At 46.3% G+C, this 140980-nt stretch overlaps 6 protein-coding genes and 2 long non-coding RNA genes across 13 annotated transcripts in view; 5 read left to right on the forward strand and 3 right to left on the reverse strand.

Moving 5' to 3' along the window:
* Positions 1 to 1659, forward strand: part of WTIP (WT1 interacting protein) — a 22509-nt gene extending 20850 nt beyond the window's left edge. The window contains exon 8 of the mRNA XM_060185692.1: positions 661 to 1659. Coding sequence (XP_060041675.1) covers positions 661 to 801 — 141 coding nt within the window. The 3' untranslated portion in view covers positions 802 to 1659. The remainder of the gene's footprint in view (positions 1 to 660) is intronic.
* Positions 1660 to 12071: 10412 nt separating this feature from the next.
* LOC103128624 (major allergen I polypeptide chain 1-like) lies at positions 12072 to 14290 on the reverse strand. Its single transcript, XM_007539508.1, has 3 exons — positions 14218 to 14290; positions 13919 to 14106; positions 12072 to 12101 (listed from the first exon to the last, which is right to left on the reverse strand). Exons 1-3 carry the CDS (start codon positions 14288 to 14290, stop codon positions 12072 to 12074), a joined length of 291 nt encoding a protein of 96 aa, XP_007539570.1.
* A 3174-nt stretch (positions 14291 to 17464) lies between these two features.
* On the forward strand, positions 17465 to 38696 carry LOC132536796 (uncharacterized). Its single transcript, XR_009548331.1, has 4 exons — positions 17465 to 18786; positions 20381 to 20509; positions 22234 to 23059; positions 38379 to 38696. It is a non-coding gene; the product is annotated as an uncharacterized LOC132536796 (long non-coding RNA).
* Positions 28207 to 32397, forward strand: LOC103128625 (major allergen I polypeptide chain 2-like). 2 transcript variants are annotated; one of them, XM_007539509.3, is made up of 3 exons: positions 28207 to 28312; positions 29263 to 29444; positions 32160 to 32397. In XM_007539509.3, exons 1-3 carry the CDS (start codon positions 28252 to 28254, stop codon positions 32301 to 32303), a joined length of 387 nt encoding a protein of 128 aa, XP_007539571.1. In that variant the 5' UTR covers positions 28207 to 28251; the 3' UTR covers positions 32304 to 32397. The 2 variants fall into 2 exon arrangements, with proteins under 2 accessions (XP_007539571.1, XP_060041678.1); XM_060185695.1 differs by lacking the exon at positions 28207 to 28312 and adding an exon at positions 28942 to 29160.
* On the reverse strand, positions 33782 to 45373 carry LOC132536794 (zinc finger protein 211-like). Of its 2 annotated transcripts, none has more exons than XM_060185693.1 (7): positions 45247 to 45373; positions 43348 to 43385; positions 41394 to 41520; positions 40444 to 40514; positions 39660 to 39786; positions 37808 to 37903; positions 33782 to 34728 (listed from the first exon to the last, which is right to left on the reverse strand). In XM_060185693.1, the coding sequence occupies exons 1-6, from the start codon at positions 45272 to 45274 to the stop codon at positions 37821 to 37823; spliced, it is 474 nt and encodes a 157-aa protein (XP_060041676.1). In that variant the 5' UTR covers positions 45275 to 45373; the 3' UTR covers positions 33782 to 34728; positions 37808 to 37820. The 2 variants fall into 2 exon arrangements, with proteins under 2 accessions (XP_060041676.1, XP_060041677.1); XM_060185694.1 differs by lacking the exon at positions 45247 to 45373 and adding an exon at positions 44453 to 44664.
* A 1147-nt stretch (positions 45374 to 46520) lies between these two features.
* LOC132536795 (uncharacterized) lies at positions 46521 to 87742 on the forward strand. Of its 2 annotated transcripts, XR_009548329.1 has the most exons (5): positions 46522 to 47138; positions 50783 to 51416; positions 53319 to 53367; positions 86282 to 86947; positions 87253 to 87742. It is a non-coding gene; the product is annotated as an uncharacterized LOC132536795 (long non-coding RNA). The 2 variants fall into 2 exon arrangements; XR_009548330.1 differs by lacking the exon at positions 53319 to 53367 and having other exon boundaries at positions 46521 to 47138.
* A 31430-nt stretch (positions 87743 to 119172) lies between these two features.
* KRTDAP (keratinocyte differentiation associated protein) lies at positions 119173 to 122541 on the forward strand. Of its 3 annotated transcripts, none has more exons than XM_060185697.1 (6): positions 119173 to 119312; positions 120559 to 120597; positions 120720 to 120761; positions 120924 to 120968; positions 122089 to 122136; positions 122348 to 122541. In XM_060185697.1, the coding sequence occupies exons 1-6, from the start codon at positions 119226 to 119228 to the stop codon at positions 122348 to 122350; spliced, it is 264 nt and encodes an 87-aa protein (XP_060041680.1). In that variant the 5' UTR covers positions 119173 to 119225; the 3' UTR covers positions 122351 to 122541. The 3 variants fall into 3 exon arrangements, with proteins under 3 accessions (XP_060041680.1, XP_060041681.1, XP_060041679.1); XM_060185696.1 differs by having other exon boundaries at positions 119184 to 119312; positions 122398 to 122541; XM_060185698.1 differs by lacking the exon at positions 120720 to 120761 and having other exon boundaries at positions 119176 to 119312; positions 122398 to 122541.
* A 16264-nt stretch (positions 122542 to 138805) lies between these two features.
* Positions 138806 to 140980, reverse strand: part of FFAR2 (free fatty acid receptor 2) — a 4599-nt gene continuing 2424 nt past the window's right edge. The window contains exon 2 of the mRNA XM_007539497.3: positions 138806 to 140980. This exon is cut by the window's right edge and continues 1334 nt beyond it. The gene's annotated coding sequence lies outside the window, so the exon portion shown is untranslated.

Consider the following 140980-nt stretch of genomic DNA (forward strand, 5'->3'; position numbering starts at 1 on the left):
AACCGATATCATTAAAAAAAAAAAAGTGGGTAGGTGGTAGTGCACCTGGTTTAACACACACATAACTGTGTACAAGGACCTAGGTTCAAGCTCCTGGTCCCTGCCTGCAAGGGGGAAACGTTTCTCTAGCAGTAAAATAGTACTGCAGATGTCTCTTTCTCCCTCTGTCTCCTCATCCTCTCTCAGTTTCTCTCTGTCTTTGTCAAATACATAAAAGGAACAAACAAACAAAACTGATTCAATATATTTCTGAGAGAGAGAAAAAGCCAGAACATCATTTTGGTTCATGCAGTGCCAAGGATTGAATACAGGACTCTATGCTGTGAGTCCAGTGCTTTGTCTACTGTATTAACTCCCAGGCCATGCACCGTTTTTTATGCGTGTGCTCCCATTTGCTGCCCCATACCCCCTTCACCCCCCCTTCTCCCCCCCAGCCCACCAGAGAGGCAGTCCTCTGTCTTGCTTCCTCTCTTTTTGTATATCTAAGTGACACCTCCAGTTCTGTGTCCCATGCTGTGCTCCTGATCTCACCCCCCCCCCCCAGTGACGTTAGAAGTCCTCGGCAAGTAGAACAGAGCCCTGCTGGTTCCCCCACCCCTGAACACCCTGGCGCCCTCACATGTACCCCTCTGCTCACCCTGTGGTTGTGTTCCTCCCTAGGACTGCGGCCTGCAGCTGAGCGGGGAGGAGGGCCGGCGCTGCTACCCCCTGGAGGGCCACCTGCTGTGCCGCCGCTGCCACCTGCGGCGCCTCCGGCCTGCCCCCCTGGCCTCCCCGGCCGTGCAAGTCACCGAGCTCTGAGCCGGGGGTCGCCGACCTGGGGGCGTGTGCGTGTGTGCCTGTGTGTGTGTGTGCGTGCGTGCATGTGCGCGATGGGTGACCCGCCCCACTCCCACTGCCACCGAGCTGCTGTCTGCAGGGGCCGGCCCCGCGGAGAAGCTATTTCTATTTATTCACCGTCTGTGCCTCCTCAAGCCTCTGCCTTCCTTCTGGGCCCTGCCTGCCTCCCCTCACCTGTCACCGGCTTCTTGTTCTGGGATCCCCCTGCACTTGGCCACCTACAAGGAAGGACAGGTTCCCAAACCCTCAGGGGTACAGGGTGCCCTGGTTCTGCTCCCCATCCCACCCCCAGTAGGGGATCAATGCCAGAGACTCCAAAAGCGCCCCCGTGTGGGCAGGTGTGGCCTAGCAGGCTGGGGTGGATGGAGGCTGCACGCAATTCTGAGTCTTACCTTGCCCACCGGTGGGTGCGAAGGGTGTGGGTGGTTTCATGGAAGAGGATGAGGAATGACATCCACTGGGGGGGGGCTGTCCTGTCCTTGTGTCACTGGGTTATGGACACCAGGATTCTGATAGGTGTTTTCACCCACAATCCCACCCTCCTCTCCTGGTCCTGATTTCCGGTTTCCCACACCCCATGTGCCCTTCAGCCTCCCAAGAGAGAGACCACAAGGGGGCGCCCTGCCGCCTGGCGGGGACCACACCTGCTGCAGGGAAGCACTGTGTCACCCCGCTCCACAACCAAAGGATATGGTTTGACTTAAATTAAGTTTTTCCTTTTGAGAATATTTTCAATTTCTCTCTAAAAATATATATAGTTTTCTTCTAAAAATTTGGCCCGAGGTGGTTTTTTTCATAGTGAAATTGCAAGAAACTCAAGACACTGTAGCTGAACTATTTTTTACTTATTTATTTGTTTATAAATTCACCTACAATCTCAAACGTGTGTCTGCTTTTCAGACTTTAAAGTAGTGTCAGTGTCTTAAAGAGCAGCCATCTAACGACATGTGATTTGAGAAGATACAGAGTCTTTTTCTCAAAGTGACACTTCAGTGTAGGAAGCTTGGCTGACTCATGCCATTTGAACATGTAGGTGGCACGTACAGCAAGAAGCCCGATAATAAGGACAGACTATCACAGTGGTCTTCATGGGGTAGTTTGACTTAAGCCTGTTTTTTCTTGTGCTCTTGCCCCTTTATTTCTCCCAATAGTAGGTGGGGTCTCTATGCTCTTCTCCCAGGGGCCAGGCAGGAGAGCCAGAACTCTCAAGAGTGCCTGATGGGGTGCAGAGGAGGAAGTGGCAGCAGGTGGGGAGGTGAGGGGGCTGAGCCCTTTAACTGGAATGCCCCCTAGTGGGTTGAGGGAGCAAGAACATTGTGCATTTGGTTATTGTTCAGGTTATTTTACTTATTTTTATTGCTACCAGGGTTATCACTAGGACTCTGTGCTGGCACTCTGAATCTACCACCCCTGGTTACTGACAAAACAGAGAAGTTGAAAGGGGAGAGGAGAAGAGATAGGGAGAGAGAAAGACAAACAACTACAGACCAGCTTCACCACTTGTGAACTGCCCCCCTGCAGGTGGGGGGTGGTGGAGGCTTGAACCTCAGTCCTTGTGCTTGGTAATATGTGTGCTTAACTGCATTACACCATGGCCTGGCCCCCAGGTTATTTTATTTAGCCATTTTTCCTTCCTTTTTACAAAAGTACTTATTTTTTCTTTTTTGAGAGAATAGTTTACATTTGACAGTAAAATACAGTATTTGATACATGTGTAACATTTCTCAGTTTTCCATGTAACACTAACCCCTCACCCCCACACACACCTAGGTAAATATTTTAATGAGAAGGATAGGAGAATAGAGAGACAATCATACATCACTCTAGTATGTGTGCTGCCAGGGATTGAACTCAATACCTCATCCTTGAGAGTCCAGCACTTTATCCACTGTACCACCTCTCAGATCACCAGATTATTTTAATTCTTTTTTTTTTCTTTCCCTTCAGGGTTATTGCTAGGGCTCAATGCCAGCACTGCAAATTCACTGCTCCTGGCAGCCTTTTTTTTTTTTTTTTTTTTTGATAGGACAGAGAAATTGAGAGGGGAGGGGAAGATAGAGATGGCGAGGGGAGGGTAGAGACAGAGAGGGAAAGAGAGACACCTAACACCTGCAGATCTGCTTCACTGCTTGTGAGGCAACCCCCCTGCAGGTGGGGAGCTTGAGGCTCAAACTGGGATCCTTGCGTGGGTCCTTGCACTTTGTATGCACTATGTGTGCTTAACCCTGTGGGTCACCACCCAGCCCCCTATTTAAAATTTTTTTATAAGATTCTTTTTTAAAAATTTATATTTATTTTCCATTTTGTTGCCCTTGTTGTTTAACATTGTTGTGGTTATTGATGTCGTTTGGATAGGACAGAGAGAAATGGAGAGAGGAGGGGAAGACAGAGAGGGGGAGAGAAAGACAGACACCTGCAGATCTGCTTCACCGCTTGTGAAGCGACTCCCCTGCAGGTGGGGAGCCGGGGGCTCTAACTGGGATCCTTATTCCGGTCCTTGTGCTTTGCACCACGTGTGCTTAACTCGCTGGGCCACCACCCAACTCCCCAAGATTCTTTTTTTAAAATTTATTTTAAAAAGGAGACATTAACAAAAATGTAGGATAGGAGGTGTACAACTCCACACAATTCCCACCACCAGATCTCTGTATCCCATCCCATCCCCTGATAGCTTTCCTATTCTTTATCCCTCTGGGAGTATGGATCCAAGGTCATTGTGGGATGCAGAAGGTGGAAGGTCTGGCTCCTGTAATTGCTTCCCCGCTGAACATGGGCATTGACTGGTAGATCCATACTCCCAGCCTGCTTCTCTCTTTCCCTAGTAGAGTGGGTCTCTGGGGAAGTAGAGCTTCAGGACACACTGGTGGGGTCGTCTGTCCAGAGAAGTCTGGTCGGCATCCTGCTGGCATCTGGAACCTGGTGGCTGAAAAGAGAGTTAACATACAAAGCCAAACAAATTGTTGAACGATTATGGACCTAAAGGCTGGGATAGTGCAGATGAAGTGTTGGGGGGTACTCACTGCAGACTATTGTGTACTTTTGCTTTCAGGTATATATTTTGCCCTAGTTAATGGATACATCTATTTCAGGGGACCTGGTCTATATCTAGGTTTTGGGACTTTGTTAGGAAGTAAACCACCTGGAATGGAGTTAGAGAATACTATGAAAGGAAAGGTCTCACCCGAGTAATGAAGCTGAAGGGTTGTTATTCCACGCCTGAAGTCTCTGGACACAGTCTGAAGTGAAGCATGCTGAGGTGGCACTCATTGAGTTGATTAGGTTGTGATCGGCGGATGCAATATTAATTGATATGAATTGAGAGAAGCATGCAGGAGAGTGCGTCCCACCCTAAGATTCCAGGACTAGAGGAAATATAGGCTCTATAGTGGAAATGTGAGGTTCCTGCTGTTTTAGGGTTCAAGAAGACAATGGTTAGTTATTGTTATCATCACAGTATTTGGCAATTGGGTTAACTTTGAAAAGTCCCTTTGTTAGGATTTGCTGTACAATACCCAACATCTTGTATATAGCTGTGCCACCGGTTGCTTCTGTTCTCCCTGGTCTAGGCTTTTGAGAGAGTCAACATAGTGAAGACTCAGCCTATGTATTAAAAAGTCTCAGTCTGTGTTTTAAAAAGTTCGAGACATACAGTCAATTTTCCCCCCTCATATTAATTAAATAGTGATTTATATGACTACAATTTAATAGGAGTGTACATAGACACCATTCCCACCACCAAAAGACTGTGTCCCCTCCCATCCACCCACCCCCATCCCCACGCCACCCCGGGAAGCCGAATGTCCACCCTTCCCCTCACCACAGGGTTTTTACTTTGGTGCCCTACTCTAGATTTAGTCAGATCCTGCTTTGAGTTTCCCTTTCTGTTCTTTCTCAACTTCTGTTGATGAGTGGGATCATCCCATACTAATCTTTATCTTTCTGGCTTAGTTCACTTAACATAATTCCTTCTAGCTCCATCCAAGATGGGTTAGAGAAGGTGGGTTCATTGTTCTTAATAGCTGCATAGTATTCAATTGTGTATATACACCACAGCTTTCTCAGCCACTCATCTGTTGTTGGGCACCTGGGTTGCTTCCAGGTTTTAGCTATTATAAATTGTGCTGCCATGAACATAGGTGTGCACATATCTTTTTGGTTGGGTGTTATGGAGTCCTTGGGGGTATATCCCCAGGAGAGGAATTACTGGGTCATATGGAAGGTCCATGTCTAGCCTTGTGAGAGTTCCCCAGACAGCTCTCCAGAGAGGCTGGACCAATTTACATTCCCACCAGCAGTGCAGAAGGGTTCCTCTGTCCCCATGGCCTCTCCAGCATTTCTTGCTGCTGTTCTTTTTGATGTATGCCATTCTCACAGGAGTGAGGTGGTATCTCAATGTTGTCTTTATTTGCATTTCTCTGACAATCAGCGACCTGGAGCAGTTTTTCATATGTTTGTTAGCCTTTTGGATCTCCTTTGAAGTGAATGTTTTGTTCATATCCTCTGCCCATTTTTGGATGGGGTCATTTGCTTTTTTGGTGCCAAGTTTGCTGAGCTCCTTGTATATTTTAGTGATCATTCTCTTGTCTGATGTATGGCATGTGAAGATCTCCCATTCTGTGAGGGGTCTCTTTGTTTGTGTGATAGTTTCTTTGGCTGTGCAGAAGCTTTTCAATTTGATGTAGTCCCATTGATTTGTTTTTGTTTTAGTCTTCCTTGCAATTGGGTTTGTTTCATCAAAGATGTCCTTGAGGTTTAGGTGGGAAAGTGTTCCACCAATGTTTTTCCTCTAAGTATTCGATATTTCCTGGAAGATTCTTTTAATATTTATATGTTTACTTATTCCCTTTTGTTGCCCTTGTTTTATTGTTGTAGTTGTTGTTGGATAGGACAGAGAAATGGAAAGAGGAGGGGAAGACAGAGAGGGGGAGAGGAAGATAGACACCTGCAGACCTGTTTCACTGTCTGTGAAGCGACTCCCCCGTAGGTGGGGAGCCGGGGGCTTGAACCGGGATCCTTAAGTTGGTCCTTGGGCTTTGCACCACGTGCGCTTAACCCGCTGCGCTACCGCCCGATTCCCTTAATTTGTTTTTTAAAATAATAATTTTTTTTTTTCCAGAGCAGTGCTCAGCTCTGGCTGATGGTGGTTCTGGGATTGAACCTTGGACCTTGTAGCCTCATACATAACCATTATATTATCTATTAATCCCTGTTCAGTTTTAAATACTTGTAGGTGCTGAGCTGGGGTTAGTGCATGTCTGGAGAATGGGGCTTCAGCAGGAGTGGCTTCTTGGAGGGAGTGAGCCCAGTGGAGCAATCTCCATGTCTGAGAGCCTGTTCCTGGCCTGCTCTAACTTTGGGCTGCTTTGCCTGCTTGCCAGTTGTTGCAAAGGTTGCTTCTGATTGCCTTCTGTTCTGCTGGCTGTGTCAGAGCTGCCTTGCCTTTAGTTTCTTCTTGTTGCAAGCTCAAAGCCTTTCTCTTTTCTCTTCCTCTGTGTTTGCTGTGGAGTTCACCTGAATCTTCCAGTCATAGGATCACCATTGCCCTTTGCCAGGCTCCATCCTGGTCATCATGCTGCCTCTCTCTAGCTGGGCAGAGTTGTTCCAGTGTGGAGTTCCTTAGCAGCTAGAGCCAAGGGTGTGCATGCCTCTGTGGGCTGTGACTTCATCTCAGGTGCCACACTTCACTCGTTTTAAATATATATATTTTAAAAGTCGTAGTTATTATTGTGGTTGTTACTGATGTCATCGTTGTTGGACAGGACAGAGAGAAATGGAGAGAGGAGGGGAATACAGGGGGAGAGAAAGATAGACACCTGCAGACCTGCTTCACTGCCTGTGAAGCGACTCCCCTGCAGGTTGGGGGGGGGGGCTCGAATGGGGGTCCTTCCGCTGGTCCTTGCGCTTTGCTCCACAAGTGCTTAACCTGCTGCACTACCGCCCGACTTCTGCTCTTTTTAAATATTAAATCAACTAATCTCATCTTTTTTTGCTGCCAGAATTTTGCTAGAATTTCACGCCTGCATAATTTCACAACTCCCAGTGGACTCTTCTTTTTCCCCAGATAGAAGAGAGAAAAAGACAGAGGAGAGTTGGGCATTAGCGCAGCAGGTTCAGCACACCCACACTGCTCCATTTCTTTCTTTCTTTCTTTCTTTCTTTCTTTCTTTCTTTCTTTCTTTCTTTCTTCCTTCCTTCCTTCCTTCCCTCCCTCCCTCCCTCCCTCCCTCCCTCCCTCCTTCTCTCTTTCTTTCTTTCTTTCTTTCTTTCTTTCTTTCTTTCTTTCTTTCTTTCATTCATTCTTTCCGCCTCCAGGGTTATTGCTGGTTCTCAGTGCCTGCACCATGAATCCACTGCTCCTGGAGGCCATTTTTCCCCCCTTTTGTTGCCCCTGTTGTAGTCTTGTTGTGGTTATTATTGTTATTGTTGATGTCGTTCATTGTTGGATAGGACAGAGAGAAATGGAGAGAGGAGGGGAAGACAGAGAGGGGGAGAGAAAGACAGACACCTGCAGACCTGCTTCACTGCCTGAGAAGCGACTCCCCTGCAGGTGGGGAGCTGGGGACGGTAGCGCAGCACGTTAAGCGCACATGGCACAAAGCGCAAGACCTGGTGTAAGGATCCCAGCTCAAGCCCCGGGCTCCCCACCTGTGTGCAGGCGGTGGGGTGTCACTTCACAAGCCACAAGCGGCGAAGCGGGTCTTTCCCTCCCCCTTTCTGCCTTCCCCTCCTCTCTCAATTTTTGTCCCATCCAACAATGACAGCAATAATAATAATAATAACAACAACAACAATGATAAGCAAGGTCAACAAAAAGGAAAAAAAGGCCTCCAGGAGCAGTGAGTGGATTTGTAAACTTGTAGTGCTGGCACTGAGCCCAGCAATAACCCTTGAGACACACAAAGAGAAGGCTGTGGAGACAGCAAGCATAATGGGGGGCTGGGCGGAACCACGCCAGGTTAAGTGCACATGGTACAAAATGTAAGGACTTGTACAAGGGTCCTGGTTCGAGCTCATAGCTCCCCACTTCCAGGGGGCTTACTTCACAAGCAGTGAAGCAGGTCTGCATGTGTCTCTTTCTGTCTTCTCACCTTTCTCAATTTTCTCTGTTCTAATCCTATAACAAAACGGAAAAAAAATGGCCACCAGGAGCAGTGGAGAGTGTGAGACAGAGACAGCATAATGGTTATACAAAAGGCTTTCATGTCTGATGCTTCGTGATCCCAAGAGCTCTGTTCTCTGTGTCTTTTTCTTTGTATCTCTTTCATTAAGATAAAAATAAATAAAAAATAAAAGATGCCTAGAGTTCTGGAGTCATGAAGGCACCAAGCCCCATCAGTAACTCTGGTGGCAAAAAGAAGTGTTTATATGTCTAGCACAGTCCTCTGATAATTGCCGGATTGGGGTGTGCCACCCAGGCTAAGTACGTGAGCACTAGCGGCACTTTGGGCATCCCAAGAGTTTTTTAAAAAAAATATTTATTTATTTTCCTTTTTATTGCCCTTGTTTTTTATTATTGTAGTTATTGTTGTTGTTATTGATGATGTCGTTGTTGGATAGGACAGAGAGAAATGGAGAGAGGAGGGGAAGACAGAGATGGGGGAGAGAAAGACAGACACCTGCAGACCTGCTTCACCGCTTGTGAAGTGACTCCCCTGCAGGTGGGGAGCTGGGGGCTCGAACCTGGATCCTTAGCTGGTCCTTGAGCTTAGCACCACCTGCACTTAACCCACTGTGCTACCGCCCAACTCCCAAAGATTTTTTCTTTTTAAAAAGGATTGTATTTATTAATATTAGTGAATGAGAAATAGGGGAAGAGAGAGAGAAAGAGAATCTGACAGCACTCTGGTACATGCACTACCAAGGATTGAACTTGAGACCTTATGCTTGAGAATCTAATACTTTATCCATTGTGCTACCTCTCAAGCTGCTTATTTATTTATTTATTTATTTATTGCCACCAGGGTTATTGTTGGGGCTCAGTGCCTGTCAGTCGCTACTTTATTTCCTTTCCTTCTATTTAATAAATCTGAGAGAAATTGAGATGGGAGGGGTGGATAGAGAAGAGAAAGAAGGGGCTGGGCTATAGCGTATCAGGTTAAGTGCACATAATATGAAACACAAGGATCCCGGTTTGAGCCCCCAGCTCCCCACCTGCAAGGGGGTCGATTCACAAGTGGTGAAGCACGTCTGCAGGTTTCTTATCTTTTTCCCTCTTTGTTTTCCCCACCTTTACCCTATCCCCTCAAAAAAAGAAAAATCAGAAAAATGGCCACAGGAGCAGTAGTGCAGGCACCAAGTCCCAGCGATAACTCTGGAGGCAAAAAGATAAGTAGAAGAGAGAGAAAAACACCCGTAGACTTGCTTCACTGCTCGTGACACTTCCCTCCTGCAGGTGGGGACTGGGGGCTTGAACCTGGGTCCTTGTGCATGGTAATGTGTGCACTCCAGCAGATGTGCCACTGCCGTTCTCCCTGAACTTATTTAAGTAGAAATAGGCAGGCTGTGATGGAGACATAAAAGAGGAAGAGCCCAGGAGGCGGGGGGGGGGGGGGGGGAAGGAAGGGGCTGAGGAAGGTCTAGTGTGTGTGGTCATGTGATAGAGTCACAGGACGAGTTATGAAACCTCAGGACCTTGGGTCCATCCTCTGAGCGTCAAATCCACTCAGAACACATGGAAGTGGAGGCAGCTGAATCTACAGCAGGGTGGTTGACATTAGGATAAACTGAGGCATAGAAGATGGCTTTCTGGTCTTGACCGAGTATAGCATTTGAACGTGACCCTTTGTTCGTTTTCTGCTGTCAGGCTCAAGGCTCTTTCCCACTCATCCATTAACTTTAGGTTTCACCACAGTCAAGAGATGGGAGAGATCATCCCTAGCTTTTATTTGTATTTATTTTTTTCAATTATTATTTTATTTTTTTGCCTAAAGGGTTATTCCTGGGGCTCAGTGCCCGCACTACGAATCCACTGCTCTGGAAGGCTATTATTTTCCCTTTTGTTGCCCTTGTTGTTTATCGTTGAGAGAGGAAGGAAGACAGAGAAGGGGAAAGAAAGATAGACACCATGGTCCGGGAGGTGGTGCAGTGATAAAGCTTTGGACTCTCAAGATAAGGTCCTGAGTTTGATCCCCGGCAGCACATGTGCCAGAGTGATGTCTGGTTATTTCTTTCTCCTCCTATCTTTCTCATTAATAAATAAAATCTTTTTTTTTTTTTTTTTAAAAAAAAAGAAAGATAGACACCTGCAGACCTGCTTCACTACCTGTGAAGCGACCCCCCTGCAGGTGGGGACCCGGGGGCTCAAATTGGGACCCTTATGCCAGTTCTTGCACTTCATGCCATGTGTGCTTAACCTGATGCGCCACTGCCCAGCCCCCTTAATTTTTTTTTTTTTTTTTTTACCAGAGCATTGATCAGCTCTGGTTTACATTGGTGCAGGGGATTGAACCTGGGACTTTGAAGCCTCAGGCATGAGGCTGTTTGCATAACCATTATGCTATCTATCCCTGCCTTCCCCCTTAATTTTTAATTTTATTTAATATTGGATACAGACAGATAAATCAAGAGGGAAGGGGGAGATAGAAAAGGAGAGAGGGGGGAGTCGGGTGGTAGTGCAGCAGGTTAAGTGCACGTGGCGTAAAGCGCAAGGACCACACAAGGATCCGGTTCGAGCCCCTGGCTCCCCATCTGCAGGGGAGTCGCTTCACAGGCAGTGAAGCAGGTCTGCAGGTGTCTGTCTTTCTCTCCCCCTCTCTGTCTTCCCCTCCTCTCTCCATATTTCTCTCTGTCCTATCTAAAAACAAAAAAGGAAAAGGAGAGAGAGATCGCTGCAGACCTGCTTTACCAATTATGAAGTTTACCTTTGCAGGTGGCAACCAGGGCTTGAACCTGGATCCTTGCGCAGTGTAATGTGTGCTCAACCACGTACCTCATCCTGGCTTTAGATGTGAATCAGAGGACCAGGAAGAGAGCTCAATGTGTCAGAGCTTTAGATTTGCATATGTGAGGCTCTGAGGTCCTGGGATTAGTCCGGGTACCAGCATAAGCTAGGGATGAGAAGTGCTTTTGCTTGCCATTGTCTCTCTTGAATAAAGAAATATAGATGCAAATCAGAGGTGAGGGAAGGGCTGTGATAATGATGGAGGCAGGATCAGGTTCTGCTGAGGAACCTGGAACATTCTGCAGACACTTGACCTGCCTGAGTTTTAGTTTCTTCATCTCTAGGTCTAGGATGATTACTCTTATCTTTCTAGGTTATGGGTATAGTGATTAAAAAAAATAAAATCTTTGCATGTGGGCTTTGTGCTGGGGTTTAACAAATGGGAGGTTTATTTATTTATTTATTTTTAATTTTGATTATTTTTATTGGATAGAGACAGCCAGAAACTGAGAGGAAGGGGGAGATATTGAGGGAGAGAGACAGAGATATGCCTGCAGTACTGCTTCACCATTTGTGAAGCTTCCCCTCTGCAGGTGGGATTGGGGGCTTGAACCTGGGTCCTTGTGCATTGTAATATATGCACTTAACCAGGTGAGCCACCACTCGGCCCCAGGAGGTTTATTATATCACAGTTACTTAGGTACAGCAAAATAGGCAGAGGGGCAAGATCTGCTGGTTATGATGGTGGGAGCCATGAGTCTTTAAGATGAATTACCGGAGCTGGACTACCTGTGTTCAGGTTCAAGGGGGAAGTGGCATGGTGGGTCCCCGGGAGAAAGAGAGCAGGCAAAGGCAGCAGGGACAGAGCACGCACGAATAGAGAGTGACTTCTGGCAGAGACTCGCTTAAATAACTTTCTATAAACTTAAATCTCTTGTGGGTTTGCGTAAGTTCTTAGTTTGCTTGTCAGGCTGACATCAGCTATATGCTGATTATGCTCATGTCCTGACACCCACAGAAATAGTTGGACTCTCAGTCTGTTGTGATACACACACACACACACACACACACACACACACACACACACACACACACACACACACACACACCCCATAGAATTCAGTGGAAGGATGACATCTGGCAGCTTTAAAATCTAGCTGTGTGCTGAAGTCATACCTTGACCCTGTGTTCTCTCCCCTTACCCCCCTCCAATAAATCAGCACTCTGCCATGAATTGCAAGACTTTTATTGCTGGAATCCTCTAGCTAACACCCGGACATGGCATGATACCGAGTTGACTTCCTCATCAGATAGTGTGCCTTCCTTGGGACTTCTGGTGAGGAGGCATCCACTAACAAAGGAGACTGTTCTCCATTTTATCCTGCAAAGAAAAGGGGCCGGGAGATTCAGTGAGGCTTCCAGGGATATGAAAGCCACCAGTCTCCCTGAGTGTTCACTGGTCACTTTCTGGACCAGTGTAAGACACAAAGGAGGGGCATGGGAGGCCATCTGAGGTGACTTATGGGGTGGGGGTGGGGTGTCCCAGCAGGTGAAGGAAAAGCCCTCCCAAACTTGTGCACTGGAAGAGAGCCAACCCCAGGCTGTGCTTGGAAGCTTTGCCTCACAGAACAGGAAGAGAAGGGTGACACTGGGGCCTGGGCAGGGGTTGGGGGGATAGTCATGAAGAGAACGGGAAGAGGCTGCCTGGCAGGGCTCCAGATATACTGTGGGCACCCCATGCCCCCCTTACCCCCAGAGGCTCTATGAACAAGGTGCCCATCTGCCTCCTTGTTGCCCCCCGCCCCCCACAACACACATGTAGCTGAGACAATGGCTTATCCTCAGCATCAGCAGAGAGGAGATTCATTGTGATTCTCCACTTGGGGGAACCCAAGGCTGGGGACAGCCAGAGGGAGGAACTTTGAAAGCTCCTTCCTTGCCTGCAACATGCACATTGACTGGCCTCCCGGGGCCCAGAAGACATGGAGCAATGTGGGCTCTAGAAGGTTTTTGCAGAGCATGAAGGCTTGTGTGCTGGTTGTGTGCCCAAGAGACTGGAGCCAGGGAGGCCAGAGCTGGGCACACCCAGGCCAGGTGGTGTCCCCAAGATAGGAAAGCCAAGGGAAGAGGGTTGCAGGCCGGGGCCCCACCAGAGCTAAACAAACAGGCCAGGAGCTCCAGTGGTGCAGTCGGTTAGCGTGTGGTACTTATACAACAAACAGGCCTAGCCCAAGAGCTCTGAGTTAGGGGCTGGGTCGTGGCACACCCAGTAGAGTGTGCATGCTCCAGTGCACAAGGACCCTGGTTCAAGCCCCTGGTCCCTGTGGGGTGGTGGAGAGGGGAAATCACAAATGGTGAAGCAGGGCTGCAGGTGTCTATCTCTCTCCCTTTCTAACTCCTTCTCTTCTCAATTTCTCTCTGGCTCTATCATAAGTAAATAAAACATTGATTTTTTTCAACTTTATTTTTTAATACTGTATTCCTTTATTGAATAGAGACAGAGAGAAACTAAGATGGAAAGAGGAGATAGAGTGGGAAGAAGAGAGACACTGCAGCACTACGTCACCACTCGTGAAGCTTCCTTCTTACAGGTGGGAACCCGGGTCCTTGTAATGTGTTTGCTCAACCAGGTGCACCACCACCAGGCCCCCCAATTAAATAAAAAAGACTTAACTTTTATTGCAACTAGAGTTATCATTGGGGCTTGGTGCCTGCACTACAAATCTACCACTCCCTGAAACCATTTTCCCTTTTTTTTTAAAAAAACTTTTTTTTACTAGATAAGGATAGAAATTGAGAGAGGAGCGGGAGACAGAGAAGAAGAGAGAAAGAGACACCTGCAGACCTGCTTCACCATTTGTGAAGTGTCCCTCCTGCAGGTGATTAGCAGGGGCTCAAACCTGTGTTCTTGTTCATGGCACCACGTACTCAACTGGGTGTGCCACTGTCCTACCCCTTAAAGAAATAAAATATTTAAGAAAGAGATAGAGCCGAGTCAGGCTGAGCTTTCTCACTTGACCCTTCTCAGGGTTACCTCTGCCTCCTCCTCTCTGCCTCCCTCACTCAGGAGGTGCTCTGTCCCTGCCATGAGTCCCAGGGAAGGGCCACTCAGGCGGGGAGAGAGTGACCCCCCCTCCGTCTGTCCCGCCCCAGCAACCCCCAGGGGCGCGCCAGGCGCACAGACACAGCCCCACCCACCAGCACATTGAGGACCATCCTCTTCTCTTCCGCTGTCAGCTTGGTGTCAACACATTGCTTCAGATTCTCTGCATTTTCCTTGACCAGAGTTTTGTTCTGGTAGCTTGCCACCAGGTTGACATATTCTTTCTGGCTTCCCATGAGGAACATGTCGATATCCTCCATCACAGCTGGGCAAATCTTGCTATCTGAAACACAGAGATGGGCCCACCAACCCCTGAATGATGCTCAGAGCCTCCTGGGGTCCTGGGGGGGGGTTAGGGGTGAAGGGTGCAGGGGATACAGTCTGGGGCACATACTTCCGCCTGAGGGCAGGAGCAGGAGCAGGAGCAGAGTGGACCAGAGCAGCCCGAGGACAGCAGCCCACTTCATGGTGCCAATGGTGATGCTGCTGGCGGGAGCCCTTTTATACCTGCTGTGTTTGGAGGGCCCAGCCCCGCCTCACCTTCCCACCTGGTGTCTTGGAGGAAGTGTGTGTGTGTTGGCAAGGAGCTTTAATCCCTGAGTCAACGGGTTGATGGCTATGTCCCCCAGCCCCATCCTGAGGGGCCAGCTGACACAGGAGGCTTTACTGAGGTGTTCCGGGATGGCTGGGAAAAGGGACAAAGGAAAAAGAAAGGTTTATAAATTAGGCCTCCAGATCCTGAGTGAGGGCCAATGTCAGCCTGTCCGTGCTGCAGGTGACCTTGAAGGCAGTCCAGTAGATTCAGCACTCAGCTGAGGTTCCCATAGCCAGTCGGTGACAAGAGGCCAGCACATAGACCCCTGAACTCCTGCTCGTGTCTCCCTGTGCACAGGCCCCTGGACTGTGTTCCTAAGTGCTCTGTCTGCTTTCGTCATGAACTCTGCCTTTGACCTCCTCTAGGGCTTCCTTTGAGCCAGTCTCTTGAGTCTGTTTAGGGAGTCCTGGTTTTCTGCCCACATACATTTATTAGGGAAATAATTAATTTATTATTATTATTTAAAAAAAAATTTATTTATTTATTGCCTCCAAGGTTATTGCTGGGGCTTGGTTCCTGCACTACGAATTTATTGCTCCTGGAGGCTATTTCCCCCTTTTTTGTTGCCCTTGTGTTGTTTATCATTGTTGGATAGGACAGAGAGAAATTGAAAGAGGAGGGGAAGACGGGCAGAGAAAGATAGACACCTGCAAACCTGCTTCACTGCTTGTGAAACGACACACCCCCTTGCAGGTGGGGAGCTGGGGGCTCGTGCGGGGATCTTTATGCCAGTCCTTGGGCTTTGCGCCATGTGCACTTAACCTGCTGTGCTACCACCTGGCCCCTTTATTTTTACTTTTAAATTTAATTTTATTTCATTACTTCCAGGGCTCTGTGCCTGTACAAATCCACTGCTCCTGGAGGCCATTTTCCCATTATTTTATAGGATAGGACAGAGAGAAGTTGAGATGGGAAGGGAAGACAGGAGGAGAGAAAGACACTTGCAGACCTGCTTCACCACTTATGAAGTGATCCCCCTGCAGGTAGGGAGACAGAGGCTCGAACTGGGATCCTTGTGCTTGATACTATGTCTGCTTAACTGGGTGCGGTACAACTCAGTCACTGGGAAGTAATGACAGATGTCACATAGGTTCTGTGCAGCTCTCTCACCACAAACTAACATATTCCTCACTTTTGTCCACTGGGTCCCCAACACCCACTTGATGCCTCCTCCTCCCTTCCCCACTTCAGAGTCCCTGGTTTTGCTGCAATGGGTGACAGCTAATCTGTTTCATCTTGTGTTTTCTGCTTTTCTTTCTTTGACTACCAGTTACTACGGGGGCTCCATACCTGCACAATGAATCCACCACTCCTAGTAGTAGCTATTTTATTTTATTTTACTTTATTTTATTTTAAGTATATGTATTTTTTGCCTCAAGAGTTATTTGCTCCTGGAGGCTATTTTTTCCCTTTTGTTGTCCTTGTTGTTTATCATTGTTATCATTATTTTGTTATTGTTGTCGTTGTTGGATAGGACAGAGAGAAATCAAGGAAGGAGGGTTGATAGGGTGAGAGAAAGACACCTGCAGACCTGCTTCACTGCTTGTGAAGTGATCTCCTTGCAGGTGGGGTGCTGGGGGCTCGAACCGGGATCCTTGCACTTTGTGCCATGTGCGCTTAACCCGCCGCACTACTGCATGACCCCTTATTTAATTTAATTTATTTTGTTGCTAGAGGCAAAGAAAAATTGAGGGGGGGGGCAGGGAGCTAAAGAGGGAGAGAGACTGAGACACCTGCAGCACTGCTTCACCACTCATGAAACTCCCTCTCCCTTCACGTAGAGACCAGGGGCTTGAACTCGGGTCCTTGTGTATGGTAATGTACGTGCTCAATCAGGTACACTGCCACCTAGCCTCTTCCATTTCTTTCTTTTTTTAAAAAAAATTATCTTTTATTTATTGAATAGAGACAGCCAGAAATCAGGAGGGAAGGGGGAAACAGACACTTGTAGCACTGCTTTACCACTTGTGAAGATTTCCCCTCTACGTGGATACGGGGCTGGGGGCCTAGAACCCAGATCCTTTTGTGCTGTAATGTGTGTGCTCAACCATTTCTTTCTTTGCTTCCTTTCACTTTCATTCTTTCTCCCTTTTATTGTTTTAAAAGATTTTATTTATCTATTAATGAGAAAGATAGGAGGAGAGAGAGAAAGAGCCAGACATCACTTGGCTACATGTGCTTCCGGGGATTGAACTCAGGACCTCATGCTTGAGAGTCTAGTTCCTTAGCAACTGCACCACCTCGCGGACCACTCTTTCTTTTTTCTTTGCTTCCAGGGTTATTTTGGGGGGTTTGGTGCCTGCACTATGAATCCACTGCTCCTGGCAGCCATTTTTTCCATTTTTGTTGTTGCTGTTCTTGGATAGGACAGAGAGAAATTGAGAGGCAGGGGAGAGAAAGACAGATACCTTCAGACCTACTCAGCTTGTGAAGTGACCCCCTTGCAGTTGGGGACCCGGGGGCTTGAACTGTGATCCTTGTGCAGGTCCCGGCACTTTGTACTATGTACACTTAACCTGTTGTGCCACTGCCTGCTCCCCTCCTTTCTTTACTTATTTATTGGATAAAGACAGAAAAATAGAAAGGGAATGGAGAGATAGAGATACTCACAACACTCTCATGAAGCTTCTCATGAAGCCTCTCATGAAGCTTCCCCCCTGCAGGTGGGGACTGGGGACTTGAACCTGGGTCCTTGTGCACTGTAATGTGTGTATTCAACCAGATGCACCACCCCCTGGCCTTCTTTTCTTTGTTTCTTAAGTTCCATGTATGAGTCAGATCATCTGTTATTTGTCCTTCTCCTTCTCCTATCTCACTCAGCATAGTTCTTACAAATTTTATCCAGAATGTAGTTTGCTTCCTTCCTCCCTTCCTCCCACCATTCCTTCCTTCCTACCCTCCTTCTTTCCATAAAAAATATTTACATGGGGGAGTCAGACGGTAGCGCAGCGGGTGCACGTGGTGCAAAGCACAAGGACCGGTGTAATGATCCCAGTTCGAGCCCCTGGCTCCCCACCTGCAGGGGAGTCCCTTCATAGGCGGTGAAGCAGGTCTGCAGGTGTCTTTCTCTCCACCCTCTGTCTTCCCCTCCTCTCTCCATTTCTCTGTCCTATCCAACAACGATGACATCAATAACAACAACAATAATAACTACAACAATAAAATAAGAGCAACAAAAGGGAATAAATAAATATTAAAAAAAAGATTTACAGGGAGTCGGGCGATAGTGCAGCGGGTTAAGCACAGGTGGCGCAAAGCACAAGGACCAGCTTAAGGATATCGATTCGAGCCCCAGGCTCCCCACCTGCAGGGGAGTCGCTTCTCAGGCGGTGAAGCAGGTCTGCAGGTGTCTATCTTTCCTCACCCCCTCTCTGTCTTCCCCTCCTCTCTCCATTTCTCTCTGTCCTATCCAACAAATGACGACATCAATAACAACAGTAATAACTACAACAATTAAAATAAACAAATAAATAAATAAATATAAAAAAAGATTTACATGGCCTGGGGAGATAACATAATGGTTATACAAGAAGCCTTCCATACCTGAGGCACCCAAAGGCACAGGTTCAATCCCCAGTACTACCATAAACCAGAGCTATGCAATGCTCTAGTAAAAATAAAAAGAGAGAGACTGAATTTAAAAAGATTTACTTATTTTATTAATGCAAGAGAGAAGGAGGAGGAGAAGAAGAAAGAAGCAGTAAAGGAAGAGAAGGAAAGAAAAAAGAATGAATGGAAGAAAGGAGAGACCACTACTCCAGCATATACTAGACTCAAACACTCTCCTGTTCAACCTCCCAGGCTGCTTTCTTTCTTCCCTTCTTCTTCTCCATTCTCCTCCTCTACCTCTTCCTCCTTTATTTTTGCCACGAGAGTTACTAATGAGAGAGAAATACAGAAAGACAGAGAAAGATCAGAGCACTGCTCAACTCTGCTTTGTGGTGGTGCTGGGGATTGAACCTGGGACCTCAGAGGCTCATGTATGGAAGCCTTCTGCAGAACCATTACGCTATCTCCCCAGTCCAGTTGGAATGTTTTACACATTTCATAGGACAGGAATTAAAATAGTCAATTATACTGCTAGTTGTACATATAAACCACTGCCTATGTTTACATTTATTGATATTACCTCCAGGATTCTCTCTGGGGATTGTGCCTGTGTAGAATCCAGTGCTCTTAGGGCCTCAGGTAAATACAATGTTATAGCTTTGTCCTTTCTGAGTGATAGTTTTCATTATTTTTAGAGAAAGAAAAAGACATAGAAAAGAGAGATACCATAACACCATTCCACCGTCTACGGAGCTGTTTTCCTGTTGTCTGTGGTGCTGCCATGTGATGCCGAGGCTTTAACCCCAGACTTTGTGCTTGGTAATGTGTGTACTCTATTGGGTGAACTGTCACTGTGACTTCATTTTTTCTTGCCTCCAGGGTTATCTCTGGGGTTCAGTGCCTGCACGACGAATTCACTGCTCCTGTAGCCTTTTTTTTTTTTTTTGATAGGACAGAGAGAAATTGAGAGAGGAGGAGAAGATAGAGGGGGAGAGAAAGATAGACACCTGAAGACCTGCTTCACTGCTCATGAAGTGACCCCCTACAGATGGGGAGCCAGGGGCTCGAACCAGGACCTTTGCACAAGTCCTTGTGCTTCATACTATGTGCGCTTAACCCAGTGCACCACAACTGGGTTCCTTGTGATTTCTTTTTTCTTTCTTTCTTTTTTTTTTTTTTTTTTAAAGATTATTTATTTATTTATTAATGAGAAACATAGAAGGAGAGAGAAAGAGCCAGACATCACTCTGGTACATGTGCTGCCGGGGATTGGACTCAGGAACGTCATGTCTGAGAGTCCAATGCTTTATCCACTGCGCCACCTCCCGGACCACTCCTTGTGATTTCTTAAATGCCATCAACTAAGAGATTTTTTCGCACTGCATGGGCACCAGATCTTTGAAACTTGTCTGGACATTCCACGTTGTATTTATTCCTGGCTGTGTCTACCTCTTCCACGTGCTGGCCAATGTGATAAGTCCGGCACCTCTGGTGTGCTTGGCCTTTGGACCTCTCAGCCCACAGTACCTGAACAATTCTGAGTGCTCAAAATGGCTCTGCAGACTCTTGTCATTTTATTTTTTTCCCCCTCTAGGGTTATGGCGGGGCGCAGTGCCTGCACTACGAATCTACTGCTCCTGGAGGCCATTTTTTCTTATTTTGTTGCCCTTGTTATAGCCTTTGTTGTTGTTATTGGATAGAACAGAGAGAAATAGAGAGAGGAGGGGAAGACAGAGATGGGGAGAGAAAGATAGACACCTGTGAAGCAACCCCCTGTAGGTGGGGAGCCGGGGGCCCTGGGGTCTCTGCGCTTCGAGCCATGTGTGTTCACCCCACTGAACCACTACCCTACTACCTTTCTTTTTTTTGAGTGGTTTTTATTTATTTATTTTTAATATTTATTCCCTTTTGTTGCCCTTGTTGTTTTATTGTTATAGTTATTATTGTTGTCATCGTTGTTGGATAGGACAGGGAGAAATGGAGAGAGGAGGGGAAGACAGAGAGGGGGAGAGAAAGACAGACACCTGCAGACCTGCTTCACTGCTTGTGAAGTGACCCCCCTACAGGTAGGGAGCTGGAGGCTTGAACCAGGATTCTTAAGTCGGTCCTTGCGCTTTGCACCACCTGCACTTAACCCGCTATGCTACCGTCTGACTCCCTACTCTACCCTCTGTTTAAAAAATGTTCTTATTGATTTAATAATGGTCAGCACGGTTGTGGGATAAGAGGGGTACAATTCCATATAATCCCCACCACCAGAGTCCTGTATCTCATCCCCTCCATTGGAAGTTTCCCTATTCTTTATCTTTCTGGGAGTATGGACCAAAGGTCTCTATGGGGTGCAGAAGGTGGGAGGTCTGCTTGTTTCAATTCTGCTTGAATTGTCTCTTCACTTTTACCCCCTTTTTGACAGAGATAGAGAAACACAGAGGAAGAGCGGGAGAGAGGAGAGACACCTGCAGCTCTACTCCATCACTTGTAAAACTTCTCCCCCACCAGTGCAGGTGGGCACTGAGGGCTTGAACCCAGGTCCTTGAGCATGGTAATGTGTGACTGTGGGCTGTGCCACCCGTCAGCCCCATCCTGCCTTTTTTTTTTTTTTACCTCCAGGTTTTTTTTTTTTTAAGGTTATGTTAATTTGTAAGACTGCACGTTTGGGGATACAACTTTATACTTTCTCAAAATATGTTACCATGCCATGCCTACCACCAAAATGCCAAACTCATCCCAGTACAGTTCATTGGAACCCCTCCACCCTCTTGGTGCAGTCCTTCTGCCCCGTCTGGCAGGCTGGGCTCTAGGGTCAGAGTCCCAAGGGTTTGTTTCTGTTTGTCTGTTCCCTCCCTCTCTCTCTCCCTCAATCCCTCTCTCCCTCCTCTTTCTTCCTTCCTTCCTTCCTTCCTTCCTTCCTTCCTTCCTTCCTTCCTTTCTTTTTCTTTCTTTTTTTCTTTCTTTCTTTCCTTTCTTCTTAATCTTTTTCTTTGTTACTACTTGGGCTTCACTGCTCTGGGTCAACTTTTCCAGGTAGAGAGACACAGAGATAGAGAGATACAGGGAGAAAGGAAGAGACACCAGAGCATCAGAGCTTCCCCTAGTGCAGTAGGGGCTGGACTCCAATATAGTTCAACAAAGTTAGTGCACTATTCAGGTGAACTATCTTGCTATCCTTCAAAACCCCCCCCCCCTTTGAACTGCCTCCCATCTCCCCCTTTTGGATCCTTGACTCTGGTGAGAGAGACCAAAGGTCATGAATGTTTCACCCCTTGGCTTGCTTAACCCGCTGCACTACCACCCGACTCTCACATTTGGTTTCTTTTTTCTTTTTTCTTTTTTCTTTTTTCTTTTTTTGCCTCCAAAGCCATCGCTGGGGCTTTGTGCTTGCACCACAGTCCACTGCTCCTGAAGCCCATTTTCCCCCATTTTGTTGCCCTGTTGTTGCTGTCATTGCTTGCCATTGATGTTGTTGTTGGATAGGACAGAGAGAAATCAAGAGAGGAGGGGATACAGAGAGGGGGAGAGAAAGACACCTGCAGATCTGCTTCACCGCTTGTGAAGTGACCTGTGCAGGTGGGGAGCCGGGGGCTCGAACCTGAATCCTTAAGCCGGTCCTTGCACTTTGCGCATTGTGCACTTAACTGCGCCACTGCCCGACCCTCTCCATGTCACTGGGGAAATGGAGCCATCATTCCCACCTGGAGCTGACCTCTTGGCTTGGAGGGGACACGTGGGGCCAGTCTGAGAGGCCACCTATGGGCTTGGCCCAGAGTGCTTTGCTGGGGATGGCTGCCACCTTAATTAATTTTAATTTTTTCTCTTTTGTTGCCCTTGTTGCTTATCATTGTTATTGTTGTTGTTGTTATTGCTGTCGTCATTGTTGTATAGGACAGAGAGAAATCGAGAGAAGAGGGGAAGACAGAGAGGGAGAGAGAAAGGTGGACACTGGCAGACCTGCTCCACCACCTGTGAAGCGACTCCCCTGCAGGTGGGGAGCCAGGGGCTCGAACTAGCATCCTGATGCCAATCCGTGCACTGTCTGCCATATGCGTTTAACCCGGTGAGCCACTGCCTGGCTCTCCACCTCTTTTAATTAAAAAAAATTTATTTACTTATTACTGGATAGAGACAGAGAGAAATTGAGAGGGGAGGAGGAGAAGAAGAAGAGGAGGGGGTCAGAGACACCTGCCTCACCACTTGTGAGGCATTCCCTCGCAGGTAGGGACCAGGGGCTTGAACCCGGGTCCTTGCACACTGTAATGTGTGTCTCAGCCAGGTAAACCACCACCTCCTTCCCCTCCACCCCCCAGATGTATAAGGAGCTCCAGGAGAGTGAGGGCTTTGCTGTGGGGGCTGCTGCATCCCAACTCTGGCCAGGAGGAGGCACATGGTAAGTGTTTCCCCCGCATCCGCTGGGTAAAGTCAAGGAATGAATACTCCATGTTTCTGAGGTCATCATTTGTGTTCTTTTGATTTACCCTTGGCTGGGATGTGCTTTTGAACATTGCTGGAATGAAATGAGAACAAAGCTGTAGTTATTCAGATAAATCCGGATTAAGTTATATATTTTTTGTTTTGTTTTTGTTTTGTTTTGTTTTCTTGCTGAAGGCACTTGCCCTTTCTCTGAGTCACCTGATCACAGAACAAGGGTTTGTTGAAGTCCAGAAAGTAAGCTAAGCCCCACGTTTGATTTATGACAGTCAAACAAGATGTACAGCCAGTAACTGCTCTTACTACGCCCCAAGTCCTGACTCCCAGCTGCCAGTTGGACACTGTGGGGTTGCCCTTTGCCAGGCCCCACTGCCCAGGGTTGCCTCCTGTTCTGAAAGGCACCCCATGAGGTGCTCAGATCACTGACACTGCCCCTCAGAGGCTCCTGGCAACCTGAGAAAGTGACCACCAGGCAGGCTTGTTCTTTCTCTGACTCAGGCAGAACTCACGCGGGCCAGGGCTACTTGTCCTCTGTCTGTCACCAGACTCTTCCTTCCACTTCACCCCCTACTCCCTGGGAATGATGGAGCTGTGGTTCAGAGTGCAAGGATCTGATCCCAGTGCTCTTCCCAGACCATCACCAGCCACTGTGAGACATCTCCCAGAGGTGAGGCCACGTGGTGAGGATAGGGGGAATTGCTGGACAAGGTCAAGGTTAAACTGTAGCATTTGCAGTCCACTTCTGATGCACCATGCTGCTGCTGGTGGTGCTGATGGTGCTGATGGTTTTGGAAATCTAGCACCTGGTAGGGCTGCTAACTGCCACACTCTGACAGAAAACAGTATAGAGAGCCCTTCATCAAATGAAATACCTTAACATCTTTCAATACCACTCTTAGGCATTTATTTAAAGGACATGAAAACACTAATTGGAAATGTGGCACACCTGGTAGAGTGCTCACATTGCAATGCACGAGGACCCCAGTTCAAGCCCTGGTCCCCACCTGCAGAGGGGAAACTTCATCAGTGGGGAAGCAGTGCTGCAGGTGTCTCTCTCTCCTCCCCCTTCCCTCTCAGTTTTTCTTTGTCCTCTTAAATAAAAAGAAAGGAAAAAAGGGGGGGGAGGGGATGGCCATTGGGAGTGGTGGATTTACTGTGCAGACACTGAGCCTCAGGGAAAACTCTGGTAGCAAAAAATAAAAAAATGATGTTATGACCTTTGAGACAAAACAGTTGAAACTAGGGCAAGGTAGATAGCATAATGGTTATGCAAACAGACTCTCATGCCTGAGGCTTCAAAGTCCCAGGTTCAATCCCCTGCACCACCATAAGGCAGAGTGCAAACAAAGTGTTATGCATGTACAAACTATTGTACTTACTGTCGAATGTAAAACATTAATTCCCCAATAAAGAAATTAAAATGAACAAACAAACAGACAGATGGCCCCCACACCTATGAACATCTAATCTTTGACAAAGGTGCTCAGACTATTAAATGGGGAAAGCAGAGTCTCTTTAACAAATGGTGTTGGAAAAAATGGGTTGAAACATGCAGAAGAATGAAACTGAACTGCTATATTTCACCAAATACAAAAGTAAATTCCAGGTGAATCAAGGACCTGGATGTCAGACCAGAAACTATCAGATACTTAGAGGAAAATATTGGAAGAACTCTTTTCCGCATAAATTTTATTTTTATTTATTTTTATTTTTTTCCTCCAGGGTTATTGCTGGGCTCAGTGCCTGCACCATGAATCCACCACTCCTGGAGGCCATTTTCCCCCCTTTTGTTGCCCTTGTTGCCATAGCCTCGTTGTGGTTATTATTATTACCATTGTTGATGTTGTTTGTTGTTGGATAGGACAGAGAGAAATGGAGAGAGGAGGGGGAGAGAGATAGACACCTGCAGAACTGCTTCACTGCCTGTGAAGTGACTCCCCTGCAGGTGGGGAGCCACGGGGCTCAAACTGGGATCCTTACGCTGGTCCTTGCGCTTTGCGCCATGTGCGCTTAACCCACTGCGCCACCGCCCGACCCCCTCCGCATAAATTTTAAAGACATCTTCAGTTAAATGAATCCAATTACAAAGAAGACTAAGGCAAATATAAACCTATGGGACTACATCAAATAAAAAAGCTTCTGCACAGCAAAAGAAACCACTACCCAAACCAAGAGACCCCTCACAGAATGGGAGAAGATCTTTACATGCCATACATCAGACAAGAGGCTAATTACCAAAATAAATAGTTTGCCAGACTCAACCACAAGAAAACAAATAACCCCATCAAAATACGGAGAGGACATGGACAGAATATTCACCACAGAAGGGATCCAAAAAGCCGAGAAACACATGAATTGCTTCAATTCTTTGATTGTCAGAGAAATGTAAATAAAGACAACAATGAGATACCACTTCACTCTTGTGAGAATGTCATACATCAGAAAAGGTAACAGCAGCAAATGCTGGAGAGGATGTGGGGTCAAAGGAACCCTCCTACACTGCTGGTGGGAATGTCAATTGGTCCAACCTCTGTGGAGAACAGTCTGGAGAACTCTCAGAAGGCCAGAAATGGACCTACCCTATGATCCTGAAATTCCTCTCCTGGGGATATATCCTAAGGAACCCAACATATCCATCCAAAAAGATCTGTGTACACATATGTTCTTACCAGCACAAAATGTAATAGCCAAAACCTGGAAGCAATCCAGGTGTCCAACAACAGATGAGTGGCTGAGCAAGCTGTGGTATATATACACAATGGAATACTACTCAGTTGTAAAAAAAATGGTGACTTCACCGTTTTCAGCCGATCTTGGATGGACCTTGAAAAATTCATGTTAAGTGAAATAAGTCAGAAACAGAAGGATGAATATGGGATGATCTCACTCTCAGGCAGAAGTTGAAAAACAAGATCAGTAGAGAAAACACAAGTAGAACCTGAACTGGAATTGGCATGTTGCACCAAAGTAAAAGACTGGGGTGGGTGATGGGGGGGAATACAGGTCCAAAAAGTATACTAGAGGACCTAGTGGGGGTGGTATTGTTATATGAAAAACTGGGAAATGTTATGCATGTACAAACTATTGTATTTACTGTCGAATGCAAAACATTAATTCCCCAATAAAGAAACAAAAAACCCAGATGGAACTGGAAGTGATTATGCTTAGTGAAGTAAGTCTTCCCCTCCTCTCTCTATTTCTCTTTGTCCTATCTAACAACAATGGCATCAATAACAACAATAATAACTGCAACAACAACAACAACAACAAAAAAGGGCAACAAAAGGGAAACTAAAAAAAAAAAAAGTCCCGTAATAGTGGCTGGGAGGTGGCTCACTCATTAGAGTGTATGCATTACCATAAGCAAGGACTCAGGTTCAAGCCCCCAGCCTCCAGCTGGGGTGGGTATTTCATGAGGGGAGAAACAGTGCTGCATGTGTTTCTCTTTCTGTCTCTCCTTCCTAGTCTGTCTTTCAAGTTAAAAAAAAAAAAAAGCCACTGGAAATGGCAGAGTCATGCCGGCAGTCAGCCCCAAAGTTTGGTGGTAAACGAACAAACAATAATGCAGCATAGAGAATGAAGACACAACTGCATTCATTCATGGCACCACTGAATGGCCTCTCCAGCCAATTTTTTTCATCCATTTTCACAGAGAGGGAGGAGAGAGGAGACAGAAGAAGGGAGAGGGAAGAAACACCCCAGCACTTCTTTACATTATGGAGCTTCCCTAGTACCTCTGTGGTGCTTCTATGTGGTACTGGGGCTTGAACCATAGCCTCCTGTACTTCTTCCAGGTGATCTATCTCCTTCCTGATCCCTAATGCACGATTAACATTTTTATTTTTCAAATATTAAAAAAAAATCTTTTTGAGGGAGTCGGATGGTAGTGCAGCAGGTTAAGTGCTCGTGGTGTGAAGCACAAGGACTGGTGTAAGGATCCCAGTTCCAGCCCCTGGCTCCCCACCTGCGGTGGGGGGGTGTGTCGCTTCACAGGCAGTGAAGCAGGTCTGCAGGTGTCTATCTTTCTCTCTTCTCCTCTCTCTTCCCTTTCCATTTCTCTCTGTCCTATCCAACAATGATGACATCAATAACAACAATAATAACTACAACAACAATAAAAAAAATCTTTTTGAGAGGGCCAGGCAGTAGCGCAGTGGGTTAAGCCACATGGTGGGAAGCGCACAGACGAGCATAAGGATCCGGGTTGGAGCTCTTGACTCCCCATCTGCAGGGAAGTCGCTTCACGTGTGGTAAAGCAGGTCTGCAGGTGTCTATCTTTCTCTCCCCCTCTCTATCTTTCCCTCCTCTCTCGATTTCTCTCTGTCCTATCAACAACAACGACAATAACAACAGCAACAAGGGCAACAAAGTGGGAAAATGGCCCCTAGGAGCAGTGGATACTTAGTGCAGGCAGAGTCCCAACAATAACCCTGGAGGCAAAAGAAAAAAAATCTCTTTGAACTATCTTCATCTATTTATCGGATAGGGACAGCCAGAGGGATCATGCCATTTTTTCCCCCATTTTATTGGACAGGACAGAGAGAAACTGTGAAGGGAGGGGGAGATAGAGAGAAGAGAGAAATATAGACACCTGCAGACCTGCTTTACTGCTCATGAAGCATCCTCCCTGCAGGTGGGGAGAGGAGGCTCAAACATGGGTCCTTGTGCATGGCAGCATGTGCATTCTACTAGGTGCCCTCTTCTCTTTTTAATATTTTATTTTAATCATCTGTCTATCTATCTATCTATCTATCTATCTATCTATCTATCTACTGAGAGAGAAGGATATAGAGAAAGAGACTGACCAGCTCAGTGAAAGAGCACTGCTCAGCTTGGCTTATTATGGTTTTGGGGATTGAACTTGGGACCTCAAGCCTCATACATGAGAGTCTTTTGCATAACCATTATGCTGTCTCCCCAGTCCTCTACGTCTCCCTCTCTCTGAATGAAAAAGTAGCCTGGAGCCATGGAATCATGCGTGCATGAAAACCAAGTTCTGTGGTCCAGGAGATGGCGCAGTGGGTAAAGCATTGGACTCTCAAGCCTGAGGTCCTTACTTCAACTCCTGGCAGCACATGTGTGATATCTTGTTCTTTCTCTCTCCTCCCATCTTTCTCATTAATAAATAAATAGAATCTTAAAAAAAAAGAAAACCAAGTTCTACAAAAGATTTAAAATATAGAGAAGGTAAACTAAGAGTAATAATAATAGTAATAAAGAAAGTATCCAGGAATGTGCTTCTTGTGAGGGTGAGAGGGGAGTTGGTGCTATGATCCAAAAACGGATGTTTGTGGTCTCAAGGCCACAAATCCTCTAATCTCTCCAGTGGGGAGTCAGAACCCTATGATGTGCCCAGCCTTTCCTGGGCTCAAGGACCACCTAGGTCAGGGCCTACTCCCCAACCTTCTCTTCAGGACTTTAGCTTCGGTAAAAGAAGTTTTCTGGATGTTCCTTTGCCAGCCTGTAGTGGCCCAGATCCGTCCTTGACTCCTCCCGTGACTTTGACCACACAGAGGAGGGGAGAATCCTGCAGGTGGAGCCAGGAGGAGAAACAGTAGTGACAGATGAGGTTGGGTCAACAGAGCACTTGGCTCAGAATGGAGTCACTTTAGCAGTAGCACCTCCGGTTGATCTTTGGCAAAGGTCAGACCTCATCATAGCCAGGAGCTTTGCTCCCCAGGCAGGAGGGGGTTCCCAACACAGATCACCCCAAGGGCTGAGGGGAGTCACCTGAGCCAGGCCCTCTGCCAACAAGTCTGAAACTCCTGGGGGTGGGGTGGGTGGGCTGGGCTTGGGAGCCGGCAGTGTATAAAGTAGCACAAATGCTGTCCTGAGCAGAGCCTTCCAGCAACTGACACCATGAAGGGGACACTGCTTGTGCTGGCCTTGCTGGTGACCCATGAGCTGGGCTTTGAGAGGGGTGAGCCTTGAAAGGGGACAGATGGCCTTCCTGACCCTTGTCGCACTTCAGCCTCCCTGCCAGAGTCCTCTCCAAGTCGATTTTAGAGTCAGATTTAGGGGGCACCTGGGAGTTCAGAGCCCCCCCCCCCATCAAGGTTTTCAGTCTATTTAATTAACTAATTCGTTTTTACTGCCACCAAGGTTATGGCTCGAGCTCAGTGCATGCATGATGAATCCGCTGCTTACGGTGGCCATTTTTTCCTGTCTTTTTTTTTTTTTTTTTCTTCTTTACTTCATAGAACAGAGAAAAAATTGAGAGGCGAGGGGATGATACAGAAGGAGAGAGACCGAGAGTTTACCTGCAGTGAAGTTTCTCCTTTGCAGGTGGGGACCAGGGGCTTGAATCCAGGTCCTTGTCCATTGTAATGTGTGTGCTCAACCTGGTCCACCTCTATCCCTTATTTATTTATTTATTGCCATCAAGATTATTGCTGGGTTTCAATACCTGCATGACAACTCCACTGCTCCTGGTGTCTTTTTTTTTTTTCCCCTGGTAGAGACAAAAAAAGAGAGAGAGAGGTCTGGAAACGTCTTCAGCACAACATCCCCCCAGGGCCTGAACCCAAGACAGGATAACATGTGTGCTTGACATTAGTTGAGCAGTGGGGAGGGAGAGTTATCTGGGGCAACACAGCTTATTGGGAGGGCAGAGGCAGGCAGGCTTGCACACATGGGGGCAGTGGGTGGGTAGAGGGTTCTCTAGTCTGACCCCCCCCCCCCCATCCCTACTGCTCCCTTCTGTAGGAGCACCTTGGAGAGAAGGCTTTCTCTGAATGGGATGCAAGAGAGGGTGTGTCTCTTTGAAGGGTGAGTGAGGAGACCTGAGATGTGTCTGTTTTCTTCAAGCAGTGAAGAAATGGAACCTCTTGCTTGGACAATTCCCTTAATATTTTATGTCTCTGTCTTTAGCGGATGCTTGCCCTATTTTTTATATGATCTTTGGCAAAGTGCTCGAAGGGTTCAGGCTACCGATGTATTTGAGCCTCAGTCTGGTCCATGCCACTGAAGAGGAAAAAGAAGCCTTTGCAAAAATCCAGGATTGCTACAATGAGGCAGGAATAAAGGCCAAGTTATTGGATTTGCTTGTCATGGTAAATTCTCCTTCCTTCCCACCCACCCCACCCTGACCCCACCCTGATGATACACACATTGCAGTTGGCCACAGACAGACCATACTGTTGTAGGAACAGATGAGAGCTAGAAATAGAAATAGCACCTCTTCTCCTCCACCCTTCAGCGTGTGTGACACACAGCCTCAAGCCCCCCCTGCACAGCTGGCCTCCTTTGCCACACACGTTCCTAGTAATAAATCCATTCACATACACTTGGGAAATTGAGAACTGATATCAGGGCAACCCAGAGAGTGTGCTGGCTTGTGTAATATCCCCTTTTCCCCACAACATGCACTCCTTCCCCACACACACACACACACACACACACACACACACACACACACACACTCCCTCAGTGTTTGGGACAGTTATCTCTGCAGAGAAAACATTCTTAATTTATTTCCAGCACAGGTAGGAGGAGCCCTGTCACCCTGTCAGCTTTATTTATTTATTTATTTAGTGGAATGTTTTTGAGATTACATATATATATATATATATATATATATATATATATATATATATATATATATATATATATATATGGGGTTGGGTGGTGGTGCACTTGGTTGAGCACACATGCTACAGTACACAAGGACCTGGGTTCACGCCTCTGGTCTTCCACCTGCAGGAGGTAAGATTCACAAGTGGTGAAGTAGTGCTGCAGATGCCCCTTTCTTTCTTCCTCTGCCTGTCTCCCCTTCCCTCTCTGTTTCTCTGTCTCTACCCGATACATAAATAATTAAACAATATATTTATTATTTTAATATCTGGTTTATTATGATAGAAGCGGGATAGAGAGAGAGAGGGAGAGACCAGAGTACTGTTCAACTCTGACTTACGATGGTGCTGGGAATTAAACTTAGGACCTAGAGCCATAGGCATGAAAATCTTTTGTAGAACCATGATGTTTCCCCAGCCATAATGAGCACTTAATTTTTATTTTATTTATATTTTTAAATTATTATTATCTTTTCTTTTTTTGCCTTCAGGGTTATTGATGGGGCTTGGTGCCTGCACTACGAACCCACTGCTCCTGGAGGCTATTTTTTCCCCTTTTGGTGCCCTTGTTGTTTATCGTTGTTGTTATTGTTGTTGGATAGGACAGAGAAAAATTGAGAGTGGAGGGGAAGACAGAAAGATAGACACCTGCAGACCTGCTTCACTGCCTGTGAGGTGATCTCTCTGGAGGTGGGGAGCGGGAGCTCAAACCGGGATCCTTACACACGGTTGATGGCTTTGCACCATGTGCACTTAACCTGCTGCGCTACTGCTGAGGCCCCCTTATTTTAAAAAAAATTTTGATAGCACTGAGAGAAATTGAGATGGGAGGGGGGAGGTGGAGAGGGAGAGAGAGAAAAAGAGACAGACATCTGCAGTCTTGCTTCACCACTTGTGAAGCTTCTACCCTAAAATGGGGACCAGCAGGCTTGAACTCAGATCCTTGCACGTGGTAATGTGTACACAAAACCTGGTGTGCCACCACCTGACCCCCTCAAGGATCACTTACCTGTAACCTATTCCTGGGAAGAAACTCCCTGGCCTTGTATGCCTTCTGACCATTTTCACTGACTTAGTGACAAGGAGCAAGAATTTCTAGTCTGTTCTTTTGACCCTGAGACAGAGTCTCAGAACAGCAGCACATCAGGACTGGGTGATGTATTGCCTGTTTTATTTTGTGTTACTGTTCATGTCAACTACTTATACTTTTTTTTTTTTTTTACCAGAACATTACTCAGCTCTGTTTAATATTTTAAAAATTATTTATTTATTAATGAGAAACATAGGAGGAGAGAGAAAGAGCCAGACATCACTCTGGTACATGTGCTGCCGGGGATTGAACTGAGGACCTCATGCTTGAGAGTCTGATGCTTTATTCACTGTGCTACCTCCTGGACCACTGCTCAGCTCTGTCTTATGGTGGTTCTGGGTCAAACCTCTGATGCCTCAGGCATGAAAGTCTGTTGTGTAAACCCTTGCTTCTTTCTCTGCCTTACATAGGCTTAGAATTATTTCTTACCTGTCTTTCCCCCAAAGTGCTGATTCTGCCAAATGAGTGTTTTGATTTTTTTTTAATTATTACTCATGAAAAAGTTTCCCAGGAGGCAAAGAGGAAGGGGAGAGAGATAAAATAGAGCACCACTCTGGTACATGCAGTGCCAGAGATTAAATCAGAAAACTTGGACATGAAAGTCCAATGCTCTCTACCACTTGAACTATTTTCCTAGCCACATGAGAGGTGTATTTTGTTTTGTTTTGCCACCAGAGTTATCTCTGGGACTTGGTGTCACTGCTCCCAGTGGCCTGCCTTTCTCTTTTCCCCCTCATCCTTTTTTCCCCTTCCTTCCTTCCTTCCTTCCTTTCTTAATATTATGATAGAGAGAAATAGGGCAAGAGAGAGTGAGAAAAAGAGACATCTTTGAGAGCTGGGCAGGGATGCACCAGTTAGTTAAACATACATAGTATTAAGTGCAAGGACCAGCACAAGGATCTGGGTTTGAGCCCCTCCCACCATCAGGGGGGTAGATTCACAAGTTGTGAAGCAGGTCTGCAGATGTTTATCTTTTATCTCTATCTCTGTCTCCCTTCCTCTCTGTTTCTATCTGTCCTATCCAACAAAGCGGAAAAATGGCCACTAAGAGCTGTAGATTTATAGGTAACCCTAACCCTGTTCCTCCTTACCTTCCTCTCTCCTAGACAACCATCACTACCAGCAAAACATGTGTCAATTCCACAGTGGATGAGGTGCTCAGCATTCTGAAGGATCTCCGGGAGAAATTACTTCCTAAAGTGGAAGCTCTGCAGCCAGTACAGGGCACCGGTTCCTTACTTGGGCTCTAGTGTCCTGCTGTTTCCCCTCTCACACAGCGGGAGTGCCAACATCAGCCTTGTTCCAGTTCCAACAGGTTGAGTCTAATAAAATCACTGAAGCTTAGTACTGCGTGTCTGTTGTCTGTGTGCAGGCCTGAGATCGTGTGAGGCCAGGCAGGAGGTCTTTGGGAGACAGTGAGAAGTGACTTGTATGGCTGGTGATAGTATAGCAACTCATTCCAACTAGCGATTTGATAATTTTTAGACTTGATGCATACTTAATATCTAACCCAGCATCCAGAGGTCTCCGTATTCAGTAAAGTTATCTGTAAGCTCATCATAGACGGGGGTCAGTAGCAAAAGCACCCAGGATGCAATAGCCCCTGGGGAAAGTGACTCCAGATACGGATGTGGAGAACCAGTTACTGAGTTAGAGACAGAACCAATGACTACTTCCAGAGTCCTAAAGCTGTTTATCCACGTACCTTGCTGTTTGTCATGCTTCCTGCTGAATCAACTCCTTTGTAACCTGGAATTCTTGGTATAATGTAAAATCTGCTATAAAAAGGGTTCTGGCCCTTACGAGGGCACTCCATTGTTTGCCCCCCTCCTTCAGGGGTACACATTAGATGGAGACAACCTCAGGCCGCTCTTAGAAAACATAATTTATGGCTTCCAGGTTGTTATTTATTTAAGATGATATGTTTACTATTTGTTTCTGAATCATAGGAGCCACTCTGCTGTTGTCTTCAGGGGTGCTGGGCCAGGCACAAGTGAATGACCATGAGTTGGCTCTGTTGTATGTCCTAGAACTCAAGAGTAACCACGTCTTTTTTTCTCATCAAAATCTTTTCAACAAATAGTGTGTAAATAATTGACAATGAGAAAGACAGACTTCACTTAGACCACATTATCTTATATAGATAAAATCACTCAAAAGTTTATTATTGATTAAAAATGTAAAACCATACAGAATTTCTAAAGGAAATACAGAAAATGGTGAGGACTCAATGAAGAATTTTTAAGCCCGGTAACTAACACAAAGGGAAAAGCTGACAAATGAGACTTTATCAACTTTCACCACTTTGATTCTCTGAAAGCACTTTGAACTGAATGGAAATGAAGACAACATACTTTGGCATTTGTGGAAGGCAGCTAAAACTATTTAAAGGGAAATGTAAAACATTAAGAATACATAAGAACAAAAAGCACAGCTCTCACTTTATACACTAAGAATTCTAAAGATGGATATGCCCATAAAATGTGGAGAAATAGATGTCATCAGGGAAAAGATTCTCTTAAAATGTAACTAGAAGTCTTCTACGATTTACATCAGTTTATCACTGGGGATTATCTGATCAATACATCTTCTGCACTACTCAGGTTCTAGTTCATCCCTGACCACACTGAAGGTGCTGTGGTCTCTTTCACTATCTCTCTGCCAACACACACACACACACACACACACACACACACACACACACACACACACACACACACACATATATATAATTAGTCAATACAACCACCTATGGTTTAGAAGCTGAGTGCCCAAAAGCTAATGGTGTTGATGGAACAGGAAGAAGGGGCTGAATCTCCAGCTACTGTTCAGGAAAAGTAAAGACTGTGTAGCTACAGTGGTGGGAGTTGCAGACCAAACAGGACTTTGGGGGCACTCACTCCTCCAGAACCCATCAGCTTCTGCCATAAGGTAGGTAAGACCAGTAAGAACTGGGTGCTGTGACTAGATTCTGAACCCCAGAATTGTAGCAGACATAGTGTGGCAGGTGGAGCCCTCTCACCTTACATCTACACAGTGAAGCCACCTCAGCTACCAGGCCACAAAACCTGCACCATAGCTTGTGGGACAGAGGGGACTGTGGTGTGTAGGCTGCTGCAATCTAAGAAGGCAAAGTACTCATTTGAGTAGGTTAGCTTCCAGAGTGTAGCAAGCTCCTTCACAGATAAAGAGGATCCAAGTACTGGCTTATGGCAGGGAGCTGTAATGAGACAAAAATCCCAGTGACTTTAGAAATAGTGTACAAGTGAAGTTCCCTTCACCAGTGCTGTCAGTGCTCTGAAGCTGCCAAAAGCTTAGGCTACAAAAACCTGCCCATTAGCTCTGACTTGACAGAGGGAGAAGCGGCATGGTATGGAAGACACTCCCCATATCACTGGAAATTCAGGTAGGACTATCTCCAAGGCAAACTAAACCATCAACAGCAACAGACTTCTGTGACTGGGCTAGAAGAAGAATTTGGAACTGCAGTCATAGAGTTCAGACAGAGAATGAGTCTGGTCACAAGAAAACACAGGAACAGCTAAGAATTTCATACTCAAGGTGGCCTTCCACATCCAGGAAATTTCCGCATCCAGTAGATGGACCCCTTTTCTTCCACACACCTGAGGTTGTGAACATCAAAACAGATCTTCAAATCAAGAGCCACAAAACCTCCTATTGGAAAAATAAATGCCAAAAATCGTTAAATCTGGTGACAGAATGAATGAGAAACAAAATGCTCAGAAATTGATCTGAGTGACACAGAAATGGGGAGGCTAATGCTTTTTAAAAAACCACTGCAAAGATAAATATCAATAAAGTTGTATGAAAACCAAAACAGACAGCAAATTCTCAGCGTGTCATTTCCCAATTATTTTACATCTAATCTAACTGGAAAGTAAATTAAGTGATATATACTACATGGAATATTACTCTGAAATCAACAAGGATGCTGGTGTGTCCCCTGGGACAAAATGGATAGAACTGGAGGTGATTATGCTTAGTGAAATAAAAAACAACTATTGGATGGTTTCATTCATATGTGGAATCTAGAGGACTGATACTAATGAACTTTCAAAAACAAAAAAGGAAAAAAATAGAAGCAAACAATTGTTTCTAAGGCTTTGTAAGAACTATGGTAGTTGTCTTTGGGATGTAGGAGGGTGGAAGATACAGAACTTTGCTGGTGGGTGCGGTGTGGAATTTACATTACCCCACAATAATCTTGTGATCCTCTGTTAGTCACAAATAAAAAGTGGAAAAAAGTCATTTTTATATCGGGTCTACAGAAGTTTATGCTTGTTAGCAATCTCTGTGGTGGCAACCATACATATTGGTGCTTTAAAAATATTTTGTTCTAGGAATTGGGTGGTAGCACAGCGAGTTAAGCGCACGTGGCACAAAGTGCAAGGATCAGCATAAGGGTCCTGGTTCAAGTCCCAGCTCCCCACCTGCAGGGGAGTCCCTTCACTGGCGGTGAAGCAGGTCTGCAGGTGTCTGTCTTTCTCTCCCCCTCTCTGTCTTCCCCTCCGCTCTCCATTTCTGTCTGTCCTATCCAACAATGACAACAACAAAAATAACTACAACAATAAACAACTAGAGCAACAAATTGGAATAGATAAATATTAAAAAATATTTTGTTCATTTTATATTGAGAGATAAATGTGAAGCAGTGCTACAAGTGTCTCTTTTTCTTTTTCCTCTTCTCTTGATTTGTCTCCATTCAATAAATGTCTTTATTCAAAAAATTCAATAAGTAAATAAAAGTATTTAAAAACTACACTTAAAGAAGTGGGACAAAAAAACTGTGGGGGCTGAGTGGTAGCGCAGCGGGCTAAGTGCACATGGCGCAAAGCTCAAGGACCGGCGTAAGGATCCTGGTTCGAGCCCCCGACACCCTACCTGCAGGGGGATCACTTCACAAGCGGTGAAGCAGGTCTGCAGGTGTCTGTCTTTCTCTCTCCCTCTCTGTCTTCCCCCATCTCTCTCCATTTCTTTCTGTCGTATCCAACGATGACAAAAACAATAATACCTACAACATAAAACAACAGGGGCAACAAAAGGGAATAAGTAAATAAATAACTATTTTTTTTAAAAGGAAATATGCAGTTAGAGGGCCAGTGGTAGCGCACTGGGTAAGTGCATGTAGTACAAAGTGTAGGGATTCTGGCTTGAACCCCTGGCTCCTCACCTGAGAGGCAGGGGTTGCTTCACAAGTGGTGGAGCAGGTCTGCAGGTGTCTGTCTCTTCTGTGTTCCCTCCTCTCTCAATTTCTGTCTTATCCAATAACAACAACAATGGCAACAACAAAAATGGGGGGAAAAAAGGCCACCAGCAGTAGTGGATTCGTATTACTGGCACTGAGCCTCAGTGATAACCTTGGAAGCAGAAAAAAAAAGAAGGAAGAAAGAAAAAGAAAGATGCAGTTGGCTTCATAGCAAGAGGAACTTGAAGAGATCATCACCTTTTGTGGGGTCAATCCATACAGTGATGGCTTCAGGTACCCTTCAAACTTTCAAGAGACACTTAAATATTAAGTTTTACAGGGAAGGTCCGGAAGATGTGGGGAAAGGACTGCTTTTGAGTATCTATGACAGACAGAACAATGTATGCCGATATGGACAGATGTATAAAGAAAAAGAAATGGTGGGATGCAGAATAAATACAAATGGTGACATTGATAGAGAAAGAAAGGCTTTTCTCATCTGAATTTAGAATGTATATTACTATTTATTATTTGTTACTACATCAGTACACATGGTGTGGCTAATGTTTTCTGAGTTCCTGTGTCAGGCATGATCCTATACAGTTTCAGATATTATCTAATTATATCCTCAATTCAATAAATGAAAACTATTATTACTACTACTACCACCACCAAGTTTTTTATTTTGCTTTATTTAATTACTATTGGACAGAGAGAGAGAAATTGAGAGGGGGAGGGGAGTTAGAAAGAGGGACACCTACAGCCCTGCTCCACCACTCATGAAGCTTTTCCCCTGAAGGTGGGGACCAGGGGCTTGAACCCAGATCCTTGCACACTGTAATGTGAGCACTTAACCAGGTGTGCCACCACCCCCCCCATTTCTAAATGTAGTCGACTTAGTAGATGCCTAGCAAATCCATCTGTTCATCTTTGTAATCACACAGCTAAACTATTTCCTAGCCCTGAGAGTCCAGGTGTGGTCAAAAATCCCACATTAATGAAACGTGAACAGAGTGACATTAGCCATGTGTATCTTTAAATGGGTATGATTTCTTTTATTTACCTCTCATTTCCCTGCTATTGGACAGATTGTATCAGGAAAGTCTTAAATTAAGCCCCATGTTAATAGAAGGTACTTTGCTCCCTGAACAATTGTGTGGTATAGAGCTTCTCACTGACCTATGGGATCTTTGCATGACTGAAGAGACACCAACAAACAAACCCTAAACTAAATTCTCCCTGTACTAAGCTTCTGAGATTATAGTTTCTTGGTTACAGCTACTAGTATTCACTTAGTCTATTTTTAGTTACTGATGGAGATAATGCAACATTCCCAAGGCTGGAGTGAGTCAACGCTAGGTGTTAAGCTGAAAGATACAGAGCTTGTACCTTGGCATTTACTAATAGAATATAGTCTATTCTTCCACTAGTGGGAAGACTGTAACTGAGTGAGGGGACAGGCAAGAGGGGTTCCATGGTCACTAAGTCCTCCAGAGGTCACAAGAAGCTTCTCAGCAGCCCTCTACCTGTCAGTTCTCAGCTATGTACCTGGAGAGAAGTATTAGGAGAGGCCTCTCTTCTCCAGACAAAGACTGTACTTGCTCTCCAGCAGGCAGATCAGTTCTGACTTGGTAACAGGATGCCCTGATCGTGGAGAAATACAACAGCAGTGTTGAGTCAAGAAACAAATGAGATCTGGGAAATAGCTAACCTGGTAGAGCACTTACTGTATCATGTGGGAGGACCTAGGTTTGAGCCTCTGGAAAAATGTGGGAGCAACCAGCACCGATGGGAAGCCTCAAGGAGCCTCAGACATGAAAGTCTTTTGCATAACTACTGTGCTAACTCCCTGTCTCAGAACTGACCAATACCGCAAGTGAAGAATATTAAAATATTAACTTTTGCACAAAGCTCTCACAGTTGTCATTGTGGGCAGCAACTTACTAGAGCGGAGAGTGTCTGCTTCATTTAGTGCCCCCTTCCTCCCCCAGAGCATTGCTCAGCTTTGGCTTATGGTGGTGGTGCTGGGGATTGAACCTGAGACCTTTTCTTCCTTCCTTCCTTCCTTCCTTTTTTTTTTTTCTCTCTCTCTCTCTCTTTTTTTTTTTGTTTCCTCCAGGTTTATTGCAGGGCTCGGTGCCTGCACCATGAATCCACCGCTCCTGGAGGCCATTTTTCCCCTTTTGTTGCCCTAGTTGTTGCAGCCTCATTGCGGTTATTATTGCCATTGTTGACGTTGCTTTGTTGTTGGATAGGACAGAGAGAAATGGAGAGAGGAGGGGAAGACAGAGAGAGAGGGGAGAGAAAGACAGACACCTGCAGACCTGCTTCACCGCCCGTGAAGCGACTCCCCTGCAGGTGGGGAGCTGGGGGCTTGAACCGGGATCCTTATGCCGGTCCCTGCGCTTTGCGCCACGTGCGCTTAACCCACTGTGCCACCGCCCGACCCCCCCTTACTTCTTTTTAAAACTTTATTTACTTTATAGGACAGAGGAATTTAGAATGAAGGGGGATAGAGAGGAAGAGAGGCAGAGAGACACCTGCAGCACTGCTTCACTGCTCATGAAGCTTTCCCCTTGCAGGTGGGGAGCAGGGGCTTGAACATGGCTCCTTATGCATTGTAAGGTGTATGTTTAACCAGGTGCACCACCTGAGACCTTTTCTACATTTCTAAAGAAACTTCCGGGAGTCGAGCTGTAGCGCAGCGGGTTAAGCGCAGGTGGCGCAAAGCACAAGGACCGGCATAAGGATCCCGGTTCGAACCCCGGCTCCCCACCTGCAGGGGAGTCGCTTCACAGGTGGTGAAGCAGGTCTGCAGGTGTCTATCTTTCTCTCCTCCTCTCTGTCTTCCCCTCCTCTCTCCATTTCTCTCTGTCCTATCCAACAATGACAACAACAATAATAACTACAACAATAAAACAACAAGGGCAACAAAAGGGAATAAATAAAAAAATAAAAATTAAAAAAAAAAAGAAACTTCCACAGTGGGGTGGAGTAGAGAGAGCATAATGGCTATGCAAAGAGACTCTCATGCCTGATGCTCCAAAGTCCTAGTTTCAAAGCCCCACACCACTGTAAACCAGAGCTGAGCAGTGTTCTGGGGGAAAACAAACAAAAAACAAAACAAAGAAAAAATAGAGAAAAAGGAAAAAGAGAAAAGAAACATCTACAAGGATAAAAAGACAACATATCTGATTTCACTTCCTGTTTTCTTGGATCCTCGTGGTACCTGACTGGATACAGGAAGACTAGGAGAAGGTGAGCCAGGAACACAGGTAGAGGCATGGGTGGGAGGGAAGAGAGGCTACAAAGACCTTGTCTGTCAGTCAGGCCTGGAATGAGAGGGTAAACTGAAGAAGGAAGTTGTGGCTTCCCTACATAAAAAGGAGGTGAGCCTTACCCAGGGAGGCCAGGGATGCAAAGGTCTCCAGCATTACTTCCCGATAAATAGTCTTCTGGTCCAGGCTCAGGTGGTCCCACTCTTCCCATGTGAAGGTTCTGACCAAATACTTGAGAGTCTTCCAAACCTGCAAAGTCAAATGGAGATAAGCCACACTGACCTTGGGGCTTCTGAGTGAGATTAGAGCTAAATGCTAAATGTACAGAGAGACCCGGGGCCTGACTCACCCAGCACATCCCATGCTACACTCAGTGTGGATGCAGGTGCTACAAAATTGCCCTCTCCCTGCCCCAAGTCCTTTTCCAACTCCTACCTCTGCTTTTTCTTTAAAGAAAAAGTTAAACAGAAGAGGTTGGAAATATAATTCAGTGGCAATGGGCAAGCTTCATCTATGTGAGGCCCTGGATTCAATTCTTGGCATCTCCCCCCAAACAACAGCAACAACTACAGTGTGGACTCTCTGGTGCCAAATTTATTTGTAGCTGAAGGTTCTCCTGTGTTTATAACTGCCTCAATTGTAAACGGCTGTCCCATGCTCAATGCTCATGGAATTTGTGGCTCTTCACAAATAAGGCCTTGTCTACCTCCCTTCTGAAGGACTTCTCTCTAGTGTGCTGAATTAGAGAGTTCTGTACTGCAAAAATTGCTTCCTTCATGTCCTATATGATTTTTTTTTTGGTATTGAATGTGCTCCCCTAACTTTGGCTTTTAAGACTGAGCCACATAGCTCAGAGTGGATTTTTTTTTTTGGGGGGGGGAAGGAACATGCCTAGGGAGTCCTGACCTGTGACATATCTTCTACAGGAATATTCTGTCCAGAAGATGCCTCCTCTTCATCCACCTCATGCCAATAACCTGGGAGCAAAGAAATGCAGGTGAAATCCTTGTTGCTATTGGCAGGAAGTGGTAAATCTGCTAATACCAATGACTGGGTCTATGTAAGTCCACAGGAGCTGGGGTTAGTAGGGAGTTGGGACAGATGGAGGAAGTCCCTACTGAACGGTCATGGTCCTCTAACACTCACAGCACAGGAGAATGAAGGAACAAAGTGAAGGGTAAAGGGTGGGGGAGGGGGAGGGGGGCTGGGTGGTAGCACACTGGGTTAAGCGCACACAGTAGGAAGTGCAAGGAGCCCAGTTTGAGCCCCTGCAGGGGGATCACTTCACAAACTTCACTCCCCCCCTCTATATTACCCTCTCAATTTTTCTCTGTCCTGTCCAGTAAAATGTACATGAAATAAAAATAAAATGGGCCCCAGGAGCAGTAGCTTTGCAGTGCAGGGACCAAGCCCAGCAATAACCCTGGAGGCAAAAAAAAAAAAAAAAATCCCAGAGAAAGACCTTACAAGAACAGCCTAAGAACTACATAAGTTGGGGCCATGTCAGTGACTGATTACAATTCCTAGCCTTGACAGATGTGCAGATGCATCATCTAGACGGAGGGAGCAGAACCTTGACAGAGTAGTCACCTGGTTGATGGAGAGGAAATGCAAGGTAGAAGCCCTAATGACTACAAGACTTCAGTCCTCATTCCCATCCCCATAAAGCTTTGGGGCAGCAGGTATGAGGACTAGGAAGGAAGAGGACACGGAAGTAGAAACAACTAAGCCCTAGCAACAGCAGTACTCACACCGTAAGTGGGAGAGGGGGAAGTAATGCTCAGGGTCCTTGGGAAAATGGAAAGGTAGAGCTTAGCCCAAGGCAGTGGAGCTGGCATGAGGAGTGAGGGTCTTACCTACAGAGGCCAGCAGAGCAAAATTCTCCAGCATCACATCGCAGTATAGACGTTTCTGAGCCTCATCAAGGAGACCCCATTCCTCCCAGGAGAAGTATATGGCCACATCCTCAAAAGTCACAATACCCTGTCATATGAGATGAACCATCAACACTTCCCAGAGTTCCAGACCCTAATGTCCAACTTACTGCCCATTTGACATCTTCACTTAATGTTCCCTGAAACATCTAAGATTCTTTATTTTATTATTTTTATTTATTATTATCTTTTAATCTTTACTTACTTAATATTGGATAGAGACAGCCAGAAATTGAGAGGGAAGGGGGGTGACAGAGAAGGGAGAGAGACAGAGACACCTGCAACACTGCTTCACCACTTTCAAAGCTTTCCCCCTGTAGGTGGGGACCAGGGGCTTGAACCCAGGTCCTTGCGCATTGCAGCATGTGCACTCAATCAGGTGTGCCACTACCTGGTCCCTATTTTATTTTTATTGCCACCAGGCTTGTCTCTGGGGCTTGGTGCTGGCACTACAAATCCATTGCTTCTGGTAGCCATTTTTGCTTTTTTTTTTTTCTTTTCTAATTTTACTTGATAGGACAGAAATTGAGAAAAGAGGGAGAGAAGAGAGGGAGAAACCTGAAGACCTGTTTCACCGTCCATGAACCTTCGTCCTTGTAGGTGGGGAGTGGAGGTTTGAACCTGGGTCCATGCATGATGACATGTGTGCTCAACGGGGTACACCAACCTTGCCTGACAGTTCCATCCCCAACTGCTAAGATTCTTTTTTAAAAAGATTTTTTATATTACCTTCATTTATTCATTGGATAGAGACAGCCAGAAATTGAGAGGGAAGGGGGTGGTAGAGAAGGGAGAGAGACAGAGAGACACCTGCAGCACTGCTTCACCACTCACAAAGCTTTCCCCCTGCAGGTAGAGACTGGGGGCTCAAACCTGGGTCCTTGTGCATTGTGACATGTGTGCTCAACCAGGTGTCCCACCATCCGGCCCCTGCTAAGATTCTTTTTATTTATTTATTTATTTATTTATTTATTTATTTATTTTTTAGCAATTTAAAAAAAAATTATTTTCCCTTTTGCCCTTGTTGTTTTTACTGTTGTTGTAATTATTATTGTTGTCATCACTGTTAGATAGGACAGAGAGAAATAGAGAGAGGGGAAAGACAGAGAGGGGGAGAGAAAGATAGACACCTGCAGACCTGCTTCACCGCCTGTGAAGCGATTCTCCTGCAGGAGGGGAGCTGAGGGTTCGAACTGGGATCCTTATGCCGGTCCTTGTGCTTAACCCGCTGCACACCGCCCAACTCCCACTAAGATTCTTAATATGACCAAAACTCCTGATATGGCCAGTAAACATTACCACTCACTTTCACTCCTTTCTCCCACAATCCCGACTCTGCCTTAACCTGTCTCTTCTTCACCATTAGAAACCTACTTCTACTTCATGGCCACTACACAGTGCAGTTGCCAAAACTCACCTGGATTATTGTAGTAGTCTCATCACTGGTCTTCCTGCCTCCTCTCACACTCCTCAAATCTGCTCTCCACTCAGCAGTTAAAAGGAGTCTGCTAAGACCTGTATCACATAACCTCATTGTTTCCATCTCCATACTGCCATCATTTCTAGAAAAAGCATCTGACCTCTCAGGTCGCCATTCCAGGCCCAGCTCACTTTCCTGATGTCCAGAAAGGTGGTCTGCGTCTTTCTGACTGTTCCCAGCACAGCCTTACCTTCAAGCATTTGCACATGCTGGGACCTGTGCCGGGGATAACTTTTCATTACCTCTTTCTACTGGTTGCCAGTCGTAACAATTGTTCTATATAAGCCTCAGCTCACACTCAGGTCCTTGGTCTTGCAGAGTATAAGCTGAGTCCCACAGCACCACAATGCCAGGGACCATGTGTGCTGGAGTTGGGACTGGCCTCAGCCCACTCACCTGTGTAGGTTCCTTATGAACGTCTGTGGCCATGGAACCTGCGGGAACAGGGAGGCTGTGAGCAGCAGGCAAGCATGGAAGAGGGCTCCATGGACTCAGGCTTCCCTTTTCCCCTTCCTAGTCACAGAACCTGGTGACCTTGGGTTGACTGTAACTTCAGCACCCCAGTCATCAGTAATATTTCTTATAAACAGTGTATCTTTTTTAAATATATATATATATATATATATCCTCCAGGGTTATCGCTGGGGGTCAGTGCCTGCAGTACAAATCCACTGCTCCTGGAGGCTATTTTTTCTCTTTTCTTGCCCTTATCATCATTGTTGTTATTATTGTTGTTATTGATGTTGTTGTTGCTGGATAGGACAGAGAGAAATGGAGAGAGGAGGGGAAGACAGAGAGGGGGAGAGAAAGACACCTGCAGACCTGCTTCACTGCTTGTGAAGTGATCCCCCTGCAGGCGGGGAGCCGGGGGCTCGAACCGGGATCCTTACACGGGTCCTTGAGCTTTGCACCATTTATTTATTTGCACCATTTATTTATTTATTGGATAGACACAGCCAGAAATGGAGGGAAGGAGGTGATAGGGAGACAGACAGAGACACCTCCAGCACCACTGCACCACTTGTGAAGCTGCAGGTGGGATGGCCGCTAAAACCTGGGCCCTTGCGCACTGTAACATGGGCACTCAACCAGGTGTGCGACCACTTGGCCCCTGTATATTTGTTTTTTTTTTAAACTAAATATATTTATAATTTATTAATTTTGGACGGAGAGAAATTGAAAGGGAAGGGGGAGATACAGAGGGAGAGAGATACCTCCAGCACTTCGTCACCACTCGTGAAGCTTTCTCCCTGCAGGTGACCACCCGGGATTTGAACTGGGGTCCTTGGGCACTCAGCCAGGTGTGCCACGACCCCCACCCCCCGGAGCCCCAAACTATGTATCTTTGAATAAGATGTGCCTCACCACCTCATTTCCAGTTTGTTCTTCCTCAGAGAAGGTTTCTGGGGATCTTTTAACAATCCTAACTCGGTGTGTTGTGTCGCCCTCCTTCGTTTCACAAACTTTCCTGATTCCAATCATCATCAAAATCATTACCAACCTGCAGTTCCAGTTATGACTTCCCTTCCCAGTCTGTCCTTTTTTTCCTTTTCTTTATGTTTATTCCCTTTTGTTGCCCTTGTTTATTGTTGTTGTTATTGATGTCGTCGTTGTTGGATAGGACAGAGAGAAATGGAGAGAGGAGGGGAAGACAGAGAGGGGGAGAGAAAGATAGACACCTGCAGACCTGCTTCACCGCCTGTGAAGCGACCCCCCTGCAGGTGGGGAGCCGGGGGCTCGAACCGGGGTCCTTCTGCCGGTCCTTGCGCTTTGTGCCACGTGCGCTTAAACGGCTGCGGCACCGCCCGACTCGCCGTTTTTTTTCTTTTTTCTTACCAGAGCATCGCTCAGCTCTGCTTATGGCAGTAAGGGGGGTGGGGAGGACGTTAGCTTCTCTGGTGTCTCGGGCATGTCCCCGCCGCCCCCCGCATATCCGTTGTGCTCGTTCCTCCGCCCCATGTGCTCTACACACACAACATGGACGCCAGGCTTCCCGGATGTTCGGGGGGCAGCAGCCCCGCCGTGTCTGCTAGGCCGGCGCTCTGTAACAGCTCCTACACCTCCTGCCGCTGAGACCCGCGGGCACCACCCCCGAACCACCCCACCTCCACCCTGTGCGGTCGCTCAGGTCCTGATCACAGTGATCCCAATGGATCCCCCTAATTTATAAAGGGCTCAGGATCTGCGTGCGCGGGGCCGGCCCATCGGCCACCCATGAGATCAGGGGCTGTGGGTGGGCAGTGCCAGGGCTTCGGGTGCCAGGTCTGGGGGTCCCACTTGGATCCTCAGATTCACCTTCGCAGCAAGGATGATGCTTTTCCATGACTCTTACTCTCCAGTTGCCCGCCTCTGGAAGCCACAGACCAGCCCTGCGGTCAGGAACTTGGACGCTAACGAACCAGCCTCAAAAAAAATGCCAAGATGGCCCTCATAAAGTGAGACCGGATGTCCCGCCTCTACTTTTGACCAAATGTGGTCTCAACTCTCTTATGCTGTGATTGGTTCCATGCTGCTGCCACTCCGCCCAGAGCATTCTGGGTAAGGGTCCCGCTCTCTCTGTTTGGAACGTGGCCAGAGTCTCACCCAACTGACACGCAGAAAAGGCTCCTCTGGTCTTGGAGCCAGAAGAGTGGACCAGATGCCTGGGTAGGATTGTCAGTGGCAGATCGCTAAAGTGTGAATGCATATTATTTCAGATTCCATCAAACTGAGCATGCTCTGGAAGGCAAATATTATTTTTGATGCTTCCAGAGACTATAAAGCCAATGAAATCGTTATACCAAAAAAGTTGCCCACAGGTATCCTGGGAACAAGTAAATGCGAGCTTGTTGCTCTTCAAAAAAGAAAGTAATAAATATTTAGCTTGGGGGAGTTGGGTGGTAGCACAGCGGGTTAAGCGCACGTGGCACAAAGCACAACGACCGTTGTAACGATCCCGGTTCGAGCCCCAGGCTCCCCACCTGCGGGGGGGGGGGGGGTCGCTTCACAGGCGGTGAAGCAGGTCTGCAGGTGTCTTTCTCTCCCCTCTCTGTCTTCCCCTCCTCTCTCCATTTCTCTCTGTCCTAACAATGACGACATCAATAAGAACAACAATAAAACAAGGGCCACAAAGAGAATAAAAGTGTGTTTTGCTGGGGACCAGAGAAGAAAGTCTGGTGCTTGGTGCCTGCGCTAGGAATTCACTGCTCTTGGAGGCATTAGCCATTTCTTCCTCTGTTTATCCCCCTTGGATAGGACAGAGAGAAATTGAGAGAGATGGGGAGATGAAGATGGGTAGAGAAAGACAAACGCCTGCAGACCTGCTTCACTGCTCCTGAGGCGACCCCCGTGCAGGTGGGGATGGGGGGGACTGAGCCGGATCCTTGTGTTTTGCACTATGTGCGCTTAGCCTGGTGCACCACCCCCAGCCTCCTTATCTTACTCCTTATCCCAAGATACATTTAATTAGGAACCTGACATCTTTATATCTTTCATTTAAAATACTATTTTGGCACTAGGGTTATGGCTGGTACCCAGTGCCTGCTGCACAATGAATCTGCTGCTTCCAGAGACCACTTTTTTCCTTTTATTTGATTTGATAAGCCAGAGAGAAATTTACAAGGAAGGGGAAGATGAAGAAGGAGAAAGATACACACCCGTAGCACTGTTTCACTGCTTGTGAAGCTTGCCTCCTTGCAGGTGGGTACCACAGGCTTGAACCTGGATCCTCTGTGTGGTAATGGGTGTGTTGTTCCAGGTGCGCCACTTCCCGGCCCCCAGACACCTCATTCAAATGAGTTTCGCATTAGGGCCTGGTCCCACCTAGGAGCCTAGGTTTAGTAACTGTGCCCCAAGGTGGAGATTGTGAGCCAGGTTTTCCCAGATTGTGTTTCTAAATGTGAGACAGATCGAGCACCTATACACCAAGGCGCTTTGCCCTCAGCTGGCTGGGACTTGGTGAACATTCCTGGGTGCGGATGGATCCTGCTGGAGGGCCTGGCACTAGAAGTCTGTTACAGATAAATAAGTATGAGAGAAGGGAGAGAGAGAGAGAGATAGAGAGAATAAGAAGAGAAAAGCAAAAAGGAAAAGAATTCTCCTTTTTTCTTGGATTCTTGGAGAGGATCAGAGGTTCTCCAACCTCCCTGGAGGAGAATCTTGGAAGCCGCTGGTCTGGATTATAGCTGCTCCAGACTGCTCCAGCTAAGGTCGGAACTTGGCCTAGGGTCTGAGGTAGCTTAATGCAGGTCAAGACGAAGTTTCAGGGGGGTAAAGCTTAGTGGTCACTCCTGAGTTAGTGTTGGAGGCTCAGCTTCTGGGGCCAGCTCTGGACTACTCTTAGCCTGCGAAGCCAAGAGGGGCGGCGGGGCTTTTCTAGGCATATGTCTCTCCCTCCCCCCACCCCTTTTCAGCCTCTGTACCCTAGAAAACTGGGCAGAAAGTGCACATTCTGGGGGCTGGGTGGTAGCACAGCGGGTTAAGCGCATATCGTGCAAAGCCCAATTACTGGTGTAACGATACCGGTTCAAAACCCAGCTCTTAAAAAGAACAGTTAGGGAGTCGGGTGGTAGCACAGCGGGTTAAGTGCAGGTGGCACAAAGCGAAAGGACCAGGATAAGGATCCCAGTTCCAGCCCCCTGGCTTCCCACCAGCAGGGGAGTCGCTTCGCAAGCGATGAAGCAGGTCTGCAGGTGTCTTATCTTTCTCTCCCCCTCTCTGTCTTCCCCTCCTCTCTCCATTTCTCTCTGTTCTATCCAACAACAACAACAACAACAACTATAACAACTACAATGGCAACGTCAAGGGCAACAAAATGGGAAAAATAGCCTTCAGGAGCAGTGGATTTGTAGTGCTGGCACTGAACCCCAGCGATAACCCTAGAGGCAATTTTTTTTTAATTAAAAGAGAAAAACAGAATGTGCGCCTGCTGCTAGCATCTCACTTCTGCACTTCTCTACTAAGACCTCATTTAGAAGATACCTGAAATTTAAGCCTAATATCCACCACTACTATTCTTTTCTTTCTTTTTTTGAATCATGTCTTTAATTTTATTATGCAATAAAAAATTAAGGATATAATTTATTGTGTAGGACATTGCTAGCATATTATACATAAGTTGAATATTCTCATATCCCGTGAGCCAATCAATGAAGTAAAACTATATTATGTACATTTTATTTTTGTCTTTATATATTTTCTTTATTGGGGGTTTAATGCTTTACATTCCACAGTAAATACAATAGTTTGTACATGCATAACATTTCTCAGTTCTCCACATAACAATACAACCCCCACTAGGTCCTCTGTCATCCTTTTCCAGGACCTGTACTCCCCCCCCTCCCCCAACACACCAGTCTTTTCCTTTGGTGCCATACACCAACTCCAGTCCAGGTTCTGCTTAGTGTTTTCTCTTCTGGTTTTGTTTTTCAACTTCTGCCTGTGAGTGAGATCATCCCATGATTCATCCTTCTGTTTCTGACTTATTTCACTTAACATGATTTCTTCAAGCTCCATCCAAGATGGGCTGAAAACGGTGAAATCACCATTTTTAATAGCTAAATAGTATTCCATTGTGTAGATAGACCACAGCTTGCTTATCTGTCCTTGGATACCTTGCTTCCAGGTTTTGGCCATTACAAATTGTGCTGCTATGGACATGGGTATAAATAAATCTTTTTGGATGGGTGTGTTGGGCTCCTTAGAATATATCCCCAGGATTAATTGTTCTTTTTTTTAAAAAAAATTTATTTATTCCCTTTCTTTATTGCCTTTGTTGTTGTTGTTATTGGTGTCGTCATTGTTACATAAGACAGAGAGAAATGGAGATAGAAGGGGAAGACAGAGAGGGGGAGAGAAAGACAGACACCTGCAGACCTGCTTCACCACTTGTGAAGCGACTCCCTTGCAGGTGGGGAGCTGGGGGCTGGAACTGTGATCCTTATGCCGGTCCTTGCGCTTTGCACCACCTGCGCTTAACCCGCTGCGCTACTGCCCGACTCCCTAACTGTTCTTTTTAATGTGAATTTTTATTTTATTTCTTCCATGGGGAGGAGAGAGAAAAGCCAAAGTATCACTCTAGCACGTGCGATGCCAGAGGTAGAATTCAGGACCTCAAAGCAGGGAGTCCAACACAACCACTCGTGTCACCTCCTGGGCTACTAATTGTTCTAATATTGTTTGTAAACAGTGAGATTAAAATTGATGATTTAATTGTGGGGTGGACAGAGAGAGTCATGGTACAATTTTGATACATGGGAACAAATGGGAGCGCGTGGGGAGGGAAAGCAGACTGCAACCCTGGATTCCTAGTGCTGGCACAGAGCCTCAGCAATCAACCTAGTGGTGTGGAAAGTAGAAAAGGGGCTGGGGGTAGAGACCAAAATGGTGATGCAAAGACACTCTCATGCCTGAGGCTCTCAAGTCCCAGGTTCGATGCCGTGCACCACCATAAGCCAGAGGTGTTCAGTGCTCTAGTAGAAACACACACACACACACACACACACACACACACACACACACACAGGGAAAATCAAAACTGGAAAGAGTACATGCAAAAAGGTTAACAACATCTTGAAAATACTGACTCTTTTTTCTGTTTATACCTATCTCTCATTACGAAATATATTTTAAAAGTAAAGTAAAAAAAGAAGTCCTGGGCTGGGAGACAGCTTGGTAGCTAGAATTATTCTTTCTCTCTGTCTCTGTCTCTCTTGCCTCCAGGGTTATCTCTGGGGCTCAGTGCCTGCACTTCTTCTTCTAGCGTTTGCCCTTCTTCCGTAGCCAGTCAACAGCGTCAGGTTGAAAGCTGTCAGGAGCTGCTTGTTGCTGGCTTTGAAAGTGACTGGGATCCATGTGGATTCAGTCGGCTAGGAAGGATCGTCAGTTTCCCCAATGAATGGGTACTCACGGGATGCACCACGAGAAGGTCGATCCAATGCAACCCAGTGCCTGCACTATGAATCCACTGCTCCTGAAGGCCACTTTTCCTCTTTTTGTTACCCTTATTGTTTATCGGTGTTGTTATTATTATTGTTGTCATTGCTGTTGCTGTTGTTGGATAGGACAGAGAAAATCAAAAGAGGAGGGGAAGACAGAGGGGGAAAGAAAGATAGACACCTGCAGACCTGCTCACCACCCTTGTAGGTGGGGAGCCGGCGGATTAAGCCGGTATGTATCCTTACATTGGTCCTTGCGTTTGGTGCCACGTGTGCTTAACCCACTGTGCTACCACCTGGCCCCCAGAATAATTCTCTCTTATCTCTCTCTCAGTCTCTGTGTATACATCAATAGCTAAATATAATAATACAATAAAATATAAATACTTAAAATAAGACCTTGAGATGGTGCAGTGAAAAAGCACAGTACTGTCAAGTATGAGGTCCCAATTTCAATCTCCAGCAGCACATGCACCAGAGTGATGTCTGGTTCCTTTTCTCTCTCTCCTCCAATGTTTCTCATTAATAATGAAATAAAATCTTTTTTTTTATTATTTATTTTCCCTTTTGTTGCCTTTGTTGTTCTGTTGTGATAGTTATTATTATTGTTGTTATTGATGTTGTTGTTACTGGATAGGACAGAGAGAAATGGAGAGAGGAGGGGAAGACAGAGGGGGAGAGAAAGACAGACACCTGCAGACTTGCTTCACCGCCCCTGCAGGTGGGGAGCCGGGGGTTCGAACCAGGATCCTCATGCTGGTCCTTGCGCTTTGCACCATGTGTGCTTAAACCGCTGTGCTACCGCTGACCCCCAATGAAATAAAATCTTAAAAATAAATAAATGAAATAAAATAAAAGCTTGGGCTTAGGGGCTCTCTTAGGAGTTCTGCCAAAGACTTTTATGCCTCTGCCTTCAGGAACCCAGTTTCAATCCCCAGTACCACCATTAGCTTTAGCTGAGCAGTATTCTGGTGTTTCTCTGCGTGTTTTTCTCCCTGGATCTGTGTGAGGACAAGAAAATAAAGACACTATTCAGAGAAATACGGGAGCCCTTTGGTTGGCTCTAGTCCCAGGTAAGGTGCATTCTGCTTTATGTCCACAAGGCGGCAGCATAACACTACAGGCAGGTGGGCAGGCAGGCAGGCATAAGTGGTCTGAACTAAGTGTTCATTTGGGCAGGGTGTCTGCAGTTTGTTCACAGGATCTTTTCTTGGAAGCTTCCTTCCCGGGAGCTAGAGAGAGGCAGGAGACAGGGGTCAGTGGGCAGAGCACCAGGTCGTGTGGTTGAGGAACCAGGCTCCCTGGTATAGTGGTTTGGCCACAGACACACAGTGGTCCCGGAACTCTGCCTTTGGCCCCCCTCTCTCTGTCCCGTGGGTCAGCCCCCTTCTGCCTCCTGCTCTGCTCAAAGCCCTAAGGGGAAATAAGTAATTTGAGCACCTGTGCTGGGGGGCTGGGCTGTGAGGACGCCGCCGCCGCTGTCGTTCCCAGACTTCCGTGCACAAAGGACCAGGGTTGGAGCCCCTTTCCCAACCTGCAGAGGAAGGAGAGGTGAGGCAGGTCTTTGGGGGTCGTCACTCTTTCTCTCCACATGTCTAGCTCCCCTCGCCTCTCAATTTCTCAGTGTACTTTACAATCAAGGAAAAGATCAAACGGGAGTGGGTGGGGTAGGGAAAGCCGCCAGCAACTATGGATTCCTAGTGCTGGCACAGAGCCTCAGCAATCAGCCTAGTGTTAAGGAAAGTAGAAAATGGGGTGGGGTTAGATGACAAAATGGTGATGCAAAGACACTCTCATGGGAGTCAGGAGGTAGCGCACGTGCGCAAAGCGCAAGGATCCTGGTTCAAGTCCCTGGCTCCCCACCTGCAGGGGAGTCCCTTCACAGGCGGTGAAGCAGGTTTGCAGGTGTCTCTCTTTCTCTCCCCCTCTGTCTTCCCCTCCTCTCTCCATTTCTCTCTATCCTATCTAATAACGACAACATCAATAACATTAAAAAAAAGAGGGAGTCGGGTGGTAGGGCAGTGGGTTAAGCGCATGTGGTGCAAAGCACAAGGACCAGCAGAAGAATCCCGGTTCAAGCCTCCGGTTCCCCACCTGCAGGGGAGTTGCTTCACAGGTGGTGAATTAGGTCTGTAGGTGTCTATCTTTCTCTCCCCCTCTCTGTCTTCCCTTCTTCTCTCCATTTCTCTCTGTCTTATCCAACAACAACGACATCAATAACAACAATAATAATAACTATAACAACAATAAAAAGACAACAAGGGCAACAAAAGGGAAAAAAAAGACACTCATTCCTGAGGCTCTGAAGTCCTAGGTTCAATGCCCTGCACCACCATAAGCCAGAGGTGTTCAGTGCTCTAGTAGAAACACACACACACACACACACACACACACACCTGGAAAAAAATATAGACAAGATGAAAGTTAAAAAAAGAGAGAGAGAGACAATGGGGTAAAGCACATATGCAGGAATCCCCACAGGTCTGGGGATTAAAGTGGCAGAATGAAGGACAAGGCTGGTGGTGCTTGCTATCCCGCCAGCCCTCAGAAATTGCATCAAAGTTTCCAAGCTGTGCACAGTGCCTGGGGTCAGGGTGTAGGTTAAACCAGCAGGAGTCCTTCAAGGGGATTCATTCCCTTGCAGCTGTTGCCCCAGGAAGGCTCTGAGCTGTCCTCATTTATACAAAGGAACTGGGGTTCCCAGGTCCTTGGTGAGTGTACAGGGTCTTGGATGACGATGTCTGCATTACTATGACCTTTGTCTGGGCAAGAAATGCTCTGAATCTCACTTTATCTCTGTCTTTCACAGTTCATATGTCTAGGCAATAAGTAACATCTAGAAAATGTTGCATCCTAAATTTATGCCATTTTGAAAAATATATATAGAGAGAAGAATGAGAGAGGATGGTGTGGGGTTGGTGTGAGGGGAATCTCCTTGTTTTGGGGGTTGCTCAGTGCTAGGAACATGAAATCCATACGGCCCGAGCAGAGCTTTGGGCAATTCCAGGGGACTTGAGTCAAGGTCTCCTCTTTGGCCAGAAATCTGGGGAGTTTGCTTTTGCCATGCTGCACAGGAAGTCACTCTTTTTTTATAGGGGGAGAACAGGTTTGTGTATTTAGCAAAGTATGCCAAGTGAGGGGGTCAGAGCAGTTAGGTCTGAGAGGGGCAGGGAATCAGACTGGGGCTGTCAGTGTAAGAATCACTGTCCTGCATTGAGCCATGTGGCAGGCTGCTCCATTCTTGGCCTGAATCAACAGTCTGTGGGCTCAGTTTGAAAGATAACCTTGGGAGCTGGGGAGCCAGCTTAATGGTTATGTAAACAGCTTTCATGCCTGACGGTTCAAGGTTTCAGGCTGAATCCCCAGCTCTCCAGCATAAGTCTGAGCTGAGCAGTGCTCTACTCTTTTATATATATTAACAATATATAAGCTATATTTCTTTGATGTCACCAGAGCCTTGCTGTGCCCAGTGTCATGGTGTTGCAGGAACCTCAGAGCTCAGGTATGAGAGTTTCTTTCTTTTTTTCTTAAAAAATTATTATCTTTATTTATTGGATAGAGACAGCCATAAATCGAGAGGGAAGGGAGGGATAGAGAGGGTGAGAGACCGAGAGACACCTGCAGCCCATCTTCACCACTTGTGAAGCTTCCCCGCTGCAGGTAGGGATGGGGGCTCGAACCTGGGTCCTTGCACATTGTAACGTGTACATTCAACTAGGTGCGCCGCCACCCCAAGGTATAGAGAGTTTCTTTGCATCACCATTATGATGTCTACCCCTGCCCATGTCTGTCTCTCTGCATCTTTCTGCATCTCTAGCTCTCATTACTAAACATAACAATAAAATTAAACATGGGGCAGCGACCTGTGGCGCAGCAGGTTAAGCGCACGTGGCGCACAGCACAGGGACCGGCAAAATAAGGATCCCAGTTTGAGCCCCCGGCTCCCCACCTGCAGGGGGAGTCGCTTCACAGGCGGTGAAGCAGGTCTGCAGGTGTCTACTTTCTCTCCCCCTCTCTGTCTTCCCCTCCTCTCTCCACGTCTCTCTGTCCTATCCAACAACGGACAACATCAACAATAGCAATAAACCACGACAAGGCTACGATAAGGGCAACAAAAGGGGCAAAATAAAATAAAATAAAATATGATGAAATAATAAGTAAAAAAAGGAGAGCTTGGACAGAAGTGAGTGCCTTGTAGTTATCATCTTTTTCTCTTTAAACCTCTCATTACTAAAAGTATTAAGAAAGTTAATGCAAAGGAAAATGTTTATATATTTAAATGTTTATTTATAAAAAGGAAACACTGACAAAATCCATAGGATAAGAGGGGTACAGCTGCACACAATTCCCACCACCAAAACTCCCTATCCCATCCCCTTCCCTGATAGCTTTCCTATTCTTTATCCCTCTGGGAGTATGGACCCAAGTTCATTATGGGATGCAGAAGGTGGAAGGTTTGGCTTCTGTAATTGCTTCCCCGCTGAACATGGGTGTCGGCAGGTCGATCTATACTCCCAGCCTGTCTCTCTCTTTCCCTAGTGAGGTGGGGTTCTAGGGCAGTGGGTCTCCAAGACACATTGGTGGGGTCATCTGCCTAGGGAAGTCTGGCTGGTATCATGTTAGCATCTGGAACCTGGCGGCTGAAAAAAAAAAGGGAGAATATTTTAAAAGGAAGTCCTGGGATAGGAGACAGCTTAGTAGCCAGTACTATCTCTCTCTCTCTCTCTCTCTCTCTCTCTCTCTCCCTCTCCCTCAATAGCTACATGTAATAATATAATAAGATAGAAATATTTAAAATAACTTGTGCTCAGAACCTATCTTAGGAGTTAAGCCAAAGACTTCTATCCCTGGTGTCAGGAACTCAGTTTCAATTCCAGGACCACTATTGTAGCTGAGCAGTGTTCTGGTGTTTCTTTGTGTGCTTTCTGAGTCTGTTTCAAGAGAAGAAAATAAAGAATATTTGGAGAAACTGGAGCTCTCTGGTTGGCTCTTTTCTCCTATAAGGTGCATTCTGCTCCGTGTCCACAAGGTGGCGACATAACTCAGCAGGGCACCTGCTGTGCAGGCCTTGCTGCCAATGGACTGCCCCTTGGTGTGGACTAATTGTTCATTTGGGCAGGGTGTCTGCAGTCTGCTCATAGTATTTGTTCTTGGAGCCTTGCTACCCAGGTGCTAGAGAGAGGCAGGAGACAGGCTCCACTGGGCAGAGCACTGGACTTGTGTGGCTGAGGAACCAGGTTCCCTGGTCTGGTTGGGGTGTCCACAGAGACAGAAGGGTCCTGGAGCTCTGCCTGTGCTCCCCCTGTGTCTGTGCCATGGGTCAGTCCCTTTCTCTTCCCTGCACTGCTCCAGCCCACTTCCAGGAGAAAAGCAATTTGAACACATGTGCTAGGGTGCTGGGCAGTGATGAACCCGCTGGAGTTCCCAGGCTTCCATGCATATGGACCAGGCTTGGAGCCCCGTTCCCCACCTGCAGGGTGAGGAGAGGTGAGGCAGGTCTGTGGGGGTTTCGTACCCATGGCACAGAAAGGGAGGTGGAAGCAATGGCCGATCTCCAAGACCCTTCTTTCTGTGAGGCCACCCCACCAGGCCAGGAATCCTGGCGCCTGTCATGCAAGCCCAGCAATGACCCTGCTGTGTTAGGTCTGTTAGAAGGTAAAAATATTGTTCCAGAAATAAAAGAGTTAAAAAGTAAAAATTAGAGAAAATGGGCCCCTGGAGGGGGGGCTGGTAAGCCATTTGTTTGACAAGAATCAGTTGAGGAAACATTTCCTGCTGACCAGGGAGAAGGGGAGATAACCAAAAGGTCACAACCCCTACCCCACTTTCTCCTGCTGTTGCTTGGGAAAAGAAAAATTTTTAAATTACTAATAAAGCTGACATGCCACTTGTCACATAGAACCCTTGTCCTGAGCCCTATTTAAGCCCAGTAGAAATTGTAATCAGGGTGGAGCACCCAATATAGCTTTGGGTTCTCGGCCCTATCCCTATCCCGGGCTAGTAAATAAAGCTTTTGTCTTTACATCACCCTGGTCTCTTGGTGAATTTCTTAGATTACCGAACCTAACAGGTCTCCACTTTGTGAACATGGAGCAGAATGCACCTTATGGGAGACTAGCCAGCCAAAGCGCTCCTGTATTTCTCCTAGTATTCTCTTCATTTTCTTTTCTTTTTTCTTCCTTTTTTTTTTTTGCCTCCAGGGTTATTGCTGGGACTTGATGCCTGCATTATGAATCCACTGCTCCTGGAGGCTATTTTTTCCTTTTGTTGCCCTTGTTTTTTTAATAGTTATTATTATTATTGTTGTTGTTATTGCTGTTGTTGGATAGGACAGAGAGAAATTTAGAGAGGAGGGGAAGACTGAGAGGGAGAGAGAAAGATAGACACCTGCAGACCTACTTCACCATTTGTGAAGCAACCCCCTTGCAGGAGGGGAGCCAGGGGCTCGAACTGGGATCCTCACACTGGTCCTTGTGTTTTGCACCATGTGTGATTCACCCTCTGCGCCACCGCCCAGCTTCATTTATTATTCCAGACATTGATCCAGAGAGAAAAGCACAAAGAGAAACACCAGAACATTGTTCAGCTCAAGCTAATGGTGGTGGTGTGGATTGAAACTGGGTTCTTGAATCCACAGGCATGAAAGTCTTTGGCAGAACTTCTAAAATAACTCACAAGCCTATGGTCTTCTTATTTTTAATATTTGTGTTTTATTGAATTATTATATTTAGCTATGGAGATAGATATATGATTATGATGCTAGTTACTAAGCTTTCTTACAACCCAGTTCTTCATTTTAAAATACTTAAAATTTTTTTTTACTATATTTATTTATTTGTTGGACAGAGACAGCCAGAAATTGAGAGAAAGGGTTTGGTTGATACAGAGAGAGACAGAGAGACACCTGCAACCCTGCTTCACCACTCATGAGGCTTCCTCCCTCAGGTGGAGGTGACTGGGGGCTTGAATCTGGTTCTTGCACTGTAACAAGTACACTGAACCAGGTGGGCCACCACCTGGCCCCCAGTTACTATCCATACCGTGCATTCTGTCTCCTCCTTCCTTCTTACGTTTTCTATGTCTTATCATATAAAAGGGGGAAGAGGAAAAGAATGGCTTCCAGGATTGGTGGATTTGTTATGCAGGCACCAAGCCCCACCAGTAACCCTGGTGCAAGAAACAAAAACAAAGACAAAGACACTGATTCAAAGGGACATATGCACTCCACTCCTATGTTCACAACTGCATTCTTCACAGTAGCCAGAAATATGGGCTATTAGTAGCTTGCTTCATTCTCTCTCTCTCTGTAGCTAAATAAAATAGAAACATTAAATGAAGGGGCCAGGCGATAGTGCACATGGCACAAAGAGCAAGGACTGGCTTAAGAATCCCAGTTTGAGCTCCCGGCTCCCCACCTGCAGGCGGGACACTTCACAGGCAGTGAAGCAGATCTGCAGGTATCTATCTTTTTCTCCCCCTCTCTGTCTCTCCATTTCTCTCTGTTCTATCCAACAAAGATGTCAGCAATAACAGTAATAATAACAACAACAACAACAATAAACAACAAGGGAAAGAAAAGGGAAAACATAGCCTTCAAGAGCTGTGGATTCATAGTGCAGGCACTGAATCCCAGCAATAACCCTGGAGTAAAAAAAAAAATTAAATAAGACCTAGCAATCAGAAGATATCTTAAGAGTTAAGACAATGACTTTTATCCCTTTGGTCTTGAAAACCAGTCTCAACCCCAGGACCACCATTTTCTTTAGCTGAGCAGTGTTCTGTTGTTTCTTGTGTGCTTTTCTCACTGGGTCTGTGTCAAGAGAAGAAAATAAAGAGAATACTCGGGACAAATACGGGAGCCCTTTGGTTGGCTCTTTTCTCCTGTAAAGTGCATTCTGCTCCGTGTCCACAAGGTGGCGACATAACTCAGCAGGGCCCCTGCTGTGTGTGGGGGCCTTGCTGCCACTGGAATAAATAAATAACTCTTGGTGTGGCCTAATTGTTCATTTGGGCAGGGTGTTTGCAGTCTGCTCACAGGTTGTGTTCTTGGAGGCTTGCTACCCAGGGGCTAGAGAGAGGCAGGAGACAGGCTCCACTGGGCAGAGCACCGGACTTGTGTGACTGAGGAACCAGGTTCCTTGGCCTGTTGGGGTGGCCACAGAGACAGAAGGGTCCTGGAGCTCTGCCTTTGCTCCCCCTCTGTCTGTGCCATGGGTCAGTCCCTTTCTCTTCCCTGCACTGCTCCAGCCCACTTCCAGGAAAAAAGCAATTTGAGCACCTGTGCTGGGGTGCTGGGCAGTGATGAACCTGCTGGAGTTCCCAGACTTCCATGCACATGGACCAGGCTTGGAGCCCCGTTCCCCACCTGCAGGGTGAGGAGAAGTGAGGCAGGTCTGTGGGGGTTTCTTACCCATGGCACAGAGAGAGGGGGAGCAAAGGCAGATCTTCAGGACCCTTCTGTCTGTGAAGCCACCCCACCAGGCCAGGAATCCTGGCGCTTGTCATGCAAGCCCAGCAATGACCCTGCTGTGTTAGGTCTCCGCCTTGTGGACATGGAGCAGAATGCATCTTATGGGAGACTAGCCAGCCAAAACGCTCCCGTATTTCTCCTAATATTCTCTTCATTTTCTTTCTTTTGTATTCATTTTTTATTTTTATTTTTTTATTCCAGGTTTATTGTAGGGGCTCACTGCCTGTACCACGAACCCACTGCTCCCAGAGTGTATGTTTTTCCTTTTGTTGCCCTTGTTATCATTGTTGTTTTCATTATTGTTATTACTGTTGTTGTTGGACAAGACAGAGAGAAATCGAGAGGGGAGTGGAAGACTGAGAGGGAGAGAGAGGATAGACAGCTGCAGATCTATTTCATCACTTGTGAAGCGACATCCCTGCAGGAGTGGAACCAGAGGCTGGAACCAGGATCCTTATGCGGGTCCTTATGTTTTGCACCATGTGCACTTAGTCCGCTGAGCTATTGCCTCCCCCCTTCTCTTCATGTTCTGCTCCTGACACAGATCCAGGGAGAATAACACAAAGAGAAACACCAGAACACTGTTCAGCTCAAGCTAATGTGTTGGTGTGGATTGAAACTGGGTTCATGAACCCACAGGCATGAAAGTCTTTGGGAGAACTTCTAAAATAACTCACAAGTCTATGATCTTCTTATTTTAATATTTTTCTTTTAGAGAATTATATTTAGTTATGGAGATAAATAATTATGATGCTAGTTACTAAGCTGTCTTATACTGAGTTCTTCATTTTAAAATAATAAATTTTTTTTACTATATTTATTTATTTATTTGTTGGATAGAGACAGCCAGAAATCAAGAAGAAGGGCAGACAGAGAGGGACAGAGACAGAGACACCTGCAGACCTGCTTCACTGCTCATGAGGCTTCCTCCCTCAGCTGGAGGTGACTGGGCCTTGTATCCAGTTCTTGCAATGTAACATTTACAGTGAACCAGGTGGGCCACCACCTGCCCCCTATAACACTTTTATTTTACTTTATCTTGTTGATATTTTGAGTAATGAGCTGCCTGGGTTTAAAAAGAACAATATGATAATAACTAGGCAGTCACTTCCATCAAAGATCACCTTTTGAATTTATTATTTTGTCATATTTCACTTCATTGTTATGTTTTGTAAGGAGAGTTAGAGATACAGAGAGAAAGTTACAGGGAGAGTGATGTCTGTCTCATTCACAGGTGATTTTCAGTCTGCCTTCCCTCCCCTCCCTTGAAATAATTTTTTGCCAAAGACACTTGTAGGTGGCAGGATGATGATTCCCCTACACCAGACAGCCTTTCTAATCCCCCCAAAGTAGATTTTTATTAGCTCTCACTTAGTCAGTACAATTTTAAGCAAATTTAGTGTCGTGTGTCTCTGTGTGTGTGTACATGCATGTGATATGTGATACCTGAATACTTGAGACTTCCTTTCCTAAGGACAAAGCCATGATTTTAATCCAGAGTCGAGGGCAGGCCAGTGAAATAACTGACTTGGACAGTGTGCTGCTCTTCAGGGCTATGGTCTCTTGATTCTCTCTCTCTCTCTCTCTCTCCTTCTCTGTCTCTATAAAAGCAAAGCGTCAAGTGCAAGCCTAGTATCACCAAACCACTCCCTTTCAAACGTCCATTTGTGGGCTGGCTAATAGCTCCCCTGATAGCGCACTTGTTCTGCTATAAAACTTGTCCCACTTCTTCCAACACTACAGACATTGTAAATATGTGTACAAACTACACGGTGAACTCACAACATTGATTCATAACTGTGCTGTGCATATGTTCATTTTTATAATTTTTATTTCTAAAAAGGAAAAACTGACAAAATCATAGGATTAAAGGGGTACAACTCCATACAGTTCCCACCACCAGATATCCGTATCCCATCCCCTCCCCTGATAGCTTTCCTATTCTTTATCCCTCTGGGAGCATGGACCCAGGGTCATTATGGGGTGCAGATGGTGGAAGGTCTGGCTTCTGTAATTGCTTCCCCGCTGAACATGGCCGTTGACAGTTCGATCCATACGCCCATCCTGTTTCTCTCTTTCCCTAGTGAGGCAGGGCTCTGGGGAATTGGTGCCCCAGGACACATGGTGGGGTTGTCTGCCTGGGGAAATCTGGCTGGCATCATGGTAGCATCTGGAACCTTATGGCTGAAGAGTTAACATATGAAGCCAAACAAATTATTGAAAATCATGAACCTAAAGGTTAGAATATTGCAGATGAAGATTTGGGGTCTCCGTTTTGAAGACAGCTAGTAGGCCTACTTTAGCTATAGTCCAAAGGGCCTATGACTGTACTAGTTCTTTCCCGAGCCTGACATCTGATATGCAGGTGACCCAAGCTATTGTCTGGGGAGAAGATGTCTTAGATGAAAAAAGGAATAGAGGGAGTCAGGCTGTAGCGCAGCAGGTTAAGCGCAGGTGGTGCAAAGCACAAGGACCAGCATAAGGATCCCGGTTTGAACCCCGGCTCCCCACCTGCAGGGGAGTTGCTTCACAGGCGGTGAAGCAGGTCTGCAGGTGTCTATCTTTCTCTCCCCCTCTCTGTCTTCCCCTCCTCTCTCCGTTTCTCTCTGTCCTATCCAACAACGACGACAACAATAATAACTACAACAATAAAACAACAAGGGCAACAAAAGGGAATAAATAAATAAAATAAAATATTAAAAAAAGGAATAGAAAGCTGGATCAGGGAAGAGAGTAGCTCACAAATATGGGAAAGATGTATAAATATTGTTGACTGTAACCACCATCAATTTGATGTGATCTGGGGCCCACATTCAGCTTAGGAGCCCACGTGCCCTCTGCATCCCTGTAGATCTGCGCTCACACTCTGTGGTCATGAGTAGCGACGTTCCACGCTGCCCTGGTTTCAGGACCTATGACCCTCAGGTGGGAGCGATAGTATGTTAGCCAGCCTTCCTTTGGAGGCTGGAACATTTTCTAGTTTCTTTATCTTTTAAAAATATTTATTTATTTTATATTTTGTTGCCCTTTTTTTTTTTTTTACTGTTGTTGTAGTTATCATTGTTGCTGTCATTGATGTCACTGTTAGATAGGACAGAGAGTAATGACACCTGCAGACCTGCTTCATCACCTGTGATGTGACTCCCCTGCAGGTGGGGAGAATGGGGCTCGAACTGGGATACTTGTTCTGGTCCCTGCGCTTCCTACCACGTGCGCTAAACCCAATGCACTCCTCTCCGACTCCTCCTGGAACATTCTCTACCGGTGTTGATCCACATTGAGGGAGGGTCCTATGCAGGCCCGCAAAAGGGGTCCAGTGTGTTGTTCTTGATGGAGATGTTAGTATTTTAGCCAAATGCCGAGCAAGTCTCCTTGGATAGCATGTTCAAACCTTCAAAGAACTTTTTACTTATTTACTTATTTATTTTATTTTAGATTTCACTTGCCCCGTAATGAGAAAGGTAGGATGAAAGAAAGAACCACACCTCACTCTGGTACATCTGTTGCTGGGGATTGAACTCAGGATCTAATGTTGGAGAATCCAGTGCTTTATCCACTGCACCACCTCCGGGACCACTCAGAGCACTTTCTTTTCTGTTGCACTGAAGAGAGGCAACTTGCAGGACTATGTTCCTAGTGAGATGTGAGACAGAACAACGTGGAAGTGGAAGGAGCATTCAGATGTCCTTGAGAGTGCTGGAGTCTGTGTGCAGACTCACTGGTCAGCGTGTTCGGAGTGTCGCGGTAGGGGCTTCCGCCAGTTGTTTTCTGCAACAGCGACTGAAGGTAGTGAAGTGAGCGCCACCCTCAGGGCTTCTCTCTCTTTTTAATTAGAAACAACTAGGCTGTGAGGTTCAGAGGGCGTCGCTCCACACCACACCCTCCACCAGAGTTCTTTGTTCCCAGCCTCACACCTCCCAAAGATAACCACCAGAGTTTTCCCAAGTCTCAGAAACAAATTTGCTTGCTTTTTTTTTTTTGAAAGTTTATGTGGGGGAGTCAGGCAGTGGTGCAGTGGGTTAATCGCAGGTGGCACAAAGCGCAAAGACCAGCATAAGCATCCCGGTTCAAGCCCCCGGCTCCTCACCTGTAGGGGAGTCGCTTCACAGGTGTGAAGCAGGTCTGCAGGTGTCCCTCTTTCTCTCCCCTTCTCTGTCTTCTCCTCCTCTCTCCATTTCTGTCTGTCCTATCCAATAATGACATTAATAATGACAACAACAATAACTATAACAATAAAACAACAAGGGCAACAAAAGGGAATAAATAAATAAATATATTTAAAAAGTTTGTGTGTATAAAGTTTTCCAGATTTCACATGAGTGAAATAATGTGGTAGTTGTTCTTTATTTCTTTTTTTTCCTCTTTTTAAAAATTTTATTTATTTATTCCCTTTGTTGCCCTTGTTATTTTATTGTTGTAGTTATTATTGTTGTTGTCGTTGTTGGATAGGACAGAGAGAAATGGAGAGAGGAGGGGAAGACAGAGAGGAGGAGAGAAACACCTGCAGACCTGCTTCACCACCTGTGAAGCGACTCCCCTGTAGGCGGGGAGCCGGGGGCTCGAACCTTGATCCATAGGCCGGTCCTTGCGCTTTGTGTCACCTGCACTTAACTCGCTGCACTACTGCCCAACTCCGGCCTTTTCTATTTTTATACCCGAGCACTGACCATCTCTGGCTCATAGTGGTGAGGAGGATTGAACCTGGGACTTTAGATCTTCAGGATGGACAGTCTGTTTGCATTACCATTATGCTGTCTGCCCCTGCCCACATATGCCCCTTTGGGTAAGCGTTTGTGTGTCCTTTGAGTAAATACCTAAGAGTGCTATTGCCCGGTCATGTGGTGATTTCATTTTTATGTAAACATGCTCCACATCACCATCCATGAGGCTGACCAGTTTGCCTCCCCACCAGCAGCATAGAAAAGTCCCTTTTTCTCCAGAACCTCTCCACCACCTGCTCTGTTGTTTCCTGTGTTGTTGGTATAGGCCATTCTCTCAGTTGGGAATTGGAATCTCAGTGTTTTTAAAAACTTTTTTAAAATTATCTTTATTTGTTTCTTGGACAGAGGCATTCAGAGGTCAAGAAAGAAGGGGGTTGGAGAGAGGGAACGAGACAGAGTGACACCTGCAGCACTGCTTCACCACTTGCACAGCTTTCCCCCTGCAAGTGGACTGGGGGCTCACACCCAGGTCCTTGAACATTATAACATGGTGCGCCACCACCCGTCCTCTGTACTTTTATTGACATTTGTCGCATAATAAGTGATGTGGATGGAGCATTTCTTCTTGTGTCTGTGGACCACATGTATCTGTTAAATGGAGAGCTGCCTGCTCAGCTCTTTGTCCACTTTTTACGGGGTTGTTTTTTTCCTTCTTGTTAAGCTATCCTGGTTCTTTCTAGATGTTTGACATCCATCATTTGTTTGATGTGTGGTGTGTAAAGATTTTTTCCCAGTTTCTGAGTTGCCTGGTTAGCTTTGGGTAGTTGGCTTTCGATGTATAAAAGCTTCTGAATTTGATCTTGTCCCGTTTGTTTTCTCTTGTTTTCATCTCACAAGCCCAGGGACTGGAGTCTCCCAATATGTCTTTGGTGTTAAGATCCTGCAGTGTTTTGCTGAATTTTCTATACATTTTAGAGTTTCTGGTCTAATGTCTAGCTCTTTGATCCATTTTGATCTGATTTTGGTGCATGATATGAGGCGATGATCTAGTTCTATTTTTCTACATGTGTCTGTCCAGTTACTCAGCACCATTTGCGGAAGGGGCTTTATTGTCTAAGTTTTTCAGTTTTCAGGAAAGTCACCATTGGGATCTTGACAGGAAAATGAAATGGAAGATGTAGATGGGTGTTGATGAAATAGCTGTTTAAAGGGTGTTCTTCCAATCGGGGGACAAGGAATGTTCTTCCATTTCTTTTTTAATATTTATTTTATTTATTTATTCCCTTTTGTTGCCCTTGGTGTTTTATTGTTGTAGTTATTATTGTTGTTGTCATTGTTGGATGGGACAGAGAGAAATGGAGAGATGGGGAAGGCAGAGAGGAGGAGAGAAAGATAGACACCTGCAGACCTGCTTCACTGCCTGTGAAGCGACTCCCCTGCAGGTGGGGAACCGGGGTTCGAACCGGGATCCTTATGCTGGTCCTTGTGCTTTGCGCCACCTGTGCTTAACCTGCTGCGCTACAGCCCGACTCCCTGTTCTTCCATTTCTGTGTGTCCTTTTCAATTTCTTTATCAGTGTTCTGTGGTTGTTCTTATAAGGGTCCTTCCCTCCTTTGTGAGGTTCACTCAGAGGTATTTAATTTTTTTTAGGTTTTATTGCAAATGGGATTAAATTCTTCAATTCCATTTTCTCTGATATGTCACTTCTATCTTTCTTTTTCTTTTTTTGTATAACCATTATGCTATCTACTCCCCATTCTCACTTGTTATTTCTATATAGAAATGCCACAGATCTATGGGCGTTAACTTTGCATCTTGCTACTTTACCGAGTCCTTGCACCGTGTAACATGTGCACTCCACCAGGTGCACCACCACCTGGCCCCCAGTTACTATCCATACAATGCGTCGTTATTCTGTCTTCTCCTTCCTTCTCACCTTTTTCCTGTCCTATAATAAAAATATGGAAGAGGAAAAGAATGGCTTCTAGGATTGGTGGATTTGTCATGCAGACACCAAGCCCCACCAGTAACCCTGGTGGCAAGAAACAAAAACAAAAGACAAAGACAACTGATTCAAAGGGACATATATACATTCCACTCCCATGTTCATAACTGCATTCTTCACAGTAGCCAAAAATATGGGCTATTAGTAGCTTGCATCATTCTCTCCCCCCCTCTCTCTTTCTCTTAGTAGCTAAATATAATAATACAATAAAACAGAAATATTTAAGGGGGCCGGGCAATAGTGCAGCAGGTTAAGCACACATGGCACAAGGAGCAAGGACTGGCTTAAGAATCCCAGTTTGAGCCCCTGGCTCCCCACCTGCAGGCAGGCCAATTCACAGGCAGTAAAGCAGGTCTGCAGTTGTTTATCTTTTTCTCCCCCTCTCTGTCTTCCCCACCTCTCTCCATTTCTCTTTGTTCTATCCAACAAAGATGTCAGCAATAACAACAACAATAAACAACAAGGGAAACAAAAGGAAAAACATAGCCTCTAGGAGCTGTGGATTCATAGTGCAGGCACCGAATCCCAGCAATAACCCTGGAGTAAAAAAAAAAAAAAAGAAAAAGAAAGAAATATTTAAATAAGACCTTGTGCTCAGAAGCTATCTTAAGAGTTAAGACAAAGACATTTATCCATTAGGTCTCAAAAACCCAGTCTTAACCCCAGGGCCACCATTTTCTTTATTTTCTTTAGCTGAGCAGTGTTCTGGTGTCTCTCTGTGTGCTTTTCTCACTGGGTCTGTGTCAAGAAAAGAAAATGATGAGAATAATCGGGAGAAATACGGGAGCCCTTTGGTTGGCTCTTTTCTCCTGTCAGGTGCATTCTGCTCTGTGTCCACAAGGTGGCGACATAACTCTGCAGGACTGCTGTGCTTCGTGGTCTTGCTGCCACTGGAATAAATAAATAACTCTTGGTCTGGCCTAATTGTTCATTTGGGCAGGGTGTTTGCAGTCTGCTCACAGGCTGTGTTCTTGGAAGTTTGCTACCCAGGTGCTAGAGTGAGGCAGGAGACTGGCTTCATTGGGTAGAACACCAGACATTCGTGTCTGAGGCATCAGATTCCCCTGCCCGCTGGGGTGGCCACAGACACAGAAGGAGCTCTGCCTTTGCTCCCCCTCTGTCTGTGCCATGGGTCAGTCCCTTTCTCTTCCCTGCGCTGCTCCAGCCCACTTCCAGGAAATAAGCGATTTGAGCACATGTGCTGTGGTGCTGGGCAATGATGAACCTGCTGGAGTTCCCAGACGTCCATGCACATGGACCAGGCTTGGAGCCCCGTTCCCCACCCACAGGTTAAGGAGAAGTGAGGCAGGTCTGTGGGGGTTTCGTACCCATGGCACAGAAAGGGGTGGAGGAAGCAAAGGCTGATCTCTGGGACCATTTTGTCTGTGAGGCCGCCCCACTAAGCCAGGAATCCTGGCACTTAAGCCATGCAAACCCAGCAGTGACCCAGCTGTGTTAGGTCTCCACCTTGTGGACACGGTACAGAATGCACCTTATGGGAGAGTAGTCAGCCAAAGTAATCCCGTATTTCTCCTAATATTCTCTTCATTTTCTTTCTTATTTATTAATTTTTTATTTTTATTTTTTATTCCAGGGTTATTGCAGGGGATCGTTGCCTGCACTATAAAATCCACTGCCCTTGGAGGTTATATTTTTCCATTTGTTGCCCTTGTTATTGTTGTTGCTGTTATAATTGTTGTTATTGCTGTTGTTGTTGCATAGGACAGAGACAAATCAAGAGAGGAGGGAAAAACTGAGAGGGGGAGAGAGCATAGACAGCTGCAGATGTGTTTTATCGCTTGTGAAGAGACACCCTTGTAGGTGGGGAATCAGGGCCTTGAACCTGGATCCTTAGGCCGGTCCTTGCACTTTGAGCAATGTTCACTTAGCCCACCGTGCTACCGCCTGCCCCTCCTCTTAAATTTCTTATTTTTTAAACATTTATTTATTTCCTTTGTTTCCCTCATTGTTATCGTTGTTGTTGGATAGGACAGAGAGAAATGGAGAGAGGAAGGGAAGACAGAGAGGAGAGAAAGATAGACCCCCGCAGACCTGCTTCACTGCCTGTGAAGCGACTCCCCTGCAGGTGGGGAGCTGGGGGCTCAAACTGGGATCCTTATGCCGGTCCTTGCGCTTTGTGCCACCTGCACTTAACCATTGAGCTATCTCCCGATTCCCCCCTCTTCATTTTTCTATTCCTGACATTCATCCAGGGAGAAAAGCACAAAAAGAAACACCAGAACACTGTTCAGCTCAAGCTAATGGTGGTGGTGTGGATTGAAACTGGGTTCATGAAGCCACAGGCACGAAAGTCATTGGCAGAACTCCTAGGATAGCTCACAAGCCTATGGTCTTCTTATTTTTAATATTTGTTTTTTATTGAATTATTATATTTAGTTATGGAGAGAGATGATTATGCTGCTAGTTACTAAGCTGTCTTACACCCAGTTATTCATTATAAATACTTAAAATTTTACTATATTTATTTATTTACTATATTTATTTATTTGTTGGAAAGAGACAGCCAGAAATTGAGAGGAAGGCTTTGGTCAATACAGAGACAGAGAGACACCTGCAGCCCTGCTTCACCACTCATGAGGCTTCCTCCCTCAGGTGGAGGCGACTGGGGGTTTGAATCCAGTTCTTGCTCTGTAACAAGTACTGAACCAGGTGGGCCGCCACCCGCCCTCTATAATACTTTTTTTTTCCTCCAGGGTTATTGCTGGGCTCGGTGACTGCACCATGAATCCATTGCTCCTGGAGGCCATTTCCCCCCCTTTTGTTGCCCTTGTTGTTGTAGCCTCGTTGTGGTTATTATTATTACCATTGTTGATGTTGTTCGTTGTTGGATAGGACAGGGAGAAATGGAGAGAGGAGGGGAAGAGAAAGATAGACACCTGCAGACTTGCTTCACCGCCTGTGAAGCGACTCCCCTGCAGGTGGGGAGCCGGGGGCTTGAACCGGGATCCTTATGCTGGTCCCTGTGCTTTGCACCACATGCGCTTAACCCACTGCACCACCACCGCCCGACCCCCACTATAATACTTTTATTTTACTTTATCTTGTTAATACTTTGAGTAATGAGAGTTAGGTTTAAAATGAGCAAGATGATAATAACTCGGTCGACAATTCCACGGAAGCTCTCCTTTTTTATTTAATATTTATTTCATTGTTCTATTTTGTAAGGAGAGTTGGAGATACAGAATGACACAAGTGATGTATTTTCTTATTTATAAAGAGGAAACGCTGGTGGTTCCAGGAGTGGCACAGTGGATAAAGCATTGCATTCTCAGCCATGGGGTCCTGAGTTCAATCCCTGGCAGCACATGTACCAGAGTGATGTCTGCTTCTCTCTCTGTCTCTCCTATCTTTCTCATAAAAATAAATAAATAAATAAAACACTAAAAAAAGGAAACACTGACAAAACCACAGAATAAGAGGGGTACAATGCCACACAATTCCCATCACCAGAACTCCTTATTCCATTCTCTCCCCTGATAGCTTTCCTATTCTTTATCCCTCTGGGAGTATGGACCCAAGATTATTGTGGGATGCAGAAGGTGGAAGGTCTGGTTTCTGTAATTGCTTGCCCACTACACATGGGCATTGACAGGTCGATCCATCCTCCCAGTCTGTCTTTCTCTGCCTAGTGAAGCAGGGTTCTGGGGAATCAGAGCTCCAGGACACATTGTTGGGGTTGTCTGTTCAGGGATGTCTGGTTGGCATCATGCTAGCATCTGGAACCTGGTGGCTAAAAGGAGTGTTAACATATAAAGCCAAACAAATGGTTGACTAGTCATGAACCTAAAAGGCTGGAATAGTGCAGATGAAGAGGTGGGGGTCCTTCATTTGTAGATAGTTAGTAGGCATATTTTAGTTATATTTCAAAGGGCCAGTGGCTATACTAGTTTCTCTCTCCTCTCTCTCTTTCTTTTTTCCCCCTGAGCCTGAAATCTGATATGCAGCTGAATCCAAGTTATTGTCTGGGGAGATGATGTCATGGCTGAAAAAATGACCAGAAAGCTGGATCAGGGAAGAGAGTAGCTCCAAAATATGGGAAATATGTATAAATATTGATGACTATAAACCCCATTGATCTGATATGATCTGGGGCCCATATTCAGCTTAGGAGCCTTATGTGACCTCTGCATCCCTGTAAATTCGAGCTTACATTCTGTGGTCATGAGTAGGAACGTTCCAAGATGCCTCAATATCTTCCTCAGGTGTAGCATAGAGTATGTTGTCCAGCCTCCCTTGGGAGGATGGAACATTCTCTACCTTTGTTGATCCAAGTTGAGGGCAAGGTCCTATGGAGGCCCTCTAAGGGGTCTATTTTGTTGTTCCTGATAGAGATGACCAGTACCAATGGAGAGAGGGATTTATTTGAGGTCTAAGCCCATCATGTCTGTTTGGGAATCTCAGGACTCCCTGAATAGGGACCCAGCTGATGGGGTGGCCCAATAGTGACTAGAGTCATCGTTAAAGTATGTCAGTCTCTTGCCCTTATTCATCTTTTGCAGTCCTTGCTTTGATGAGGTTAGCTTGGGAGTGAGTGAGGGAAGTGTAATAGGAAGTAGGTGAGGAGGGTATCTAAGACTAAGTAGACATTATTTCATGAGGAACTTTATACTGACTCACTGCAGACTATTGTTTATTTTTGCTTTCAGGTACATATTTTGCCCTAGTTTATGGATACGTGTGAACATATGCTCTATCTCAAGGGACCTGATCTATATCTAGGTTTTGGGACTTTGTCAAGAAGTGAACCACCTGTATAGGAATTAGAGAATCCTATGAAAGGAAAGGTCTCACCCGAGTAATGAGGCTGAAGGGTTGACATTCCATTCCTGACATCTCTGGACACAGTCTGAAATGACCTAACAAATCATTTGTTAGAATTTATTGTATCATACACAACATCACCATAATTTGTGTCCTTTGACATTATTTGTATATAGCTGTGCCACCAGTTGCTTCTGTTCTCCCTGGTCTACGCTTTTAAGAGAGTCAACATATCAAGGACTCAGCCTATGTATTAAAAAGATTCAGTCTGTGCATTAAAAAGTTTGAGACATTCAATCACTCCACCCTCATATTAATTAAATAGTGATTTATATGACTACAAATTAATAGGAGTGTACATAAACACCATCTCACCACCAAAAGACTGTGTCCCAACCCATCCTCCCCCCCTTCCCCATGAAGCCAAACATCCATGCCCACCCTCAACCCAGGGTTTTTACTTTGGTGAAATCCTGCTTAGAGTTTCCCTTTCTGTTCTTCTTTCTTAACTTTTGTTTATGAGTAGGATCATCTGTCTTTATCTTTCTGACTTAGCTCAGTTAACATAATTCCTTATAGCTCCATAAAAGATGTGTCAGAGAAGGTGGGTTCATTGTTCTTAATAGCTGCATTATATCTATTTCTATATCTATATCTATATCTATATCTATATCTATATCTATATCTATCTATCTATCTATCTATGTATATATATCACAGCTTTCTCAGCCACTCATCTGTTGTTGGGTACCTGGGTTTATTTTATTTTTTTAGGTTAGATTGCAAATGGGAATGAGTTATTCAATTCCCTTTTCTCTGATTTGTCATACCGTCTCTCTCTTTTTTGCATAAGCATTATGCTATCTACTCTCCACCCTAACTTGTTATTTCTATATAGATATGCCACATAGCTATGGGTGTTAATTTTGCATCTTGCTATTTTACTTAGTCCTTGCACACTGTAACATGTGCGCTCCTCCAGGCGCACCGCCACCTGGCCCCCAGTTACTATCCATACAATGTGTCGTTATTCTGTCTTCTCCTTCCTTCTCACCTTTTTTCTGTCCTATAATAAAAAGGGGAAAGAGGAAAAGAATGGCTTCCATGATTGGTGGATTTGTCATGCAGACACCAAGCTCCACCAGTAACCCTGGTGGCAAGAAACAAAAAAAAAAGTCAAGGACACTGATTCAAAGGGACATATGCACTCCACCCACCATGGTCATAACTGCGTTCTCAGTAGTTAAATATAATAATACAATACAATATAAATATTTAAATAAGGGGCCAGGCAGCAGGTTAAGTGCACATGGCACAAAGAGCAAAGACCAGCTAACCAATACAGATTTTTGCCCCTGGCTCCACACTTGCAGGCGGGTCACTTCACAGGCAGTGAAGCAGGTCTGCAGGTGTCTGTCTTTTTTTCCTCATCTCTGTCATCCCCACTTCTCTCCATTTCTCTTTGTTCTATCCAACAAAGATGTCAGCAACAACAACAACAATAGCAACAACAACAATGGAAACAAAAGGGAAAACATAGCCTCCAGGAGCAGTGGATTCATAGTGCAGGCACTGAGCCCCAGCAATAACCCTGAAGAAAAAAAAAGGAATACTTAAATAAAACCGTGTGCTCAGAAGGTATCATAAAAGTTAAGACAGAATTATATCCCTTTGGTCTCAAAAACCCAGTCTCAACCCCAGGACCACCATTTTATTTAGCTGAGCAGTGTTCTGGTGTTTCTCTGTGTGATTTTCTCACTGGGTCTGTGTCAAGAGAAGAAAAGGAAGAGAATACTCGGGACAAATACGGGAGCCCTTTGGTTGGCTCTTTTCTCCTGTAAAGTGCATTCTGCTCCATGTCCACAAGGTGGCGACATAACTCAGCAGTGCCCCTGCTGTGTGTGGGGGCCTTGCTGCCACTGGAATAAATAAATAACTCTTGGTGTGGCCTAATTGTTCATTTGGGCAGGGTGTTTGCAGTCTGCTCACAGGCTGTGTTCTTGGAAGCTAGGAGCTAGAGAGAGGCAGGAGACAGGCTTCACTGGGCAGAGCATAGGACTTGTGTGGCTGAGGAGCCAGGTCCCCTGCCTGGTGGGGTGGCCACAGAGACAGAAGGGTCCTGGAGCTCTGCCTTTGCTCCCCCTGTGTCTGTGCCATGGGTCAGTCCCTTTCTCTTCCCTGCACTGCTCCAACCCACTTCCAGGAAAAAAGCGATTTGAGCACCTGTCCTGGGGTGCTGGGCAGTGATGAACCCACTGGAGTTCCCAGACTTCTGTGCACATGGACCAGGCTTGCAGGGTGAGGAGAGATGAGGCAGGTTTGTGGGTTGTTTTTTACCCTTGGCACAGAGAGGGGGGTAGCAATGGCCAGTCTCCAGGACCCTTCTGTCTGTGAAGCCACCCCACCAGGCCAGGAATCCTGGCACCTAATTCATGCAAGCCCAGCAATGACACTGCTGTGTTAGGTCTCCACCTTGTGGACACGGAGCAGAATGCACCTTATGGGAGAGTAGCCAGCCAAAGCGCTCCCGTATTTCTCCTAGTATTCTCTTCATTTTCTCTTACTCATTTTTATTTTTATTTATTTATTTTTTGATTCTAGGCTTATTGCAGGGGCTCGCTGCCTGCACTACAATTCTACTGCTCCTGGAGGCTATATGTTTTTATTTGTTGCCCATTTTATCATTGTTGTTTTTATTATTATTGATGTTATTGCTGTTGTTGTTGTTGGATAGGACAGAGAGAAATTGAGAGAGGTGTGGAAGACTGAGAGGGAGAGAGAGGATAGACACATGCAGATCTGTTTCATCGCTTGTGAAGCAACGACCCTGTACATGGGGAACCAGGAGCTTGTAACATGTGCACTCCACCAGGTGCACCACCACCTGGCCCCCAGTTACTGTCCATACGGTGCATCTTTATCCTGTCTTCTTGTTCCATCTCACCTTTTCTCTGTCCTGTAATAAAAATGGGAAAAGGAAAAGAATGGCTTCCAGGATTGGTGGATTTGTCATGCAGACACCAAGCCTCACCAGTAACCCTGGTGGCAATAAACAAAAACAAAAGACAAACACAATGATTCAAAAGGACATATGCACTCCACTCCCATGTTCATAACTGCATTCTTCACAGTAGCCCAAACTATGGGCTATTAGTAGCTTGCATCATTCTCTCTCTCGATCTCTCTCTCAGTAGATAAATATAAGAATACTATAAAATATTTAAATAATGGGGCCAGGCAATAGTGCAGCAGGTTAAGTGCACATGGCACAAAGAGCAAGGACCAGCTAACCAATACAGGTTTTAGTCCATGGCTCCACACTTGCAGGCAGGTCACTTCACAGGTAGTGAAGCAGGTCTGCAGGTGTCAATCTTTTTCTCCCCTTCTCTCTATTCACCACCTCTCTGCATTTCTCTCTATTCTATCCAACAATGACACCAGCAATAACAACAACAATAATAACAGCAGTAAACAGCAAAGGAAACAAAAGGGAAAACATAGCCTCCCAGAGCCGTGGACTCATAGTGCAGGCACTGTGGACTCATAGTGCAGGCACCACGCCCTAGCAATAACCCCAGAGGAAAAAAATGGAATATTTAAATAAGACCTTTTGCTCAGAAGGTGTCTTTAACAATTAAGACAAAGACTTTTATCCTTTGGTCTGTAAAACCAGTCTCAACCCCAGGACCACCATTTTCTTTAGCTGAGCAGTGTTCTGGTGTCTCTCTGTGTGCTTTTCTCACTGGGTCTGTGTCAAGAGAAGAAAAGGAAGAGAATACTCGGGACAAATACGGGAGCCCTTTGGTTGGCTCTTTTCTCCTGTAAAGTGCATTCTGCTCCGTGTCCACAAGGTGGCGACATAACTCAGCAGGGCCCCTGCTGTGTGTGGGGGCCTTGCTGCCACTGGAATAAATAAATAACTCTTGGTGTGGCCTAATTGTTCATTTGGGCAGGGTGTTTGCAGTCTGCTCACAGGCTGTGTTCTCGGAGGCTTGCTACCCAGGGGCTAGAGAGAGGCAGGAGACAGGCTCCACTGGGCAGAGCACTGACTTGCGTGGCTGAGGAACCAGGGATTCCCTGGCCTGGTGGGGTGGCCACAGAGATAGGAGGGTCCTGGAGCTCTGCCTTTGCTCCCCCTGTGTCTGTGCCATGGGTCAGTCCTTTTCTCTTCCCTGCACTGCTCCAGCCCACTTCCAGGAAAAAAGCAATTTGAGCACCTGTGCTGGGGTGCTGGGCAGTGATGAACCTGCTGGAGTTCCCAGACTTCCATGCACATGGACCAGGATTAGAGCCCCGTTCCCCACACACAGGATGAAGAGTAGTGAGGCAGGTCTGTGGTGGTTTCTTACCCTTGGCATAGAAAGGGAGGGGGAGCAAAGGCTGATCTCCAGCACCCTTCTGTCTGTGAGGCCACCCCATCAGGCCAGGAATCTTGGCACCTAAGTCATGCAAGCCCAGCAATGACCCTGCTGTGTTAGGTCTCCACCTTGTGGACACGGAGCAGAATGCACCTTATGGAGACTAGCCAGCCAAAGCGCACCATATTTCTCCTAATATTCTCTTCATTTTCTTTCTTGCTTTTTGTCCTCCAAGGTTATTACTGGGCCTCAGTGCCTGTGCTAAGAATCCACTGCTCATGGAGGCTATTTTTTCCTTTTGTTGTATCTTTGTTGTTGTTATTATTGTTGTTAATTGCTATTGCTATTACTGGATAGGACTTAGAGAAATGGAAAGAGGAGGGGAAGACAGAGAGAGAGATAAAGACAGATACCTGCAGGTCTGCTTCACTGCTTGAGAAGTGATCCCCTATGCAGGTGGGTAACTGGGGGCTCACACTGGGTTCCTTACACCATTCCTTGTGCTTTGTGCCAAGTTTGCTAGCCCGCCATCCAACCAACTGCCTGCCCCCTTTAATTTTCTGTCCCTGACATTGATCCATGGAGAAAAGCACAAAGAGAAACACCAGGACACTGCTCAGCTCAAGCTCATGGTGGTGGTGTGGATTGAAACTGGGTTCTTGAAACCCCAGGCATGAAAGTCTTTGGCAGAACTCCTAAGATAGCTCACAAGCCTATGGTCTTCTTATTTTTAAAAATTTTTTTAATTATCTTTATTTATTGGATATAAACAGCCAGAAATTGAGAGTGAAGGAGGAGACAGAGAGACACCTGCAGCCCTGCTTCACCACTTGAAAAGCTTTCCCCCTGCAGTTGGGGGCCAGGGGCTTGAACCAGGGTCCTTTTGCACTGTAACATGTCGCTCAACCAGCTGTGCCACCACCTGGCCCCGGTCTTCTTATTTTTAATATTTGTGTTTTATTGAATTATTATATTTAGTTACGGAGATTGATGATTATGATGCTAGTTAGTAAGCTGTCTTACAACCCAGTTCTTCATTTTAAAAAACTTAATTTTTTTACTCTATTTATTTATTTGTTGGATAGAGACAGCCAGAAATCGCGAGGAAGGGGTTGATACAGGGGGAGAGACACAGAGAGACACCTGCAGCCCTGCTTCACCACTCATGAGGCTTCCTCCCACAGGTGGAGGTGACTGGGGCCTTGAATCTGGTTCTTGCACTGTAACAAGTACACTGAACCAGGTGGGCCACCACCCGCTACCTATGATCCCTTTATTTGACTTTTTTATTTTACGTCTGGAACTGTGGATTCTGTGTGCTGGCACAGAGCTTCAACAATCAACCTAGTGTTAACGAAAGTAGAAAAGGGGGTTTGGGGGTAGAGACAAATGGTGATGCAAAGACACTCTCATGCCTGAAGCTCTGAAGTCCCAGGTTCAATGCCCTGCACCACCATAAGCCAGAGGTGTTCAGTGCTCTATTAGAAACACACACACACACACACACACACACACACACACACACACACTCACAAGTGAAAAAATGTCCCGACTAGAAGAAAGTTAACAAAGACAGAAAGACATAGACAGTGGGGGGAGCACACATGTAGTAACCCTCACAGTTGCTGCTGGGGATGGAAGTGGTAGCATGAAGGGCAAGGCGGGTGCTTGTCATCAGAGCAGCCCTCAGAAACTGCACCAAAGTTTCCAAGCTGTGCACAGTGCCTAGGGGTCAGGGTGGAGTCTGATATGTGATATGCAGGTGGATTCAAGTTATTGTCTGGGGAGATGAAGTTATGGCTGAAAAAAGGACCAGAAAGCTTGATCAGGAAAGACAGTAGCTCCCTAATATGGGAAAGGGGTATAAATATTGTTGGTTGTAAACCCCATCGATTTGATCTGATCTGGGGCCCATATTCAGCTTAGGAGTCTATGTGACCTCTGCTTCCCTATAGCACTGAGCTCACATTCTGTGATCATGAGTAGGAACGTTCCAAGCTGTTCTATCTAACAATGATGTCAGTAGTACAACAATAATAATAACAATAAACAACAAGGGAAACAAAAGGGAATAAATAGGCTCCAGGAGAAGTAGATTCATAGTGCAGGCACTGAGCCCCAGAAATAACCCTGGAGAAAAAAAATTGAATTAGACCTTGTGCTCAGAAGCTATTTTAGGTGTTAAGCCAAAGACTTTTTTCTCTTGGTTTCAAGAAACCAGTCTCAACTCCAGGGTCCCCCATTTTCTTCAGTTGAGCAGTGTTCTGGTGTTTCTCTGTGTGCTTTTCTCACTGGGTCTGTGTCAAGAGAAGAAAAGGAAGAGAATACTCGGGAGAAATACAGGAGCATTTGGTTGGCTCTTTTCTCCTGTCAGGTGCATTCTGCTCTGTGTCCACAAGGTGGCGACATAACTCAGCAGGGCCCCTGCTGTGCTGGTGGTCTTGCTGCCACTGGAATAAGTAAATGACTCTTTGTCTGGCCTGATTGTTCATTTGGGCAGGGTGTTTGTAGTCTGCTCACAGGCTGTGTTCTTGGAAGCTTACTACCCAGGCACTAGAGAGAGGCAGGAGACAGGCTTCACTGGGCAGAGCACCAGAGTTGCCTGGCTGAGGAACCAGGTTCCCTGGCCTTTGCGGTGGCCACAGAGACAAAAGAGTCCTGGAGCTCTGCCTTTGCTCCCCCTCTGTCTGTGCCATGGGTCAGTCCCTTTCTTATCCTTAAGTGCTCCAACCCTCTACCAGGAAAAAAGCAATTTGAGCACCTATGCTGGGGTGCTGGGCAGTGATGAACCCACTGGAGTTCCCAGACTTCCAGCACATGGACCAGGATTGGAGCTCTGTTCCCCACCTGCAGGGTGAGGAGAGATGAGGCAGGTCTGTGGGGGTGTCTTACCCATGGCACACAAAGGGGGTGGGAAGCAATGGCAGATCTCTAGGCCCCTTCTGTCTGGGAGGCCATCTCACCAGGTCAGGAATCCTGGCAGCTCTCATGCCAGCCCAGTAATGACCCTGCTGTGTTGGGTCTTCACCTTGTGGACACTGAGCAGAATGCACCTTATGTGAGAATAGCCAGCCAAAGTGGTCCCGTATTTCTCCTAATATTCTCTTCATTTTCGTTCTTTCTTACTCATTTTTTTATTAGTTTTTGGATTCCAGGGTTACTGCAGGGGTTCTCTGTCTGCACCACGAATCCACTGATCCTAGAGACTATTTTTCCTTTTGTTGCCCTTGTTATCATTGTTATTATTGTTATTGCTGTTGTTGTTGGATAGGGCAGAGAGGAGAGGAAGACTGAGAGGGCGAGAGAGTGTAGACAGCTGCGGATCTGCCTCACGGCTTGTGAAGTGACACTCCCGCAGGTGGGGAGCCGGGCTCTTGAACCGGGATCCTTATGCTGGTTCTCATGTTTTGCACCATGTGCACTTAGCCCGCTGAGCTACCGCCTGCCCCCCTCTCCATTTTCTATTCGTGACATTGATCCAGGGAGAAAAACACAAAGAGAAACACCAGGACACTGCTCAGCTCAAGCTCTGGTGGTCGTGTGGATTGAAACTGGGTTCTTGAAGCCACAGGCATGAAAGTCTTTGCCAGAACTCCTAAGATAGCGCACAAGCCTATGGCCTTGTTATTTTTAATATTTGTGTTTTATGGAATTATTACATTTAGTTATGGGGAGAGATGATTATGATGCTAGTTACTAAGCTGTCGTATACCCAGTTATTCATTTTAAAATACTAAAAACTTTTTTTTTTTTTTACTATATCTATTTGTTGGATAGAGACAGCCTGAAATTGTCAGGAAGGGGTTGGTTGATACAGAGGGAGAGAGAGACAGCAGCCCTCCTTCACCACTCATGGGGCTTTGTCTTGTTAATATATTTTTAAATTTTTTTTAAAAAGATGTTGCTTGTTTATGAGAAAGATAGGAGGAGAGAGAAAGAACCAGACATCATTCTGGCATGTGTGCCGTCAGGGATCGAACACGGGACTTCATGCTTGAGAGTTCAAAGTCCTGTCACTGTGCCACCTCCAGGACCACGATCTTATCAATATTTTGAGTAAAGAAAGATAGGTTTAAAAATAGCAAGATGATACTTATTAGGCAGTCACTTCCACAGAAGCTCTCCTTTTAAATTTATTATTTTGTCATATTTTGTTGTTATGTTTTATAAGGAGAGTTAGAAATATAGAGAGAAACATACAGAGAGTGGCTAAAAACAGTTGTGGGGGGCAGGATGTTTCTTCCCCTACACCAGACAGCCTTTCTAATTCCCCCTGAAGTAGATTTTTTATTAGCTCTCACTTAGTCAGTCAGTACAGTTTTAAGCAAATTTAGTGTCGTGTGTGTGTGTCTCTCTCTCTGTGTCTGTGTGTGTGCACACGCATGTGATACGTGCTTACCTGAGACTTCCTTTCCTAAGGACAAAGCCATGATTTTAATCCAGAGTCGAGGGCAGGCCAGTGAAATAACTGACTTGGACAGTGTGCTGCTCTTCAGGGCTATGGTCTCTTTGATTCTCTCTCTCTCTCTCTCTCTCTCTCTCTCTCTCTCTCTCCCTCTCTCTCCCTTCTTCCCTCCCTCCTCCTCTGTCTCTATAAAAGAAAAGCATAGTATCACCAAATCACTCCTTTCAAACGTCCATTTGTGGGCTGGCAAAATAGCTCCCCCGATAGTGCACTTATTGCACTGAAGAGAGGCAACTTGCAGGACTGTGTTCCTAGTGAAATGTGAGACAGAACAACGTGGAAGTGGAAGTGGAAGGAGCATTCAGACGTCCTTGAGAGTGCTGGAGTCTGTGTGCAGACTCACTGGTCAGCGTGTTCGGAGTGTGGCGGTAGGGGCTTCCACCAGGAGTTGTTTTCTGCAACAGCGACTGAAGGTAGTGAAGTGAGCGCCACCCTCAGGGCTTCTCTCTCTTTTTAATTAGAAACAACTAGGCTGTGAGGTTCAGAGGGCGTCGCTCCACACCACACCCTCCACCAGAGTTCTTTGTTCCCAGCCTCACACCTCCCAAAGATAACCACCAGTGTTTTCCCAAGTCCCAGAAACAGTTTTCTTTCTTTCTTTCTTTCTTTCTTTCTTTCTTTCTTTCTTTCTTTCTTTCTTTCTTTCTTTCTTTTTTCTTTGTTTGAAAGTTTGTGTGTATAAAGCTTTCTAGATTCCACATATGAGTGAAACCATGTGGTGTTGTTCTTTATCTCTTTGCTCATCTGATAAGCATGATCACCTCCAGTTCCAATCATCTTGTCTGAAAGGTCACAACATCCTCCTTTCTGACTGCTGAGTAATATAATATTCAGTGCAATATATGTCACACGGTATCTTTAGACTGTCATCTGTCAGTGGGCTTTGAGGCTGCTTCCACTCTTTGGCCACTGTGAATAATGCTTCTATGAATATGGGGTCTCATATATGCCTTTTCTTTCTTTCTTTCTTTCTTTCTTTCTTTCCTTTTTTTTTTTAGCACTGATCATCTCTTGTTCATGGTGTTGCAGGGGATTGAACCTAGGACCTTAGATCCTCAGGCTTGACAGTCTGTTTGCATAACCATTATGCTGTCCACCCCTACCCACATATGTCCTTTTGGGTAAGCATTTGTGTTTCCTTTGAGTAAATACCTGAGAGTGGTATTGCCCAGTCATGTGATTTCATTTTTATGTAAAGGTGCTCCACGTCACCTTCCATGAGGCTGACCAGTTTGCCTACCCAGCAGCAGCACGGAAGAGTCCCTTTTCTCTAGGACCTCTCCACCACCTGCTCTGTTGTTTCCTGTGCTGTTGGTGTAGGCGATTCTCTCAGGTGGCAGGTGGAATCTCAGTGTGGTTTTTTTAGTTTATTTTAATTTTTATTTATTTCTTGGACTAGGCATCCAGAAATCAAGAAGGAAGGGGGTGATAGAGAGGGAAAGAGACAAAGTGACACCTGCAACGCTGCTTCCCCATTTGCAAAGCTTCCCCCCTGCAGGTAGGGACAAGGGGTTCAAACCCAGATCCTTGCACATTATAACATGTGCACTCAACCAGGTGCACCAACACTGGCCTCCTCTGTAACTTTTTTTTGAAATAATTTTTATTTATAAAAAGGAAACACTTGACAAAAACCATAAGCTAAGAGGGGCACAACTCCACACAATTCCCACCACCAGAACTCCGTATCCCATCCCCTCCCCTGACAACTTTCCTATTCTTTATCCCTCTGGGAGTATGGACCCAGGGTCATTGTCGGATGCAGAAGGTGGAAGGTCTGGCTTCTGTAATTGCTTCCCCGCTGAACATGGGCATTGGCAGGTTGATTCATAGTCCCAGTCTGCCTCTCTCTTTCCCTGGTGGGTTGGGGCTTTGGGGAAGCGGAGCTCCAGGACACATTGGTGGGGTTGTCTGCCCAGGGAAGTCCGGTTGGCATCATGGTAGCATCTGGAACCTGGTGGCTGAAAGAAGAGTTAACATATAAAGCCAAACAAATTGTTGACTATCATGAATCCAAAGGCTGGAATAGTGGAGATGAAGATTTGGAGGGTCTCTGTTTGCAGATAGTTTGTAGGCCTATTTTAGTTGTATTCCAAAGGGCCCATGACTAGTGTTTTTTTTTTTTTTTTGTGAGTCTGACATGTGACATGCAGGTGGACCCAAGTTACTGTCTGGGGAGGTGATATCATGGCTTGGAAAAAGTACCAGAAAGCTGGATCAGGGAAGAAAGTAGCTCCCAAATATGGGAAAGGTGCATAAATATTGTTGACTGTAAACATCATCAGTTTGATCTGATCCGGAGCCCATATTCAGTTTAGGAGCCTATGTGACCTCTGCTTCCCTGTAGGTCTGAGCTCGCATTCGGAACGTTCCAAGCTGTCCTATCTAACAATGATGTCAGCAATAACAACAATAACAACAACAACAAAAAACAACAAGGGAAACAAAAAGGAAAAAATGGGCTCCAGGAGCAGTAGATTCATAGTGCAGGCACTGAGCCTCAGCAATAACCCTGGAGAAAAAAATATTTGAATAAGACCTTGTGCTCAGAAGCTATCTTAGGAGTTAAGCCAAAGACATTTTATCCCTTTGGTCTCAGGAACCCAGTCTAAACCCCAGGGCCACCATTTTATTTAGCTGAGCAGTATTCTGGTGTCTCTCTGTGTGCTTTTCTCACTGGGTCTGTGTCAAGAGAAGAAAAGGAAGAGAATACTCGGGACAAATACGGGAGCCCTTTGGTTGGCTCTTTTCTCCTGTAAGATGCATTCTGCTCCATGTCCACAAGGTGGCGACATAACTCAGCAGGGCCCCAACTTTGCGTGGGGGCTTTGCTGTCACTGGAATAAATGCCTTTTGGTGTGGCCTAATTGTTCATTTGGGCAGGGTGTTTGCAGTCTGCTCACAGGCTGTGTTCTTGGAAGCTTGCTACCCAGGGGCCAGAGAGAGGCAGGAGACAGGCTCCACTGGGCAGAGCACCAGAGTTGCCTGGCTGAGGAACCAGTTTCCCTGGCCTGGTGGGGTGGCCACAGAGACAGAAGGGTCCTGGAGCTCTGCCTTTGCTCCCCCTGTGTCTGTGCCATGGGTCAGTCCCTTTCTCTTCCCTGCACTGCTCCAACCCCCTACCAGGAAAAAAGCAATTTGAGCACCTGTGCTGGGGTGCTGGGAAGTGATGCACCTGCTTGAGTTCCCAGACTTCTGTGCACAAGGACCAGGCTTGGATCCCTGACCCCCACCTGCAGGGTGAGGAGAGGTGAGGCAGGTCTGTGGGGTTTTTTTACTCATGGCACAGAAGGGGGAGGGGGAAGCAATGGCCGATCTCCAGGACCCTTCTGTCTGTGAGGCCTCCCCACCAGGCCAGAAATCCTGGCACCTGTCATGCAAGCCCAGCAATGACCCTGCTGTGTTAGGTCTCCACCTTGTGGACACGGAGCAGAATGCACCTTATGGGAGAGTTGCCAGCCAGAGCGCTCCCGTATTTCTCTTAATATTATCTTCATTTTCTTTCTTCCTTACTCATTTTTTATTTATTTATTTAAAAAAAATTTTAAACTTTATTTATTTTCCCTTTTGTTGCCTTTTTGTTGTTGCTGTTGTTGCAGTTATTATTGTTGTTATTGATGTCGTCCTTGTTGGATAGGACAGAGAGAAATGGAGAGAGGAAGGGATGACAGAGATGGGGAGCGAGAGATAGACACCTGCAGACCTGCTTCACCGCCTGTGAAGGGACTCCCCTGCAGGTGGGGAGCCAACGGCTTGAAGCGGGATCCTTATGCTGGTCCTTGCGCTTTGCGCCACATGCGCTTAACCTGTTGCGCTACCGCCTGACTCCCTCATTTTTTATTTTTAGTTTTTGGATTCCAGGGTTATTGCAGGGGCTCACTTCCTGTGCTACGAATCCATAAATATAGCTCCTAGTAGGTATATTTTTCCTTTTGTTGTCCTTGTTATCATTGTTATTATTATTGTTATTGCTGTTGTTGTTGGATAGGGCAGAGAGAAATTGAGAGAGAAGAGGAAAGAAGACTGAGAGGGCGAGAGAGGATAGACGGCTGCAGATCTGCTTCACGGCTGGTGAAGCGACTTCCCCCCCCCCCCGCAGGTGGGGAACTGGGCTCTTGAACCAGGATCCTTGTACTGGTTCTCGTGTTTTGCACCATGTACTCTTAGCCCGCTGAGCTACCGCCTGCCCCCCTCTTTTCATTTTCTATTCGTGACATTGATTCAGGGAGAAAAGCACAAAGAGAAACACCAGAACACTGCTCAGCTCAAGCTCATGGTGGTGGTGTGGATTGAAACTGGGTTCTTGAAGCCACAGCCATGAAAGTCTCTGGCAGAACTCCTAAGATAGCTCACAAACCTATGGCCTTGTTATTTTTAATATTTGTGTTTTATTGAATTAATATATTTAGTTATGGGGAGAGATGATTATGATGCTAGTTACTAAGCTGTCATTATTCATTTAAAAATATCAAAATGAATTATTCAGTTTAATATTCATTTTAAATTACTAAATTATTCATTTTAAAATACCCAGTTATTCATTTTAAAATACTAAAAACTTTTTTTACTATGTCTATTTGTTGGAACGAGACAGCCAGAAATTGCAGGAAGGGGTTGTTCCATACAGAGGGAGAGAGACAGAGAGACACCTGCACCCCTGCTTCACCACTCATGAGGCTTTATTTTGTTAATATATATTTTAAAATTTTTAAAAGATTTTATTTATGAGAAAGATAGGAGGAGAGAGAAAGAACCAGACATCATTCTGGCATGTGTGCTTTCAGGGATCGAACTCGAGTCCTCATGCTTGAGAGTCCAAAGTCCTATCACTGCACCACCTCCCGGACCATTATCTTGTTAATATTTTGAGTAATGAAAAATAGGTTTAAAAATAGCAAGATGACACTTAGGCAGTCACTTCCACAAAATCTCTCCTTTTAAATTTATTATTTTGTCATATTTTATTTCATTGTTATGTTTTATAAGGAGAGTTAGAAATACAGAAACATATATAGTATAGAGAGAAACAAATATAGAGAGAAACATATAGAGAGCTCTGCCTTTGCTCCCCCTCTGTCTGTGCCATGGGTCACTCCCTTTCTCTTCCCTGCACTGCTCCAGCCCCCTACCAGGAAAAAAGCAATTTGAGCACCTGTGCTGGGGTGCTGGGCAGTGATGAACCCGCTGGAGTTCCCAGACTTCCATGCACATGGACCAGGCTTGGAGCCCCGTTCCCCACCTGCAGGGTGAGGAGAGGTGAGGCAGGTCTGTGGGGGTTTCTTACCCATGGCACAGAAAGGGGGGAAGCAATGGCTAATCTCCAGGACTCTTTTGTCTGTGAAGCCACCCCACCAGGCCAGGAATCCTGGCTCCTAAATCATGCAAGCCCAGCAATGACCTTGCTGTGTTGTCTCCACCTTGTGGACACGGAGCAGAATGCACCTTATGGGAGAGTAGCCAGCCAAAGCGCTCCCGTATTTCTCCTAATATTATCTTCATTTACTTTCTTTCATACTCATTTTTTTATTTTTAGTTTTTGGATTCCAGGGTTATTGCAGGGGCTCTCTTCCTGTACCACAAATCCACTGCTCCTAGAAGCTATGTTTTTCCTTTTTTTGCCCATATCATTGTTATTATTATTGTTATTGCTGTTGTTGTTGTTGGATAGGGCAGAGAGAAATTAGGAGAGGAGGGGACGACTGAGAGGGCGAGATAGGATAGACAGCTGAAGATCTCGTTGGCCACTGTGAATAATGCTGCTATGAATATGGTTTCACACATATGCTTTTTCTTTTCTTTTTTTTTTTTTAGCACTGATCATCTCTGGTTCATGGTGGTGCAGGGGATTGAACCTAAGACCTTAGATTCTCAGGATTGACAGTCTGTTTGCATTACCATTACACTGTCTACCCCTACCCACATATGCCCCTTTGGGTGTTTGTGTATCTTTTGGGTAAATACCTGAGTGCTATTGCCTGGTCATGTGATTTCATTTTTATGTAAAGGTGCTCCATGCCACCTTCCATGAAGCTGACCAAGTTGCCTCCCCAGCAGCAGCACAGAAAAGTCTCTTTTTCTCCAGGACCTCTCCACCACCTGCTCGGCTGTTTCCTGTCGGTGTAGGCCATTCTCTCAGGTGGGAGGTGTTAAGATCTTGCAGTGTTTTGATGAATTTTCTATACATTTTAGAGTTTCTGGTCTAATGTCTAGCTCTTTGATCCATTTTGATCTGATTTTGGCGCATGATATGAAGTGATCTTGTTTTATTTTTCTGCATGTGTCTGTCCAGTTTCTCCAGCACCATTTGTTGAAGAGGCCTTTTTTTCTTTTTCTTTTTTTATTTAAGAAAGGAGACATTAACAAAACCGTAGGATAGGAGGGGTACAACTCCATACAATTCCCACCGCCCGATCTCCATCTCCCACCCCCTCCCCTGATAGCTTTCCCATCCTCTATCCCTGTGGGAGCATGGACCCAGGGTTGTTGTGGGTTGCAGAAGGTGGCAGGTCTGGCTTCTGTAATTGCTTCCCAGCTGAACATGGGTGTTGACTGGTCGGTCCATACTCCCAGTCTGCCTCTCTCTTTCCCTAATAGGGTGGGTCTCTGGGGAAGTGGAGCTCCAGGACACATTGATGGGGTCGTCAGTCCAGGGAAGTTTGGTTGGCATCGTGCTGGCATCGTGCTGGCATCCGGAACCTGGTGGCTGAAAGAGAGTTAACATACGAAGCCAAACAAATTGTTGAACAGAGGCCTTATTTTTCTAAGTTGTTGAATTTCCAATAAAAACTTTATTGGGATGCCACCACTTTTTTAGCTGTTCTAATGTCATTGGATGTCCAGGACCAGGAGCAACCCTGCTCTAGGAGAGACCCTTTATAGGAAGATCGTCTATGAGCCCAAATTCAGGGAGCAGTGACTTCTGGGGGTGAGTGAAGGGGTTTCCAGCCTAGTACCAGGTACTGGCCCCGCCCCATGACTGTAGGCCCCGCCCCTCACGAGCACGGGGGGGGGGGGTCGTCTCGCCCCGGCCACGCCCACTTCCAGGTAGTTGTTGTTCCGGCAGCCGCAGACTGGGAGCTCCTGTCCTGAGCCCGCTCGGGGGGCGCCACAGGTTTGTGCTTGTGTCTCCTCTTGCTCCACCCGCAGCTCCGGTCACCTGCACGGCCGCTCTCATGTCCCTGGTGAGTCCTGGCTCGGCCTCCCCACTCCCCGCCCAGTGCCTGCCCTGCTGTCCCCTGGGCCTGTCCCCATGTGGCCCGGACGCTGTCCTGCAGCCCTGGAAAAAGATGGTCTCTAAGTAGTTGCCTGGGACAAGGTGGAGAACATGCCGCGCTGGTTACCGGGGACAGACTAGTGGACAGGGACGGACTAGTGGACAGAGTGCCCAGTTCTGTGCCCCAGCAGGGACCCTAAGCTGACACAGGCCGACTCCCACCCCTGGCTCAGGCCTGCAGGGCTTTCCGGCTCCTCGGTGGCCTCAGGCTCTCAGTCCCCACCGTCGCCTGGTCTCCCCACCAGGTAACATATATTTCAGGTGGAAGGAGACAGAGGCCTGTCACCCAGTGGGCATCTTACCTCCTCACAGGTCAGAAACCTGCTCTGTGCCCACCACTCCCTGGAGTTTTATTTCCTTGTCAGAAATAGTTTCTTTTTCTTTTCCTATTTTGTTCGATAGGATAGAGAGAAACTGAGTAGAGAGGAAGAGGAAGATAGATGCCTGCAGACCTGCTTCACAGCTCCTGAAGAGTCCTACTGAAGGTGGGAAGCAGGGTCTCGAACCCTCGTCCTCGCCCAGGTCCTTCCACACACCTTCTGTTTGCTTAACCGAGTGCGCCATTGCCTGGTCCCCCCGGAATAGTTTGTTGCTTTGTCAAGTCAGCATTCAAATGTTAAGTATCTTGACTGGTAGGATGTAGGCAAGTAGGCAGACAGGTATGTGCCGCTTACATACACAGATGTAGGGAATCTTTCAAAAAAGATTTGTGTGTGAGCGAGGGAGCACGAGCATGTGCATCACTCTGGACCATGTGGTGCCTGGCGTGGGACCTGGGTCTCCTGCTAGAGGGCCCGGCACTGTAGCCACTGTGCCGCCTCCTGAGCCACGTGGCCGTGAGGATCCGAGCGCACGGTTTGCACGGACGTTGGGGAGCTCTCAGCTGGGCCTCATGGGGGAAGTGATTAAGGTTTGCAAAGACCTTCAAACGAGTGAGCTGGATAGATTTCACCTGGAGGAGAAGCCGTGCTAATGAGAGAAGGGGAAGAAAACACTTAGATGCCAGAATGGGACAGACAGAAGACAGTCGAGGAAAAGGGAGGTGGCATCTCCACAAAGAACAATACAGTATGGGTCATTTCCTGCATCTTTGAAATATTTTGTAGCATAACAGAGATGGTGAAGCTGCGTGTGCGTGTGTGCGCGTGTGCATGAGTGTGTGTGTGTGCGTGCGCGTGCGCATGTGTGGTCAGCTATCATCAGTCTCTTGATGGCCTGGGATTTCCACGGGGCAACCCTGGTCTCAATTGGTTTCAAACTCTTCCCCCATCACCCAGAAAATTTGAGCAAGCACTCTGGATCATTGGGACACTTGAATACAGTTTGCTTTTGGCCCCTCATATGCTCCTGAATCCTTAAATCTCTCTCTTCAGAAAAGCTCTAAGATCTGTCTCTCGGCTGCATCCAAGACCCAGGTGCTAGCTGCCATGCCGGGTAGTCACAGAGCCGGTGCCGATCCTGCAGGGCCTGAGACCTGCTTCCTGCCCTGTTCCAGCCTGTCCTTCCGCCTCCGGAGCTGAAAATTAAAATAATTAATCACTGCGGTTGTGTTCACAGCAGACTTGTTGCCGAGAACTCAGGGAACAGCAGGGCTGGGATCTCCCTCACTTATATTCTCTCTGCTTCCTGCTGTGTCACTCAGCCCCTGTCCCCTCCTGCCACTCTCAGCAGTCTGGATGGCAGACAAGGCTGGAGTCAAGCTGCAGAGGACAGAGGACGCCCTGCAGACACTTGCAGTTCCTGCCTGAAAGACAAAGACCCACCTCAGGGAATCAGACCTGGAGAGGTTTAATGGTTCTGAGGGGCCTCCCTCCTTCTTCCCTGTCTTTAACAAGAGTTAATGAAAATAAAACACGTTGAAAATAAAACACATTGACAAAAGTAAACTGCTTCATGTTGTCAGTGCCATTCCTACAGCAGCTTGAACTGGAGACCAGGGACTCGAGGTAAGTGCACCTCCACAGGGCTACTGAGCCAGCTGCCACCCTCCGAGGCCATTTGAGCCTCCTCCAGGCTGCTGGGCCTAAGGCTCAAGCAAGTGTGAAAAAGTATCTGGGGGTGTGGGACCCGATCCTGAGACCTGGGACATGAGAGGCAAAAGCTATCTCAATGTTCCTATGGGGCCTCCCCCCACCCTCCTCAGATTTTTGCCCACAAGTGTCCTGCAGGACCCAACAAGCAGGAAAAACACTTGTCTCCTGGGGGGGATCCGATCCTGGGACCTGGGACATGAGAGGCGGGAGCGCTGAGCATGTTGCTATTGTCCCTCCCTCCCACCCTACGCGGATTTCGCCTACAAGTCTCCTTCAGGCAGCAAGGCTTGACCAAGTGTGAAAAGCATCTGGGGGTCCTAATTGTCTAGGGGGATCCTGGGGGGGGTGCTAAGTGTCTTGGGGGATCCTGGGGGGGGTCCTATCGGGGAGGCTCTACCTCCTTCCCTACCTACCTCCTACCTCACCTACCTCCTACCCCCTTCCCCCCCTACCACGTCCCGTCCCGTCCCGTCCCGTCCCGTCCCGTCCCGTCCCGTCCCGTCCCGTCCCGTCCCGTCCCGTCCCGTCCCGTCCCGTCCCGTCCCGTCCCGTCCCTTCCCTTCTTCCCTTCCTACCTGCCTCCTACCCTACCTACCTACCTCCTACCCTACCTCCTACCCTACCTACCTCCTACCTCCTTCCCTACCTCCCCCTGTGGGAGGCAGGGGGAAAAACACTCGGCACCCGGGGATCCGATCCCGGGACCTGGGCCGTGAGAGGCGAGAGCACTAGCAGTGTTCCTAAACCCCCCGCCCACCACCTTAGGCCGACTTTAACTTACTTAGCTCTCCACCAGGTCTCATCTCTCTAAAGCCCAAACACGTGTGAAAGTGCTCAGAGCACCGGCCTTTGACTGATCCCGGGAGCTGGGCCGTGAGAGGCGAGAGGCGTCTGCGGGGCTCATCACCCGCCTCCTGGACTTCTGCCCCCAAGTCTCCTCCTGGCCAGGGTTGGGGGGGGGCTGAGGTTTGAAAAGCTGAAAATGCTTCACACACTGGGGTATGGGGGGACTGAACCCCGGACCTGGGACATAAGAAACATGCCAGCCTCCGGGGCTATTCATCCCACACCAAGCTGCCTCTGACAACTCTCTCCTTCAAGCTGTGACAAGGATTGAACCCAAGGCCCTGGGAGCCCAGGTGGGCTCTGGGCTCACCGCCCCCAACACCCACACAACTCTCTCAACTTCCTGCAGGAGAATCTGCTACAGCAGCCCCTGCCAGGAGAAGGGGCAGAGCAGGGTGAGAATTGACCAAAGTGGAAATAGGAGAGGACCCCCAACTCCTGAAGGTGTCTCCAGGCCAGGGGCTGCTGGGGGCCTTGAGGGGATGGGTGGATGGCTTCATCCAGATCAGCAGCCTGTGGTCAGCATTGGGCTGTGGGGACGTGGCGCCATCTGTTGACGCCGGAGGTTGGTGCCCTGCCCCTGAGTCCCACTACACCATCTGCCCGGCCCTCACCCCCCAGCCAGTGCCCGCTTTGCTGTCTGCATCGGACAGCACGCAGCACACTCACGCAGCAGACCCCACGGGCTGGGACCCGGAGGCCCTGCTACCACAAGCCAGAGATGATGGGGGCTCTGGACAAAAGGAAAAGTATGTTAAAAAGAACCATTTTTTTAAAAAAATATATTTATTAGAGAATGAACCGGAGTATCACTCCAGCCTTGGCAGTGGCTGGGACCAAACTCTGGGCCTCACATATGCAAGTCCCTTGCTCTGCCTGCGGCCCCATCTCCCTGCTGCAGAGATCTCTCAGGCCAGGAAGACAGCTCAGTGGGAAAGCGCAGGACCCGTGTGCCCAAGGCCTCCTGAGCCGGAGCTGAGAGGCACCCTGTGCTTCCGCTTCCCCTCGGTCTGGCTCAGTGGCCATTCCCACTACAAGTTCAGAGCCCCCCAAAACTGTGGCTCTAACCATGACATGACCTCAACCCAGTGTCAGTCACTCTGCTAAGCCCAACATCTTCAGCTCGAGTAAGCAGCCCGGGGGCCCCAAATCTTCAACCAACTGGGCTCCTGGGTAAGCGGGGCTGGGGCTCCCCGCCCCCTGCAAAGTGCAGGCCAGCGCTGAAGGGACTCGGGTGGGCACTGGAGTGGCTTGCAGCCGGTGGCAGCCCTGCGGTGTCCAGTGCGTGTGCTGGAGTGCTGCTCCCGCTTCTTTTCTAGATCTTTCCTTCCCCTGTGAAACTAGTAAACCGTGAAAAGGAAGACCTGGGTGCGAGCAGGAATACAGGAGCACACAGTGCCTAGAGGTGCCATGTCCTGGCTCCTCCCTCCTCAGCTCCACTGATAGAGGGACACATGGACCCACAAACATGACAAAGACAAAAAAATACTCCACATACTGACATTTAATTATGAAAACATGAAACATGACAACATGGGGAGGGGCAAGTGCTGGTGTGTGACAACCCCGGTTCAAGCCCCTCAGTCCCCACCTGCAGGGGGGAAGCTTCCAAGGGGTGGAGAAGGGCTGCAGGTGCCTCTGTCTCTTCCCCGATCCTCCCTCCTGATTTCTCTGTTTCTCTCCAATAAAACATAAAAAAATCACAGGACCGCCAAGGAGTCTCGTGACTCCCTGGACTGGGCTGGGGCTGGAAGGATTCGCGTCCCCTTGTCACGCTCAGCGCTGAAGAGCAGGTGCAGGAGCCAGAGGCGAAGCTGGGCTGGAAACGGCCCCCGCGGCCCAGCTCTCCCGGCTGACACTGTCCTCTGACGAGGGGACACAAGGACCCCGGGCAGCGCCGCCCCCGTGCCCCCTCCCTCCATGCCTGACCTTTGACCTGGGCAGTGACCTCCCACCCACGGCAGGGGCCCAACCCCCACCAGCACGAGGACTCACCACGCTTCCAGGTGTGGGGGGCTGCCATGGGGCCAGGGTGACCCTCACTGGTTAAGGCTGTTCCCCAGCGCTGACTGCATCGTCTTGTAGCCACACTGAAGCCCTGCCCGTAGGAAGTGGGACAAGGCCGCAACGCCGCCATAGCAGCTGGAGTCCTTCATCCGCGCAGGCTTGGACTTGCCAGCCCCGCCCACACACGCTGGGCGTCCAATCGGGCCCCGCCCACCAGGCTCTGACTCCGCCCTGAATCCCAGTCCTGCCCACCAGGGTCTGGCGGGTGGGCTGGTCGCTGCAGCTCCCAGGTGACCGGAAGCAGGAGGAGGGTGTGGAGCTGTGAAGCCCCCCCCTCCCGCCCTGGGAGTTTAATTGCATCTGCGTCTGCCAAGGCCCAGGAAAGTGACTTAGGAGGCCCTTTGCATTGGCAGGGCCATATGTTCTGCGGAGGCAACACAGAGGGGCGCCCAGATGGTGGAAGGTGGGGAGAGGGGCTAGGTGGTGATGCGCCTGGCAAGGTGCACAAGGTACCATGTGCTTGGACCCAGGTTCAAGCCCAAGGCCTCCACCGGCATGGGCAATATTCAGGAGCAGTGGGTCAGTCTATTGCAGCTCTCCGCCCCCCCCCAGTAAAAAGAGATAAATAGAAAAATGAAAAGAGGTCGGCGGGAGTGGCAGTCATCATGCAGTCACCAATTCCCAATGACAACCCTGCTGGCATAAATAAATAAATACACACTTAAACGAAATAAGGTTAAAAAAAAACCAAGAAAGAAATAAGGCAAGAGCTGCAGCCGTGATGGGACTGTGCCCACGGAGCAGCAGCCAGGTGCCAGGTGGGGTCGCAGAGGGGCTGTCGTGCACACGCCAGTGATTCTCCAGCTCTGTTACTGACACTTCACTCCATGACTCTGAAGTTACCCGCAGGGCAGGCTGGGAGGTTTCAGGAGAAAACAAAATTAAGGATGAGGGCATCTTAATCCTTTGCTGTCAGCAGACTACGGTGTCAGTTGTCTTGATGGGGGTTTATATGCTCCAACTTAAATATTAAAGAGAGAGATGCTTTCTTGCAGGAACTCTGAGAGAAACAGAGACAGTGTTATCCACCAGTCTAATATGCTGAAATTAAGAGAAGCCAGAACTGCATGTGGTGAGTCAGTTCCTGTGTGAGGTGGTACAGTCTTAGGGGTCAGCTCTGTTCCTCTCTCCATCTTAAATTAACAGGAATAAAGTGGGACCAGGGAGGTGGCACAGCGGGTGAAGCTTTGGCGTCTCAAGCATGAGGCACTGACTTAGATCCCCAGCACAGCAGTGCCAGAGCTCTGGTTCAATCTATCTTCCTCCTCCCTCAATAAACAAATATTTTGATAAATGATAAAAACAAAACAGGGAGTCGGGCGGTAGTGCAGCGGGTTAAGTGCACGTGGTACAAGTGCAAGGACTGGCTTAAGGATCCCAGTTGGAGCCCCCGGCTCCCCACCTGCAGGGGAGTCGCTTCACAGACGGTGAAGCAGGTCTGCAGGTGTCTCTCTTTCTCTCCCTCTCTCTGTCTTCCCCTCCTCTCTCCATTTCTCTTTGTCCTATCCAATGATGATGACATCAATAATAACTACAACAATAAAAAAACAAGGGCAAAAAAGGGAATAAATATTAAAAACAAAAGTTAAAAAATAGTAGTGGAATAACACAAAGCTCTGACAGGTACATGTGAGTACACACAAACACACACACAGATTAAAGTACTGGGTAGCTAACCTGTGTTAGCAAACAGGACTTGCATGTTTTGTCAAGAAAGATGCAGATGCCACATAATTTCAAAATAACAGAAGCAGCATGAGGGTAAAGGTAAAATCAATTAAAAATGTAAATAGCATGAGTTCTTTGTAACCTAGTAAACACAAACATATCACCAACTCATTTTTTATATATTTATTTATTTATTCATTCCCTTTTGTTGTCTTATTGTTGCAGTTATTATGGATGTCGTTGTTGTTGGATAGGACAGAGAGAAATGGAGAGCGGAGGGGAAGACAGAGAGGGGGAGGGAAAGATAGACACCTGCCGATCTGCTTCATGGACTGTGAAGCGACTCCTCTGCAGATGGGGAGCCGGGGGCTAGAACCGAGATCCTTATGACGGTTCCTTATTTTGTGCTTTTTGCCACATGTGCTTAACCCACCGTGCTACCGCTGGACTCCCCACCAACTCATTTTTAAAGAGTGGTTCTCTCTCTTAAAATATTTTAATGGGAGCAATAGAGAGAGGGAGAGAGGGAGAGGGAGAGGGAGAGAGAATGGGGCAAAGCACTGCTCAGCTCTGCCTGTTGGTGGTACTGGGAATTAGATCTGGGACCTCAAAGCCTCAGGCAAGAAAACCATTTGCAGAACCATCAACCTGTCTTCCCAGCCCCAATTTAAAGTATGCATCTTAACCTTAACATTTCAAAGTATGCATCTTTTTTTTCAGTATACTCAAGAGAGTCTCAGAAATGTTAATTATCCCATTTAGTTTTAAACCTTGGTTTTGAACTGTTTACTTAAACCTGAGTTGCTCCTAGGCCATGCCATGGCCCAGCCTCATCTACTTTGTAATAGTTTCTACCTTTACAATAAGAGCAAGCCAGGGAAGGAGTTAAAAAAAGTTGTTTAGGGTCAGCAAAATAGCTCACCTGAGGGGGGCAAGTCGGTGGCTCACCTGGTTAAGCACACACACTAGAGCGTGCAAGGACCCAGGTTCTAAGCCCTTGGTCTCCACCTGCAGGGGAGAAGCTTCATGAGTGGTGAAGCAGGGCTGCAGGTGTCTCTGTCTCTCTCTCTATCTCCCCTCTCAATTTCTCTCTCTGTCCAATAATTTTAAAAAGCTCACTTGAGTGGTGTGCAGCTTCCCCGTGTGTGCCACGCAGGTTCGAGCCTGGCCCCCACCACTGTGAAGGAAGCTTCCATGCTGTGGTCTCGCTCTGCCTGGCTACCTGCCTCTCTGTATCTTTTAAGTCAGCTTTGGTCACTCTGCTTCTAGAGCTGTCTGGTTCAAGGCACATAAAGCAGCCTCGGGTGACAGGAGCAGATTCTGAGCAGCTCAGGCACTGGCCCTTCCCCACCTGAGGCCCAGTCTGCAGTGCGTCTCAAACCTGCCCTCTAATAATGACGGTCTCACTTTCTCTCTCATGTGGAGTCTCAAGCTCTTTACAGCAGGAATTTATGTCCAAGAAAGAAAAGTCAATGTTTTCATCTCTGGTATTAAAAAGACAAACAAACCTGGCGATTATCTCTATACACAATCAAACAGTACAGCAAAAGTGCTGATATTTGAGTGAAAGACTTAACTCTACTTAGTAAGGTCCAGACAATACTGTTTAAAAATCCACTTTATTGGGGAAAGTTCATGATTTACATAGTGCAGTTGACACAGGGATACAGTTCTCTCCATCCTCTCTCAAGTTCTCTGTCAACCCCCCCCCAAATCAATCAAACAAACCCCCCCCCCAAAAAAACACCGGTCCCCATATGAGGACGCCTGCACAGGGGAAGCTTCACAAGGGATGGAGACATGCTATTTTTGTCTCTCCTCCCCCATCTGCATTCATATCTCCCTGTCCACATTTCTCCCTCACTGGCTCTCACCTCTAAATTAAAAATGAAAAAGCGTTCAATCACAATTTGTGGAATCTTCCAGGTGCCTAACTAGAGAAAGATGGTCATGCAAAATAAATTAATATACTCTAAACACCAAATACTCAATATGTCATAGGGGAAAAAAAAACAAATCAATGGTTTTGAGAGTCATTTGTGCAATTCACGTGTTAAAATCCACTGTGCAAAAAACCACATTATACAGAATGCTTAGTAACAACCAAAATGGCAGTGTTTTGCTGCCGCCTTGTGGACACACTGAACAATGCATCTGAATAGCAGTGTTTTTCTGCCACCTTGTGGACAAACTGAAGAATGCACCTGAATAAAAAAATTCATAACTCTCCACATATTTTTTCCTCCTGGGTTATCACTGGGGCTTGCTGGCTGCACTACGATACAGTGCTCCTAATGGCCACTTTCCCCCACGTTCCTGGGTAGGGCAGAGAGAAACAGAGAGATGGGGGAGATAGAGAGGGAGAGAAAGACAGACATCTGCAGACTTGTGAAACGACCCCCCTACAGGTGGGATACTTGAACTGGGGTCCTGGCAAGGGTCCTTGCACTTCATACTGTGCTTAACCTGAAGTGCCACTGCCCAACCTCTCTCCATATCTTTAGATAATAATATATGTATTTTCAAGGAACTTCATTTTAAAAAAGTCTTTAATAAATGCACTGTGGGGGCTGGGTGGTGGTGCACCTGTGTGAGTGCACATGTTAGAGTGTTCAAGGACCCAGGTTTGAGCCCCTGGTCCCCATTTGCAGGGCAAAAGCATCATGAGTGGTGAAGCAGTGTTCCAGGTGTCTCCCTGTTTCTCTCCCACTCTCTCTATTTTTGGCCTCCAGGGTTATGCTGGGGCTCAGTATCTGCACTATGAATCCACTGCTCCTGGAGGCCATTTTATCAATTTTTTTTGGGGGGGGATAGGACAGAGAGAAATTGAGAGGGGAGGGTAAGATAGAGAGGAGGAGAGAAAGACAGACACCTGCAGACCTGCTTCACCGCCTGTGAAGGGACTCCCCTGATGCAGGTGGGGAGCCAGGGGCTCAAACCAGGATCCTTGTGCTTGGGACTATGTGCGCTTAACATGACCTGCTACCACCCTGCCGCTTCTCTTCCTCTCTATCTCTCCTTCCCTCTCAATTTATGGCTGTCTCTATCTAATAAATAAAGATAATTTGAAAATATTAAAAAAAAGAAAAAGAAAATAAATGCTCTGTGTATAAAACCTGAGCTCACCTTCCCACAAAATGCTTAGAAACACTCCCGATTGTGGTGTTTTGCTGCCGCCTTGTGGACACACCATAGAATGCATCTGTATAGAATAATTCATTAACTCCAGATAAGTTTTATATATTCAAAGATATATGTGTCACTGCACTTAAAAATAATGAAGGGGGTAGGTCATTAGCACAGTGGGTTAAGTGCACATGGAGCAAAGTATAAGAATCCCGGTTTGAGGCCCCAACGCCCCACCTGCAGGGGGGTCATTTCACAAACAGTGAAGCAGGTCTGCAGGTGTCTTTCTCTCCCCCTCTCTGTCTTCCTCTTCTCTCTCCATTTCTCCCTATCCTATCCAACAACAATGACATAAATAACAACAATAATAATAAGCATAACAGTGGAATAGGTTTGAGAGCCCAGAAGTAAGCCCCCACACCTATGGACATCTAATCTTTTTTTTTTTTAATTTTTTTTATTTTTTAAATATTTATTTTATTTATTTATTCCCTTTTGTTGCCCTTGTTGTTTTATTGTTGTAGTTGTTATTGTTGTTGTTGTTGGATAGGACAGAGAGAAATGGAGAGAGGAGGGGAAGACAGAGAGGAGGAGAGAAAGATAGACACCTGGAGACCTGCTTCACTGCCTGTGAAGTGACTCCCCTGCAGGTGGGGAGCCGAGGTTCGAGGACATCTAATCTTTGACAAAGGTGCCCAGACTATTAAATGGGGAAAGCAGAGTCTCTTTAACAAATGGTGTTGGAAAAAAATGGGTTGAAACATGCAGAAGAATGAAACTGAACCATTATATTTCACCAAACACAAAAGTGAATTCCAACTTGATGAAGGACCTGGATGTTAGACTAGAAACTATCAGATACTTAGAGGAAAATATTGGCAGAAATCTTTTTTGCATAAATTTTAAAGACATTTTCAATGAAACAAATCCAATTACAAAGAAGACTAAGGCAAGTATAAACCTATGGGACTACATCAAATTAAAAAGCTTCTGCACAGCAAAAGAAACCACTACCCAAACCAAGAGACCTCTCACAGAATGGGAGAAGATCTTTACATGCCATACATCAGACAAGAGTTTAATAACCAACATATATAAAGAGCTTGCTAAACTCAACAACAAGAAAACAAATTACCCCATCCAAAAATGGGGAGAGGACATGGATAGAATAGTCACCACAGAAGAGATCCAAAAGGCCGAGAAAACACATGAAAAAATGCTCCAAGTCTTTGACTGTCAGAGAAATACAAATAAAGACAACCATGAGATTCACTTCACTCCTGTGAGAATGTCATACATCAGAAAAGGTAACAGCAGCTAATGCTGGAGAGGTTGTGGGATCAAAGGAACCCTCCTACACTGCTGGTGGGAATGTCAATTGGTCCAACCCCTGTGGAGAGAAGTCTGGGGAACTCTCAGAAGGCTAGGTAGACCTACCCTATGATCCTGCAATTCCTCTCCTGGGGATATATCCTAAGGAACCCAACACATCCATCCAAAAAGATTAGTGTATACTTATGTTCACAGCAGCACAATTTGTAATAGCCAAAACCTGGAAGCAACCCAGGTGTCCAACAACAGATGAGTGGCTGAGCAAGTTGTGATATATATATATATATATATATATATATATATATATATATATATATATATATATATATTACTCAGCTATAAAAAATGGTGATTTCACCGTTTTCAGCCAATCTTGGATGGGCCTTGAAAAATTCATGTTAAGTGAAATAAGTCAGAAACAGAAGGATGAATATGGGATGATCTCACTCTCAGGCAGAAGTTGAAAAACAAGATCAGAAGAGAAAACACAAGTAGAACCTGAACTGGAGTTGGTGTATTGCACCAAAGTAAAAGACTCTGGTGTGTGTGTGGTGGGGGGGGAAGAGTACAGGTCCTGGAAAAGGATGACAGAGGACCTAGTGGGGGTTGTATTGTTATATGGAAAACTTAGAAATGTTATGCAGGTACAAACTACTGTATTTACTGTAGACCGTAAATCATTAATCCCCTCAAATAAAGGAATTAGAAATAAATAATAAAATAATAAATAATAAAAATTGACAGAATAAAACCATCCTTTATTTGGCCAAATTGTTCTATAAATAGTAGTGCTGAAACTATTAACCGAAGAGATAAAAATTTTGAAATCTCAAACAGTAAACCCTAAACTATCAGCTATCTTATAGGCGTCAATGCAAAGAAGAAAACTACTGTGCACTGGGAATGGATTTTGACAGAAGAGGTTAACTAGCAGAAAAACATCCTTTTCTGCTAATGCGTGTACCTCCACGTTGCACTACTTTTGACATGACACCATGAAGGACAACTACAACTAGAGAGCTTATTTGGGGGTGTCTCCAGATTTTAGTAGTTGCCAAGGAATGTTTTCTCTTCACTTCTTGTCCTCATGTGATCATGATGGTCTCATATAAAAATATGCTCATTTGTAAGTGCAGATCACCAACAGAGATGTCTTCAACGTTTGCAATAGCAAACTGAAAATAAACAAATAAGTAAATCATTAACCACACAAAATAAATCTTGACTTTAAAATCATCATCATCATCATCATCATCATCATCCGGGCTTAAGCATCATCCTGCTTAAGCATTCACCTTACTGGGCATAAGGACCTGGGTTTAAGCCCCTGGTCCCCACCTGCAGAGGGAAAGGTTCACAAGTGGTGAAGCAGGGCTGCAGGTGTCTTACAGTCTCTTTCCTCTCTATCCCTCCCCTCTCAATTTCTTTCTGTCTCTATCCAATTGGCTCTGGGCCTAGTCTGCGCTCCCCCTGCCCTGGGCTGTCTCCTCTGGGTGCACAGCACAGCCAGCTCCTCCCATCTCCCCATCCCCTCCCTCGTCGGGTGATTCTGAACCAAAGCGCAGAGACCCCCTTGCGGTGGATCAAGCAGAAGCAGAACCCAGAGGCCCCCGTCGGCCAGACCCAGACCCAGACCCAGGCGGAAGGTGACATGTGGGCGGGAAAGGGTCCAGGCTCTGCCACCTGGGCCCGCCCTGTGCACCCCAAGTCCTAGGAGCAAGGACTGCCCCCTCCGAGCCCCGGAAGCCCCTTAACTGTGAGCCACATCCGCCAGGGACCACAGGGGCTCACGGGTCATTGTGGACAGACTGACAGTGTGGAGCAGACTGACAGCGGCTCCCCAGGAGAGGGGGCTTCAGGCCGGGGTGGGCCCAGGGCCTCCCACATGACACACAGCACAGCCCAGAAAATGGAGGGAGCAAAGGCTCCGTGGCTTGTCACACCTTTTCTGCCACAGTGGGTGCTGGGGTGGGGCGCAGGGTCTGGCTGCTAGAGTTGGGGTGCTGGGTCCGGGGCTGCACTGGGGGAAGTTGGGGTGCGCTGTGGGTCGGCCCGGGGTGTCCCTTCTTCAAGCCGCAATGAAGAGCGGCCTCCCAGACAGCGGCGGGGGAGAGGGAAACGGCCTGTACCTGCAGCGCCCTCACCATCGCAGCGGCTGGAGCCGCCTTGGAACCGCGGCTGCAGTAAGCGCGGTCACTAGGTTGCGCCCCTGGAAGGGCTTCCGGGACAAGAGGCGAGACTTCCGCTATGGGTGGGGCCAATGGCCTGGAGCAGGACTTCCAGTGGTGTGGGCGTGGCCTCCAGCATCGGCTTCCAGTGGGTGGGGTGGGCGTGGCTACTGGCCATGGGGCGGGGCCAGTGTCTGTAGCACTTTTTTTGTTGTTTGTGGCTAATAGTAGGTTTAAAAAAACTTTAAAAAAATTATCGTGATTTATTGGGTAGAAACAGCCAGAAATTGAGAGCGAAGGAGGAGACAGAGAGACAACTGCAGCCCTGCTTCACCACTCACAAAGCTTTCCCCCTGCAGGTGAGGGTCAGGGGCTTCTTGAACCCGGGTCCTTTTGCACTGTAACATGTTGCTCAACCAGGTGCACCACTACCTGGCCCCAATAGTAGGTTTTAAGATTTTAGGATTACAGGGTCTACTTCCATACTGCACCCCCCCCACAATAGTTATGTGTCCTCACTCTTCCAAAGATAATTAATAACCACTTCTTCTTCTAGCGTTTGCCCTTCTTCCGTAGCCAGTCAACAGCGTCAGGTTGAGCCTGATATCTGCTTGTTGCTGGCTTTGAAAGTGACTGGGATCCATGTGGATTCAGTCGGCTAGGAAGGATCGTCAGTTTCCCCAATAAATGGGTAGTCACAATAACCACTATACATCATCAGTCTTACAGACTGTTTTTCTTTTCTTTTCTTTTTCCTCCAAGGTTATCGCTGCGGCTCGATGCTTGCACTATGAATCCACTGCTCCTGGTGGCCATTTTTCCCATTTTGTTACCCTTGTTGTTTATCGTTGTTGTTGTTATTGCTGTCGTTGTTGTTGGATAGAGAGAAATGGAGAGAGGAGCAGAAGATAGAGAGCGGGAGAAAAAGACAATGGGGGAAAGCACATATGCAGGAACTCTCACAGGTGGTGCTGGGGAATGAGGGGCAAGGCTGGTGCTTGTCATCTGGCCAGCCATCAGAAACTGTGTCAAAGTTTCCAACCTGTGCACAGTGCCTGGGGTCAGGGTGGAGGTCATAGCAGCAGAAATCCATCAAGGGGATTCATTCCCTTGCAGCTGTTGACCCAGGAAGGAAGGCTCTGAGCTGTCCTCCTCTTTTATACAAAGTTCTCTGGTGTCCCGGGAAGTAGGTCAGTGCACAGGGCCTTGGATGGGGATATTTGAATTCCTCTGACCATTTTCTGAGCAAGACATGCTCTGAATCTCTCTTTATCTCGGTCTCTCACTGTTGGTGTGTGATACACAAACAACAACATCTTGAAAATGTTGCCTCCTAAATTGATGACATTTTGAAAAATATCAGAGAGAGGAGAGAGAGAGAGAGAGAGAGAGAGAGAGAGATATCTCCTTGGCTTGGAGATTTCTCAGTGTGAGGAAAATGGAAAATCCTTACAGGAGGAGCAGAGTTTTGGGCACTACAAGGGGACTTACATCAAATTCTCCTCTTTGGCTGGAGATCTGGAGAGTTTGCATTTTCCATGCATGCTGCACAGGAAGTCACTCTTTTCTACATGGGGGAAACAGATCTGTGTATTTATTCAGAGGTTGATTTCAGGAACTCATATCAAGGGACTCAATACCCTTTCCCCCGTGTCACCTCCTGCACTACTCCAATAATTGTTCTATATTGTATGTAAACAGTAAGATTAAAGTTGATGTACTAATTGTGGGGTGGAGACAGAGAGTCATGGTATTATTTTGGCACATGCAATGCTGGGATAATATTTGGAATTTCATTGCTTGAATGCCCAACATTTTATCCACTGTGCCACCTCCCAGGAACCTCAGTAAGTTTCATTTAATTTATTTAAAGATGTATTTTATTTTAAAAAATATTTTATTTATTACTGGATCGAAATGTAGAAGTTGAGATGAGAGGGGGGAGATAGAGGGAAAGAGACAGAGTGACAACTGCAGCCCTGTTTCACTTCTTGTGAAGTTTTCCTCCTGCAGGTAGGGGCCAGGGGCTTGAACCTTGGTTCTTGTGCACTGTAATGTGTGCACTTAGACAAGTGCTCCACTGCCTCGACCCCTCAGTAAGTTGTTTAAAAAAGATTTATTTATTTAGCGACTGAAAGATGGCACAGCAGATAAAGCATTAGACTCATAGGCATGAACTCCTGAGTTTGATCCCTGACATCTCATGTGCCAAAGTGATGCCTTGGTTCTCTCTCTCTCTCTCTCATTAATACATACATTAAAAAATATATTTATTAATGAGAGAGTAAGAGTGAGACTGGTAGTAAGAGAGAGATGGAGAGATTGTGTGTAAGAACAGACCAGAGCATTGTTCAAGTATATGTGACACTGGAGATGAAACTTTGAACCTCATGCTTGCAATTTAGGTGACCTTACCTAGCCTCCTGGGCCACAAACAGTAAGATTTTTTAAAGTGAACCTTATTCATTAGTTGAATTATATATAGTTTTCTTAAGACAGGAACAGGAGGTAGAGAGGGAGGGAGTGAAAGATACCATATCTGGCACACCTGGTTAAATGCACACACTTCAGTGCACAAGGACCCAAGTTCAAGCCTCTGATCCCCCCTGCAGATGGAAAGCTTCTTGAGTGTAGAAGCAGGGCTGCAGGTATCTCTGTCTCTCTCTCCCTCTCTATCTCCTCCTCTCCTCTCAATTTCTCTCTGTCTCTATCCAACAGTAAACGATAAATAAAATAATAAATAACGAGAAAGATACCATAGTGCTGAAGCTTCCTTCAGTGTGGTGGGAGCTGGCGCTCAAGCCTGAGTTATTCATAAGACAAAGTAGTGTACTCCCAGTAAATTTAAATTTAATCTGTAAGATTGACCTATTTGAATAGACCAAATTATCTTTCATATTACAAATACTTAACATATGAAAAACTCATGAGTTTCCTAACACAGAAAAGCTAACACCACAGCTTTGTTGGTCTGAGATTTAAATGTCATTCCTTTCTTTAGTATTCTCACACCCAATTCAAGTTCTGTCCTCACATACCATCGACTTCTGCCAGGGAAATGCAAATTACAACCATGGTGATATGATTACATGCCTCATGAATGGTCAGAATGAAAGAGTGTGCTGGTGAGGATGTGAAATGATTTGCTGGTGAAAATTGATAACAATATGGTAGCCACTGTAGCAGTCTGGGTACAACCAGGAGATGTTATGGAAAGACCGATCACCCTCAGCTGAGAGATGAACATCACTCTGAGAATGTGAGGAGGACACCATTTATAAGTCATGTGGAGCTCCAGACTTCTAGGTCCGGAAGAAAGAAAGTGGCCCCACGGTAGCAAAGTTGTTACTGTTGGCAGGGGCGGGGGGGCTGTCTTTCACCCATAGCTCAAGGTCTGGGAACTGGTTACTTGGTTACTTTTATCTTTTCTTGCACTATTGTGTATAGGTGAGGGAGTTAGGTTAGCTTCAAGATGTAAAGAAAAGGCACTTCAAGGAGGCAGAGGTCCTAGAAGTGTTTAGTGGCTGTCTCTTACTAATTTGTCATCAGAGATATAAACAACCCAGTAGGGAAGTTAGATATAAAGAACTATTAACTGTGGCAAAAGGGTAATATGAGAAATAAGGGAAGAGGAAGTTGTGTGCAGGTAGTGGGGGGGATGGGAGGTGGTGGAGGAGAGATTGCTCCAGGCCCAGGTAGGAGGGAATCTGATGGACGTTCTCAACCCTCAACTGCACCCCTGCCTGAACTTGAAAATTCTTCTTCTTGCAATTTCACTCTGCTTCCCTCTACTGAGAGAGCCTGACAACATGCTGTCTTTATTTTATTTTTCTGAAAGATTAATTTATTTATTAGCACGAATGAGATGGTGGAGAGAGATTCAAAGCACATTCTGGCACATGCAATGCCATGGGGTCAAACATAGAATTTTGTGATTTTAAATATTATTAGTCACTTCACTACTACTACTAATGCTACCACCACCACTTAAACATATATTGGGATTAATGGTTTACAATTGACAGTAAATTGTAGTAATTTGTACATGTGTAACATTTGTCAGCTTTCCACATAACAATTCAACCCCCTACCTAGATCCTCCTCCCCATAATGTTCTAGGACCAGAACACTCCCAACCCACATCCCAGAGTCCTTTGCTTTGGTGCAATACATTAAATCCAGTCCAAGTTTTGCTTTGTGTTTTCCCTTCTGTTCTTATTTTTCAACTTCTATGAGTGGGATCATGCCATACACATCCTTCTCTTTCTGGTTTATCTCACTTAACATGATTCTTTCCTTCAAGCTCCATCTAAGAAGAGGTGAAGAAGATGAATTCATCATTTTTAATAGCTGAGTAGCATTTCATTGTGTATATACACCACAACTTACTCAGCCACTCATCTGTTGTTGGACACCTAGGTGGGTGTAAATAGTGTAATGGTTATGCACAGATACTTTTCCCCTTATTATTTACTTTTTTTGTGAGACAATGAGCATCAAAGATACTTTCATTCCTAAGGCTTCAAAGTCCCACTATAGGGAGTCGGGCTGTAGTACAGCGGGCCAAGCGCAGGTGGCGCAAAGCACAAAGACCGGCATAAGGATTCCGGTTCGAACCCCGGCTCCCCACCTGCAGGGGAGTCGCTTCACAGGTGGTGAAGCAGGTCTGCAGGTGTCTATCTTTCTCTCCTCCTCTCTGTCTTCCCCTCCTCTCTCCATTTCTCTCTGTCCTATCCAACAACGACAACAACAATAATAACTACAACAATAAAACAACAAGGGCAACAAAAGGGAAAAAATAAATAAAATAAATATAAAAAAAACAAAAAACCAAAGTCCCACTATAAACTAGTGCTCTGGTAAAAACAAAACAAAACAAACAAACAAACAACAAACAAAACTTCTTTCCTGTTACTATGCTGCCATCTAGTGGCAAATCAGGAGCTATATCCCATCCCATCTCACTTTTTTTTTTTTCTCCACTAGGGTTTTGGTTTTACCTTCTTCCCTCTCATTTCAGAAGTCACAGAGTGGCCTTGTCCCCCTCTCACTTCACTATGTGACAGGGAATGCTGTGCTCTGCTCTGAGGCTGATCTGCAAATGACTGAGGTGGTTCCAGTGGGAAGACCAAGAGCTGAGCTGCAGAGCTCAGCAGGGAACAAGGGTGAGGGGGAAGGTAGAGGTTTACTTTAGGTCAGAAAGCTTCCTCAATTTCTTTTTAATCCCCCCCCCCCCCAACTAGAGAACTACTTGATGGAGCTCAGTGCTGGCACTACAAGTCCATTGCTCCTGGTGGTCATTTTTCCCTTTTTTTTTAATTTTTTTTTTTATTTAAGAAAGGATTAATTAACAAAACCATAGGGTAGGAGGGGTACAACTCCACACAATTCCCACCGCCCAATCTCCATATCCCACCCCCTCCCCCGATAGCTTTCCCATTCTCTATCCCTCTGGGAGCATGGACCCAGGGTCATTGAGGGTTGCAGAAGGTAGAAGGTCTGGCTTCTGTAATTGCTTCCTCGCTGAACATGGGCGTTGACTGGTCAGTCCACACTCCCAGTCTGCCTCTCTCTTTCCCTAGTAGGATGGGTCTCTGGGGAAGCTGAGCTCCAGGACACATTGTTGGTGTCTTCAATCCAGGGAAGTCTGGCTGGCATCCTGATGACACCTGGAACCTGGTGACTGAAAAGAGAGTTAACATACAAAGCCAAACAAATTGTTGAGCAATCATGGACCCAAAGCTTGGAAAAGTGGAGAGGAAGTATTAGGGAGGTACTCACTGCAAACTCTAGTATACTTCTGCTTTCTTACTTTGGTGCCATACTCCAAACTCAGTCAATTTCTGCTTTGCGTTTCTACTTCTTCTTCCTTTTTTTTTTTTTTTACATGCATAACATTCCCCAGATTCCCATTTAGCAATACAACCCCCACTATTTCATTCATCATTTTTCATGGACCTGTATTCTCCCCACCCACCCACCCACCCCAGAGTCTTCTACTTTGGTGTAATACTTCAATTCCATTTTAGGTTCGACTTGTGTTTTCTTTTCTAATCTTGTTTTTCAACTTCGGCCTGAGAGTGAGAATTTCTTTTTAATCCCCCCCCACAACTAGAGAACTACTTGATGGAGCTCAGTGCTGGCACTACAAGTCCATTGCTCCTGGTGGTCATTTTTCCCTTTAATTTTTTTCTTTCTAATTTTTATTAGATAGGGAGAAATTGAGAGAGAATGGGGAGGTAGAGGCAGGGAGAGAAAGACACCTGTAGATCTGCTTCAATGCTCATAAAGCAGACCCCCTGCAGACGGGAAGCATGGGCTCGAACCTGGGTCCTAGTGCATGATATTATGTGAGCTCAACCAGGTACACCACTACCTGCTCCCCCACCTTTTCGCATGGCTGTTATGTTGTCTTCTCTGCTTGTTCATTTGATTTGAAAATGTTTATTGACTTTATTTTATTTTTATTATTTATTTATTTATTCCCTTTTGTTGCCCTTTTTTTTTTTTTTTACTGTTGTAGTTATTATCGATGTCATTGTTGTTGGATAGGACAGAGAGAAATGGAGAGAGGAGGGGAAGACAGAGAAGAGGAGAGAAAGATAGACACCTGCAGACCTGCTTCACCGCCTGTGAAGCGACTCCCCTGCAGGTGGGGAGCCGGGGGCTCAAACCAGGATCCTTTCACTGGTCCTTGCGTTTGGCGCCACCTGCGCTTAACCCGCTGCGCTACCTCCTGACTCCCTATTGACTTTATTTTAATGAGAGAGATACAGAGAAATAGACGGGGGGCAGGTGGTGGCACACCTGGTTAAGTGCACACATTACACTGTGCAAGGACCTGGGTTCAAGCCCCTGGTCCCCACCTGCAGGCGAAAAGCTTCAGGAGAGGTGTAGCAGGTCTGCAGATGTCTCTCCTTATCTCCCCTCTCAATTTCTCTGTCTATATCCAATAATAAATAAATAAATAAATAAATGAGAGAGAGAGAGAGAGAGAGAGACTAGAATTCTGCTCAGCTTTGGCTTACGGTGGTGCTGATACTTGAATCTGAGACCTCAGTGCCTCAGGCATGAAAGTCTTTTTGTATAACTATTATGCCCTCTCTCTCTGGCCCTATATATCTTAATACTATATATATTAAGTGATACTATTGATGTGACATGTTTATAGTATGATATTTATTTATTTTCAGATAGAGACAGAGAAGCTGAAGCATAGAGAGAATTAGAAAGAAATCATGGGAGTCGCGTGGTGGTGCAGCGAGTTAAGCGCACGTGGCACAAAGCACAAGGACTGGAGTAAGGATTCCGGTTCGAGCCCCAGCTCCCCACCTGCAGGGGAGTCACTTCACAGGCAGTGAAGAAGGTCTGCAGGTGTCTTTCTCTTCCCCTCTCTGTCTTCCCCTCCTCTCTCCATTTCTCTCTGTCCTATCCAACAACAACAACTTCAATAACAACAACAATAATAACCACAACAATGTTAAACAACAAGGGCAACAAAAGGGAAAATAAATAAATAAATATATAAAATTAAAAAAAAAGAAAAAGAAAAAGAAAGAAATCACATCACTAAGGCTTCCTTGAATATGTTTGGGACTAGGCTCAAATCAGAGTTGAACAGATAACAAAGCAATGAGCTGTTTTGCCAGCCATATAGCTGGTTTTACACCCTGATAACTGTAGCAGCAGTTAAAAGACAATAATATGGTCCAGTAGGTGGCACAGTGGATAAGGCATTGGTCCTGAGTTCAACCCTGGAAGCACATACACCAGAGTGACATCTGGTGCTTTCTCTCCTATCTTTCTCATAAAAAAAGGATAATGATAACTGTATTAAAGTAATACTAAAGGATGTAACAATAATAAAAATTATTCACTATGCTACATTCTAATCAGCATGTAGCACTCCAGTAGTAATGAGTTAATAATAGATACTAATGAATTATTAATGAATGAAACTATTTTTTAATTTAATTTATTTATTATTGGATAGAGACAGAAAGATATTGAGAAGGGAGGGGGTGGAAGAGAGGGAAAAAGACAGAGAGACACCTGCAGCCCTGTTTCACCCTGTTTCACAGTGGATACCAGTGCCTTGATCCCAGGTTCTTGTGCATTGTAATGTATGTGCTTAAGCAGGTGTGTCACTACTTGGCCCCCAATAAATGAAATTATAAAATGATAGTAATAACTGAAATGGGAAGTTCCCAATATGTGCTTGATTTCTTTTACCTTTCCCTTTAAAGACATTTAAATATTTTTATTTATTATTTATTGGATGGAGACAGAAAAAACAGAAGGAAGGGGGAGAGACACCTGCAGTACTGTTTCACTGCTTGTGAAGCTCCCCCCTGCAAGTGGGGACAGAGAGCTTGAACCTGGGTCCTTGCACATGATAGCACATATGTGCAACCTGGTGTGCTACCTCTTCACTCCTTAAAAAACACTTTTCACTTATTATTATTATTATTATTATTTGGCCTCTAGGGCTATCGCTGGGGCTTGGTGCTTACACTATCAATCTACTGCTCCTGGTGGCCATGTCTTTTCTTTTTTTCCCCCCTCTACTTTATTTGATAAGACAGAGAGAATTTGAGAGGAGTGAGGGGAAATAGGGAGAGAGAAAGGTAGACACCTGCAGACCTGCTTCACCGCTGGTGAAGTGTCACCCCGGCAGGTGGGGAGCAGGGGTTCAAACCTGAGACACTGTGTATCCTTGCACATAGCACTGTGTGTGCTTAATCGGGTGTGCCACTGCCCAGTTCCCTACATCAGTTTTCAACACACTACAAAATGTATTCACTATGTTGGTGTCTCTTACCCCATTGGACTACAGCCTTCATGAAGGTGGGGATTTTAGTCTGTTTCCTTTCTCTCCTTTCTTTCTCTTTCCCTTGTTCTCTCTTTCTCCCATTTTAAAAAGATTTATTGACAAGAAGAGAGAGAACCAGTTCATCACTCTGACTTCTGGGGTGTCATGGATTGAACTTGGGACCTCATACATTCAAGTCTACTGCTCTAATCACTCTGCCATCTGCCTAGGCTGTCATTTCTGTGTTTTGTTCACTGCGTGTAACCCCTGGAAGCCAACACTAGTGCCCAGGTCGATAGGTGCTCAATACATATTGTTGAAGTGAGTTGAAATACAATGAAATGTACACAACTTCTACTATGTTTCAGGCATGTTCCATGCATATATCATGACACTCTCACAATAAAACTACTGCCTAGGGCCAGGAAGGTGGCTAGCCTAAGGAGGTTCTTGCTCTGCCATGCACCTGACCCAGCACACCACATGGAAGTACTCTGACACAGGGAGAAGCTTCTGTGCAGTGTCTCTCCCTCACTCTGTCTCTTCTCTCTGAAATTTGGCCTGGAGTAGTAAAGCCATAGTGATGGCCAAACAAAAAAACTACTGCGTAGATACAAATATGATTTTTAAAAGAATTTTAATAATAAATATTTTCATTTACTTTATTTTAGTGAGAAACAGTGGATACAGAGGGAAAGATACCGAGAGAAAGAGACCAGAGCACTGCTCAGCTCTGGCTTATGGTGGTGCTGGGGATTGAACCTGAGATCTCAGAGCCTCAGACAAATATGATTTTTTTTCTACCACTAGGGTTATTGATGGGACTCAGTGTCTACATGACTCCACTATTCCTGGCAATCTTTTTTTTCTAGTATGGGAGAGACAGAGAAAGAGAGAAGGAGAAGGAGAGAGATAGACAGAAGAGGAACACCTGCAGCATTGCTCCACTTCTCATGAAGCTTCCTTTCTGCAGGCAGGGACCTGGGCCTTGAAGCTTCTGAGCCTCTGAAGCAACACCCTGACTTCTACTTTTTTCTAAAATCTATTCTGCCATAGCTGACAGGGAGAATCCTACTCAGAATCCTCCACAAGTTTTCCTTTTTCTTTTCCTTTTTTTTTCCTTTTTCCTCCCCCTTCCTACTGAGGTTTTCCTGGGATTTGCACCTACATGAGTCCACTGCTCCTAGTGTGTTCTCTATGTACCTTTTTAAATTTTAAGACAGGCAGATAGTAAAGAAAAGACACTAGGGGACCAAGGTGATGTACTCCGCTGAGCACACATATCACCACACATAAGGACCCGGCTTGAGCCCCCGGCACCCTACCTGCAGGGGGGGAAAGCTTCACAAGCAGTAAATCAGGTCTGCAGGTATCTCTCTTTCCCTCTCCCCCTCTACCTCCCCAGCTCTCTCAATTTCTCTCTGTCCTATCAAATACAATAGAAAGGGAAAAAGAAAAGGAAAAAAAATGGCTGCCAGGAATAGTAGATTTGTAGCGCTGGCACCAAGTTCCAGCAATAACCCTGATGGCAATTTAAAAAAAAGAAAGAAAGAAAAGAGAAGGAAAGAGAAGAAAAGATACCACAGTACTGTTTCTCTGCACTTCCCCTTTGCATGGGGCTCTCATGTGGTGGCTGGGGATTTGACCCTGTCAAATGTGTGTTCTAGTGAATGAACTATATCCTAACCCCCTCCCATTACAAACTTACCATCCGCCCTAAAGTAAAATTTTTGTTCTACACCATGACTCAGGGTGCCCTGGCTCTTTGCCCTTGCCCTCAATGCCACTCTGGACCTGCTGAGAAGGACCCTCTGTGTTGCTTGCCCTAGAGCTCAGGTCTTAAAAGGCTGAAGCTTTAATTTCTCTCAGTCTAGATACAGGGTCAGAAACAGTTCGCTGGGTGGGCATGTGCCTTGCCATGCTTGTGAGGCCCAGGTTCAAGCCCTAGCATCTTATGGGAGTGCCATGGCATCAGGGGAAGCTCTGGTGCTACGATATCTCTGCATCTCTCTCATCTTTCTCTGTCTCTGTTTGAATGAAAAAAGTTAGTTGTGAGTAGTGAAATCATACATGTGCAAGGCCCTGACTATAATAATAATAATAATAATAATTATAGTTATGGTAATAATGATAACAAGGTCAAATTCAAATGTACCCCCACTCCCACAAGCCAGCATAAGCAAGTGTACAAAGCAAATCACTATTACATCACCCTGTTTATTTTCTTCTCAGAGTTTTTTCATTCTCTGGCTCGCCTCGTGCCCTAGTTCCTAATCAGATCACCGTTCGTCTCCCCCCACAGAGTGAACACTCCTCTCCCACCAAGTGAGATGCCATGCCCATTCTTGGTTCCCAGCATCAAGAGCCACAGTTCAATAAATAATTTGCTTACTAGAGGATGGAAGTAAGGTTAGGTCTGAGGTGGGAGCAATCCAGGAAGTCTTCCTGGGAAAAATTTAAGCAATGGGTACACAGAGACAGAAGGTGGGTATCAAAGGAAAAGCCCAGACCTGCTGGGCTGCGTGACTCTCTCTGGGGTGTGAGGGTAACCTGACAGAAGGAGGAAAGGAATGGACTGGGGCGCCCTGAGGGCTGCCTCCCAGCACCCCACACTCTAGCCCCCCTCTCCTCCATGGATTACAGGTTTTCATCCACATGTTTACAGAGGCCCCAGTGGTCCTGTGCTCTCTCCAAACCCATTCCCACCCAGCATCCAGGCGCTGACTTCCAGCCTCTAGTGTGGCTGTAATGTAGCAATCGGCCAGCCTCACCTCCTACCTACACTCAAGTTCCAGCAGATTCGGGGTGGGGTGGGGGTAGGCCTGTGAGAACACATGGGTTGAGTAGGACCCTGAGGCTGGCTGCTAGGAGGTGGATCAGGCTTGCAGATGGTGAGACAGAACCAGGCTTCTGTGATTCCACAAAGTCTACATGTGCAGCCGAAGCAAAGCTGACTCCCAGGGGGCTCCTGCTACAGCCATTACTGGAAGTGCTAGGGCCCTCTGCCAGTGAGAGTTCCCCCACTGCACCCCCACCTACCTTCTTCATCCCCACCCATCCAGCCATTGGGCATGGGGACCCTCAAGGTACGTGAACTCACTGAATAGCATAAATGAGGAAAGGAGAGGAACTGGAAGAAAGATACCAGGTTCCAAAGTTAGCACTTTACACAAGTCACTTTTAAATTATAGAGACAGAGAAGGCTGAGAGGCAGGGGAGAGAGACAGAGATAGATAGATAGATATATAGATAGAGACTATAGCACCAAAGCTTCCTTTAGTGGGTGGAGGCTGAGCTCGAGCCTGGGTCACTCACATGGCAAAGCAGCACACTATCCACATGAGCTATTTCACCAGCCCTACACAAGTCACTTTATGGACCTTGAGAGCTTGTTTGGAGGTTCTAGCAGGGGAGCGCAGCTACTCACATACCCTCCGCCGAAGACCGGACCGTCTCTATTCGGGGAAGGCCGTCCTCTTTGACTGAGCGCACAGCTTCGGGAGGGACGCACATGGAGACGTGAGGGAGGAAGGAGACACCCGCCTAGCCAGCCAGATCAGCCGAATGAACCCTGGCGATCAGTGGGGTGACAGATGTCGCAGCCAGATCGCTCTCACATCCAACAAAAGTCACTTTATGTAAGCCAACACGACCCTTGAAAACCCAGAAGGAAATCACCAAGTGAAATAAGTCCAGCCCATGGTTGTGCACATGGAGCAACTGCTCTGTATTTTAGAGGTACTATAAAACTATACCCATCTTTAAACCATCAAGCTTAACTAGTTTTAATCACCCACTGGCTGCGGTAAGATGCTCCTGTCAGAAGAGGCACATGGAAGGTGAAGCAATTGTGGACTCACTTCAGGACACATGCTCACCGGTCTGCATTCATCTCCCAGCATCTTGTTTGTGTTGCACTGGGAGTGTTGAGATTAAGCCATTAAAGTGGATGCATATAGGCTTGGGGCTGCTACCTACAGATGTGAGGCTTGCATACTTAGCTAAAGGGGCAATAGCAGCGAAATGCAGCCTGCCCCCCACCCCATCTCAGAGGGCATGGTCTGAGTCATATAGGGGGGCTGGCCAAGGCCTCTTGCTGGATGCCACACCACAGGAGAGCAAAGGAGCAACTCAGTGGGCAGGCCTGGAATCCCGGGCTCCTGACGCTGCCTTTGCCACATGTGGCTTGTGGAATCTGGGCTGAGTGGTCTTACCACCACCTGCAATGGTTTTTCTGCCCCCAGAATGTGGGGACTCATAGAGCTTACTTACCTCCTAGATTCTGCACTGCCAGTGAGATCAGACAGTGAGAGCATTTAGCACAAGTCCTGCGACCTAGCAAGACAATAGTCAGCTAGTTCATATTTGTTTACTTATTTACTATAACAGAGATAGAAATAAGGTGAGAGATAGATAGATAGATAGATAGAGAGCTGTAGCACTTGTAAAGCTCCCCCCTGTAGGTGAGACCTGGGGCTTGGCCAGGGATTTGAACCTGGGTCATCATATATTGTAACGTGTGCTCAGCCAGGTGTGCTATCGCCCAACCCCCAGCTTGATAGTATTATTGTCAGAAGCATTAGCAGTAGGTGGAGAGGAAAGCATAGGAAATCCATTTTTCAAGTTTTAATTTTATTTATTTTTTTGGATATAGATAGAGAGAAATTGAAAGGGGAGGAGAAGATAGACTGGGGGAGAGAAAGAGAGACCCTTACAGCACTGTTTCACCACTTGTGAAGTTTTCACCTCTGTAGGTGGGAGATCGGATGCTTGAACCTACATCCTTGCACCCTATAACATGTGTGCTTTACTGGGTGTGCCACTGCTTGGCTCCTATTTTTATTTTTGCCACCAGGGTTATCACTGGGGATCAGTGCCTGGATGACTCCACCACTCCTGTTGGCCATTTTTTTTTTTTTTTGCCTCCAGGGTTATCGCTGGGGCTCGGTGCCTATACTACAAATCCACTGCTCCTGGAGGCTATTTTTTTCCCTTTTGTTGTCCTTGTTTGTTTATTACTGTTGTTGTTATTATTGTTGTTGTTACTGCTGTCATTGTTATTGGATAGGGCAGAGAGAAATGGAGAGATGAGGGGAAGACAGAGAGAAGGAGAGAAAGATAGACACCTGCAGACCTGCTTCCCTGCTTGTGAAGTGACCACCTCTGCATGTGAGGAGCCAGAGGATTATGCTAGTCCTTGTGCTTTGCACCATGTTTGCTTAACCTAATGTGCTGAGAAATTTTAAAATTAAATGGCCACTGGTGGCCATTGTTAAAAATATTTTTTTTCTAGATAGAAGATGAGAGGCAGGGAGAGAGAGAGAGAGAGGGAGAAATAATGACGGAGAAAGGAGAGATGTAGCAATACCACTCCACTGCTTAGGAAGCTACTGTCCTGCAGGTGTTCTATTTGGTGGCCCAGGGCTTGAACCTGGGTCCTGGAGCATCGTAACATAGGCGCTCTGTTAGATTAGCCACCTGCCCTAGGGAAACCAATTGGTCACCAAAGAATTGTGGGACCAAGCAGATGATAGGGTTTGGATGACCCACGCTGATGTGTCCCCCTACCAGCATGTTTTGTTGAGTTGATGCTTAACTCTCAGTTCCCCTTTGTCCCATCTTCGTCCTTCTTCTTCTCCTTCTTCTTCTCCTTCTCCTTCTTCTCCTTCTTCTCCTTCTTCTCCTTCTTCTCCTTCTTCTCCTTCTTCTCCTTCTTCTCCTTCTTCTCCTTCTTCTCCTTCTTCTCCTTCTTCTCCTTCTTCTCCTTCTTCTTCTTCTTCTTCTTCTTCTTCTTCTTCTTCTTCTTCTTCTTCTTCTTCTCCTTCTCCTTCTCCTTCTCCTTCTCCTTCTCCTTCTCCTTCTCCTTCTCCTTCTTCTTCTTCTTCTTCCCCTTCCCCTTCCCCTTCCCCTTCTCCTTCTCCTTCTCCTTCTCCTCCTCCTCCTGCTCCTGCTCCTCCTCCTCCTCCTTCTTCTTCTCTTTCTCCTCCTCCTCCTCTTTCTCCTCCTCCTCTTCCTCCTCCTCCTCTTTCTCCTCCTCCTCCTCCTCTTTCTCCTTCTCCTCCTCTTTCTCCTCCTCCTCCTCTTTTTCCTCCTTCTCCTCTTCCTCCTCTTTCTCCTCCTTCTCCTCCTTCTCCTCCTCCTCCTCCTCCTCCTCCTCCTCCTCCTCCTCCTTCTTTTGCCTCCAGGGTTATTACTGGGGTTCAGTGCCCGCACCATGAATCCACTGCTCCTGGAGGCCTTTTTTCCCCCCTTTTATTGCCCTTGCTGTTGTAGCCTTGTGTGGTTATTATTGTTGTTGATGATGTTGTTCGTTGTTGGATAGGACAGAGAGAAATCGAGAGAGAAGGGAAAGACAGAGAGGTAGAGAGAAAGATAGACACTTGCAGACCTGCTTCACCGCCTGTGAAGTGACTTCCCTACAGGTGGGGAGCTAGGGGCTCAAACTGGGATCCTTATGGATCCTTACTGGGGTCCTTGAGCTTTGTGCCATGTGTGCTTAACCTGCTGTGCTACCGCCCAACCCCCCTTTCTTCTTTTTTAAAAAAATTTCTTGATAGCACAGAAAGAAATTATGAGGGGGGGTAGAGTTGGAGAGACATTTGTAGCACTGTTTCACCACTTGTGAATCTTTTCCCTTGCAGGTGTGTGGGGGGCTGTAATCCAGGTGCTTGGGCATGGTAATGCCTACTTGCTACCAGATGTACAACTGCCTGCCCCCCACCCCACTCTTCATCATTGTTCCCCCTCCCGAAGTTGGCCCTGACTGACAGGAGGTTGCTGAATAAGCTACTGCAGTCATCTGCTAATTAATCAGCAGGAACCCACGTGCAGAAACATGTGTCCTACAGAAAAGCCTTTTGGGAGATGTTCCATCCACCCTAGTCATTTCCTCAGCTGCCCCTCCAGGAGCATGCAGGGTGCATGCCATCCAACGTCACATGGCCACCTGGGCTCAATGAGTGCAGCTCATTGAGTGCAGCAAATGGGGGTCGGGGAGTAGGGGGTTTGCCTTCCTGAAATCAGCAAGGCCAAAGCGGTAGTTCACATGGTGGAGCATGTGATTTACCAACATATGTGCGCAGACCAGGGTTCAGGTTCCTGTGCCACATAGGTAGGTGCACTCTGGATGGCAACAGGGGAAGCTCCACAGATTGTAGAATGGTGCCAGAGTGTGTCTCCTTGTCTGTCTATATGTGACTCTCTCTGAAAAGGAGTTAAAAGTTAGACATCCAGAGTGGAATCGTATATGTATGAGGTCCTGGCTTCACAAACAGCAAAACAGAGGATAGCTCAGCCAGTCGAGCTCACACTTTATGATTCATGAAGACTTGGGTTCAAGATCCCGACATTACATAGGAGCACTGCACAAGAAAGCTTCATGAGTGGTGGAGCAGTGCTGTGGTGTCTCTCATTTCCCCCCTCTATCTCTCTCTGCTTTTTTCTATCTGAAAACAAAACAAAAAAAAAAAAAAGAAAAAAAGCAAGAATTCATTGGGAGTAGTGGAATCATACGAGTGAGAAACTCCAGGCAAACAAAAAATGAACCAAACACAGAGGAGTCTTCTCTGGGTTAAAGAGAAGCAGGATGTGGGTGGAGGCAGCTGGTGGGGGAGCTTGTGGGGGTTGCTGTAGGGTCGCTTTCTCAGTCGGGTTTCAAGGATGGTCCCGAGTGACAGCTAGTCCTGGGCCCAGCATCTGTGCACATTGCATCAGGCTGGGGCATGGAAGTCCACCCTTGAATAAACCCTTGCTTTGTCCCAGCAGCACCCGGATGTGTCCCAGCACCTCCTGATTGCACCAGGAACCGGTCGGGCCACCCGAACCTCATTGTGAGGAAGGTTGCTTGATTGGGATGTTTTTGTCACCTTGAAGTGATGCAGCTACCCAAATGAGGGTGGGGTGGGGTGGGGTGAGTTCATAGAAATGGAGCAGCACTCAAAATTCAGGCCTTAGTATCCAGCTCCAATTGGCTACCTTTGAGATATTTCTTTCTCTTTCCTCCCATTTTAATGTTTTTCTATCCTGTATCTGTAACTCATCAGTTATCTCTCTGAAGACCCAAGAGTGAAAGATAAACAGCTGCATCCAGTCAAGTGCACATATTATCATGCACAGGGATCCTAGTTCAAGCCCCCAGCCTCCACTGCAGGAGGGGAGCTTCATAAGCAGCAACTTTGACCTAGCACGTTATGACTGGGCTCTCCTCAATCGCTATCGAACAGGCCATGGCCAGTGCGCCGCTATGTTCCATCGCTGGGGAGCCAGAGACGACCTGAACTGCCCCTGCGGCTACAGACAGACTATGACCCACATAGTCAACGACTGCCACCTCTCCAGATTCAAAGGAGGTCTCGAAACTTTACATCAGGCTCAACCTGACGCTGTTGACTGGCTACGGAAGAAGGGCAAATGCTAGAAGAAGAAGAAGTAGTGCTGCAGGTGTCTTTTTCTCTCCCTTCTTATTTTTCTATCTGTTCTATCAAATAAAAGGAAGAAAAAATAAATATGAGCATCTGGCTAATGATTATAGTCCCGGGGGAAGCATGTGATTTGGTGAACGACGCTTGGGTTTTGAGAAAGTTAGTCTGATACTTGTTGACACCACCTGCATTCTGTGTGAGGCCTGGGGCCAGGGCAATGGAAAAGTGATTGACATAGAGTTCTGGACCTCAAGGAGCTTAGCATACTAAGAGGGGGAATGAAAGGGTACAGGTTACTCTGAGTGCAAAGCCAGAGGGAATCGAATAAATTGATGTAGGTGGGAGATGATGGGAAAAACCAGGGAAGCATCTTCCAAGGTGGGTGTTGGTTTTTGGAAAGTGGAGAGGAAAAGAGGGCATGTTAGGGATTAGGGATGGCATAGGTAGGTGCTTGGGAGAGGTGGGACTAGAAAGGGGATGTTTGATTAGGAGTCCAGCAAAGGGAGTAAGAGAAGAAAAGTTGAGGGAGGTGAGATGAAGTCAGAACATGAAGGTTCTCTAATGCTACTAAGTGAAAAAGAAAGAAGTGAATCTTCTGAAAGCATTTAGTAGCACACAATCACTGGTAAGGGAAACAGAATGTAAAAATTTTATTAGAAAGAACAGTTGACCAGTGGGGGACAGGAGGTGTGCCTCTCAAATCATTCCCCCTCCCACCCCATCATCATTGCCGTTTCCGATCATATAGGTTTTTCTCTTCTCTGTGTTTGTGCAGGATTTCAGGTTTTCAGACTCAGTCACATGTCGAAAGCCCACTATGTGAAGCTAAGTGTTTCTTTTCAGCACAGAATCATTCCTTCTTTCAAGATGAGTGTTTTCATGGTTAAGCACTAATAGATAACAAAACTACAGTTCCTTTAAAACAGAGTTCCTATCTTTTTTTTTTTTTTTTTTTTTGTCTCCAGGGTTATGACTGGGGCTTGGTGCCTGCACTACACTATAAATCCTGGTGGCTATTTTTTTTCTCCCATTGTTGCTGTTGTTGTTGTCATGTTGGATAGGACAGAAAGAAATTGAGAGTGGAGAAAAAGACAGAGAGGAGGAGAGAAAGACACCTGCAGACCTACTTGACTGTATGTAAAGTGACCCCCCTTGCAGGTGGGGATCTGGGGGCTCGAACTGGGATCCGTAAGCCTGTCCTTGTGCTTTGCACTATATGTGCTTACCCTGGTGTGCCACCACTCAAACCCCAAGTTCCTATCTTAAAGAGTAGTGTTTTAATGGCTAAATTATTATTACACTAATATTTAAAGTACAATTCCTTTCTCAACAGTAATCATGCAAACCAGAGTTCCTTTCTTAAAGATGAATGTTTTAATAATTAACTATTTCTTGAGAGCTTGTTTGGAGGTTCTAGCAGAAGAGCACAGCTGGGGAAAGTCTTTCTCTTTGACTGAGTGTGTTGACTCAGAAAGGATGACCAGAGAGCAGTGAGGAAGGAAGGGGACACATGCCTGGCCAGCCAGATCAGCTGAATCAACCCTGGTGATCAGTGGGGTGACAGACTGCCTTCACATCCTTTCTCTCTTAAAATTTTTTTATTATCTTTATTTATTTATTTATTGAATAGATACAGCCAGAAATTGAGAGGAAGGGGGAGATAGAGAGGGAGAGATACAGAGACACCTGTAGCCCTGCTTCACCACTTATGAAGCTTCCCCCATGCAGGTGGGGGCCAGGGGCTTGAACCTGGGTCCTTGTGTATTGTAATGTGTGCACTCAACCAGGTGTACCACAACTTAACCCCTTTCTATTATCCTTTCTTAACACCAATAGGTGCAAATAATAATAATAATAATAATAATGATAATAATAATACAGACCAAAGTTTCTATCTTGACAATCATGGATGTTAACTACATTTTTTTTTTCCAATCAGGGTTATTGCTGTTGCTACTACTTCCGAGTTTCTTTTTTATTTTTATCTTATTTGATGGACAGAGAGAAATTGAGAGGGATGGGGTGGTAGGTGGGTTGAGAGGCTAGAGAGGGAGAAAGAGAGACACCTGCAGACCTGCTTCACCCCTTATGAAGCTTCCACCTTGCAGGTGGGGCAGCAGGGGTCAGACTGGGACCTTGCACATGTGAATTGCACTCAACAGGCTGTGCCGCCAACTGACCCTCCCACTTTCTTAATCAACTTTTATTTCTTCTTGCTAGTATATATAAGGAGTTTAGATAGAATTAGATAGGGTGTGGGAAAAAAGCCCAAATTACAGAACTGGCAAAACCAGCTCACCTGGATAGTGCACCTGCTTTGCTATGTGTGAGACCCACGTTTGAGCCTGTACCACCCCCACCCCCTCCACCCCCGTACTGAGGGAAGCTTTGGTGCTGTGGTATCTTTCATCTGTCTGTCTGTCTGTCTGTTGTCTGTCTATCATCTATCTATTTGGAAAAGACAGGCTGGAGTGCAGAAGCCCCAGCAAAGGACAAATTAAAAAAAAAAAGCCTGAATTATGAGAGGAATAAAGGATGTGAGAAGCAGCAGCAGTGACAGAAGGAGAGGAAGTGTGGCCAAGGCCACCTTGGCTCCTTGCAGGGACAGGTCTGACCTGTCTCCACAGCTCCTTCTGCATGAGGAAGCCCATGTCCATCTCGCTTTCCCAGTGCCAGGAGTAGAATGGGAATTGGGAAATACAAAGTAAGTGGGGGAAGAGTCTGAACACACCCTCTCAGGGCCCTGGGGATGGGTGGCAGGATCTGGGGGTGAGTCAGTGGGGTGGGAACCCCATTTGTGTTCACATCCACCTCCCTGGGAATATAAAGTGCAAGCAGGTGTGGTGTGGCCTCAGAGCACCCCAACTTGACACCATGAAGATGCTAGTCCTCCCTGCCGTGGCCCTCCTCTCTCTTCTGGTGCTCCACTCAGCCCAGGGAGCTTCCCTGGGGAGTTCTGAGGTGAGCTCCTCACCTGGTCCTCCCTGACCTTGATGGGCCACTGGGGGTGCAGGGCTCCTGTCTATGGCTAAGGGAAAATCTGGGGCTGTGAGGGAGGGGAGGAAGGAAGAAAGCACAAGGGATGGATTTCTGGAAGAGATCAGTATGTGAGCTGGAGGCTGCACCCCTGAGCCTCTGGTGGAGGTGATGGGGAGCTGAGGCTGGTCTCTCAGCCCCCTTCTATCTCATTTGCATCCCTAGGGGTGACTGGAAGATCCTTATTCCTTGGATTCTCAAGCCAAGGCAAGAGTCCCTTTGAGCAAGTCTCTAGCAGAGGGCAGCCAGAGACCCCTGCATCCCCATTACCCCAAGGTGGGGGGCAGATGTCTCTATTGGGTGTTGAGGTTGGGCTCACAGACTTAGCTGCTCAGCATCCAAGCACATGTGTGTGTGTGTGTGTGTGTGTGTGTGTGTGTTTATACATGCATGTGTAGAGGCTTGTGGGGAGTGGAGTGCTCAGGCCCCATCTAAATGGTCTATAACCCATCTGACTGGTGCCCAGTGGGGAAATGTACCCAGCATGACCAGAGCACTAACAGTCTTTGGAGGAAATGGAGATGTGAGATTATTGACACAGTTTTATTTATTCAGAAATGGGAAAACACAGAAGCCAAAATATTGTGCACTGAGAACATACTGTAGGCTCCCCTGTTCTGACATCTGCTATGGGGGGTAGGGGGTATGGGACAGCGGAGCTGGGTGACTCAGGTTGCCAGAGTGACAAGATGGACTGTTCTGAGGCCTGGAGGAGAGGGCAGGAAGTGGGGACACTCCCATCTGGTGGTGATAAACTCACAAAGCAGACGGACGCCTATCAGTTAAAAAGGAGGCCGGAGAGCTCAGAGGGTAGCTCTCACCAGCAACCTGGTCTCACCCCTGTCCTGTCCCCAGTTCCAGGTGCCAAGTGTGGGTGTCTCAGGAGCACCCACAGTCCATGGCAGAACTGCTCCTTGTTCTTGGGGGTGGGTGCTTTTTGCTGCCTTTGTGGCTGCAGGCTGAGGTTTCTAACTTCTCTGTCTCATATAAGCCACTCTTCATTCTGCACTACTGTCACCCACTGCAGGTACTGGGACAGAATGAGTCCCCTGAGGCTCGATGGGGACTGGCTGGGGTGGGATGGCAGAAGGATGAGCTATCAGGGACAGTCTGGCAAGAGGTGCTTGCCATCCTGGGATCACTTGGTTCCTTTCTCTCCTTCAATTCCCAGGAGGAAACCACCCTTGGCAACTACGCAGTGGAACCCGAGGTGAGTGGTCTGTTTCCCACGCTCTGGCCAGGAGCTTGTCCCCCCCCCCCCAGCCCTCTCCTCACTTCCCCCTCCCTCTCCACACTCTGGCGACTTTCTTCATCTCTGACTTCTTTGTCTAGGCCTTTAAATCTCAGTTCCTAAACCTTGACAAGCTGCGATCCGTAAGTACCGTTTTCTGTGCTGCATCCGCAAACTTTCCTGTCGAAGGAGCACTGCCTCGAGAGTGAGCTGGCCAGGCGGCCATGTTGCTCCAGTTTTCCCAGAGGGCAGCGGGCTGGGTTCTGTGCTCCCCTGGAACTTTTTCCTGGTTGTTCTCCCCACAGGCTTTTAAGAATGAAGAATTCCTGAATTGGCACGCTCTCATTGAGGTAAGTACTTTGAGTACTCTCCTTGCCTATTTGTGACTTTGCATGGGAGTGTGACACATTCCAGCCCTTTAGGGTCTCCCCCATACACACTCCAGATTGTAGGGGGGAGAACTGTCCTTCTTGGTTGTTGCCCAATATAAGCGAGTTTTCCTGGGGCTGGCAAGACAGCTCTCCTGGATAGTGTGCCTGCTTTGCCATGTACTCGACTCAGGTTCAAGTCTGGCTCCCACTGCCCCGGAGGAAGTTTCAGTGCTGTGGTGTCTTTCCCTGTCTTTCTGTCTCTGCCTCTTTCTTTCTATCTGCAAAGATCATCCTAGAGTGCCAAAACCCTGGTGGCAACTCCTTTTCCCCTACCACCCAACTCCAAAAAAAAAAAAAAAAGTTTCCCCAAAGCTGACATGGCCACACCCTCATTTCCCAACATGGCTGTACATGCGGGGGCGGGGGGGTTGGGGAGGGTTGAGTAAGGTCTGGGAGACAATTCCAGAAAAAGAAAAGCTCAGTCAAGAGTTCACTTGAGTCCTGCCAACCTCTGTGGAGAAACCACGGTACTAAATTGGGGGGCCTACCCAAGCCCAGAGGATGGGGTTGGTGACAGATCTGTGGGAGAGCTAGCACCTCACAGCCCACACACTTGTTACTGAGGTCTTCAGTTCTTGGGGCCTCAGCTTCCTCACCTGTGATGTGTGCAGGTTGAAATTTGCTGTGAAGCAGCCAGCACCAGGCAGGCCCAGAACAGGGGAGAGGGGAGGTTCAGGGAATGGTGGTTACTAGACTGATTATTGGGGAACAGAAGATGCCTGCCTGGCCCAGGTTCAAACCTTGGAGACCTGACGAGGAGTGAGCGCTATGGTGACACTGTGGGAAGCTCCAGTGCTATGCTCTTTCTTCCCTGTTTCTCTAAATGATGACAAATTAGCTCTGAGCAGTGAAATGAGTTAGGCTGGGCACTAAAAATAAACAGAAGCAACCCCTACCCCTTTAAAACCACACACCACATCATGCCATGCCACGCCATGCCACATCACACCACCATGGCCACCAGGAGAGCTCATTCAGTGAGTGTCTCCTGAACTTTCTCGCTTGACCTGAGACACAATACTCTCTGCTTGTCTTTTAGTCCATCAAAAGGAAATTGCCTTTCCTCAACTGGGAGGCCTTCCCCAAGGTGAGAGGGGTCGACACTAGCATTGGAAGGATAAGGACACTGGGGATGAGGACAGGAGGCTGAGGGGCTGGGAGGTTGGGAGAGTGGGGGAGAGGTGGATGGAGAGTGGGCCTCCCCCAAGCTAAGGGGAATCTAGGTGGCTGTGTTTAGAGGAAAGGGTTTTAGCCTGGATCCTGCTTCCTCTCTGTCTCCATGCCCTGGACTTCTTCAGTAAGGACTAAGCTCCTGCAGGGACCCTGACCACACCCTCTCTCCCCCCAGCTAAAAGGACTGAGGAGTTCGAGTCCTGATGCCTAGTCACCGTGCCCTTTGAAACCAGCACTGCTAGACCCCTCAGGGAGCCCCTGCCCTACAGTCATCTTTCCTGAATCAATAACTCCAATAAAATGTTTTCCAACTAAACAACTCCATTGTCTGCACTTCGGACTAGTTCTACCAGCTTCTAGAAAGAGATTAAGATGGAGTGGGCTCAGCTTCTGAAAAAGGAGTAGGGGGAGAATTGTCAGACTTTATGGAGATGGCAAGAGAGCACCGTGTCTTAGCTTCTCAAGGAGCACAGAGCTGTTTGTTACCTGGTAAGATGCCCAAGGATTCATACTCCACCTGCAGGCACCCTCCCCAACGGCCATCCCAGGGCCTCTTTTCAGGGTGACTATTTAGTATAACAGTGCTACTTGGAATCCAAGGATCAGGACCCAGTTTGAATCACATAAGTCCATCTGTGATAGTTTTTTGTTTTTTTTTTTGCCATCTCTGGAGCTTATCACTGGGGCTTGTGGATCCACCATTCCCAGAGGTGTTATTATCTCACCCCCTTCTCTCCTTCCTTCCTTCCTTCCTTCCTTCCTTCCTTCCTTCCTTCCTTTCTTCCTCCCTTCCTTCCTTCCTTTTATTTTTATTTTGGGTAGAGACAGAGAAATTTAAAGGGGATTGGGAAGACATAGCAAGGGGGTGGGGTGGGGGAAAGAGGGAGAGACAGACACCTACAGCACTGTTTCACCACTTGCAAGGCTTTCCCTCTGCAGGTGGGGATTGGTTGCTTGAACATGGGCCTTTACACACCATAATGTGTGCACTCAACCAGGTACACCACCACCCAGTCCCTATTATTTCTTTTTGATAGACGGTGAGAGACAAAGAGAAAGAGACAACTGCAGCACTGCCCCACTGCTCATCAAAGTGTTTGCCCTGTCACAGGTGGAGTGAGGGGACTTGAACCAGGGTACTTGTGCATGGTAAAGTGTGTGACCTGAAATGTTTTAAAAATTAGCTAGGATGGGCAGGGGTAGATCACATAATGGTTATGCAATTAGACTCATGCCTAAGGCTCCAAAGTCCCAGGTTAAATCCCCTGCTCCACCATAAGCCAGAGCTGAGCAGTGCTCTGGTTAAAAAAATTAGCTAGGTTATAAATAATAATGCAATAATAAGAAAAGATAAAAATAGTGATGTGACCTTGGGCCTTTGTGAGCCTCCATTTATTTACCTGTGTAATGAGCGTAGACTTGAATAGGAGTGATAATAACTACCTCTGGTATTGCAATGAAGGTCAAATGAGATAAGGTATGTTTAGTTCCCTGCCCAGGGCCAGGCACACAGCAGATGCTTCACAATCACTGTTCTACCCCTCCCAGAGAGCTGCCACGGTGACCCAGATTCCTTCTTGCTCACTCACTGAGTTGTCTGTCCTTCAGTGATAGGAAAGACCCTGGAACATGGGCTAGGCTGGGTTTAGCTCTTGCACACAACTTGTTCTGTATGGAGGAGTCACTGTGCACACACTCTGTGTGCAGAAACTGCTAACCAGCAGGGGGGCATTTCCTGGTTGCTCTTGAAAACTGGAGGAATCAGCACACTGTGTAGCTGCAGCTGATTTTAATCCAAGTAGCAGTCATTCTCTTTATACAGGATATGACACACTTGGTGGGCTTCATTTATTTACTTAGCTGCCAGGTTTATTGCACCTATATTCTACCACTCCTTGCAGACTTATTATTTTATTTCTAGATAGAAAATGAGAGACAGAGTGGGGAGAGAGAGAGAGAGAGAACACCATGACACTACTCCACTACTTGTGAAACTTCCCTCTCCACCCCTGCAGGTGCTTTTGTGTGGTGATCTGGGGCTTGAACCTGGGTACTTGCACATGGGAAAGTGAGCTAGTCACCTGGTTATTTATTTATTTATTTGAGCTGGGGCCTTGCAATGAAATGATTTTACCACTCCAAAGATGACTTTTAACACTCAGATAAATAAAAGAGGAGAGGACACTGGAGTTCCCCATGCGGTGTGGGGTTTGAACCTGGGAACTTATGAGGCACTTGTCCACCATGGTGAATTCTCTCTTTGAGTTTCATTTACTGACATTGTCTTGGGCCTTAGAAGCAACTTAGTTTATGAGGTCCCACGCTGTCATTCTGTGTGCCAGAGGGATGCTCTGGTCTCTCTCTTAAAAACGGGAGTAAATTAGAAACAGAAGAAGCAACTGGGGAGTCGGGCTGTAGTGCAGCGGGTTAAGCGCAGGTGGCGCAAAGCACAAGGACTGGCATAAGGATCCCGGTTCGAATCCCGGCTCCCCACCTACAGGGGAGTCGCTTCACAGGCGGTGAAGCAGGTCTGCAGGTGTCTATCTTTCTCTCCCCCTCTCTGTCTTCCCCTCCTCTCTCCGTTTCTCTCTGTCCTATCCAACAATGACGACAACAACAATAATAACTACAACAATAAAACAACAAGGGCAACAAAAGGGAATAAATAAAATAAAATATTAAAAAAAAAAAGAAGAAGCAACTGAATTTGCAAAGTGTGACCTGTAGCTTACATGAGGGCAACAAAGGGAAATTAACTGCGGGTGGGGGTGGGGCAAGTGGTGGTGCACCTGGTTAATGATTTCATTTACAAATTGCTGTTCAGTTAAATGTGTATGCTTATACATCGGCTATTTAAAGTTAACCAGAAGAAGTGTATCAGCAGCATTGCCATGACTTTTTTGTCTAGTCTGTAAACTCTCTGAAAGGAGGAATCCAGTGAAGAGGATCAGAACATGATACCTTGAGATTTGCTCCTTTGGCCTACTGGTTACTTTGAGTTACAACTCAAAAGTTACTTAAGGGCAGATGCAGGTGGGTGGCCCTCTGACCTCACCCCTCCCTCATCTCTACCTGAAAGCAGGCCATAAATTTCCCTGAAGGAAGGTGACCAGAGACTGGGAGTGACTTCACTCTAGTGAGGACAAACATCACCAATATCATCCATCAATCTCAGTGGCTCCCACTAGATGTTTCCTGGATGCAATTTATTGCCCTTTGACCAAGAATGGCCTTTGCCTTAGAGGTTCATGATGAATTTACAGATGAAATGGTACATTGGGATTTGCTCCAAAATAATCCAGTGGAGTGAGGAGATTGGGGTCGACACAGGAAACAAAATTGGAAACTACTAATGCTAAGTGCCAGGCACACAAAGGTTTATTACGTTAGCCTTGTAATTTTGTGTATTTTGAGGGTTTATTTTTATTTTACCAGAGCACTGCTCAGCTCTGGCTTATGGTGATGCGGGGAGTTGAGCCTGAGACTTTAGAGCCTCAGACTTGAGAGTCTCTTTGCATAATAATCATTATGCTTTCTGTCCCACCCTATTTTGAGTTTTTTTCATAATAGAAGTTTAAAGTATATATTATTGGGGGGGAGGCATGGTAGATAGCAAAATGGCTATACAAAACACTCCAAAGTCCTAGGTTCAATTCTCAGCACCACTATAAGCCAGAACTGAGCAGTGCTCTGGTGTCTCTCTCTCTCTGTAAATATCTCTCATTTAAATTAAAAAATAAGGGCCAGGTGGTGGCACACCTGGCAGAACACTTTTTAAAGTAAGCAGGAGCCTGAATTCAATCCCCTGTGAGGTGGGGGAGTTTCATGGGCAGTGAATCAGGGCTGTAGATGTCTCTCTGTCTCTCTCCCTTTCTATGTCCCCCTTCCCTTTCAACTTCTCTGCCTTTATCCAATAAGTAAATAAAAATACTTGAAGAAATGATTATTTCCTGCTTCAGTATCATTTTGTTGAGGGGATGTTGATTTATAGGACTGGTGTTGCCACAAGGGTATAATACCACATTTCCTGAGACAGGTGTCCCTGCATCTCACCTTCCACCTAACCACCATCCTATTCCACTACAAGGCCTTAAATCTCCATCCTCCCCTCAGTGTTCCTCTCTCTGCCCTTCTGAGGCCCATTTATAGTCTGTAGTATAGTTCTGAGGCAATTATTCACCATGTTCCCATCAGGAGAACAATGTGGAAAGGCTCCCACTATACAGCCCCACTGCTAGGCCGCCAAGGTGTGGCTGTTCTCCTGAGTTTCCTGCTTAGTTCTCTGTTTCCAGATGTCAGCACAGGGCCTCCCTCCTGCTGCTCCAGCCTCTGAGGGCAGTAGCAATGGAGACTCACAGTTGCATTTGGTGAGTCTTAGGGGAGTCCTCTCCTCCCTTCTGCAGTCCTTTTGTTGGTAACACAGAATGGAGGTGGTGCCTCATTTTAAGCTGCTGGACTGTTACTAGCCACTTAATCTCTCCTTTGGCTCCTTCCTGTCCATGAGCCACATGTGTTTGCACTCACCGGTGGTTTGTTGGGTTCCTGAAGTTGTTCTAGTCCTGCCTTGTTGTGGTCCCAGTGGTCTCCTTTGGTATTCCTAGTTGACCCGGGAGAGGAGAGAAACACAGCTGCTGCTGCTCCACAGCCCCACCTCTGGAAGTGTCTCCATTTCTTTAATGATTCATTTAATTGTGAGAGAGGGAGTGAGAACCAGAGCATCACTCTGGCATATGTGATACTGAGGATCAAGTTCAGGACTTCATGTGTAAAAATCTAGAACTTTAAAATATTACACCATCTGGCATATTGTACCAAAGTAAAAGACTCTGGGGTGTGTGTGGGGGGGAGAATACAGGTCCAAAAACGATGACAGAGGACCAAGTGGGGGTTGTACTGTTCTATGAAAACTGGGAAATGTTCTGCATGTACAAACTACTGTATTTACTGTTGAATGTGAAACATTAATTCTCCAATAAAGAGATTAAATTAAAATAAAATAAAATATTACACCATCACCTGGGATGCAAAATTTCTTCCATTTCTTAAAAGAAAAGTTTGAGTGCCACCACTAAGGATGATGGGAAAATGCTGAACCACTCAAAGGAATATAGGCTATTGGTTAGAATGCGAATTTAAAAAATCTCAGATTATGTTTCTACCACTTTTCTAGTTACATGATCTTTGGGTGTTCACTCTGTTGGGTCTCAGTCTCATCATTTTAATGGAGGAGTAGGGCTAATACTTTGTAGAAGTTAAAGAACAATAAATGAGGCAAGGGAGATAGCTAAGACTATTACAGCACCAGACATGCATGCCTGACACTCCAGAGGCTGAAAGTTTAATCCCAGGCACCACCTTATTCCAGAGCAGAGCAGTGCTCTAGTCTCTCTCTCTCCCTCCATCCTTATTATTCACATTAACACAGGATAGTAGTCAATGTCATGCAATATAACTTTTAGTCAGACCATGACACAGACAGACTTATATTAAGATAACTAATATTTATTTAGTTTTACAATTATTTATTCATTCATGAGGAAGATAGAAAGAGAGAGAGAGAGAGAGAAAGAACCAGACATCACTCTGGTACATGTGCTGCCGAGTATTGAACTCAGGAGCTCATGCTTGAGAGTCCAGTGCTCCATCCCACTGCACCACCTCCCAGACCATGAGAACTAATATTTAGAACTAATATTTGCAACTGTACTTAAGAACATTCTTCTAACAGATAAGGAAGCTGACACTCAGGAGGGAGAAGGGATTTCCAAGGACAACCAGAGGGGAAGTGGTACAGTCAGACTTTTAAAAAAAATCTGTTAGTCTCTGCAGTCCCAGAGCTTGCTGTTTATTTACTAATTAATCAATCATCTGACTAATTTTTACTAGAACACTGTTCATCTCTGGATTAGATTATTAGTTTATATGGGAGAGAATGACATTATCTCTGATAATCTTTAGGAAAATTGAATAGTTACTTACTATATATTTTTTTTCAGGGCTCAGTTCTCTCCTGAGACTTTGAGAAAGACTTTGTGAGAGGATATTTAGCAGATGCTTAGGAAAACAACAACAATAAAACTAACTCATTTTCTGTCAGTTTCTTGGAATACGCCTACCACCCATCTCTGCTGATGCTTGGCTTCTTCATCTGTAAAATGGGGACTGTTGTGGAGACTTGATGAGATCATCGTGACAGGCACAGGTCTCGTGCGTGGTTAGCACTTCAGTGCTGCTATACTTCTGCATTGCTTGCACACTGAAGTTGTAATATGATGGCCAGTCAGATTGTGCCTGAACCTCTGCATTGCTATATGGATTTCATTTCTCTGAACTTCAACTTCTTTTTCTGTCAAGGGTTCTACTGATAATAGATACCCAGTTGTGAGGATCCAGTGAGTCTTCAGTGTGCAGTGCTAGGTACTTGGCACACTACATAAGAATAATAACAACATAATAATTCCTCAGTAAATAAGACCTATGTGCTAGAGTAAGTTGAGTTTTCTTCTGCATGTGTATTTGAGAAACAGAATTATTACTTAAGATAAGACAGTCTTCTAAAGTTTTAAAAATATTTATTTATTTATTGGATAGAGACAGCCAGAAATTGAGAGGGAAGGGGGCGATAGAGATGGTGAGAGACAGAGAGACACCTGCAACCCTGCTTTACCACTCACAAAGCTTTCCCCATGCAGGTGGGGACTGGGGGCTTGAAACTGGGTCCTTGAGCATTGCAACATGGGTGCTCAACCAGGTGTGCCACCACCCAGCCTCAAAAAGATGGTCTTTTTATGTGATACTATATATTCACTGGAAAAAATATAGATAATACATTCTGCAATTGTGCAAATTAGAAGATGAAAGTTGAATGATTTTCCCTAACCCCTTAAATAGCCACTATGGATTTTGTTTGGCTTTTCAGAATTTCACACACAGGGGTAGACATGCAGGCATTTTTCATGTGTGCTAGTCTTAGTGGGCGGTTTAGGGTAACAACACACCCAGGCTCTAGTCCTATCCCTGCTACTTGTTTGTTATGGGTTATTGGTGGTGCAAGCTATTTATCTGGCAGAATAATCTATTAGGAAAATTACTGAACAATCATGTTAAGTATTAATTTCTCTCTTTTTACTCCTTTATATACTTTATTTTAAAAATGGTGGGGGTGGGGTGGGGAACAGAGACCAGAGCACTGCTCAGCTCTGGCTTATGGTGGAGCTGGGAACTGAACCTGGAACTCTGGAGCCTCAGCCATGAAAGTCTTTTTAACATAACCATTATGCTGTCTCCTCTGGCCCCCTTTACTGTTTTCTTTCCCCTCTGCATCTGCTTTGTGTGGGTTAGTCTATTTCTTGAGCCCCTCTCCATACCACGTTCAGGCAGGCTTAAGCTATGGGCCCTCTTAATAGCTGTTCACCTTGAAGGTCTCATCCCTGTGTCTGCTTCTGAGAGTCCCAGCTACATGAGAGTGACAGTAGCCATAGTATCTGTGGCTCCTGGTCCTCTAGGCTTTGGAGACAGGTAATAACCTTATCTACCCAGGAGGTGGCAGGCATATTCCAAGAGAGGACAAAAAGTCTCACGAGGGAAGCAGGGAACCTTTTACACCTTTGATCTCTCAAACCTGTGCCCTTTGGAGTTTGATGTGACCTTTGAGATCCTATTTTGTTCCCCTTAAGGGTGTCTTTCTGCCCTATTTTCACTTCTCACTGCTGGGTCTCAGAGTTCTGGCTATCTAGACACCAAACTAACCCTAGATCTAAATGGCATTGTGTTTATAGGAGCTGATTTCTAGATTTAAAAAAAAATAGTAAGGGATGGCCGAGAAACTAGAGCACTGGGACTTAAAAATGGGAGGTTCCAAGTTTGACCTGGGACATGTGTCAGAGTGATGCTCTGATGTTCTCACTCTACTTCTTTCTTTTCTTTTAAAATTTTATTTATTTATTAATGAGAGAGATAGGTGGGGAGAGAGAGAGAGAGAGAGAGAGAGAGAGAGAGAGAGAATGAGAGAAAGAACCAGACATCACTCTGGTACATGTGCTGCTGGGGACTGAGCTCAGGACCTCATGTTTGAAAGTCCAACAACACTTTATCTACCTCACTGCCTCCAGGACCACTATATACTCTACTTCTCTCTCATGCCAGTAACTAACTAAAAATTTAAAGCAAAGCAAAGCAAAAACAAGACACAACTGGTGGGGTTAGGTGACAGCTCACCCAGTAAAGCACATTTATTTATTTATTTTTTTAATGTGCTAAGATTTGAGCCTCCAATTACCACATGGGAGCCCTAGGCAAAGGGGAAGCTTCATGAGCTGTGGAGTGATGCTATGATTTCTCTCTTTATCTCTTTATCTCTCACCCTCTATCTGAAAAAGGAAAAAAAAGGTCCACTAGGAGTGTTATAATCACAATCACAAAGCTCTAGGCAAGTCCTGGCAACAAAAAAAATACCCCCTCCCCCATAAAAAACCAGACAAACAGAAAAGAAAACCAAACAAACCCTGGCTTTCTAATTATATTAAAGCTTTTTTCTTTCCATTTCCTTTTTTTCAAAAGTGGCTCCTAGTCGTGACAGGTAGTTAGTTTCATCCCACCCCTGAAACTGTCCTCTCATTCAGAGAAGTCTGAATCCCTCTCCTTCCAGCCTCTGAGCTCCCTTGCAAGACCAACCTCTTCTTCCTGCTCTGCTAATTCAGGGACTCACTTTTCCTTCCTTTAAAAAATTATTTATTTATTTACTCATTTATTAGATAGAGACAGAGAAAAACAAAGATGGAAGGGGGAGATAGGGAGAGAGAAAGACACCTGCAGACCTGCTTCACCACCTATAAAGCTTTCCCCCCACAAGTGGGGTCCAGGGGCTTGGACCCAGATCCTTGCATATTGTAATATATGCACTCAACCGAGTATATCACCACCTGCTCCCATTCCATTTTTCTTCTTTTCTGCTCAGACACTGTGGCAGAGCTCATTCGTTCTCTTTGCTCAAAGGTCCTTAGGTGTCTCATTTTTGCCTGTGCTGGTTTGGTTTTATCTTTACGAGGGAGTTGGCCTTGGATTCTTAAAGAGTGCTTCTGTGAAGGTGACAAGCCTCTAAAGTCCTATCTGCAGAGGAAGTGATGGGAGGGACCAGATAGATGGCAGTAGCTTGGGATGAAAGGTCAGAGAAGGGGCTTGGGAGTGCTTGGGCTCAGGCTAGGGTCAGGATCAGCACTAAATGAGGGCTAGTGATGGTTCTCTCCCCCCCCCCCTTTTCCTTCCTTTCTTCTCTTCCTTTTTTTCCCCTCCTTTATTGGGGGATTAATGTTTTACATTTGACAATAAGTACAATAGTTTGTACATGCATAACATTTCTCAGTTTTCCACATAACAATACAGTCCCCACTAGGTCCTTTGTCATCCTTATCCAGGACCTGTACTCTCCCCTCTCTCCACCCACCCAAGAGTCTTTTTCTTTGGAGCAATACACCATTTAAAAAATATTATTTATTTATTCCTTTTTGTTGCCCTTGTAGTTTTATTGTTTGTAGTTATTATTGTTGTTGTTATTGATGTTGTTGTTGGATAGGACAGAGAAACAGAGAGAGGAGGTGAAGACAGAGAAGGGGAGAGAAAGACAGACACCTGCAGACCTGCTTCACCGATTGCAAAGCAACCCCCTGCAGGTGGGGAACTGGGGGCTCAAACCAGGATCCTTATGCCAGTCTTTGCACTTTGCGCCATGTGTGCTTAACCCACTGTGCTACCGCCGACTCCCCATTTTTTTTTTTTTTTACATTTACCAGAGCACAGCTCAGCTCTGGCCTATGGTGGTGCTGGAGATTAAACCTGGGACTTATCATTCCTCAAGGCTGAAAATATTTTTGCATGGCCATTATTTTGTCTCCTTAGTCCTGATAATTCTTTACTTTTTCCATTTTATTTGATAGGATAGAGAGAAATTGAGATGGGAGGTTAGTTTGAGAGGGAGAGAGAAAGATAGATGCTTGCAGACCTGTTTCATCATTTGTGAAGTGTCCCTGCTGCAGGTGAGGAGCTGGGGGCTTGAACCCCGGTCCTTGCACATGTGGGCTTAACTGGGTACACCACCACCTACCCTGTCCCCACCCAGTCTTGATAATTCTTTCTTCTCTGCCCTACGACTGAAATCAGGATCAAATGAGTCAAGGCTGTGAAGCCACTTTACCTTTTTTTTTTTTTTTTGTAATATTTATTTTAAGGATTGAGAGATAACAGAAAGATGCAGAGACACAGAGGGACCAAAACACTGCTCAAGTCTAGTTATGGTGGTGCTGGGGATTGAATCTGGAAACCTGGAGCCACAGGTATATAAGTCTTTTGCAGAATCATTATCCTGTCTCCCCAGCCCTGAAACAACTTTACAGCATGCGCAGGACTTCATGACTAGTAGGTGGCATTGGTTCGCATAGGGTAAAAAATCAGGGGCTGGGAGTTTCCTCTAGCAAATCGATTCTGTCACTTGGTGAAGATCACCTGTGTCCGGAAACAAGGTTTTAGGCACTAGAGATGTTTAAGTGTTTGGGAGTATGGGACACGATTGTTCACAGCTTCCATGGGTTACATTGTGCCTGTGCAAAGCCGCTGCTGAGCTGGTCCAGTGATCCCACCCTTGGTTAATTTACTCCCCTCTCTGAGGTTGAATTGAGCTTTGTCCTCTCTCAGAGACTGTCCTTTGTTGTTTCCTTGCTCTGGTGGAAACCAGCTGCTTTGTGGAGAAACCAGCATGGTAAGGAACCAAGGGAGGTCCCCGCGGTCCGCTGCAATCAGGGAGGAACTGAATCCTGCCAACCACTGTGCTTTTCTTGTGAATAATGTCCAATGCACCCAAAGTTTTGATAGAAGGTTAAATACAATGGAACCTGATTTGTCTATTGCCTAGATTCAGTAGTTCCTGAGATTTTGCCACATGCTCTTCTCTTGTGGCTTTCTTTTAGCTTTTTATGTTTCTAAAGCAAATGCTAGGCATGATATCATTGTCAGATCTCCAAACATTTAAATCCCTTCCTTCTTTTTAAGGTGATCAGACAACCAAGGATCACCAGATATCTAGTGACAACTTTTCTTCCTTTCTCTTCTCCTCTTCCTCCTCCTCCTCTTCCTCTAAAGATCTATTTATTTATTAGAAGAGGGAGGGGGGAAGATAACCAGTGCATCACTCTGGCACATGTGTGCTAGGGACTGACTTTGTGGTTGTATGTTTGTGACTACATTACTTTATTCACTTCCTGGGCCACAAACATGGTTTTTCTGTTTGTTTTTGCTTATTTTAAAACAAAAAATTATTACCAAAATATAATATTAAAATCAATACATGACGGGTGGGGGTAGATAGCATAATGGTTATGCAAAGAGACTCTCATGCCTGAGGCTCCGAAGTCCCAGGTTCAATCCCCCGTGCCACCATAAGCCAGAGCTGGGCAATGCTCTGGTGTTTCCCTCTCTTTCTCTCTCTGTCTCTCTTTGCATCTCTCTCAAAATTAAATAAATGAAATCAAAAAATACATGACAAACCCCTGTAAAGCAAAATAAATTATTCTAACATTGTATAGTATTTCCAAAGGTAGTTAAAGAAGTGCTATAGACCTTGCTCCACTGTTTGTTGAACAGATAAACTATTCTACCATGAACACAATCCTAGAGTTTTAGGCTTTAAGGCATGCAGCTCAATGTGCAGGATCATTTTACAAAATGCAAATCACCCCATTTTAATAAGATACAGTGTCAGAATTAACTGTAGTCTTTACATGTCAGTGTTCCAGAAATTTTTAGACTTTGATTATAGAAGCAATGCCATAGTAAACAACTTATGACATTGTCCTTTATCCTCTGTCTTTTGATACCCAAACTTATAAAGGCAACTCAGAGCAAGGAGATGAAAATTACTCCAAGAAGGGGCTGGACAGTAGAACATCTGGTAGACTACACACTACCAGGTTCAAGCCCCTGGTCCCCTTACCACTTGTATGGAAGAAGCTTTATGAGTGCTACAAGTGCTACAAGAAGCAGTGCTACAAGTGTCTCTCCTCTCTCCCTTCCCTCTCAATTTCTCTCTGTCCTAGTTACTAAAAGGAAAAAAAATCCTTAGAGACCAGAGTGGATATTACAATCATGACACAAAACCAAGGTGTTATGAAAGGAATAGAAGAGAGTGCTTGGAAATTAAAAAAAACGATAGCTGAAAGGATAGGAAAGTAAACCTGGGGAACTCTTATAGTAAATAGAGCAAGGGGGAAACAGAGGTGGAAATTGGAGGGAAGGAAAAATTAGTGGGCCAGTCTAAGAAGGAATTTGGAGGTGGGGGTGGAGAAAGTCCTGTGAGCAAATGGAATTTAAGTCACAAGGAGCCAGGAAGATGAGGACTCAGCTACATGAGAATCTGGGGTTACAGGCTCCAGGGAAAGGGAACCACACTGCAAAGCATCTGAACTTGGCATGAAAAGGATAATGATGAGAAGAGGAGAAGGAGGAGGAGGAGGAGGGGGGGGGGGAACTTGGGCCTGGGGTGAATGTCAGAGACGGCAGGTTTAGCTAGTAATGGAGAGGGCTTGAGATTTTATTCTGAGGGCCATGAGAAACCTCTGGAGGCCTCTAATCAAGGAGTGGAAGTATTATTTTTTCTTAAAATATATTTATTTTACTTGATGCAGCAGGGAGGAATTGAAAGGGAAATGGGGATGTAGAAAAGACATCTGCAGCACTGCTTCACCACATATGAAAACTGGGATAAGAGGGGAACAATTCCACACAATTCCCAACACCAGATTGTCATATCCCACCCCCTCCATTGGGAGCTTCCTTACTCTTTATCCCTCTGGGAGTATGGACCAAAGATCTTTATGGGGCACAGAAGGGGGTAGGTCTGGCTTCTGTAATTTCTTCTCTGCTGGAAACAGGCTGAGGGTATGGATCAATTTTATTGAGGGGGTTAATGGTTTAGAGTATAGTCTTTATCACATAGGCACAGCCTCTCATCTTCCCTCCATTGGAGTCTAGGAGACATATCAGGACCCCAGTGTCCCTTCATCTTGTCCCTCTCCCTCCTTCCTCATGTGCTGTGTTTCTTATCATAAACCCTTGAGACCACCTGATCCCCTGCTCTTCCAGCACCACTGAGCCCCTCACTGCCCTTTGTGCTTACTCAGCTTGCTCAAGTCACGCACCTGCCTCTACGTGCTTGGCTCCTCCACTTCTTGACATGTGGCATTCCTTCCTGTCCTTTCATGGACCCTCAAATCTCACTTTTTTTTTTTTTTTTTTACCAAGAGGTGCTGCCTCCTGCCTCCTCTAAGTCACTCCCTACCCCTGACTCCCAGCTATCCCCGCTTCCATTTTGCTTCGTGCTTTGGGAGGCCAACTCCAGGAGCAGGGAGCCTGCCAAGTTTCTGGCTCAGTACCTTGAACATATCCCACCACTTAGTAGGGCTCAGAAAAGCTTGCAGAGTACTGAATGCTAGCTGCCCCACAAGAAAGTCAAATGACATAATGTCTGTGGTGGTGCTTTGGGAACTAGACTGCCTTTCACAGGTAGACTTGGACAGTTTGTTTGCTTTCCTAATGCTGCTTCCTCCAGGCTGATTATAGCTGTGGATGACAGATGGCAGAGTCTAAATTCTGGGGAGAGGGAGCCTGAGATTGATTACACTATGATCCTGAGGAGGCCTCCCTTGGCCAAACTGAGGCAGGCAGCTGACATCGCCTTCAGTGGGCAACTGACCATGGTGTGTGTGGGCAGCGTTGGTGCCCCACTCTGGTCACATAGTCCTCCCCCAGTTTCCTCCCTTTCCAGACATAGGACATGTGGCCAAGTGGGTCACTGGACCATGGCTTCTGAGTGATCAGAGAGCTCTTTGGCCCAATTTCCTGCTTAAATGTGCAACTCGGAGATGAGAAATGTCCTCACTTCCTGTGACTAGAGAAAAATAATGAAAAGGGGAAAAAAATGGGGCAAAGTCTGTCACCACAGGAGGTCACGAAAGCTGGAGAGACAAAAAACACACACACATACACACAAACCAAAAAAAAAAGTGAGAATATCAGAAACTTGGATTTAGGGATAGGAGGTGGGTGAGCAGGTAGGGCAGCCTGGGTGAGTAGACAGGGAATGCTTCCTGGTGTTTCCTTTGGGGCTTTCTCCACACACGCCAGCCCTCCCTTCCCCACCACAGCCATCCTCAATGTGGGCTCTGGCTGCATGGTCAGAAGAGGATTTCAGAGAAAGAGGCACAAACAGTGGCACAGTGGCATCTCTTCTAGAAAGGGGAAGCAAAGCAGCCAAGGCCAGCTTCCCCTTCACTGCTGCCCACTCCCCTAGGTCAGGCCCAACCCCCCCCCCCAACTCCCTACCGAGAGCCCCCTGTTTCCTGGAAGCAACACAGGGATGCTGTCTGTCACTCATTAACCCAGAGCTAATAACCCTGTTTATCTACTGTCATCCTACAGGGGCGTCAGGGGAGCCCCACAGCTACCCGGATCCTCCTGGCTCATGCCCAGCCAGGCCCGTTCAGCTGGTGTTTATTGTGTCAGAAGTCCTTTGCCAGGGTGCGGTGAGCACGACACACCCATGTGTGAGTGTGAAACTGGACCCCTGGGAACTTAGAATCTTGTAAAGCCATGCTAAGTTGATAGCAATTTGGTAATAGTCATGACAAGAGACTTGTCATATCAACAGCAGATTTTTGTCAGGTAGTGTTTTTATTTGACATCCACTTATTCATGCCTTCTAAAAAAAGGTTTCATTTATTTTGAATGAGAAAGAGGCAGTGAGACATACACACGGGGGTGGGAAGAGGAGAGAGAGAGAGAGAGAGAGAGAGAGATGGAGAAAGATCAGAGCACAGCCTCTGCTCTGATGTATGATGGTGCTGGGGAGATTGAACACAGAACCTCTTGGATCACAGGCATGAAAGTCTGGTGTGCCATGGCAGGTGATCTCCTTGATCCTTTTATTTTATTTTATTTTGGATAGATAGATATATAGACAGACAGACAGACAGGCAGACAGGTAGGCAGGCAGACAGACATATGCCTGCAGCACAGCTTCACTGCTTGTGAAGCTTGTGAAGGTGGAGACTCGGGCCTTAAACCAGGTTCCTTGTGCATGGCAACATGTGCACTTTATCAGATACACCTGCCTGGCCCCAGTCTCCCTGGTCCTTATTAATACATCCATCAAGGCAGATGCTGTAAGACTAAAATTTGGATACGAGGCTGGGTGGTGGGGCACCTGGTTGAGCGCATGTGATACAATTGCAAGGACCCGGGTTCAAACCCCTGGTCCCCACCTGCAGGGGGAAAACTTTACAGGTGGTGAAGCGGTGTTGCAGGTGTCTCTCTGTCTTTCTTCATCTTTATCACCCCTTCTTCTCTTTTTCGATTTCTGGCAGTCTATATCCAATAAATGGGTAAAGATAATAAATTAAAAAACTTTGGACAGATCTTAAGAAAAAGCTGTATCTTGGAGTGAAATACATTTGCTAGTATGGAAACATGAAGAAAAAAAAATGACTGTGCCAGAGCCTATACCATTCATAACCAGGGAGAGAGAGATTCTCATGTCGGGTAGCATCTTCCTGCCAGCTGGACATGCACTGTGGGGGGTGAACCTGGCAATGATGGGCCGTCGTGCAGAGTTGATTCAGTCGCTTTTGACAACCCAAGCTCAGGGTTGGAAGCAATGGCCTCCGTGGGAGGGTGTGTGCTGCAGAAAGGAGCAAAGATTTCCCTTTCCTCCATGTATCCCCCAGACCTCCATGCCAAGAGTTGGCTGCTCACCTCTTTCCAGTATCCTACCGAGGTACCAGCTTACTAAGTAGATGCACGTGTCAACCCGGCTTTGACCTAGCACGTTATGATTGGGCCCTCCTCAATCGCTATCGAACAGGCCATGGCCAGTGCACCGCTATGTTCCATCGCTGGGGAGCCAGAGATGACCCGAACTGCCCCTGCGGCTACAGACAGACTATGACCCACATAGTCAACGACTGCCACCTCTCCAGATTCAAAGGAGGTCTCGAAACTTTACATCAGGCTCAACCTGATGCTGTTGACTGGCTATGGAAGAAGGGCAAACGCTAGAAGAAGAAGAAGAAGTAGATGCACAGTAGTTGGCAAGGCCACCTCCTGGATATTTGGTCCTGGGGCACCACGTTTAGGGAGCCTCTGGGCTGGTGAGAAGCCTGCCTGCTTACCTCAGTGCTTTACGGTTTGTCTTCTCTGCTGCGCACAATACCTTACTGATGAGGACAGCCATTGCTCTTCAGTGGAAGCACGGAAGCCAGGTTGATGGTCTTTAAGTGGAAATAATAGGACCTGTGAGAGCTCATCTGGGAGGGTGCCTGCTTCATTGTAAACTTGATGCAGATTTGAGCCTGGTCCCGGTTGCACTGGGGTAAGTTTTGGTGCTGTGGTGTCTATCTCCCTTACCCTTGCCCTCTCCCTCTCCTTCCCTTCCCTTTCCCTCTTTCCCTAGAAAAGTCATCTCTGAGTGGTAAATCCCAAGTGAAGACAAAATTAAAGCAATAAATAAATAAATAAATAAATAAAAATGGAAATCAGATAAGTCCATTTTCCTTATTTTTTTATTTTTTATTTTCACCAGGGTTATTGCTGGGGTTGGTGCTTGACAGCATTTTTTTCTTTTATTCTTTTCTTGATAGGGCAGAGAGAAATTGAGAGGGAAAGGGGAAATAGAGAGGGAGAGAGAAAAAGTGACACCTGCAGCCCTGCTTCACTGCTTGTGAAGTTTTACCTCTGCAGGTGGGGCGGGGGGAGGTGGCTTGAACTCAAGTCTTTGTACACAGTGTTGTGTGCACTCAACTGGGTATACCACAGCCCATCTTCAATCAGTCCGCTTTCTAGGCTAAAACCCTTGACTTGTTTCAGAAGCTCTTAGAATGTGTTCAGACTCTTGTCCATCGCCTAACAGACTTTGCATGTCCTGCCTCGATCTCCTCTTCTATGGTTCTGTCCCCAGTTCACGCTATTCCAGTACCCCTGGTTTTCCAAATGTGGTCCTGGAACCAGCAGTTCTGGTATTATATCTGAGAAATTGTTGGAAATATAAACTTGCATTCCTGTCCTAGACCTGCTGGTTCTGAAATCTTGAGGAGGAAGGACAGCAGTCTGTGCTCCCACTAAGTCTGCATGTGATTCTTCTAAGCCATGCTGACACTTGCAGACCACTGTTCTGGGCCTGCTGTCCATCTCAGGCCTCAAGTCACGAAGGTTTGCTCCTTCCCCAGGGCCTTTGCACCAGCTCACTGGCTGTCTGTCTAGCTCACACCCATGCACAGCAACGCTGTGCCATTCAGGTCTCAGCAGACTATCCCTGATTTAGGGTGGGGGGACTCCTAAGCCACCTTATCCCCTCTCTATACCACTATACTTTCTCTCATGCCTTTATGAAAAGAAATGTTTTTCCCTTTGTGAAAAACAATGGCCACATTCCAAAATGACCTTGACTGGTTGATGTGCTTGCTTTTATTTTGTTGCTGCAGGGCCTCATGACTGTGTGGCTCTGCTGCACAGATCTTTTTGTTCCTTCTAATTGCTGATAGAAAGAGATCTAATCTTTTTGTCCCTTCTAATTGCTGATAGGAAGAGATAGAAAGGAGGAGCAAGAGAGGCATAGAGAGGAGAGACCCCCACAGTACAGTTCCACTGTTCATGGCACTTCCCCTTGTGCTAAGCACAGTCCTCCTATGTGGTGGCTGGGGTCCTGAGCCCTGGTACTCACACATGATAATGTGAATTGTCTCCCAGCCCTGATTACTTACTTACTTTTTCTTAAAAAAAAAAAATATATATATATATATATAATTAGATGGATACAGAGAGAAATTGAGGGAGGAGATAGAGAGGGAAAGAGACAAAGAGACACCTGCAGCCCTGCTTCACCACTTGTGAAGCTTTCCCCCTGCAGGTGGGAGCCAGGGGTTTGAACCTGGGTCCTTGTGCACTGTAATGTGTGTGCTTAATCACGTGCACCACAGCCTGTCCCCAAATAGCTCTTACTTCTTAAGTATTTCCTGCCCTCTTCTCCAAAGGGTAATGACCTTGTCTCTTGTACATGCCCCATCCACAGCCCCTAGAAATGTCTGGTTTACAGTAGGTATTTAATACATATTTGGTGGAACACATGACTAATTCCCCAGTGAAGAAATGCACTCTCTAATCTCTATTGTCAACAAGATGAAACCAAACACCCCCTAGCAAAGCAGATCAAGGTCCCCCAGAAAGTCTCAGATCAGGTCCAGAGCTTTCCCTGGGCTTTCTCGAGTCTGTTTCATCCTCATCATCCTTGCACTTAGAGAAATGTCACCCAAACTGCAGACACTCACTTCAGAGCTCTGTCACCTTAATTTTTTCCTTCTGCCACACCAAACTGTCCTCCTATGCTGGCCCAAGTGGCCCTCTGTCCAATGGGGACTGAGCTGTGTTCTGGCTTGGGTGGGATGTCATGGGGGTGAAATAGGGGTGAGGTGGAAGAGATAAGCACCAGACCTCAGGCAGCTCCTAGCGTCATGGGGCAGACAGCTCACAGGTGCACATAGGTGGCAGCATGGAAATGAAATGACTGGTGCATACTTAAGCAGATCAGAGGGTCAGTGACATAGATGGATCACTAGAGGTCTAAGCTCCCAGCCTTCCCTCCTCATCCCTTGGCTCCAGGCCTCCCAGAGTCTCTTTGACCTCATTTAGTATTCTTCCTCTGACTGGCATCAATCCGGCCCAGA

This window comes from Erinaceus europaeus, chromosome 2 (genome assembly GCF_950295315.1).
Source record: "Erinaceus europaeus chromosome 2, mEriEur2.1, whole genome shotgun sequence".
In the NCBI taxonomy this organism is placed as follows: domain Eukaryota; kingdom Metazoa; phylum Chordata; class Mammalia; order Eulipotyphla; family Erinaceidae; genus Erinaceus; species Erinaceus europaeus.

Coding starts and splice junctions, on each gene's coding strand:
- LOC103128624 (XM_007539508.1), bottom strand. CDS start 14,290: ATGAAGTGGGCTGCTGTCCTCGGGCTGCTCTGGTCCACTCTGCTCCTG. Junction 14,107..14,217: donor GCTCCTGCCCTCAGGCGGAA/GTATGTGCCCCA, acceptor TCTGTGTTTCAG/ATAGCAAGATTTGCCCAGCT. Junction 12,102..13,918: donor GGATGGTCCTCAATGTGCTG/GTGGGTGGGGCT, acceptor TTTTCTTTGCAG/GATAAAATGGAGAACAGTCT.
- LOC103128625 (XM_007539509.3), top strand. CDS start 28,252: ATGAAGGGGACACTGCTTGTGCTGGCCTTGCTGGTGACCCATGAGCTG. Junction 28,313..29,262: donor TGAGCTGGGCTTTGAGAGGG/GTGAGCCTTGAA, acceptor CTCTGTCTTTAG/CGGATGCTTGCCCTATTTTT. Junction 29,445..32,159: donor TATTGGATTTGCTTGTCATG/GTAAATTCTCCT, acceptor CCTCTCTCCTAG/ACAACCATCACTACCAGCAA.
- LOC132536794 (XM_060185693.1), bottom strand. CDS start 45,274: ATGGAAAAGCATCATCCTTGCTGCGAAG. Junction 43,386..45,246: donor GCATCATCCTTGCTGCGAAG/GTGAATCTGAGG, acceptor CTGTTCCCGCAG/GTTCCATGGCCACAGACGTT. Junction 41,521..43,347: donor TTCATAAGGAACCTACACAG/GTGAGTGGGCTG, acceptor CTCATATGACAG/GGTATTGTGACTTTTGAGGA.
- KRTDAP (XM_060185696.1), top strand. CDS start 119,226: ATGAAGATGCTAGTCCTCCCTGCCGTGGCCCTCCTCTCTCTTCTGGTG. Junction 120,762..120,923: donor ACCTTGACAAGCTGCGATCC/GTAAGTACCGTT, acceptor TTCTCCCCACAG/GCTTTTAAGAATGAAGAATT. Junction 122,137..122,397: donor ACTGGGAGGCCTTCCCCAAG/GTGAGAGGGGTC, acceptor CTCTCCCCCCAG/CTAAAAGGACTGAGGAGTTC.